The 135,000-nt window shown below is 38.6% G+C and overlaps 13 protein-coding genes and 1 pseudogene across 14 annotated transcripts in view; 6 read left to right on the top strand and 8 right to left on the bottom strand.

Annotated features, from left to right (window-relative positions):
• Positions 1–5,237, bottom strand: part of LOC148717652 (uncharacterized) — a 7,817-nt pseudogene extending 2,580 nt beyond the window's left edge.
• LOC111322175 (SMC5-SMC6 complex localization factor protein 1-like) overlaps positions 1–16,164 on the bottom strand; it is a 23,267-nt gene extending 7,103 nt beyond the window's left edge. Inside the window, exons 1-12 of the mRNA XM_088742688.1 lie at positions 16,006–16,164; positions 14,826–14,904; positions 13,874–14,108; positions 12,930–13,107; positions 11,325–11,762; positions 10,909–10,992; positions 10,225–10,389; positions 8,439–8,617; positions 7,824–7,904; positions 7,033–7,195; positions 5,796–6,113; positions 5,245–5,360 (exon numbers count right to left, since the gene is read on the bottom strand). Of these exons, the coding sequence (XP_088598814.1) occupies positions 5,245–5,360; positions 5,796–6,113; positions 7,033–7,195; positions 7,824–7,904; positions 8,439–8,617; positions 10,225–10,389; positions 10,909–10,992; positions 11,325–11,762; positions 12,930–13,107; positions 13,874–14,108; positions 14,826–14,904; positions 16,006–16,137 (2,168 nt within the window). The 5' untranslated portion in view covers positions 16,138–16,164. The remainder of the gene's footprint in view (positions 1–5,244; positions 5,361–5,795; positions 6,114–7,032; positions 7,196–7,823; positions 7,905–8,438; positions 8,618–10,224; positions 10,390–10,908; positions 10,993–11,324; positions 11,763–12,929; positions 13,108–13,873; positions 14,109–14,825; positions 14,905–16,005) is intronic.
• Positions 16,165–16,199: 35 nt separating this feature from the next.
• On the top strand, positions 16,200–42,384 carry LOC111322088 (uncharacterized). Of its 2 annotated transcripts, XM_088742689.1 has the most exons (17): positions 16,200–16,441; positions 17,351–17,636; positions 18,916–19,269; positions 20,228–20,351; positions 20,836–21,009; positions 21,650–21,733; positions 22,837–23,013; positions 24,103–24,183; positions 24,790–24,979; positions 25,769–25,976; positions 27,180–27,310; positions 28,183–28,289; positions 28,688–28,790; positions 29,453–29,595; positions 39,714–39,806; positions 41,081–41,165; positions 41,850–42,384. In XM_088742689.1, the coding sequence occupies exons 1-17, from the start codon at positions 16,229–16,231 to the stop codon at positions 41,973–41,975; spliced, it is 2,679 nt and encodes an 892-aa protein (XP_088598815.1). In that variant the 5' UTR covers positions 16,200–16,228; the 3' UTR covers positions 41,976–42,384. The 2 variants fall into 2 exon arrangements, with proteins under 2 accessions (XP_088598815.1, XP_088598816.1); XM_088742690.1 differs by lacking the exon at positions 24,103–24,183.
• On the bottom strand, positions 34,335–38,486 carry LOC111322089 (high affinity cationic amino acid transporter 1). Its single transcript, XM_022925134.2, has 2 exons — positions 35,859–38,486; positions 34,335–35,479 (listed from the first exon to the last, which is right to left on the bottom strand). The coding sequence occupies exons 1-2, from the start codon at positions 37,564–37,566 to the stop codon at positions 35,184–35,186; spliced, it is 2,004 nt and encodes a 667-aa protein (XP_022780869.1). The 5' UTR covers positions 37,567–38,486; the 3' UTR covers positions 34,335–35,183.
• Positions 42,385–42,696: 312 nt separating the features above from the next.
• On the bottom strand, positions 42,697–58,403 carry LOC111322087 (uncharacterized). The gene is made up of 16 exons (XM_088742687.1): positions 58,238–58,403; positions 57,490–57,602; positions 56,533–56,633; positions 55,738–55,812; positions 55,217–55,315; positions 53,809–53,864; positions 53,192–53,259; positions 52,567–52,831; positions 51,788–52,062; positions 50,887–51,079; positions 50,024–50,121; positions 47,855–48,913; positions 46,717–46,973; positions 45,915–46,061; positions 44,596–44,901; positions 42,697–44,143 (listed from the first exon to the last, which is right to left on the bottom strand). The coding sequence occupies exons 1-16, from the start codon at positions 58,305–58,307 to the stop codon at positions 43,975–43,977; spliced, it is 3,351 nt and encodes a 1,116-aa protein (XP_088598813.1). The 5' UTR covers positions 58,308–58,403; the 3' UTR covers positions 42,697–43,974.
• A 3,053-nt stretch (positions 58,404–61,456) lies between these two features.
• On the top strand, positions 61,457–64,051 carry LOC111322152 (uncharacterized). The gene is made up of 4 exons (XM_022925206.2): positions 61,457–61,568; positions 61,858–61,953; positions 62,559–62,843; positions 63,914–64,051. The coding sequence occupies exons 2-4, from the start codon at positions 61,891–61,893 to the stop codon at positions 63,989–63,991; spliced, it is 426 nt and encodes a 141-aa protein (XP_022780941.1). The 5' UTR covers positions 61,457–61,568; positions 61,858–61,890; the 3' UTR covers positions 63,992–64,051.
• A 24-nt stretch (positions 64,052–64,075) lies between these two features.
• LOC148717651 (uncharacterized) lies at positions 64,076–66,157 on the bottom strand. The gene is made up of 2 exons (XM_088743978.1): positions 65,653–66,157; positions 64,076–65,017 (listed from the first exon to the last, which is right to left on the bottom strand). Exons 1-2 carry the CDS (start codon positions 65,779–65,781, stop codon positions 64,835–64,837), a joined length of 312 nt encoding a protein of 103 aa, XP_088600104.1. The 5' UTR covers positions 65,782–66,157; the 3' UTR covers positions 64,076–64,834.
• Positions 66,158–66,571: 414 nt separating this feature from the next.
• On the top strand, positions 66,572–67,979 carry LOC111322155 (uncharacterized). Its single transcript, XM_022925210.2, has one exon. The coding sequence runs from the start codon at positions 66,616–66,618 to the stop codon at positions 67,465–67,467; it is 852 nt and encodes a 283-aa protein (XP_022780945.1). The 5' UTR covers positions 66,572–66,615; the 3' UTR covers positions 67,468–67,979.
• Positions 67,980–70,948: 2,969 nt separating this feature from the next.
• Positions 70,949–76,187, top strand: LOC111322135 (uncharacterized). The gene is made up of 9 exons (XM_022925192.2): positions 70,949–71,143; positions 71,442–71,530; positions 72,086–72,140; positions 72,982–73,047; positions 73,297–73,364; positions 74,111–74,266; positions 74,710–74,776; positions 75,363–75,443; positions 75,956–76,187. The coding sequence occupies exons 1-9, from the start codon at positions 71,050–71,052 to the stop codon at positions 76,036–76,038; spliced, it is 759 nt and encodes a 252-aa protein (XP_022780927.1). The 5' UTR covers positions 70,949–71,049; the 3' UTR covers positions 76,039–76,187.
• Positions 76,188–78,244: 2,057 nt separating this feature from the next.
• On the bottom strand, positions 78,245–82,896 carry LOC111322134 (carbohydrate sulfotransferase 1). The gene is made up of 2 exons (XM_088743280.1): positions 82,757–82,896; positions 78,245–79,670 (listed from the first exon to the last, which is right to left on the bottom strand). Exon 2 carries the CDS (start codon positions 79,633–79,635, stop codon positions 78,385–78,387), a length of 1,251 nt encoding a protein of 416 aa, XP_088599406.1. The 5' UTR covers positions 79,636–79,670; positions 82,757–82,896; the 3' UTR covers positions 78,245–78,384.
• Positions 82,897–89,243: 6,347 nt separating this feature from the next.
• Positions 89,244–90,289, top strand: LOC111322151 (uncharacterized). Its single transcript, XM_022925205.2, has one exon. It carries the CDS (start codon positions 89,434–89,436, stop codon positions 90,022–90,024), a length of 591 nt encoding a protein of 196 aa, XP_022780940.1. The 5' UTR covers positions 89,244–89,433; the 3' UTR covers positions 90,025–90,289.
• A 244-nt stretch (positions 90,290–90,533) lies between these two features.
• LOC111322145 (mitochondrial import inner membrane translocase subunit Tim10) lies at positions 90,534–91,768 on the top strand. The gene is made up of 2 exons (XM_022925202.2): positions 90,534–90,717; positions 91,368–91,768. Exons 1-2 carry the CDS (start codon positions 90,650–90,652, stop codon positions 91,570–91,572), a joined length of 273 nt encoding a protein of 90 aa, XP_022780937.1. The 5' UTR covers positions 90,534–90,649; the 3' UTR covers positions 91,573–91,768.
• Positions 91,769–93,165: 1,397 nt separating this feature from the next.
• LOC111322106 (N-alpha-acetyltransferase 25, NatB auxiliary subunit) lies at positions 93,166–129,375 on the bottom strand. Its single transcript, XM_022925156.2, has 29 exons — positions 129,263–129,375; positions 129,092–129,177; positions 128,852–128,990; positions 121,318–121,436; positions 120,163–120,237; positions 116,974–117,079; positions 113,859–113,939; positions 113,087–113,198; positions 112,494–112,580; positions 111,947–112,110; positions 111,190–111,314; positions 110,446–110,508; positions 109,337–109,472; positions 107,672–107,761; positions 107,138–107,248; positions 106,075–106,144; positions 105,450–105,549; positions 104,177–104,224; positions 102,233–102,336; positions 102,090–102,151; positions 101,321–101,390; positions 100,776–100,818; positions 99,394–99,588; positions 98,658–98,781; positions 97,928–97,996; positions 96,787–96,884; positions 96,180–96,284; positions 95,552–95,695; positions 93,166–95,376 (listed from the first exon to the last, which is right to left on the bottom strand). The coding sequence occupies exons 1-29, from the start codon at positions 129,312–129,314 to the stop codon at positions 95,254–95,256; spliced, it is 2,901 nt and encodes a 966-aa protein (XP_022780891.1). The 5' UTR covers positions 129,315–129,375; the 3' UTR covers positions 93,166–95,253.
• Positions 129,376–129,516: 141 nt separating this feature from the next.
• Positions 129,517–132,122, bottom strand: LOC111322157 (GDP-fucose protein O-fucosyltransferase 4). Its single transcript, XM_088744055.1, has one exon. It carries the CDS (start codon positions 131,861–131,863, stop codon positions 130,679–130,681), a length of 1,185 nt encoding a protein of 394 aa, XP_088600181.1. The 5' UTR covers positions 131,864–132,122; the 3' UTR covers positions 129,517–130,678.
• Between the last annotated feature and the right edge of the window lie 2,878 nt (positions 132,123–135,000).

Below are 135,000 nucleotides of genomic sequence, written 5' to 3'. Positions count from 1 at the left end.
TTTCGTAAAACACGGATGAATGTTAGATGTTGATGAGCCGGACCTGTTTGTGCACAAAGTCCATTCCTTCTACTGTTTCTGTGTAGACGTCGTTGCCGTAGTTTTGCTCGGTTTACTGTTGCCCTCTCTCGTTCAAGGAGAGGGTAAGTGATTTTTATTTTTTCCAGCGAAGGTAGCTTTAAGTACGACTTACAGATCACGGTTTTATTCTGGAATGTGGATTCTCTTTTCTTTTCTGTCGTCTCGGGTTCATGATGCGCACGTAGCACGGACTCCAGTCTGGCAACCTTCCTACCATGCTGGCTTGTTCTTCTCTGATCTTGCGGTTGTGTGACTTGAAAGGTTCGAGGTCTCATAGTTTGCCGATGGACGTCACGTCGATTCACTCTCACTAAGAATTCAGCAGGGACCAACTTACTTGGCGGCTGTACAAAATGCCAGTTATTGGTCATGGTATTTGAGTAGGACGCCGGTGAATTTTGGACAGACTCTTCCATGTGGAAGGGCATAGGCAACCGTTGGTGATTTTTGAATATTCTTGCTGGACGACGTGCAGGTGCCTCTCAGTGTTTCTTGACGCTTTCCCAGAGGAGAGCGAGCACTGGCAAATTTTGGTCCTTCCTCAAAATCAAATGGTGTCTTACCACCAAAGATGTGCCCATTCCTTTTTCTGAGAGCTGAACATAACTCAGTCTTTGACGGCTCTTGCTTTTTTTTACTCAAATTTTGTAATTTTCAGCAAAGAAACAAGCGATTTTCCTCAACAACAACAACAACCTTTATTTATTCTAATTTCTAATGACTAATGACTATTTTAACAAATTCGACATGCCCACGGGTAGCTAGCTAATCTAGGTGGGTCATGTCTTAACTAAGAAAAAAAGTTGGTATGCAAGTTTACAGAAATCAGGAAATTAATTAGAGAGAATAAGTATACAGGTTTACAGAAATCAGGAAGTTAAATAAAAAGAGTAGGTATAAAAACAAAGATACTACAAAAATACAAAAATAGTACAATTAAGGCTATACTTGTTATTCTAGAAATACATTAAAAACCTTAAGAAAATTTGACCTTTTGAATGATGTTTCGTATGTCGAGATAGGAGTCTTCCGAAGACAGAATATTGAAAAGTACTCTTTTAATTTTTCTCTTAAAGTCATATTTTGAGAGATTCCTTAATGTAAGAGGCATCTCATTCCAAATTTTTGTTCCAATTGTAGAAAACGAGTTCAGTTGAATAGAGAGCTTAGAGCTTTGTGTGTAGAAGTTGTGCGAAGCAGAGGATCGGGTATTATAGGGGTGAATATTAGAAATGTCTTGAAACAGGTCTCGAATACTTCTAGGCGTGTTTTTGTGTCTAATATCAAACATCAGGTTAGCTGTAAGTTCATAATAAGAAAATTGTAGCGGTAAAATAACAGCATCGGAAAATAGAGGAATTGCATGCTGATTGCGGTCAGAAAAATATATAAAACGTAGAGCTCGTTTTTGCAGCTTTAGAAGCTTATCAAGATATGATTTACACGCCTGGCCCCAAACTATTAGCCCATAGCTCAGATAAGGCGCAACGAGAGATCTATAGACATTTATAAGAGTGTGTTTTGGAACAAAATGCCGTAGTTTAGATATTAGACCAATGGTTCGACTTATTTTAATTGTTATATGATTAATATGATGTTTCCAAGTTAGATGATTATCAATTAGTATCCCTAAGTATTTTATAAATTCCTTACATTCTAAAGCTACATTTTTATTCTGCTCGTTATCAAACATCATAATTTTAGGTTGATAATTAAATTTTCTTCGAGCAAGTGAAAATATGACGAAATCAGATTTTTTTAAATTCAGGGTCAATTTATTTGCTGTTAGCCAGTCATACAATTTGTAGAGCTCCTGGTTAACAATTAACTCCAAATGACCTAAGATTTTTGTCAGCATACAGGATATTCGTGTCGTCAACAAACAAAAAAAATTGAAGCTTTTCAGAGCATTCTTGAATATCGTTAATATAGATTAGGATAAGTCGTGGGCCCAAGACGGAGCCTTGCGGTGCACCACGGGTAAAATTACTTCTAGCAAAAATATACGAATCAATTTGAGTTGTTTGGGTTCGGCCTTGTAGGTAAGAAGAAAACCATTTATTGATGACACCACGGAAACCATAGTGATCTAGCTTATGTAGTAAAATTTTATGATCTACAGTGTCAAAAGCTTTCTTTAGATCAATAAAAACTCCACACGAAAATAGACGTTCGTCTGTACGGTGCTCACAATATCCAGGATTGCATGCTGAGTTGAAAGTGTTTTACGGAAGCCATATTGAGATGGAGAAAGCATATTATGTTGTTCAATAAAAGAATCCATTCTCTTGAAAATCAATATTTCAAAAATTCTGTTAAAATTAGATAGTAGAGAGATTGGCCTATAATTACTAGGATCAGTATTATCATCTGTTTTAAAAATAGGAACAATCTTAGCCGTCTTTAGCTTATTCGGGTATGCTCCAGTCGAAATAGATAGATTTATGATTTTTGCAAGGGTATTGCTGATAATATTCGACGAGCACTTCAAGATCTGCGTTGGAGATGAATATAAGCCATGAGATTTGTTGTTCGGTATGCGAGAAATTTCTAGTTTCACCTCAGATGGGGTTACTAAATTGAAGGCAAACGACGTATCAGGAGAATTAGATCTGTTGAGAAAATCAAAACAGTTTCGCTGGAAGGATGGTAACTTATTTACTAATTTAAGCCCCACCGAAGCAAAATGTTTATTGAGAATATTGACAATTCTATTGGGGTTGCTTGAAATTGAATTATTGTCATCAGGATCTTTAATAGAACTAATAGGCATGTTTGTTTCGTATTTGTCAAATTATCATTAAAGAATTTGGCATAATATTGCTGTTTGCTTAAGCGAGTCAAGGTACATATTTAATTGCTTATTTTTAACTCCAATCGATTTTCGCAAACCTTTAGTGATCCATGGTTTGGTGAACTGTTTTGCTTTGCGATTAGAAATTGTTTTCATCGGTGCATGCTTGTTCATCAGTTTGTTAAATTTATTGTAAAAGGAGGAGAATATGCTGTTAACGTCATTTGGTTCATTTGCAAAGAGAACATTCCACTCCACATTAGAAAGATCAGCATTTAACCTGTCATTAGAAAAATGTGAGAACTCTCGCATTTTAGATTTCTTAACCCGAGTTTTTGCTTTCATAGATTTTAAAATGCAAAATTGCGAAAAATGATCACTTAGGTCAGTGATTAAGTTTCCACAGGCCATCACTTTATCAGGATTATTAATTATTATTATTAATAAAGATATGGTCGATAAGGGTGGCAGAAGAAGAACGGACACGTGTTGGTTTGTCAATTGAAGGAGTGAGATAACAACTTTGACGGGACGATAAAAAGTCGTCACTATAATTGGATGACTCGCACTTTAGAAGGTCAAGATTGAAATCACCCATAATTACTATTTCTTTTCCAGAAGACGTGAATTTTTCAATACACTCGTCAAAATACAATTCAAAGGTTTCAGGTGTGTTATGTTGTCTATAAAAAATTCCATAGATAACATTTTTCTTATTCTCAAAGGTTATCTCAGCCCCCAATGCCTGAAAGGCTTCATTAGAGATCTTTTCTAAAATGCGATAGTCTAGTGATTCACAATGAATAATCCTACGCCCCCTGAGGACAGAGCGTTGGAACGTATTCAAATGAATATCCAGGTATTTTTGCCGTTCACATTTCTGAATTAACATTAGTAATTTCCACAAATGAGGTTTCAGTGGAGAATAGTGATATCAGTCAGAAGTGCACATTCTATTTTAACCATCGTCTTTGGAAAACGTCATGTACATGCACAGAAACTGACGTAAATGATGCGAAGGATGAGGGCAAACATTTAGAGGAAAAAAAACAAGAACGCTCAATTTTCATCATTTCTCATGTCTTGTCTTTTTCACTCCCGGCTTTCATGGTCAATTTATTTTGCTTGACATACTATAGAATTCCTCACGAATCTATGGTATAGTGTAAGTTATACGTCATATGGCGACCTTAATGACGTCACCTACATTACTATTGATATTTTTAAATTCAAGCAGTATTAATGAACGCAACAAAAAAGACATTCAGTAGAATGATTGATTAGTTACCGTGAATGTCTGACGTAAGTACCGGTTGGTTGCAAAGTAGAGTGTGTCCCTTGCGTGAATCTAGCGAATATTTCTTTAATTTCTTTTATATCCTTTTTCTAAGCGTTTGCTCGGTAAGTTCGAGAGCGAGTTTCGCGTGAGAGAGGCTTTCTTCCATCCGCCCCATGGTAAGTAGCACTAATGCGATCAATACAAATCATCAAACGGAAGTACACGCGGCCGACTGTCAAAATCAAGTCGGATTCTCCGTTCCCTTCCGACCGCGTTTCACGTTTTGGAGCTCAAGATGAAAAGTCAATTTGTTATCAAATACCCTGTTCGGAAAATAGTGGATATAAAGTCTTATAAGTGACGGAAAAAGCATTTCAGTTGGCACGCGAAACACTTGGGTAAAATATTTGTCTCATTTTACTCTTGTTTTTCATGGGGAGAAATTGTTCACTAAATTTTCCTTATCGATTTTCACCAAAGGAGGCATGAATAAACAAATTTGACCCGTAAATTATTGGGGTAACCATCCCTTTCACCACGGCTGGTCTCTCGCGTGATCATTGCCATGTCAATGAATTTTAGCCCAAGCACACGCTCGCGCGGTTGTTCACACATTGTCATTTTTTTGACCAGTCTTCATCTTCTTAATACCCTCCAAAGTGATCATAATAGTAAACAGACTATTCCATGGAAAGTGCGCACGAATGATTTTTATTCACGAGTTGCGATGCATCAAATAAACAAACAAGTGAATTTTTTGATGCATCGCAACGCGAGAATAAAAATCGTTCGTGCGCACTTTCCATGGTATGATGTTCTTATTTCATTCATACTGAGCTGTGGAGTACGAAGCGAACGACCGTAAAAATACATCCTTCGTCCAATCATAGACAAGAACGATAGTACTTCACGGTGTAAATCTCAGTAAAATTGAAATAATACAGTTTTATGTTTTTGAACATAGATAACTTTCGGGGCCCCTCTCAGTGTCATTTCTAACCCTCATCTAGCTTCTTGCTATTGTTTTATTCGACGGTTCAATCCCTTGTGTACTCACTGCATCCGCACCGCGTCTGAAAAGTGTACTCACCCAACAGCCTGATGTGGAGTTCGTTTACATGGTGCTCCATTTACAGTAGCAGATCCTGGGACGGAGTCGGTACTTGCCGAGGCAGCCACAGGTAACAGGAAGAAATAGTTCGAAACCTATATGGAAAAACAGAACTTGTCAAAGGTAACATTCATCTGTTCATTCGAAACTTAAGTTGTATGGGAAAAAACTTAAGCAACCTCGGGTCAAATAAATTGTTTTCATTATGGAAAACAAAAAGAAAAGAAAATATGGGAGGGAAATGAGATGCAATCAATTTACATTAAATAAGAAAGAATTACTTTTCATAACTCATAAATCCAAGTCGTTTTTAGTTTAAGTTTGGATCTGATTGGTGGAAAGAGTGGCGCAGGATTTCTGGATCAATCACAGAGCGAAGTAAAGCAAAACCAATACAATCTCGAATTACTGTCGACGTTCAGTTGAAATGGAAAATTCATTGTTCACTTCCAGCATTGTATGTGTTTCGAGAGAGGAATATTTCGCAGGATGCATAGAACATTACTGCGTAGCACACAAAACCAGCTTACTATTTTCTCGAGTGATAAGCCTTTAGTATTCAGGTGGCGTCTCTTCAGGGGTACCAAGCGATCATTGTAGTTTACCAGTAGCATGTCCGTCACGTGCATTCGAAGCCACGTGGGACTACATGTCTCCAAAACTCGCTTCAATGCAGCCTCGTTTCTATTTTCAAGGACCAGGAAAAGCTCCTTCACAAAAGTTCGCGAACGCTCACTTAACCTGGTGCCTAGATCATCTTCGGAACACTTCATGGAAACGACGTCAGAAAGAATAAAGCATCGAGCTGCCATGGCAACGAAACTTTGCAGTGAGATCAAAGTTGCAATCTGGAGAAAGAAAGGTATAATGAAATTAAATAGTCAGCAACTATTCATCGGGGTAAAGGTGGCTAGTGGTTGACTTTTACCGAACCGCGAAGCAGCTACGTAAATATTCACCGCTAGCCACCAATGCTGAGGCGAATAGCTGTATTAGTACATTTATATATTGAAACAGTGGCATAATATAGAACAAAAACAAGATTTGAACCCATTTCTTTATGCAACGATTAAAATACTTTCGGCCGCAAATCGCGCACTTGTTGGTCGAAGGTGAATTGCAAAGGATATCCGGAGTTTGAGTAGCCAATCAGAGCGTGCCTTCAACGCTATTCACTCTTTTAGTAAATGCTACAGTAGTTTCTCGTGTACAAGACGCACGGATTTTTCTGTTAACTCTCAACCTTCTGGTACATCTAATAACCAAGTATTTCCACGTAATTTTCAGTTTGGGAACTTGGCTTGACTAAGTTGCCAAGTTTGGGGTGCGTCTTATAACCAAATGCGCCTTATAACCGAGAACTACGGTAAATCAATTTATCCTATGAAGAGTTAATGTTGTTCATTAAAGAGTAATTCTAATGTTTCGGCTTCCTCATCATGGAAAAGCTCGCAATCTGGGTAATTTCAGGATCTTACATCTGTTAAAACCTATTTTTTAAATGTTTCAGTTTATTTGTGAAGCCTAATTTTAATTAAATTTTCCTCAGCCTTACTATTTTAGCGTGTATTTTATTACAAATATTGTGCGAAGCAGTGGAATTTCTTATGACTATTTATCTATTTTACCATTCAACAATTAGGATAACTTGAGGCTTTCTCTGTTCTATGACGTCAGGCTTCCATCTCCTCACATTTCGAGCAACGACACCATCAACACATTCCGGAGAAATACAAAAAGTTTTCTTTAATTCATCCAATCACTCACCTGGGATGGTTCGTCATGCGATGAACAAGCTGTAGCCCACATCACCCTGAAGATCTCACGCAGACGAGTGTTGAAAGAGACTGAACACGACCCCGGCCAAAACATTTGCCAAAGCAGGGATTGTTTCAGACAGTGTAATTTTTCACCAAGAGTGGTTGAAGCCCTATGAAAAATTGACAAATGGTTGCGGTGAGGCTGTGACCTACTGGAATCCGTCTGTTAAGGCTGAGAAGTCACTAGTCCTAAGAGTCATTGCGTTTCAACCAAAAAGAGTCGGGGAAGGGATCTACTATGAACTGAGTTTACTCCATTAACTCTCCATAACTGATTGTAACAATTCTCCCCATTAGTTGCTACACATTTTTCTTAGAGATTTGCGACTTCATCGCCGACATTGTTCGACAGTTACAAACTTTATAAGTCCGTTCCACGCACTTTTTTCTTGCACGGGGATCAAAGTTGGGTCCATCTTTTCCGCTCGGGTAGCCAATCAGAGCACAGGAATCGCTTCATATTGCCCGAGGGCGCTACCAGCAATATAATAAGAGGTCTTAATTTATAGCTGGCAGCGCCCGTGAGCAATGTGAAGCGAATCCTGTGTTCTGATTGGCGACCTGAGCGGCCAAGATGGAGATCCCCGTTCGTGTGCATGTACGCGAAATTGCCTGCGACTTTTTCCAAAGGCAAGCATGAGGAGGTTACATCAAAGGTTGCAGTCAATAAAAACTTTCACTGGCTACATTTGTCACGCAGGCCACTTTCAAGCTGCGATAAAGTTTACATGTACATACCCATTGATACGCTCATTAAAATCTTTCTCCAGTAAAGTGGTCGTAAACCTCAACACAAGTTGGCTGTTGTCACCTTTGTTACTGAAAATTAAGAGGCAATATTGAAGTGGCATTGTAAAACTATAACACACTTCTTTTAAGGACAGCACCACTACAAACTACCCTATTGCCTCTAATGAAAACCGCCCTCGATTAAGCGACGCTGTTAGAAGCAAAGTTAGCAATAAACGCCGCCCTCCGATAAAGGTTAATAAGCCCACTACGATCCATACGACTCTAACTCAGATAAAACGCGAGGTGTCAGAACGGTAAGGATGCTTCTTTTTTACACGAGTTTGAAATTTATTAATCGTCGCACATTTAATCGAGGGAATACGGTCTTTTCCAACCACCTAAAACTGAGGACAATTCAAAACTCACAACAAACAAACAAAACAAGACGGTAAAAAAAAAAACAACAACAACAAAAACAAAAGGAACCAAGTTGTACTACATCCACCCTTGTCAAAAAGCAAATTACATGTGGTGTTCAGATGGAAGACAAAACAATCATCGTGAGAACAGGTTCAAAAATTGATTTAAAATTGTAGTTTTTTTCCCAAACTGAGATTTTACCTGTAAACTGTTTTCATAAATTCCCAGCTGTCTCCTTTCTCATCTGACATTCCACTTGCATCTGTGTGAAAGCCAAGTGCTGAGTGGTACAGTGAAGTGGTTTGGGAAGGTGTGTGCACCGTGAGGAGACGATGAAGCAGATGGAAGGCTTTGATGGCCAGGACATTGGATGGAGATTTCTGGAGGGAAAAAAATAGCGAACTTTAACTCCGTTTCATCGTATCTTTAAATACATAACAAGGGCATTGAGTGAGTTTCAAATAAAAAATTAACGCAGAAGACAAAAAGTTAATTGTTTTACGTCAGAACTGTTGTTACAAACGAAAGTACCCTTAACGACAAAACGCAGTTCCCTATCGGCCAACCTTTGTACTAGAAAAATGGCTTCAAATATCACCCTCTCGTAGTTACATATCTTCTTAACTACAAATTCGGGGCAACACCAAATTAATTGTCTTTATTTACAAAGTCTCATGGCCCTTAAAATGATTCACAGACAGTCCAAGGTGTGCAGGTTCTTGGTGGTGGATCGGCTCAGTAATCCCAGTTAATGCCCTGTTTGTCACAGTTTTTAGTGGAGTGTAAACATTTGGCCAACAGATGACCAACATGTTCTTTTGCCTGTCTACTTATCACTTTTGACCTCATGAAACCTAAAATTTGCCTTGTTTCTTCCCAAATAAGCTTTGTTTTATGGGATGGGAGCCGAGCGAGGAATGACATTCAAATAAAGAGTTGCAAAGGAGACAAAAATTTGATGTCGTGGAATATAGGACCAAATCATACAAAAACTTGTTACTGGAGGCACAATGGGGTGAGGTTATCCAATCCATTTTCTCCGTACACCACCCCTGTTGGGCTGTTTACTGTCTCACTTCATCATACCAACTGAATGTCTGGGCTACTTTTACACAAGGAAGTATTCCTGTACAGTATTAAATGTTTGCTCAACCAGTTATTCTCATCACAGAGCTGTGCTTTAGCAGTGCCCAGTGGTTCCTCCTCCTGACATTTTGCTTTTGCTCTTAGGTGACTATGGAATCTTAGTTTGTTCATAAAAAGCATATGCTGGATGCCTTGGATTTCACAATTTCAAAGCAATGGGCTCCCTTCTACTTTTCTTAGCGCACGGCCTTGCACCAGTTAAAAAACAAAAACGAAAAAGGTAAAAAAGAAAAAAAAGGCGTAATCAAAAGTCACCTTGTTAAAAAAAAAATGACAGGCTAGTTTGATAACAAGAGGACTAAGCAATGAAAAGCTTGTCAAAGACAAATTATGATTACCACCTCATGTCACCTGGTCAAGGAATTCTAATACATTGAGGGAGAATGCTATTCCTGCAAGTTGTGATTCTTCCATGATTAGTATCACTGACCAGTTAGCTCAATGGATAGTGTGCTGGACTGTTGTGCGGGAGGTCGAGGGTTGAGCCCCGGCCGGACCAACACTCAAGGTCTTAAAATAATTGAGAAGAAATTGCTACCTTTCTAAAACATCAAGAAATGGTTAGATATTCTAGTCTTCTCAGATAGGGACGAATAAATGGATGTCCTGTCTCCTGCAGGGTTGGGGGTGGGAGACATTAATTTCCCATGCACAAGACTACTGTGTGATAGATGTCCTATCCTGGGTTGGGATGGGTGGGTTTACTGGGCCTGCAGCAATTGGCGCAAGCTGTTGCGGTGTCCCTGCCGGTCGGCGAAGCTAATAAACTAAATAAACTAAACAAGCTTTCTTTGCTAATGGACATGTAAAAAGAAAAAATGTTTTGTGGCCTTAAACTTACAACCAGCAGGCCTTGTGTGATGGTATGAAGAAGCTGTGGGGAAGGGTACCTCTTGGAAGTCACAAAAGAACCAATCACATCTAACACCGTAGATTTGTGGGATTCTTCCAGATATCCATCTATTGAATCCTGAATGTGACCTGGAAACTCACTTTGGACACTTCCCTGTAAAAAGGGGGAAAAACATTTCAATTTTCGTTTCTACATGTATAGGAGAGACGTATTGGCCGAGCGGTTATTGTGCTGAACTCCAGGTTTGACACCTGGCTTAGTCACTGTGTTGTGTTCTTGGGCAAAACACTTTTACTCTCACAGTGCCTCTTCCCCCCCCCCCCAGGAGTATTTATGAGTACTGGTGAATTATCAGGAAGCCTATTGAATGCTGGGGGGGGGGGGGGGAGGGGTAACCTTGAGATGGACTGGCATCCCAGCCATGAGGGTGTAGTGTTACTCCTAGTTGCTTTTTATGCTATGTTACCCTGGATAAGCTCCAGCTGGGCAGGTATTTGACTCGACTACAGATGAACCTTAAGTTTGTTTTATATATCTTTATAAAATAAAGTGTAGAGTGTAAAGTACAATGTTTGCTGTTATGGATTACTTGTTAAAGTCAGTAAATCAGTTGATGTGAAAGTGTCATGACACAAGTAAAATCTATGGAATCAAAAAGTTCAAGTGACTTACATTATGTGTATTCGAGTCAATCATTAAGCTTGATACTGCTCTCCACCTCTCCACACAGTTAATGAGCCCTGCCCAGTTTTCATGCTAACAACAGAATAAATGAACATTTCACACTGTACTTGCACCAAAATAGTAACACAAAAATTGTGACCTGAAAGGTAGATTTTTAATCATACCAGTTCATAGCAATAACAAAAGAACCATAACAGTCTCTCCAAGGAGAGATGATAATTATAACCCAGCCCTGACCATTTCGAGGTTATAAAATTTTGGTTTTCATTAAGCTTTTAATCAGTCCACTTCCATCCACTAATAAGATTCCAAACCTTGTAATACACAGTCATATTGATAGCATACCAAGTTTGAATATTAAGTTTGGACACATTTATTAAAACATTTCATTAAATCTAGAATACCTGTTTCTGTTTTTTGTTTGGTGACTCTGAAGAACAGAAAACTTCAGCAGATGGTTTAGACCTTTTTTGCGGTAGCAGCAGCACATGGTCTTTCTCTTTTTGAACACAAGGACCCAATGCCTTTGCCTCTCTTAAAGTAGTTTTCACCTTGTGTTCTTCTTTATAACAAGACCAAACTTTTGACTCTTTGGAAAATGGGACAGAGTGATTCTCTCTTCCAACACAAAAGGTTGCCCTTGATATTTTTAAAGGTGGCATGTTAGCAGCACTATCTTTCCTCATCCTGGATTGCACACGAACATTAACCTCATTGTCCAGACTACTCAACACTGGAGTGTTCTTGGACCTGCCAAAAACTCTTTGTAGTTTAACAGCTGGTTGAGTTAAAGGAGAATTGTAAGCCGAGATTGAATATTCAGCAGTAGAAGGAGGAGGATCCTGTTTGTCAGAATTGAAGGAAAGATGTTAGCTATCATATGAACAGTTGAGAAGTTGGGATCCAATAAAACCCCTAAGTACCCTACCTTCCTACTTTAACACAAACAAAACCTTGCAAGTCCAAGGAATTTAACATTTGCAATTCTCTTGTTGAATCAAAATCAAAATGAAGCTTTTTTTCTTCTTGAGAAAAATAAAAATATAAAGGATTTCAGTATTTATTACAAACAATAATTAAGAAATCTTCATTTGACCAGAACAACATTGATACACTAAAGGCCCATTTAAACGATTTCAACATTTGCTTCAACATGCATTCAACACTTTGTTGAAACAAATGTTCGGTGCATTTAAACAGGTCGTCCAACATTGCTGAAAACATAATAAATGTTGAAAGCTTGTTGAAAGCATGTTGAATCAAGTTTAAATCAGTTCAATCTTTCATTCACCATCGATTCAACTTTTCCTTTGTAAGGCCTTTGTGAGGCCTTTGAAAGGCCTCTGAACAACTTTGTTTTTGCATCCAACATTTTCCCAACATCCGTTCTACTTTTGTTTAATGAATGTTGTTCAAAATAAATGTTGAAACCGTTTATGTGGGCCTTAAGATGCAGTCACTTGCTACTCTCCCTCACCTCTGGCATGAGAGTGTATTGCATGACAAGACCAAGCAACAGCTGCTAAGGAGACTATTTACCAGATTGACATTTATGAGTTTAGGGCAGTTTACTCAACCTTTTGACCCCTAAAAGAGACTAGCATCTAATTTCTCCTTACAATATCATCTCTGAATCATACATTAAGTTCATGAGAGTAAAGAAAATGATCACCAACTAAACAAGCTCTTGATTGATAAACAAATTCTCCTTGTCCGTGCCCAAGGAAATGTATAGAGAACAGTATGGAGAATATAGATGCTGATGTTACATCGTAAAAGGGTGAACAGATTTACAGTGTATAATCCAAATCTATAGATTAAAACATTTTGACCATCTAAATGGATTTTCCAATAGGACACTAGATACTCTGTCACTAAAAGAAGTTTATTGCAGGTAAACTCCTGCAAAACACAATTTTACTACGTCATCCTCAAAGTGGTCCTCTAGGTGCATTGCACATGTACCCCAAATTATTATTTCAAACAGAATAGCATTTAATTTTTCTCACCTGAAGTATGAATTCTGGAATATAATCAGGAGACAGACATTGTACCCCAACACTCTGAAGGGCTTGAATATCTTGCTCAAGTGCTTTTTCCACAAAGATATGCGTTATTTTTGATGCAAGACTAGCAGAGAATGGTGGCTTTCCACTGACAATTGCAGCACCACCAACCTCTAACAACCTTAAGAGAACAAAAAATAAGATAAAATACCTCTAGCCATATGTATTCAAACAAAATATTGTGATTAGCACAACTAACATCATTCATCAGTCCAACTATTTACTTTAACCACCCCCTGGTTAGCTCAATTGTCCCCCAGTTAGCTCAGTTGGTTAGAGTGCCAGATTGTGTTGGGTGAGAGGTCGAGGGTTTGAGCCCCGGCCAAACCAATACTCAATGGTCTTAAAATAACTGAGGAGAATTTGCTACCTCTCTATAATATCAAGAAATGGATAGATACATTCTAGTCTTCTTGGATAAGGACGAATAAACCATAGGCTCCGTCTCCTGCAGGGTTAGGGGTAGGAGACGTTAATTTCTCACAGATGAGATTTCTGTGTGATTGATGTCCTCCCTTGGGGTGGGATGGGTGGGTGTTATTGTTTCACAGGGCCCCATTTAAACTAGCTATTTGCTAAACTGGGCTATCCTGTATAAATATTCATAAATACATACATACTATATGTGCACACACACAAATAATTTTAAAAATTTTGTTTTTGATATAAAAGAACGTTAACATTCAGTCTAACTTCATTGCTACACATACAAGAAGTAGAGTGAGCCTGTCTTATTTTTTCAAAGAAATAAATGAAAAAATGGATGAATGGAAAAACAAACTGAAGGAAAAAAATAGATGACAGCAAGGGCTATTTGTAAATGTATAGCTGTGCATAGAAGAATAGAAAACCAAGCAAACAAATGTATAAAGGCTTCTCTACCCTACCTCTTATAAGCAGCTCTCTTCTTAGAATCTGCAACATTTACCAATGCTTTCCAACCCTCAAAAGGGCTTGGATTGTTTTGTTGCAGAAGTTTTCTCCAACGAGAAGGCGACAAAATATGAGAGGCAGAGATTCCCTCCACAGCACACTGCTCATTCCACTCATATAAATGTTCATCTAACCATTTCCTGGCCTTAATGCTGTCCTCTATATACTGTCTCCTTAAAATCCACTTGCCTAAACAAAATGATATGTCAAAGGATAGATCAATCCACAGACTTAGTTCCTCTTCAAATTTGGCAATGACTGTTCAATGTGTTCTGAAAGGTTAATCTTCTTTAGTGCTATTCAGAAATAAATAATTATTTCCCAAATCAAGAATTGACTGAGAATAGTTCATCGTGACTCATTTGCCAAAGGAATATGTTTATGGTAACTCTTTTAGTTTCCTTCATCGAGTTATGACCAGAGCAACTGTTTTTTTTTTATTTATCTGTTTCACCCCTTTGAGAATCAAGAGCACAGGGGCAACATTTGAAATTTCCATTTCAGTTTTATACTTAATTCACAAGAAATAGCCCTCAGCCAATCAGAATGTATGTGCTGCTACAATCACCATCATCATCATCATCATCATCATCATCACACTATGCATACTAAGTCAAGAGAAAGTTGATGTGAGATTGTTCATCACCAAATTACAGACACCGGTTTATTGTAATTAATGCCTGTCAACGAGATTAGCAATAATATTGTAGAACCTTGCTAACTTGAACTCTCAATGGAAACAAAAAATTGTTTGTTAGCAGAAGGTTTGAGTTAGATGATAGTAAATGACTGAAAAATGGGGTCTAGGGAAATCGGACCTTGTTTAAGTTACTGGGGGGTTTGAGTTAACTGAGGTTAAGAGGGGTTCTGCTGAAGGACCCTGTTGCATTATAAATATGAACTTACCCGATACACAGCCACAAAGAAATTTTTCACCTCGATTTGGTTTTCCACAAACAATATGTGTGCAACTCCTAACAAAGTGCTAATGATAGCAAAAATAAATAAATAAATAAATAAATGTAATAGAAAAAAAGAATATTGCCTTATGATCACAGTATGCAAGGCAGCTAATCAGCAACATGCATTGTTTGGGGTCATCTGAGAAAACGTACTGTGCCAATATATTGAAGCACAAAGCAGTTACATCAAATCTGCTGGAATTGAAGATCTTTAATTTAATAATAGATGTGTACTTGGCAGAGCTAAAATCTGAAAATTTCTTGCATAAGTTTGTTTGTTTGAAAAAGGCAAAAACAATAATAACAGCAATAACAAAGAGAAAAAAGAACACTATCTAGAGATCAGAAAAGAATGGAAAATCAACCCTAGCAAAATGCAAGTCTAATCATAAAAAGCAACTTGGTATTATGTTTACCCTTTTACCCCTGACCGCGATGAGCATCTAACATCTCCCAACAGTATCACTCCTAAATCTAACATTCAGGTCATAAGAATAGAGGAAGTCATCGCTCACTAGGTAAGCTCTTGATTGTGAGGCAAATTCTCCTGGTAAGTACACAAGAAATGCATAGAGAACACTATGAAGAACTTGCCTACGGATACGTATGATGCACGATCCTCGCAGTAGAGAGCCCTATTTATGCAATAGCGAAAATCAGACCTGAAAAAAATCAGGCCTGTACGGGATTCGAACCACTGACCTCTGCGATACTAGTGCAGCGCTCTACCAATTGAGCTAACAAGCCAACTGGGAGCAGCCCGTTAAGTTGATTCGTAATAAACCCGTGATGATAAATCAGATATGATGAATATATGAAGTTCACATATATTTTTTTTTGCCTGCGGATGTTTGGGTATAACGGGTTAAAGCTAACTATTTAAGCTTAATGAGATAATCCTCAAGGGCTGAAGTCCACTTCCAGTTCTAATCTGACTGTAGATCTTCATATCTTTTAACTTTCTTGAAAATCAGGTCGTAAGTCGAGTTGACTGGTTGATAATATTAATAAGACCAACACACGAGCGTCGCGGATCGACACCGAGTACATTTTTCCTTTCGACACTATTCGATTCAATCAATCATAAACCAAAGTTTGTGATAATTACACTTTTTATTACTTACAGGAGAGTCGCTGTACGTTCCTCGAAGCTCTCTAATCCACTGAGATAATTTTTCTTTCTCCTCCGGGCTGAAAGACGACAGCATAAAGTTGAAACGTTTCTTAACGATCCTCTTGTTCGAGAAGGCCGCCATAGTTATTCAACTTCCCGCGCGTCGAGTAGTCACCCGTTTCCAGTCCTTTGACCGTTTCGAATCTGTTTTCAAACTCGATCAAAATGTAAACATGGCCTCCAGGTGCGGTGATATCCATCAACAAGATAATCAGGGCCATCTGGCGCATTCTAACAAAGCCGAAATTATTTTAACGACAAATGATAATGATAGGGTGCTACTTTGGAGAAGTGATGGTGGAAATCAATGGAAATTACCTTGGTTTGTTCCAAGAGGAAATGAAAGTTTTCGTCAAGGAATAGCTAAATGGTGTTTGAATCAGCTGGTATATATTTATAGTTCTTTTTATAGCATGTTAAGTGTTTGTATAAGGAAGGAATCTGATCTTGTCATTGGGTCTTTATCTTTCCTTTTTTGATATGGATCTCAAGAAATGAGCAGTTCATTATTACACCGTTAAATGACCAAAAAACACTGCTCTTCGGAAAGATCGTGTAAGCGGTTATACTTGTCTAAGAGAGCCTGGGTTGTGGCTTGCGCACCGTCAAACCCAGTTTAGAAGAAGGGTACTGCGGCTCAAAATATCTACTTTGAAAGCAAGCAAATGAAGCAATCATTAGCCTACAAACAAACAAACAAGTAGGAAGGGGAGAAATGGAGGTGATTGACTGTGACTGAAAATTTGAATTACACTTGAGGAAAATCTGATTTAATACGAAAATGGTAACAGTAATAATGATAATAATGATAATAATCATAATAATAATAGTAATAATAATAATAATAGTAATAAGGAGATATGATGATAATAAACTTCTTCCTCTCCTGTTCCAACAAATGGATTGGTATTCAACCTTTCTTTGGCAGGACATAAGGGGGTGAGGGGAAAAATGAAAGCATGAGACAGGTGTTAGTTATCAAACTCTTGCACGATGCTGGTCAGAGGTTTAAAACTTGTACACCACAGGGAGAAGTAATGTTTACAGTGCTTTTATATTGTTTAGGGTTTGACCTTGCCTAACATTGTTTCTACTAGTTAATAAGTTTTGTGCTTTTGCTGCAGAAGTTCTGTGGCACACTGATTATAGACAAGTGTTCCTGCATTTACTTGTACTGCTCTGTTGTATTTTTAAAAAATGAAACTGATGATATTTACTGTGACATCAATTATAGGTACACTTTACGTTTGTAGGCAGGTCATATACTGATATTAAGTGAAATGATCATTTTTTAGGGCGAGAATGTTCAAGTACATATTCATGGTGTGGCTGGTGTGAAACACAGCATATGTGCCGAGAAAGGAGGATCTGTGACATTAACATTTCATGTGTCTTGTAAAAACTGTCAGAACATTGTCCAGTCAAGGGAAAAAATTTGTGACAATGGAGTTTCTTGTTGTCAGCTTAGTGAATCAAATAGTGCATTTGGTAGTTTGTTTAAGTGGTTCTCTGATTCTGAGACACAAAGTGAGGATGTAGAAGAAGATGTCTGTCAATGGATTAAAAAGGCTTTGAGTCAAGGTAAACATGCCATTTCTGTGTGAAGGTAACATTCAGTTAAGTTTTTGTGCATATGAGACACCAATCCTAGATGGATGAAATGGCAATTGTGGCTATCCTTGATGAAGCATTGGAGTGGCAAAAGGGGTACTCCAGTCTGTCAAGTTGTAGTATACATTGGCAGATCTGGGGGGGTTCCAGGAGACCCAGGCTCCCCCTTATTTTGGGTATGCAGAAAGAAGAAAAGCCGGCAGGTGTAAACACACAGAAAAACTGTCCCCCTTCCTTAGCTTAAGGTCTGGATCTGGCACTGGTATATAATAAGCCAAATTACATTGTCATGCATTTCGATTGGTTTGTACTCGATGATGTCATCATTGACAGTTTTTTGCTTCTTTATTATATAAAACGAATAGATTCCATGTTGCTGTAACAGATCACAGGAGACATAAAATTATGGTAAGACCATCAGAGTAACACTTGGCTGTGCCTCATCTACCACTTTTTTGTTCTTACCACATTTTGACGTCATCTGTGATCTGTTTGTGTACATGCAGACCCTCAGCTATAAGGAATCTATATGTGGATAAGATAGCTTTCAGTAATGAGCTTTTTCAGAATTAGGAATGAATTTCTTGTGTATGTGTTAATGTCCCTTGTACTCTCCTCTTCTCAGTCATGCAAGTTTTTTTTTTGCTCATTTTTTGAGCCTTTAGATGGTTTTCTACATTTTTTTTGGGAGATGAAGTGGTTTCAAAAGAATTTGGAACAGATGAGAGGTTTTAAGAATAGCATGTGTGAATTTTTGAGAATCTGGTGGGCCTTCCCTTCTAAGGGAGGTGTGGACTTCTCTGGAAGGTTTAGACTCTCTTACATTTTTAGATATAGTTCAATTTGCATTGCTTTGTTGTTCTTAGATGTTAACTATTTTAAAGAGAATTAACTGTACACGTATGTTGGGAGTACAATAACATTTATACAAGGCTACAAGCAGGTAGCCAGTACATTTCATGTGGAATTGAGTTGTTGTTGGTTCTCTTCCTTGCTTCGAGGGTTTTTCTGCATCCTCTGGTTTTCCTCTATCTACAAAAACCAACTTTCCAAATTCCAATTCTACTCAGAAAAAGTTGACAGGAACAGTCACCTTGTGGAATGTCCACAATTATTATTATTGTTATCATTATCATTATTATTATTACGTAGGTAGATCTGCCTGCCACAAAGCTATTATTGAAACCCTTGGAAAGGTTCCTATCTCTTTAGTATTGACTTTAAGGATTGTTTACTTCTCTTTTTCTAGAATTAATAGTTTTAGAAGTGTCAGAAGTGGCTAATGGTGATTCTGGTTTACTTCAAGAACAAACAAAAGCTGAAAGAAGTTCTGAAAGTACTGTAGCAAACAACAGAGTTAGCAGTACACGTATGTTAGAAAGAATAAATACCTCAGGGTCAAATTTTCATCAAAAATTATGTAAAGTTCCTGCTGAGGGAAACTTCATTACTTTGGAGCAAGTTCAACCAGAAAAGCAACAGAATTCTAGTGGTCATACGTTGAAAAGTGTTAGTACGTGGAAGATTCCTCACAGAACTCCAAAAGATGGTCTTTTTTCTGCTTTAGAAAAACTTGTGGAATCAGCCCATTTTGGAAAATTAGGTAAATGCAATAACAGAACTGATAAATTTCATAATTTTTGTAATTAATAACTGCATCCTATTCAGGATTTTTATTTTTGTGTATCAATGTATCAATTTCCTGCAATTTTTAGTACATGTACCTACATGTTTATATGCCCTAACCTATGAATAGTACAAGCTTTTTCCCAGTTCTTGCTTAGACAATTACAATTAGGAAATAATAATTTGTGCGTCTCCAAGAAATGTTCCAACCCTCCTCTATGAAGTCACAGCAAATTACCAAATGGTAAAGTCAGCAAATTGAGCAAGTGGAGACTTAAGATTATAGTTGAAAGGAAAATCTTGTGCCAAACTGGATTTTCCTGTGCGAGAGGGATGCAAATACTTTCTGATTGAGACACTCTAAGAACTGTAAGCACTAGCCAAACAGGTCACTGATAACAAATCTTCATTTGACTCTGATGATGACTTCTAGATCACTATATAGTCACCACCAATGACAACATTCCTTTTCAGGACTACCCTTACCTGAACCATCAGAATACACAATCAAGTATTACCCCCTGGGTCCAAACTAAGCAGTGTTTTGGTTAGTGAGTGACTCTTGCTTGTGGACTCACTTTCCGATCAAAATAAATTTGCAAACCAGTTACCAATAATTCTACCTGTAATATCTAATAAAACTGGAAGCATTACAACCCAGCAATGTTTCAATTGTGGTTTAAAAGGACCCAAAGGGATAGGACTTTCAGATGGTGCTCTCAAAAGGTTCTCCACAATAACTTATATCATCATATTGCCAGTACATCCCAGTTTGAGTGGAAAAATATTTGTGTTTGGTTCTTGGTCACGAATTATGGACCAGGCCCAGGAAGGTCTGTTGGCAATGAAATTGAACCACATTTTTTCCCTCCTTGTCCTCCCACTTTCTGGTTCAACATCAAAATACTTCTCAATATTTTGTACTTGCTCTACAGAAAAAGAATTCCTTCAAAGAAAATTTGATAAGTATTGTGATGGACTTAGGGTAATAAAGTTTGAAGGGTTTTCCTTGGTTATGAAAGAGCTTGGAGTGACAGCAGGACTCAAAGGCTTATTCAGGTAAAAGGAGATTGAAATATTATTATAAAATTATGTAGTGACAAAGTTTTTTCTTTGTGTGTCTAAAGTGATTGCAGTGTGTTTGGGTCTGTTTCACTGTAGATTGTGATTGAAATGCAAATTTTATACTACCAAAGTGGTGAATAAATCCCTCACATTGCAGGGTAGTTTCATAATTTAAAAAGTTATGTACTACTTTAACTTTTCATCAGTTCCTTCTGATTTTTTTTCATTTGCTTCAATATTTCATAATTTTGAACGAATATGTATGCAAGATTTATCACTTAATCTGAGGACTTCAAAATACTTTCACTTTAAAAATTTGTTGCTGAATTTTTCATTAATTTTTTATTTTTTGAGTGAAAGAGAGGAGGTTTTGAGTCAGTGCCACATTGCCCATATAATTATTTAAGTCCTTGTTACCTGAGTCATTTGTGACAGATATGAACATTTTACTGATTACATTTTAATCTCTGATATTCAGAGCATTTGACTGGAACAATCATAGGCAATTGACCTATCAAGAACTACTCTTTGGAGTGGCAGCCATGGACCCCTCCACACCCCATGGAGGGCCATCTGGGGAGCTGCGTTGTCGATACATATTCAGGTGCTATTCTGCTGAGCAAGAATCTTGTCTATCCTTTGAAGGATTCAAGTGAGTACCGGTAGTTCTTTCAATACTGCTTGACAGTCATAACATGATTTTGAGGGACTATCGTGGCCTTTAAGTACTGTTAAATCTCCTTGTGAAACTAAAAATTAAATGGCCACTTATCGCTGATCACTTGTCTTCCTTTATACTTCTGTCAATCAAAGCCTTGTGAAGTAGCCTCCTACCCATAGAGTAGAGCCATGGCCATCTGAGCTATCCTCTCCAGAATTTTCCTCTTTTTTTAGCTCATGCACATCATACCAAGTGGCCACTTTGATGTGCAGTTATATAAAATTAGAAAATGAAGACTGTGGGTATGAGAAATAAATGCAATAGCATTTAGTTACACCCCTGAAAATAGTGATTAAAACTCAAAACTGGCTCTTAAGGTAACATTACTTGCACAAGTCTTGGATGAGACCTCAGAACTGATATAGACCTAAAAATGTAGAAACCGTCCTTAGAGTTTAGGCCAGGAGTGTAGGAGGAAACTACAATAAATATGGAAGACTTGCAAAATAATTTATTTATTGAAAAATTGATTTATTTGGCTCTTTGTTGCAAAATTATTTATAACAAATTATTTTGCTTGCATAAAACCAAGATTGTTGATCAGATGTATGATTACATTTTCACATCTCAGGTCCATGGTAAAAGATATTCAGCGATTGAAAGGAGAGAGCAATGAAGAGGATGTTGTTTTAAAAGAAGCCAGAATCAAAGCCAAGTAAGTAAAGCCATTGTTAAGGTGATGGCTAAAGTACATAACTGGATTGAATTGCTAAACTGTCAAGGTCACTCTTAGAGGAGCTAATGTAGACTGAAAAGAGTGTTGGTATAATTCAACTGCTCCTTCTTTCCTTCCTTCCATTCAGGTACTAGTACTTTAGCCCTTTTTATACCTTAAGCGTTAAGAGGTAGATCATCCTGGTTGATTATCATCGCGTTATTAAAAACTGGATCGTTGGATAATGCAATTCAAGACTTTTTATTGGCTTAGCCATTATGGTATATGAGCCAATATACCATAATCTACAAGTATGGTAAGCGTACGCGTCAGCTTAAAATTAAAAGGGAGCTAAAAAATTTAAGATTTGGGGGCGTTTTTAATAAAACAATTATTCCACTAGCGCTTGTTGGATATGAGATAATTATATAGCCAACTTGGCGCTATCCGCCTTGTTGGCTATCTATCCTCTCATATCCAATGCGCACTCGTGGAATAATTGTTAATTATTAAAAACTAGATCATTGGATAATGCAATTCAAGACTTTTTATTGGCTTAGCCATTATGGTATATCAGCCAACATACCGTAATCTACAAATATGGTAAGCGTACGTGTCAGCTTAAAATTAAAAGGGAGCTAAAAATTTAATAAAATTTAATAATTTAATTCAACGTTTTTAATAAAACAATTATTCCACTCGCGCTTGTTGGATATGAGATGATTATAGCCAACTCGGCGCTACGCGCCTCGTTGGCTATCTATCATCCCATATCCAACGCGCGCTCCGCGTGGAATAATTGTTAATTATCAATTTTATAGTGAACCACCCTTTAAGATTGTAACCCATCTCTGTTTTGACTACGTTACTTTTTCTGGTTTCTTCACTTGGATGTAATTTGGTTGCTAGAGTGACAACATAGTGATTGCTTCATGAAAATTTTGTGTGAATGCATGGCTAACGACTTTACTTACAGCTAACAGAGGGCTTAGACCAAGCGGTAATCTTTTGTCTGAATCTGGAGTACAAAGTAATTTATGAAAATTTCTTCTTTAGCTTTTAAGGGACTTCTATTGTTTATTTGTGTTACTGCATATCATCAGAATGTTTGGTTCAGGACCTTCAGACAAACTGTCCTTAGTGGATTTTTTAGAAGCAGTGGGTAATCTTCGATTCCGTGGGACATCTCAGCTGTTACGTCTGCCTTTGTCAATCATCAAACTTGCCCAGGATGAAATGTATGAAAGCCTTACTCAGGAAAAGACATCGGTGATCACCAGGTACGTGTATTGTAAATTGGGTGAGTAGGGGCCCATGGTGGAAGACCTGGGTCGGATGCATGTCACTCAGGTTTCAAATCCAAACCCTAGCAGCTACCCAGTTTAACTTAAGAATCCTTTGTTTGCGCCATTCTGTGCTCCATCTTTTTAGGGGCCCGCAGCTTTGTCGTTATCTGCTTAAATAAAGTTTCTTAATCTCTTCAGCCCTGTTCATCTCATTAGTTATTCACCTTCCAGTATTCCTTTCAATTCTTAGCATAAAAAAGGTAGTATTAGATCAACTAACAATCCCGCCCCTAATTGATGTTTTTCTTTATTCTCATCATTGTCTGTTCGATAATGTGTTAATACTGTACGGAGAAATTCTGTCGTGATACTTACTTACTACTGTCAAGGAGGAATGCGTTACCAACGTACTTATACAGTATGTATATCGCCGATATAACGTTCCAACAAAAATATATCGTTCAAATATCGTCGATGAATCACCTTTTCGCGATAATAGGGACTTAAAGCAAACCACGACGGCTACGGCAACGAGAACGTGGAAAAACAATAGATCTAATTGGCAGAACAATAGCCCAGCACGTACGTTTTAAAACTTTGTACATTTCTTAGCCGTCCTTTGCAAAACAACAACGTGAAATCACCAAAATTTGCGTCGTCTGCGAAGCGAAACCGCGGCGGCAAATTATTTTAATTTACATTCGGAACTCGACGCTACTTTTATGCGTTATGTTGAGTTTGAGGTCTGGCGCCCTATGAGACGGTAAAGACATGCCGCCATTTTCGAAATTCTAACTAAAAGTAGAAACTCATTTTTTAATCGACGTCTTCCGTGGCGTTTCCGTCCTGACTGCTCAAAGTCCCTACTGAGCGATTATCGTTGCATTACCTTTGCAGAGTACTGTGACCCATTTTATGGCTTCCAGGGACGAATTTCAGAACAGACATACCGTTTCTGAATTAGATGTCAATTGTAATTCTTGAATCTTGATCAGTATTCATTTCTTATATTCTGAGAAACAAGATGCGCCCATTTTTCTGTACAGTTTGACTGTTTATATGATTGGTTAACATGCAAAACAGATCGAACTCTCCAGTGAAGAAAAGAAGGAGTGAGCAAATGGACGACACCTTGGAATTTGAAGGAAATAATTTGACAATTGGGTGTGTAATCTTTGTAAATTAGATGCAAACTTATTTTGTACTTTGACATATTAACTTTCTAATTTTAAAGCCATTTCAATTGAGTGTCATAAAACCAAAACGAAAATAATCACAACAGCCAGCAGAAGAAAGGAAACTACTGAGCCAACGAGAACTTAAAGTAAAAACAACCAAATTGCCTAAAGCGAAGGGGAACGCGGCCGACCAATACGTGTTTAGTCTCACTTTTGCATCTGATTGGTGTAGAGAGTGGCGCGAGTTTTCTGAATCAATCACAGAGCGAAATAAAGCAAAACCAAAAGGATCCTTTCTCGGATTACTTTCGACACTCATGATGGGATACATGGAAGAAGAAAAAGTAATCGAATAAATAAAGAAAAATATGTGGACGTCTTTAACTCTCAAAATCGTTTTACGACAAAAGAATTCACTATTACATATTGCTACCAATATTAAACAAGAACATCCTCAGTCCAACTCATGCCCAGAACCACAGTGACTGTACGTGACTTGAACTCAAAGCACACAGACGAGTTGTAAAGGGAAAAAATTAGGGACATAAGGGACAGAGGAGAAGATTGATGGGTGCCATTTGTTTATTTTAAGAGCTGTAACAGACATTCAATATGAACTTGCCACTCACACGGTTAAAGTGCGTCGAAGTGGAATGCTGAGTGACGTCAGTGTAATGTGGGATATGAAAAACACTGGCATGGTGTCAGGGAGTGCGCAGAGTGAACTGGAAACTAATAAACTCAAGATTGCGCGGCTACCTTCAATTAATTGCTTCAACAAGGTGTGTGATGTTAATTGTGGAAGTCTGTGAAATGGAGTGCATTTTGATGTAGTGTTTTCAAATCGAAATCAAAGGTCAACTTAGAAATTATCCTCGCAGTGGGACCGAGAATGGGACTGTAATTTTTGCAATTGCAGAAGAGAAGCCTGGGAAAAAATTCTTCGACGGGATTTGAACCCGTGCATCCCAGATACTAGTTGGGTGGGCGCTACCAAAATCAAAGTTTATTACAAAGGTCATTGAGAATAAAATTATCTTAAGAGTCCCTGGAATTTTTAGAGTGAAAATAGGCAGACTGCGTGAAGCATGGGAGGTGAGGAATGACCAAGTCTTGGTTTAATTTCTCTATCTGGTTTAGAGGATAGCGCAAGTTTTCTAGACCATTTACAAAGCGTGCGAGGCTAACGATCACAGATTGCTTTCGTCACTGACAAAAAATGTAACAGACTATCACCAAACAGATTTCAACAAACTTTGTCTCCTTCTAACATATTGTAACAGAACTTTTTGTAACCCTTTACAGCCTAATACACATTCTCCATACTGTTCTCTATGCATTTCCTAAGGTGCTGACAAGGAGAATTTGTTTCACAATTTAAAAGCTAGTTTAGTTGATGATCACTTTCCTCTGTTCTCGTGACCTTAATGTTTGATTCAGGGTAGAGTTTGTACGGAAGAACTAAATGCTGGTCATTCTTAGGGGTTAAAGAGTTAATGGGGGAGATGCGTGGAATGTTATTAAAATGTAGGCACAGAGGTGATCCATTTGTTTGATTTGTAACCATTCAGCAATCAGATGCCAATCAAATGCTGTCCGCCCTAAGGTACTTTGAGCGTACAATAAAGTCAACAGCTACATCCAAGGAAAGTTTTAACTGGGGTCTGGTGGAGATGACTTCCCTGGGGAACTGTCTGTTGTGTATCTGTCGAACTCTTCAGGAGATAATAAAGACGGAACCACGACTTATCAGAGTTAAGTCACCCACTTACATAGTCGGTGAGTCTCCGTTAAGTGTAAATAGATGGTGAGTTTTTATATGTGTAATAATTGTCGTTTTGAACGGAAAATGCATTTACGCTGTTTCGGAAGCTTTTTTTTTTCGCTGTGTTTCTTTTGAACAAGCCCTTTGCTGAGTTGTGTACTTTTTTTATTCTAGTTTTTAAATCGAGGTTGATTAACGCTGTTTTGCACTCTCGACAATGACAGGTAGAGAAGAAAGACCTTTTCGCATTTAGAGTACCGGCTCAAGCTATTGGAGTACCGGCTATAGCTTGAGATACATTCTCTGGTGAACACTATTAACATGCCAAAAGATAAACAGCATTATTCCATAATTTAATTGAATTTTTGCGTTTTGTGGCTGGTGTAGAGAACTCACACCACCTCCAAGAGACAAATCAGTTGCAAAACTAAAACCATGTGCAACTTGGTCACTCTTGTTTTACGGCGCTACAGGACGTTTGTGTGTTTTCACTCTCAGTTCTTAAAGACTTCTAGTCATATTTTCTTTCTTTCCGATTGGTGAATGCGATCACAGATGTTGGTTATGATTTACGAAACTCAGGTGATCTATGTGCATTTAAGTTGCGTAGCTGGCGAGTTTTTGGATGATTTATGCAATTGAAGGTTACGGAGTAGAGAAAACGCGTTGAATAGCGGAGATTTTTTCCTTCAGATGCCTCTCATGGCTTTGCCGCTCCGCTGCTTGACGGTACACAGCGCACAGAAACCACCGGATGAGCAAGCTATGCAGGATTTTTGAAATGATGCGTGATTTGTTTCTGACAGACAGACAGACAGACATCTATATTTATACAGGATAGCCCCTTCAGTGTAGTAAACACTGGTATCAACGGGGGTCCTGTTACCCACCCATCCCACCCCAGGGGAGGACATCCATCACACAGTAATCTCGTGCGTGGGAAATTGACGTCTCTTGCCCCTAACCCTGCAGGAGACGGGACCTCCATTTATTCGTCCCTATCCGAGAAGACTAGAATATCTAACCATTTCTTGATGTTAAAGAAAGGAAGCATATTCTTCTCAGTTAATTTTAAGACCCTGAGTGTTGGTCCGGCCGGTATTGAACTCTCGACCTCCCGCACAGCAGTCCGGCGCTCTCCCAATTGAGCTAACCAGGCGGCGGTTAATTTCTGTTACGTTTAATTTCACTTAGAAAGTCTGTTGTTTTCTCGGTAGGTGATCTTCATGGTAATTTTCGTGATTTGGTGTGTTTTGAGAAGGTTCTTTGGCGTATGGGCCCAGTTCTAACCCCCGCTAGTTTCATGTTCTTGGGGGACTATGTCGATCGAGGGGAGAATGGAGTCGAGGTATAATTCTCATCGTTTTGTGGAGTAATGTTAGTATTCCCTGAAGTTGATCTCAATCAAAATTGTAAACAGTTTGTAAGATGGTGCGATAATGATTTTAACTTGAATTAATTTTCAGCCTCGTGTTAGAACAACAAGCTAAGCATTAGAACACTGGATATTGTCGAAGTAACTAACTGACAGCCTTTCCGCCTATCTGGTTGGCTGACTCGCTAACTGCTTATCTACTGAATTGACCGACCGACCGACTGGCTGTTTATCTTACTGAACGACTGCCTGGCTGACCGACTGACAAACTGACTCACTATTTAGATATATCAACAAAGTTGAAATGGTAAATTGGCCACCGTAACGATTACAAAAGCTGACGTTTCGAGCGTTAGCCCTCCGACGAAGGGCTAACGCTCGAAACGTCAGCTTTTGTAATCGTTACGGTGGCCAATTTACCATTTCAACTTTGTTGATATATCCAAATTATTTCGTTACTCCCACCGACGCAACCCTAAACAGTTTCTTTCGAAACTATCAGCCTTGACTCACTATTTAGTCGTGTTTCCTTCGGTCTGTTAGATGTTCCTTTGTCCAATTGATGAACATCAACGAGTAACCTCCCCCTGCTGCATTCCCAATCTTCCTCTTTTTTTTTTTTGAACAGTCGAGACTAGTTGATGATATCTATTTAATCAAAAGCAGAAGAAGCTAGCAATGACTACTGCGAGGATCGTGCATCATACGTAATGACTGTTTCTTCGTGGGTCTGACTTCACAATTTACAAAAACTCAAACCACACCCAAGTCACCGTAAACTCCAATAAAGGGGTTATTCCACTCTCCAACGTGTGAAATCTAATAGTGTCCGGCGTTCTCGGCAGGTTATCGCATACCTCTTTGCCCAGAAGGTGTTAGCCCCATCCAAATTTGTCCTGATCCGAGGGAACCACGAGATCAGAGACATTCAGAAAATGTTCACTTTTCACAGGTATGTTGAAGCCAACGTTGGTATCACAAACATTGCAATAATATCTTAGGTGAGACAGCTTCAGTTCTAAACAAGGGAAGGAACTCCCGTACGATTAGGAAAGGGTTGTTTTTTTGCGAATTCTGAATGAAGCCCGTGACGGAGACTTACATGGGCCCCTGTGACTTTCTGCGGAGGGAGTAAAAACGGTAAAATATCTGGCTCGGGATCATGACGCACCCGAGGCCCTTACGTCATGATCGCGAGTCAAAAACTTTCCCTTCTGGCCTGACCTAACTCAGTCAGTAAACGTTGTATCGTATGGCTTCAGCTCTTTCTCCTTTCTTGTTACAGCTCGCGCTTTTACGAAGTGAAAATTTAACTATCACTAATTTCGTCTATTTCCTTTACCGACGTAGTGAGTGTCTACAAAAGTTTGGTCCTGTTCTTGGCGAAGAGGTCTGGGAAGCAGTTAACGCTGTCTTTGATGTTTTACCACTTGCTGCAATTGTAGATAATAAGGTAAAGGGATCTGAATAAACGCACAGCTTAAAAGTGGCTTAGGGTGTGCGTGCTCCCCCTTCCCCCACCACCCCGCTGTAAAAAGTATAAATATTTCATAATAAAATAACCTGAAATGCTCCCAAAATTCTAAAGAAGGCGTAGTGTTTTTCCCTCGTTGAAATAAGATCCGGCTTACACCCAGCCACTTCCCTATTACTATCCATTTGATCATGTTGTGTTGGCCTGATATCCATACTCTGATTGATCCATGCCGTAAAAGATAAGAAAGACGATGCCGCCCAAAACTGGTTAATAATTCGTAATTGTGAGGTAATTTTGGCAGAAATCTCTTTTATCTCACAAGTAGTGCATTTCCCCTCAGGAATTAGTAAGGATCATTATGTTAGATGTTGAGTGATCTTTAGTCACCGTTTTCTTTTTTTTTTCTTTTTTTTTTTTTTTTCAAAGCAATGGAAGATGTAAAGAGAGCGAGATAGGCGTAAAATCGTAGCAAAGATCAAGTGAAGTTATTCACAACAACACTTGATTTATTTTTCCAGTATTGTTCATTTGCTTCGTTTGTATTTGCTCCCAAACCGCCCTACTCTACGATCGGTAGTTATTCTATTTTCTTTTGTGGAACAATTTCCTCAGAACATCAATGCTGTTTGTATTCACAGATCTTTTGTGTTCATGGGGGTATTCCGCTGCCCAGTCAAGGGAGCGGGCTTTTATCATCTATAGACAACATTCCCGGTGTTCTACCTGAGCCTGAGGAGCAAAGTGAGCTAGCCTGGGAGCTTATGTGGGGGGATCCTCTGAGGTATTTAATTTTTGTTAACTGAAATTGTACTAACTGTAAAAAAATAGATTGTTGAATTTGTTGTTTAGTAAAAGTAAAAATAAAGACTGCTTCAACAACGCTTTTATTACCCTGAGCAACTCTGTAGATTTTCTTTTAGAGAGCTTTCTGATTGAGTTTCGCGAACAAGAGGACACTTGACAACTGTCCAGTGACGTCTAAATCTGTCTGTTGTCCAGTTTTAGAGGAGTCTTAAAGATGATTGTAATATTCGCACTAGCAACGGCACTGACCATCTTCGGGATCTGTCCTTTAAGGTGTCCATCTAGAGGGAGAGGACTCTGCTGCGAAAAAAGTTTTTCTTGGTACCTTCGTGGGTTCACATGTTTCATTATGTTTATGCATGCATCGACACCGATATCCTCCTGCTGACAATCATGTGGATAATACAGGGGTTTATGCATGCATCGACAACGATATCCTCCTGCTGACAATCACGTGGATAATACAGGGGTTTATGCATGCATCGACACCGATATCCTCCTGCTGACAATCACGTGGATAATACAGGGGTTTATGCATGCATCGACACCGATATCCTCCTGCTGACAATCATGTGGATAATACAGGGGTTTATGCATGCATCGACACCGATATCCTCCTGCTGACAATCACGTGGATAATACAGGGGTTTATGCATGCATCGACACCGATATCCTCCTGCTGACAATCACGTGGATAATACAGGGGTTTATGCATGCATCGACACCGATATCCTCCTGCTGATAATCACGTGGATAATACAGGGGTTTATGCATGCATCGACACCGATATCCTCCTGCTGACAATCACGTGGATAATACAGGGGTTTATGCATGCATCGACACCGATATCCTCCTGCTGATAATCACGTGGATAATACAGGGGTTTATGCATGCATCGACACCGATATCCTCCTGCTGACAATCACGTGGATAATACAGGGGTTTATGCATGCATCGACACCGATATCCTCCTGCTGACAATCATGTGGATAATACAGGGGTTTATGCATGCATCGACAACGATATCCTCCTGCTGACAATCACGTGGATAATACAGGGGTTTATGCATGCATCGACACCGATATCCTCCTGCTGACAATCACGTGGATAATACAGGGGTTTATGCATGCATCGACACCGATATCCTCCTGCTGACAATCATGTGGATAATACAGGGGTTTATGCATGCATCGACAACGATATCCTCCTGCTGACAATCACGTGGATAATACAGGGGTTTATGCATGCATCGACACCGATATCCTCCTGCTGACAATCATGTGGATAATACAGGGGTTTATGCATGCATCGACACCGATATCCTCCTGCTGATAATCACGTGGATAATACAGGGGTTTATGCATGCATCGACAACGATATCCTCCTGCTGACAATCACGTGGATAATACAGGGGTTTATGCATGCATCGACACCGATATCCTCCTGCTGACAATCATGTGGATAATACAGGGGTTTATGCATGCATCGACACCGATATCCTCCTGCTGACAATCACGTGGATAATACAGGGGTTTATGCATGCATAGACACCGATATCCTCCTGCTAACAATCATGTGGATAATACAGGGGTTTATGCATGCATCGACACCGATATCCTCCTGCTGACAATCACGTGGATAATACAGGGGTTTATGCATGCATCGACACCGATATCCTCCTGCTGACAATCATGTGGATAATACAGGGGTTTATGCATGCATCGACAACGATATCCTCCTGCTGACAATCACGTGGATAATACAGGGGTTTATGCATGCATAGACACCGATATCCTCCTGCTGACAATCATGTGGATAATACAGGGGTTTATGCATGCATCGACACCGATATCCTCCTGCTGACAATCATGTGGATAATACAGGGGTTTATGCATGCATCGACACCGATAACCTCCTGCTGACAATCACGTGGATAATACAGGGGTTTATGCATGCATAGACACCGATATCCTCCTGCTGACAATCATGTGGATAATACAGGGGTTTATGCATGCATCGACACCGATATCCTCCTGCTGACAATCACGTGGATAATACAGGGGTTTATGCATGCATAGACACCGATATCCTCCTGCTGACAATCATGTGGATAATACAGGGGTTTATGCATGCATCGACAACGATATCCTCCTGCTGACAATCACGTGGATAATACAGGGGTTTATGCATGCATAGACACCGATATCCTCCTGCTGACAATCATGTGGATAATACAGGGGTTTATGCATGCATCGACACCGATATCCTCCTGCTGACAATCACGTGGATAATACAGGGGTTTATGCATGCATCGACACCGATATCCTCCTGCTGACAATCAGGTGGATAATACAGGGGTTTATGCATGCATCGACACCGATATCCTCCTGCTGACAATCACGTGGATAATACAGGGGTTTATGCATGCATCGACACCGATATCCTCCTGCTGACAATCATGTGGATAATACAGGGGTTTATGCATGCATCGACACCGATATCCTCCTGCTGACAATCACGTGGATAATACAGGGGTTTATGTATGCATCGACACCGATATCCTCCTGCTGACAATCACGTGGATAATACAGGGGTTTATGCATGCATCGACACCGATATCCTCCTGCTGACAATCACGTGGATAATACAGGGGTTTATGCATGCATCGACACCGATATCCTCCTGCTGACAATCATGTGGATAATACAGGGGTTTATGCATGCATCGACACCGATATCCTCCTGCTGATAATCACGTGGATAATACAGGGGTTTATGCATGCATCGACACCGATATCCTCCTGCTGATAATCACGTGGATAATACAGGGGTTTATGCATGCATCGACAACGATATCCTCCTGCTGACAATCACGTGGATAATACAGGGGTTTATGCATGCATCGACACCGATATCCTCCTGCTGACAATCATGTGGATAATACAGGGGTTTATGCATGCATCGACACCGATATCCTCCTGCTGACAATCACGTGGATAATACAGTGGTTTATGCATGCATCGACACCGATATCCTCCTGCTGATAATCACGTGGATAATACAGGGGTTTATGCATGCATCGACACCGATATCCTCCTGCTGATAATCACGTGGATAATACAGGGGTTTATGCATGCATAGACACCGATATCCTCCTGCTGACAATCACGTGGATAATACAGGGGTTTATGCATGCATCGACAACGATATCCTCCTGCTGACAATCACGTGGATAATACAGGGGTTTATGCATGCATCGACACCGATATCCTCCTGCTGACAATCACGTGGATAATACAGGGGTTTATGCATGCATCGACACCGATATCCTCCTGCTGACAATCATGTGGATAATACAGGGGTTTATGCATGCATCGACACCGATATCCTCCTGCTGATAATCACGTGGATAATACAGGGGTTTATGCATGCATCGACACCGATATCCTCCTGCTGATAATCACGTGGATAATACAGGGGTTTATGCATGCATCGACAACGATATCCTCCTGCTGACAATCACGTGGATAATACAGGGGTTTATGCATGCATCGACACCGATATCCTCCTGCTGACAATCATGTGGATAATACAGGGGTTTATGCATGCATCGACACCGATATCCTCCTGCTGACAATCACGTGGATAATACAGGGGTTTATGCATGCATCGACACCGATATCCTCCTGCTGATAATCACGTGGATAATACAGGGGTTTATGCATGCATCGACACCGATATCCTCCTGCTGATAATCACGTGGATAATACAGGGGTTTATGCATGCATAGACACCGATATCCTCCTGCTGACAATCATGTGGATAATACAGGGGTTTATGCATGCATCGACACCGATATCCTCCTGCTGATAATCACGTGGATAATACAGGGGTTTATGCATGCATCGACACCGATATCCTCCTGCTGATAATCACGTGGATAATACAGGGGTTTATGCATGCATAGACACCGATATCCTCCTGCTGACAATCATGTGGATAATACAGGGGTTTATGCATGCATCGACACCGATATCCTCCTGCTGACAATCACGTGGATAATACAGGGGTTTATGCATGCATCGACAACGATATCCTCCTGCTGACAATCATGTGGATAATACAGGGGTTTCGATTACTTTTTCCATAAGCGGCTGCCGATGGTGAAATAGGCGCCCGTGTCCAAACAAGGGGCCTTCAGGTCATTTAGGCGAAACCCAAACATGAGAGCCTACTCGCAAGCTAAACAGATGGGGGTTAGTCAAAGAGGCGACGGTAGATCACTAGTAACCGACTTTTAATGAATCAATGAAAAAGTTTCAAATACTCGCTGGTATGACGCGGTGTTTCGTCGTGGCCAAAAGACTAAACAGCTACTTTTCGAAAATTCCCAGCAAACTCGTCGAGCATCGCGTTCAAAGTCCCGTTCGCGAAATCAAGATGTTAGCAGTCTAGCCATCTATCGCAGAAGGATTCCCAACCGCACGTTCAAGAGTTACAATGTATACCATGAAAACTTGTCAAATACTTGTGAAAAAGTTTCGTGGCTGGTATAGCAAGGAGTAGTCATGCCATTTTGTAGCCATGGTGACTTCTCGTCACGGGATGAGCAAAGGAAACAGACAAATGGGATCTCTTTTTTTTTTTTTTCCTGAACCTTGACCAATTTTTTCTTCGCCTACATTTCCTACCTTTGCCATTCACCAATAGCCTTCGATAAATTACCTCTGGTGTTGTTTATTAACGCAGAATAAACTTCTAAGCATTTATTGTACAAAATACATTTAATTTCAAAATATTAAATAATTTCATTCTCAACCAGATGAACGACGAGGTGATCAACATGTAAATTCTCCATGCAGTATCACTGACATGTCAAGCAGACAGGTGTTGAGAATTTAGAAAAATTCATCCAAAATGTTTCCAGTTTTTAAAGCTAATAATATACTTTAAAAAGATTTTAGAAATAAGAATTTGGTCTCATTATCGTCGAAAGTGGAAAGGTTTAGATAAATAACAACTTAGTTTTTTTTCCAAGTAAACACTCTTAGGATGAATAAAATTTGAATTGTTTCAATTAATTCCAAAAAAATTGATTTGCTCCTTCTCACAAAGGCACAACACAAGTTTTCATTCCTCTGTTCGTTGTCGTAGCTGAAATGATGTCGTGATTTTAATGACCTTATAACTTACAAACAAATATGTTCAAATGTACAAAAATTAAGGTGCAAATTGAAAAAAGTCCGATTGTATGTTTTGTATTAAAAGTCGAAATTGACGCAGGCGTGTCCAGTTTCCTTGACAGGGCTGTCCTTGACATGGTTGTTTTTTACAGTATTTACAAGTCCTCTTCACCTTCTCAGTCAAATTTGCTTATGACTACACAACACATTTGACGCGGAAGAGGGCTTGACGGAAAGTGTGCTCTAGAAAAGTTCATCTTGTCAGATATTATCTACGAGTTTCTTTTGCTAAAAAATATTTAAAGTCAATATAAATGCACCTATGACGTATCCGAGGCGAGAAAAGGAGCAAATGGACGCTCGTCCCAAGAAAAAGAAGAATTTTAACGGTATCCAGAAGGTCCGATTGTTGTATGTGTTTCCCTTGTTTGTTTTCTTTGTGGATAAGTGTGTTTGGGAGACTCGTCTTCACTTGTCATTAAGTTGGACTGAAACCCTTCATCATTCTCACTGTCACTACTGGGTGACATGGGTCCCTCTTCACTGCTTGGAGTCCAGCTGCGAACGTGCTCATCATGTGCTGACGGAAGAAGCCGGTCCAAGAAATCACGTGAAACGTCATCTTTTGTAAAATCTACTTTACTTCTGTGGATACCATACATGAAGTAAATAGCCATACCTTCAAAGACAAAAAGTGATGAGGCTTCAATCAAGCACAATGGGATCATTTAAAGCCCCTTGTGGTATAGGCTAGCTCTTAAATGCCGAACTAATGACTTCATGGTTAAAAGTGCTAAAAGCTGCCTGTACTATGGGACAGAGAAAAACCCAGATATCAAAAGGGCGGCAAGTGCCAGATATCTCAGAGTAAGTGTATTGCAAACGAAACGAACCGCGGGAAAACGTGCATGACCAGGTCGGTATTGTTTTTTGTATTGTATCTGATTGTTTGAGAGGGTAGCGCAGGTTTGCTACGTCATTAAGAGAGAACACAGCAGGTTAAATCCCTTTAATCCTGGATTAGGTCACTCTGTGGAAATGCTCTACAACGTACTCACCTAGAAACATCCAGGTAGCGACTCGAGCCCAAGTCCACCGAGACAGATTAGTCAGCAGGTAGATATTGGTCAGGATACTGATCAGAGGAACGAACGGAGTACATTTTACTGCATTTGCAATCCTGATCTCCTCTGTTGGTAACAAGAACAATATTACCAAGGCGAAGATGACAATAGCACCCATTAAGCAAGAGACGAATATGATAACAGGATTCTTCTCGGCCAAATGAGGCAAGCCGCTCGCTGGAGAGACGGACAGAGAAAACCCATAACCCGCAAATAAAAGACACGCTGCAGCAATTCCAGCAACTCGATGAGTTTCCTCGCTGGGTTTGTCACCAAACCTAGCACCCAATTTGCTTTTGATTTCTCGCACGGCTGAGATTTGTTTCTTTATCCCTCTGCAAAGCTTTCCACAGCAAGGAGAGGGTTCATTTTCATTTGTATCGTAATCTTCTTCATTTGTTGAAAATTCTGACGAAGACATCGGTCGATACCGCTCCAGAAGGACAGCTACAGACACAGCGGTGTACGCCATGAGTGTTCCAATAGACATCATCTCAACCAAATCGTCGAGGTTTAAGAAAAGTGCTATTATTGCGGCACTGAAGCCGAAAATTAATCCAGCTCTAATCGGAACTCGAGTTTTGTCGCTAACCTTTGCTAAACTTTGAAACAAAAGTCCGTCATCGGCCATGGCGTAAATAAGACGAGTTCCTGCATAATTAAACGTGAGCAGAGCAGTTGTCATTCCGAAGAATCCTCCGATGGCGACTAAGTATTTTCCAATTTCAAAACCAGTATAACCGAATGCATCTGTTAGAGGACTGTTGAAACCGAGTTTATTGTAAGGAATGATAAGTGTCAAAATTGCTGCGGTGATGAGGTAAATGAACACCCCTATGTACGTACTGACAGCGTTAGCGAACGGAACAACTCTCAGGGGATTGTCAGTCTCTTCGCTGGCGGAATTGATGATATCAAAACCAAGAAATGCAAAGTAAGAAATCGATGCACCAGCCATGATTCCGTTGAAGCCAAAAGGCGCGAACTTTTCAAGTGTTTCCCAATTAGTCGTGTCCATGAAGTAAAATCCTGAGAGCACAATAAACAAGACCACCAGCAGATTAATCATAGTCGCAAACCGCATGAACAGGGCTGGTTTTCGTGACCCTGTAGCAGCCAAGACGGTGAATACAATAACGATGAAAAAAGCTATGAAATCTGGATATGGCTGAAATCCTGTCACGCTCCACTTAGCAAGATTTGCTGTCATGAATTTTGAAATTCTTTTCCCGCTAATGGAGTTCAGAAATTTGCTGAATTCATTTGCAAGCAGTGCGCTGGCAAGGACGTTTTCTAAAATTAGATTCCAACCGATCATAAAGGCCCATATCTCTCCCAGAGCAAGGTATGTATAAACATACGAAGATCCTGTTCTCGAGACGCGAGCGGCAAATTCGGCATAACAGAACGAAGACAAAATCGCTGGGAGTGCCGCTATCATGAGGGAAATTACAATGGCTGGACCTGCTGTATCTCGAGCTATTTTTCCCGTGGCCACGTACAAACCTGGACCAAGCATGGATCCCATTCCTAACAAAACCACATCGAGCACAGTCAAACACCGGTTGAAAAGTGTATCATCTCTCGTTAGACCGCTCTTTCGTGAACGAAGTAGAAGTTTCAAAAAGTTGCTGCAACTCATGTTGATATTCCGATACAAAGATCCTTAAAAAGTTTCTCAAGGTCAGCTGTTAGATTTCCGTTGAAAGAAGGACATGAAATTCACAAAATAGTTGCTTGGTGTTGCGGTATTTGACAATAAGTCAAACTTCCATTAAATATATAACAACAGTTCCACATTGCTTAATTTCGCTCGTCTCTTACTCACATTCCTTTTTGTACCTTTTTCCTCCGACAACCACGGCAGGAAGAACTTGAAGAACTAGAAAACAACGGGACCAAGGATTCATTTGAAAAACTAAAATTTCTCTTCGCTTCCTTGCCGGCTGAAGCGTCCACAGGCTCTCTGCATCAGCGATCACATTTAAAGTTAACATAAATTTTCTCTCGACAAAATTGACTTTCAAATAAGCATTGTACGTGTCAGCTTTGTTGTTATTTCTGTTTGTTTTGCTGACCTCATAATAACGGCGTGCCAGCATCTGTGTAAACGTAAAGCGCAGCGTCCGTTGAAAAAAAAAATTTTATCCTTGAAATGCCTTTTTGAACATTTTGATCCCGTCCGCTGTTCAGATTTATCCTTCATCTTTTTATTCAAATCACAGTTTCTGTTCAAATGATATTATAGTTTTGTAATTCAAATGTGATAACAGTATTGTTGATATGTGTAGAACCTTTATTACTTCGCCCTTGGCTGATTTCTTTATGCAGATAGGGAACTCTTTTTGTGACGTCTGTGATTCAGTTGACACCCACTTACTGTTTTTTCGCGCTGGGAAGGCTTTGAAAATAACATCTGATGAATTTAGAACGACGATATTGCTGACGTGTTGTCATTTTCACAAAACAGTGTGGAGTAAATTTCCAGTGGTAAAAGATAGCGTTTAAATGTAAAAGGTTGCTTAAAGTCTCACATTTTTGGAAATGGTTGCGTTCGAATGTATTGAAACAAACTCCAATTTTTGGGCAATGGCATTTCCATTTTTGTTCCTTCCCTTCCTCATCGGAAGTGACACTACTTCTCGTTTGTAAGCCTCCAAGCTCCGGCTTCGCTGTTGCATTCACTTCCTTTTCCAGCGCAAGTGTGTTTATTAGTTAGGATTAGTGTTACCTGTAGAAGTACTTTAGGTATGATTAATCCCAAGGGGCTACTAGGTTATTTAAGGTGTTGTAAGTTATGCAAGAGCCACTCAAAGGCATCTCTTTTAACTTTGCTTGTTTATTCACTATTGTATTTTCTTTATGATGTAACGCCCGCCGTATCCTGTATCAATATACTGTATGCCCGCTCCTGATGCTGTATTCGTGTTTGTTGAGATTAGTTACGAAATATTTTATAATCGTCTCAGGGTGATTAGAGAATAAAGTAGGTTAATCTCTCCTTGTAAGAAAAATGAAAAGAAATCACCTTCCGCCTATAAAGATGGCCTTTTCCTGTTTGACGCACTTTATATTAAATTTACAATTCTTTTTTTATTTTTATTTTTTTATTGCGTTGCACACAACTATTTACACAACTTTCATTACAATACTTAACTACTGCACTAAACATAATAAACAGGACCTCCGGTATAACACAGCTAATTCACACTCACGTACACACACTCACGAACAAGTTTACATGGCAAAGTCGCATCTGTTTGAGCCCGACATATTTTAAATTATTAAAAACTAGATCATGGGATAATGCAATTCAAGACTTTTTATTGGCTTAGCCATTATGGTATATCAGCCAATATACCATAATCTACAAATATGGCAAGCGTACATGTCAGCTTAAAATTAAAAGGGAGGTTAAAATTTAATAAAATTTAATAATTTAATTTAACGTTTTTAATAAAACAATCATTCAACTACCTCTAGTATTCATATTGTCCACTTCTTCCTAAACATATCTAAATTATTATCTTTTGTACAGATATATTTTTCAGTCTCATACTGTAATTCGACTTTTGATTGAAAACCCGTATACTTGAAAGTTCTTTATTCCTTCTACAAATTTACAATTCTTGGACACCCGAAGAAGTAGCAGTAGCGCGCTTTCAGGTAATACCCCCTCCGCGTAGTGAAACAACTAGTGTAAGAAAATGTTCAACCTAGTTTCATTTGAAGTCCGGCCGGCCGGTTATTGGAGTAGATTTTGTTTGACTTAAATCATCACTGTTACAGGGCAGAAGAGGTGACTCCCGACATTTTGGAGAAACTCAAACAAAACGAGGGATTCATAGAAAATAGAAGGCGAGGTACTGCTCACCTGTTCAGGTAGGATGGAACTTTTTAATGGAGTGTTTTAGATCCACTTTTGCTGTGTTAACAGGAACCTCAAACAGCGATAAGTGGTTTGTTAGAAGTTAGAAGTTGCAAGAATTTTCAGCTTTTTAGATCGACGTCGGCTTTCTCCTGTAAAAATTAACATGAGGGCCGCCATCTTGAATTACAGACAGGATGGGAAGTCCTTCATTTTAAACACAAAATGTGGCTAAAAGTTTGGTTTTCTAGCGTCCCAAACAAATCAGCTACAAAGAAAAGACCATCTCACGTACATTTTACAAGACACATGTGAGATTTTTCTGTGGGAGTTGACCTACCTGAAACTGCCTTGCCCGACCGTAAACGGCGAACATGATCGCTGAAGTCTGGTCACGTGACTTCAGAAAAAACCGTGGATCTAAAACTGTCTTATGTTGTCATGTTAGGTGATGAAGGGGAGTCAGAGTGTGTCATTATGGTTGGCGTCAGTCAGGAAATTATAAACTGATAATCTCTTGCGTTGGTTTCCAATATGATTGGTTAGAAACTGTGGGTATTTCCTTATCTTTACCACTTTAGGCGATCCCTAATATAAGGGGGGGTAAACTGTGGTGCTGCGTCGGGTGAGGTGGGGGGTTTTACAAAATAAATTGTTTTTTCAACTGATAATGTAAATGGGCCACCGTAAACAGTTTCTGAAGCAGACGTTTCAAGCGTTAGCCCTTCGTCAGTGCGATTACAACTGTTCGGTGCAAAAGAAAGTGCTATTAGTCAGGGTTTGAACTTTTCCGTCGAACGTCGATGCATGTCTTAAAGAAAAAAAAAATTTTGTTGTGCTATAAATCTGCTCTTCATATAAGAAGAAAGGGGAGAACAACAATGGTTTATGTTCTTGTTTAGTACTGGAAGATCAAACAAGAAAAGGTAAACTTACATGCGTTGAAACATGGTAAAAACTCAATTAAGTAAGAAAGGTATTGGAGAAAGCTGCGCACACCTCTTATTAACCGAGAAACCGGGATTAGTGAAGTATGTATTATACCTCTGGGTTCAAATAGAAGGAAAAGATTGCAATTCGAACAAATTTTCTTGATTTAGCGGACCGTATAGTGAAATACGGCCTGCTTAAATAGCCAATCATAGCGCACGTACCGACTGAGAGATGTAATAAGCACTTGTCGCATGTACTAAACGCACAAGGACCACATTGGAGTCTCAATACGGCCTTGGTGTGATCAAATGGTAACCCACACTGTACCACCAGTCCCTTTTTGTTTATTTTGCAGTGCGGATGCCTTGGATGCTTTCTTGAAAAGGAACCATCTTACTCACGTGATCAGAGCGCATGAAGTACAACAAGCTGGCTTCCAGGTCTGGCGATATTACTCATAACGACATGTGACATGTACCTAACAAGGCAAACAGTTTGACCCTTTATATCCTAACATTGACATTCAATTTCTCCACACTATTTTTTCCGACATTTTTGTTTTAGGCGTCACTGCCCTTAATTCAACAGCACCTGATTTCAATGCTCTGTTTTTTAGCATTTGTTAAGTCTGTGATTCTGGAAGTTTCGAGTGTGTGATAAGGTTAATCGTCGTTGTTGTGAACACCGTAAAGGCCCTCTCTATTTAGCCGTTCTACTAAACCTTTCTAATAACTCACCCCTACCCTCCCCCTTTATTCACTATCAGGAGCTTCAACTCCTAACATACTTCAAATTCTTTACCGATTTTCTTCAGCATAAGCTCAGTTTATCAAGCAAGCGTGAGTTAAAAGTTAACAGAACACATTTACTCTAGATTGGGACAAGTTAGAATTTTAGAGTTCCGTGATATTTAGTTCCATTTACGCTAGGTTCTCAGGTGGTAATACTTCTCTTGTCTACTGCCTAACATCTGCTAAGACGGACAATGTTTCCCATTACACCCTGGTATTTTGAGAATGTCAGATGGTTACTCTGGGCCTAGTGACGATGAGATAAAAGATGCTAAACATGAGCGATTACTAACAACACCTTTACTCTAATATCTCGTTTTCATTTATCTGAAGGTTCAACAGAATGGCAAACTCCTGACCGTATTCTCGTCATCGCAATACTGTGGGGGGTCCAATGAAGCAGCCTGCATCCTGGCATATCAAAACAAACTACGCACAATCCGACTGGATACCACTTGATCGACCATACTCGCATTTCGCAGCTAAATCAGTTAGACCAACCGTGAACAGTAAGGACACATCTCCATCGTTTTGTTACTCGTTGCTCATTTCTTTTGTTCTCAGTTATATAATCAAATTATTCATCTCTAGAGTAAATTATTTTTAATAAAAAAACATTTAAAATACCTTTTGACCTTTGTAACACGAGTCATCGGTAATATTAGCTTTTTGTTAGTTGAAAAGAACTTTTCAACTGAAACACATAAGTCTGGTTTTGCAAAAACTAGAATAATATCCATAATGGAAAGAGACTTCGAAAAAGTTGTTTTGTTAAAAAGGTTGTCCAAAGTAGAGTTAATATTTCTTAGAAGTTCAAATGAGTAAGATGTCGAGAGAAAACGAATAAAGTTGAAATTCCAATTGTCAACTTGACTGTTCCTTTCTTGAAGTCCACATACTGACGGCGAAACAGCACCTATCAGTGCTGAAGTAGAGAAGTTAACGATATACTAACACCTCACACACATTACCGATTCTCGCCTTCCTCTTAGAGTTTCCACAGCACTTTCCAGGAGCACTTTCAAGGGGGAATGACAATTCTCTCGCCCCAGAGAACTGGGGCGGGAGACTTGGTCATTACCTTTTACATCCTAACATCAGTATTCACATTCTCGATACTGTTCTCCACATTTTTCCTTAGGTGCTGACTAGGAGAATTTGTTTAACAATCAAGACTCTCTTTAGTGATCATTTACTTTATTTTCCTGGCCTTAATGTGTGCCAGGGATTATGTTGTAAGGAGAAATTGGGTGCTATTCACTCTCAAGGGAAGGGGTGCTCTCAAAGAGTTCGAAATAACTCTCATTAGTATATACTAAAACAGTGGATAGCGTTGAAGGCGCGCTCTGATTGGCTAGTCAAACTCCGAATATCCTTTGCTATTTACCTCCGAGCAACTCGAAAAAAATAGCGTCCCGGTTTGCATCCGTGACAAGCGAAGAAATCACTCAAATCAATTTTGGGTGGTGTATATTATCTCACTGCCTTAGTATATACTAAAACAACTATTCACCTCAGTGTAGGTGGTTAGCGGTGGATATTTACCTCACTGCTTCGCTGCTCGGTAAATATCCACCACTTACAACCTCCACTTCGGTGTATAGTTGTTAAATATCCTAGCTTTTAAATAACCTCACAGAAGTTCAGTAAACTGCTGACGCTTTACAGGAGTGTATCCTTTCTTGTTTATCTGATCTACTATTTTACTGTACTGAGACATTCCCTATCGCAGGATTAGGTTTCACTCCCTCGGTGGGTACTGAAGAATAATACTCGCAACTATGCCCGCGTATCAGCCGCGATTTTCCTGCTCAGATCTGTTCAAAACTATCTATTCGTTTACGGAAGGTTTCCACCGAGGACGCTGTTTACCAATTTACTTCATGAATTACTAAGTCTTTAGTGTATGAAGCGGCACCCACAAATCATATGGAATTGATCCTTATTAGAGAAACAAATGACGTCTCAAACAGTGTTAAGAAGGCCTCGACGGCTATTATCATCGGGTTCTCTGCTTGATAGCACAAAGCTTAGAGCCAGTCAGTTGAAAAAGCAACGAATTCAAATAATAAATTCAACCTCTGACGTTAAATGTGTACTCCTTGTTCTTGACTTTTAATTGGGAAAGTCTTCAAAAATATCCAAGAGGATACCAGAAGTCACTCAAACAGTCGACTCTTGAGGAGTGTCTTCCCACTCGCTCTTTCGTATCCAAAGAGTACCAAGTGTTAGTAACCTTTCTACTGGGGTCCTTCGCAACTTTTTAGCTTACCGACAACCGATGTGGGCGCTTAGATCTTGCGTATTCTGACACGGAGCATTTTACCAGCGCACTTAATAAAATCTTCCTCGTCGCTTGGCGCACGTGTAGTTCAATTACCAAGCTCGACCACTTAAGTACACGTTTTAACAGCGTTTTATACTGAAACCATTATCAGATGACAAGAGAAACAGTGTGTTATCCCCAAGGCTTTGTAACAGCAAATGTAACCAGAGCCAAGAAAATTAGGAACAGAGACAGTGCAATAGCCTTGTCACGAGGCTCCCCTTGATAAGCTTCTGTTAAAGGAAAAAACAGCTCTTCTTTGCAGACTTCTCTGTAACATATTCCACTTAGATCCACCGTCCTAGCAAGAAAGGACACGACCACCATAAATGAAGGAAAAATTAAAAGGAAAATAGGAATTTTTTTCGTGTGTGCCTATGAAAGGCCCTGCGGGTTACCTATACAGACTAGACGAGTTGAAACAAAAAAAACCCTTTTTTTTCTAGGCCCAGCCTTTCGGCTTGAAGCGCGGAACGGTCCGAGTACATATTGGTCATGAGGATTTGTCCTAGTGATTCAGCTGCTTCTTGAAAATAATTTGCATTTTACGGTTTACCTGTTCAACGTGGGTCGTATAATTGCAGGAACATTTTAAACCCAACACTGTGGCACGCCGATTCATCGGCTGGAAAAACCAAAACTCCCGCCCCTCCCCCCTCTCTTATCGAAAATACCAGCTACACGAGGGAGAAAGATTGTTCAACAAAATGATGGACAATTCTCACAAAAAAAATACGGGTTTCTTTCTTTTACCTCTTTACTGGCTGCGGTTTTACGGAGGGAACCCTGATAAAAACAACCGAACTTGTCAGCATAAAGTACTGGAGAAGAGGAGCGTATTCTCTCGTGTCCGTGCCGTTCTCCGTGATACTCGAGTTCTGATTGGCTGGTGTAACCGATGAATTCGAAATATTGACACCGACCGAGGCACTTGCAGCTGACGGTGTGATTGCGGAGGGGCTGGGCACTACTTGTGTGACACTTGTGTTTGTTATGGGTGCAGAACAACTCAAACCGTAACCGCTGACACAACTAAGTCGCCAGGTGGTGTACTGGTATCTAACATAAATCATTGACATAAATACGAAAGAAGGGTGAGTGGGAAATATACTTAGAAGTTTATGATCGTTATCAAATTTTTCCCGCTTTCTATTGCGCAAAATTAGAACAGGCGACTCTTTTGTTTGAACAAACATCATTTTTATACATGTAAGCCGCTAGTGTAGAGTTAGTTTTCATTAAACACGCTGCTGTAAACTTTTTATATGTTTGCAACTAACAACTTAAGTAATACAGTATATGGTTTGAACCCGGGATAACATGTGTTTGTGGTTGTGTAGTCTGGTCCGGAGAAAGACTGTTGTCAATGGCGGTGACTGACGTTTCGACAACCAAGTCAAAGGACTGAGAGTTGTTGTCACTAGAGTTACTTATAAGTAAGTCCGGTTTGCATAAAGTGTGTAAACAATGTTTTGATTCGCTGGTAATGTTTGGTCGTTTCTTTTTTGTTCGTTTGCGGTGTAAACCGCCTCCCGATTAGCTCAATTGGTTAGAGCTCCGGACTGTTGTGCGGGAGGTCGAGGGTTCGAGCCCCGGCCGAACCAACACTCAAGGTCTTAAAATATCTGAGGAGAATGTGCTACCTTTCTATAATATCAAGAAATGGATAGACATTCTAGTCTTCTCGGATAAGGACGACTAAACCGTAAGTCCCGTCTCCTGCATCTATTAATTAGTTAATTTGGTTAGGCAACTCACTCATGAGATTACTGTGATGTGGTCTGGCCTGTTTACTGGGAATTGTGGGGGGGGGGAACCTTCAACTTCCTTTGATTGATATTGTAAACTGCTTGATGCAGTCCGGCTAAAGATCCCGAAAGTGTTGTAATGCGCATTTGATCATACTCAAATGTTAATTTGCGCAAATACAAATATTAAATAATTATTATTAAATGTCGTGAATAAGTCGTTTGTATGGTGCCGGTAATAGCTGACGCCTGTTGAGGAGAGTCTGTCGTTGAAAGTAGTTCTTGCTGAAGGTTAGGTATTGCAGGAGTTGAGGCTAGACTTACTTGATCCTTGTTCCCACTATTTCCATCTGGGGTACTCCTGCGTATTTTCCGGCTTCTGTCACCAGCATCTCAATTATCAGCCCGCTTGGGATTCCAGAACACGATCCGCTTTCTGAGAACTCGCCCGAGTTGTTGGTTATCGGTTCTCTAACAAGAAAATAACATAACTGGTTGCGATTCTACATTCATAAATCAAATTAAGAACAGCAAAAGCTCAACCCTGGTCAACTGCTAACGGCCAGAAATACAGGAGCTATTTATGAGTTCAAATGATTTTAAGCGATAACCTGTCTTGTGTCTTACTATGACGCAAAACTGTGATTAACTGAGAGACAGAGAGAGAGAGAGAGACTTTATTTCAAGAGGGTAGCACGTGTCAGTAGTTAAACTGATAATCCTGTGGCCCTCTATTAACCCACCCATCCCACCCCAGGGGAGGACATCCATCACACAGTAATCTCGTGTGTGGGAAATTTACGTCTCCTACCCCAACCCTGCAGGAGACAGGACCTCCATTTATTCGTCCCTATCCGAGAAGACTAGAATATCTAACCATTTCTTGATGTTATAGAAAGGTAGCAAATTCTTCTCAATTATTTTAAGACCCTGAGTGTTGCGTCCGGCCGGGGCTCGAACCCTCGACCTCCCGCACAGCAGTCCAGCACTCTATCCATTGAGCTAACCTGGAGGCAACCTTGGATAAACTAAACGGTCATCTTTTCATCTAAATACTTTTGGTAAACCTCGTATTGTCTCACGAACTGTGAGATCAAACTTGACCATCAGACAAAGGTCATGTCACCTTATAATTGGAAGCCAGTCGTCATGAACATCTAGGTCAACGTTGCCAGTGCGACCGACATGCGTAGCTTGAACCAGACGAGCCTGATGAGTTAATATTGTTTCGCGTAACAAAGAGCAGTTGCTGATGTCATCAAATGATAACATAACCGAACACCCTGAGAAGGCATCCTCTCCATAAAGAACTGGGGTGAGGGCTGAACCCGCACACACACCATCAGAGCCTGGTGACCAAAGTTGGATTTTTCCATCTGTGACCTTATGGAATATTAAAAATAACAAAATTTTGTAAGGTCACATTAAAAGTCTAGGGTGTCAACTTGCCTCTTTCGGCAGGATTTATCCAGTTTCTAAATTATAAAGAGGGGTTTAGCTACTCTGCCTGGATAGAGTGCTACTCCTTTACCGGAAACCCCAAGTCAAGCTTCTCTGGCAGACAACCAGTACCCATTGACAAGCTTTGGTGAAGAGAGGAACTAAAACAGTAGACTGTCTCCGGCGCGAACACAAAGCAATCGTCCACCGGGTCAAGGCTTGAAACACTACTCCTTGAAATTGTTGAACCAAGGTCCAGCGCGCAAACTGTAAAGCTCCTGCTCACACAAAAACTACTTAATTGTTTGTAAAGTGATACCTGGGTTATTCAACAACCACTTCATCGAATTACATGCGGATCAAGAACCCGGTTCTTCGTACGGCAAATAGCGTTAACGAGAGATTTAAAAAGAAACAGAGGTTTTGGTTTCTCGTACATGCAAGTATCTTTCTTTGCAAACTGCTAGCGAATAATGAGGGCTTACACCAAAGCAGCACTCTTCCCTAAAACTAAAATGATCGAATTCACACAAATACTGTTTTGGACACTAAATAACTCGAATCCATTCCGTGTCTTGTTTTAATTTTTGTTTTATTTTGTACGATTACATCCCGCCCAATCTTTGTTTCTTTTGTGGTCGATCAAAGTCAGGGACACCTGGGAGAACAGGCTGCTGAATGGTGTTCCCTGGTTAAATAAAGCTCATTATTATTATTATTATTATTATTATTATTATTACTATTATTATTACTATTATTATTATTATTATTATTATTATTATTATTATTATTATGTGACAAGACAGAGGCATTTGACAACATACCTCTCCTGTGCTGTTCAGCAGGCGGCCCAGCACTGGACGACCAAGTACGTAACCTGGGTTCCCTGAGCGCTGGACTGGAGCGCTTGAGGAGTTCGAAGAGTTTCGCAACGCGTGAAGAAATCTAACGGAAAAGCTCTGGCCGACAGAGTTGGTGAATGTATCAGATGTGACTAGCTGAGCCATATCTCTAGCTAATGGAATTGCAACGCTACCAAGCGTAATTCGCGCCTGCACAGCGTCAATTCGCCTTCCAGACCATGTAAACTCGTATTCGACTTTCGTTACTACATTAGAGCAGGTTCTTTTTGTTTTGTTAAAAAATGGTGCGGGAGGTAAAGTGTCGCCGACATCAAAGTTACACCTCGCGTCTCCCAATTTCTGAGCCGTCGTGGAAACATGGTCAGCGACATCTGTACAGAAATACTGTACTTCCGTACTCGATATCACAGGTATTTCCCCCACAGTGTCGCCAAGGCTCCCCTCTGCCAGAACTGCCGGGGGCATTGGACACGCTGGTTGACTGAGTTTATTAGGCATCAGATAATTCAACGCACTCCACGGTGACTGCGAATTACAAAGAGATTCTTCAGATTCAAAAACACATCCAGACGACACATCTTCAAGAAACCTTACAGCTGCATTCTGGACACATAAACCGTTGAAGACGGACTGTGGCAAGGAAAGGACGCCCAGTTTAGCTCTGGCATAATTTTTAGCTTCAGTGTTTGTGGCTGTTTTAATTGTTGTTCCTGCAGAGTAAAACCCGCTTGAAATACTCGTATGCCGTTCTTCGCTTTCAGAGAACGTAAATGCTTCTCTCTTTCTCTTTGCGGATAGCAAGTTAAACCCAGAGGAATCCTGCGCTAAGGGCGGGGAGGTCAGGTTGTAAAAGTAACTAATCAGAGGGTTGTTGTTAATGGTCACACACAACAAAGGTTGCCAATCAGTAGAGTCGGGCCAAGAGGCCTGGCAGCTAAACTGAAATGGCTTTTCTATCGTGGCGCCTCCGAAGAATCCTGGGATACACGTTGAACTTTCGTTTTCAACATCGCTGCAGTCCTGAAAAGAATGGGTTGTCATCAGATATGGATTGACTTTCTATTACACCAGCTATTGAAAGTTAAAAACCACTAAACATAGGAAACAAAAAGCAACAGAAGAGTACAATATAACGGACGTAAATCATATACCACAAATTTTGAAATCAACCAGCCAAGGTTTGTATTTTCATAAACTAGTCACGTTTTTCGCTCTTGTGAATTCACCCCCATCACGCTAAGTTAGTCCAGTCACGCAAATACAAGAAGTTCGCCTCCACGCCTTTTCAACCTTTGAATTTCCCTTACGAAAAACTTGTTCTTTCTCCAGATAAAATCATAATATATCACGATGAACATGCAAATTTCCTGCTGTACCTCACATATATTCGCGAGTACAACCAGTGAAGTGACTTGCAAATTTTCCCCAGAACTGGTAACCTAAAAAGCTATCCTACAAGTCGAAGCCAATCTCCATCAAAAAAAAAGTCGTTGCGCTTCGAGACTAGATAAAATTAACTTCCTTCCCAATTTTGTGTTGTCAATACTCTTTTTATTTTCTCATCGATGTAATTTTTTCTTTCTTTTTTCTCAACAAAGTGATGTACTGTAATGTACTGTAATGCGATTCTCGTGATGTATTGTAAAGTTGTTATTGTGCCACAATAAAAAAAGAAAAAAAAAAGAAAAAAAAAACATTAGATAAACAAAATCCTGGGTTTTTAGATCAAACTGTACCGAATATAACAACTTTACAAAATTAGAGATAGGCTTCTAATCAACAACTGGAGACCATCTCGCTTCGAGAGGGACATAAAAAAGACAGGAAAAGCTTGATTTCTGAAATGTTCAGGCCATGAACGAAATGAGATCGAGATGAGAACAGTATATGGTCGAAATAAATAGATTTTTTCTGGCATAGTGAAAACATCATTTTTATACGAGGAAGGACTCATAACAGGCGACCTCGTAGAGGTCAAACTCGTAGGGGGACGAACTCGCCGGAGACAAACTTGTAGGGGGGCAAACTTGTAGGGGGGTAAACTTGTAGGGGCCAAACTTGCAATGGGTTGAAACTTCCAGGATAAGTACGAACAGTTAAAACTTAATATTGAAAGGGTTAAACTATTACCTGGTCACAACAACATCCCGTGTCACAAGCCGCCTTCTTCAAATTACAAGGACAAGTCAGATCTATATCAGAGACCAGTGTGCTCTTTCTCACGCCACCTGCAGGTAAACATTCTCTATCGATAAATAACTTGACGATCACTTTGCAAATGGTATCTGTACTGAAACGAAGTTATTGAATTATGCGGCAAGAGGTTGCAGTGGTCGTGAAATTTTCCCAGACGCGATCTCAATTTCTGAATGCTTTCTCACGAGCATACCAAGTATGATACAGTATGTAGTTTCCACGAGGTAAGACCCGGAGACAAATACTCATTTACTCGTAATATTCCACTGAATACCCTTCGACAACCTTGCGCTTTTTAACTTGGTGCCGCGAACACAGCACAACAGGAAACAAAGGTACCGAACAGAAAAAACCTTGTAAACTCATCAAATACCTGGAACCTGCCTCAAGCCAGAGAATTAAGTTTTTGTAAGTTGGCCACCATAAAGCGTTTCTTAAGCTGACGTGTCGAGCTCTAGCGCTTAGTAAGAGCGAAGGGCTTACGAAGAGCTGACGAAGGGCTAACGAAACGCCCCAAAAAAGGGCTAAGGAAACTGTGGTGCCACGTCGGTGGTAGTGGGTGGGGGAGGGGGGCACTACAAGGTAATTTAGTTTAATCAACTGAATTGATAATGAAAATTGACCACAGTAGAGAGTTTCTAAAGCGTAACTTGCCCCCTTTTATTCAAGGAAAGACACGCGCGTGAGTTATATAGAACATGACACAAAATTCTAGACCTATGCTAAATATACTTGAACACTTTTGAAATTAATAGTGAATCACCGTCCGCCCCCTCGGCCCCCTGGCTTGTACTTACTTGTTATAATGTTCCAATCTATCGGTTGAAGTTTGCGCAGTTCAACCCAAAGGAAGGCCTCTGCTGATCGATTGGCATATAGAAGGCTCAACACTGTAGCCTGACCACAACAAGTGATTCGCACCAGGCCCTCCGTGCGCCTCGCAGGACTCTCACTTAAAGTTAATTCTAAAGTCTGGAATAGTTCACCTTTCTAAAGAGGGCAAAAAATTGAGGTTATGGACGTTTCAGTGAATGAAATGACAGGTAGAAACGATGACAATCCATATAACAAAATAACAACAAAATAGTCAAAAGAATTACCTATCTCCATGTAAGGTTTAAAGTGTGGTCGATACGCGACACGTGATTAGGCCCAAAATTCATACGTGACGTGTGAATTTTACAGAAAGGTAAAGGTAAGGTGAGATTTGGAGTTGTCCCTTTTTAAATCGTGGCTCGTGAAATACTTTTTATAGTACATGTGACGCGTGAATTTTTCTAAACTTCGTGAGTGGAACGGGATCAGATTTCCCTCCCCCCCCCCCCTCCTTTACTACAGTTGTTCGCTTGCTTGGATTAATTTTAAATAGGGTCAGCATGAAAGCATGCTCAGTCCGGAATCTTACCTACAAACCCTCAAAGATAGTCTCGGTAATTAACTCCAAGGGAAAACGTTCTACTCCTTCAGGGGGATTAGTACAGCCAAGCGTGGGCCTCTTGACACATGTTGTGCAAAGCCAAACAAAAAAGGCAAGAACACGAAAGATAACATAGAATGCAGAAGATAGTTAGATCCTAAGTCACCCTCAACTTGCATCAAAAACTTCCCAAAATCCATGAGTACAAGAGCGATACATGTTGAACTTTCTTCTACAAAGACAGGGCCTTTTCAAATGGTTTGAACAAAGTTCATTCCCACCTGGAACTGAATGTCTTTCTTGTTCAGTTGTATTTCCACGGAACTGTTAGTAAAAGTTACTTTATCTTTAGTAGGACCGGAACACACTTCTGAAGTGTTCTGTAAATCTGTCCCACGTGGTACAACATCTACTGAACACGTGACGTCCACAAGGTCCTCAGCTGGTTTGTCTAGTGCCAAGACCGCGCTAAATCTCCCGCTAGGTACCCGGATGAAGCCCACTGGCGGGAGAATCCGCAAAGGGGAAACATCCATAGCAAACGTCACAGTGGGTCCTGAGGGTAGACAGTAACCACATGATAATTCAAAAAGTCACGGGAACCACTAAAAGTAGTATTCGGGGGAAAATACGCAACTTAAAAATGGTGCTCAGACAAGAACTCCTGAATTAGACTTATAAACACTTCCTTCGACAGAACCGAATGGTGAAAGCTGTCTTAAAAGTTAGACGCACATTCTAACAATCAAAATGCTGAAATCCTTTTTAATTTTACCAACAAAATAATGAAACCTCCTTTACCTAGAATTCCTGTGGATATGTAGCAAACCTTATACGTTTTACTGAATACGTGCACTTCTATTCAAATACTTTATGGTCTATTTTTCCGTCCTTGGCTATTAACTATGTCCAAAGCGCCCTATCTCAAACTTTTTTTGTTTCCAGTGTTGAGAGAGACAGATGGTACCATCTCATCTTTAGTTTCCCACAGATTTTCGCCCACGCTAGAAAAGCTGGGTGCAATAAACTGCGTGTAGTATAGCGATAAACATTTTATTACCTGCTGAATTGTTGAAAAAATACTGATGCACTACCCTGTCAGGAGAGAGCACATCAACGCTCCTTTTCTTTCTGTCTCTACCCACAGTCACTGTTGATGTTGTTAATGGTACACTTGTCGGTGAAGGTGAAGTCACAGAAGTCCCACTTACTCTGCTGGTAGCCTTGTTGACTGCTGAGGATACTGGTGATGCTGTCCTGTTAGAGGAATCTGCTCTGCATATCACTTGCACAGGGTTACCAACTGATACTAATTCGTAAGACACCTTTAGAACCAAACCAATGAGAATCAAGTCAAGGAAAGGATGCCGAAGTAAGCAGAATAATGAGGGAACATGTGAACTTTGATAACAGAGAAATGAGATGATTACTTTCCAAGTGTTTTTTGTAACAAGCAGTTGTCAACTCAGTGTTGGAAGTAATCCACCACTGCATTTCTAGTTGGTTTGGTTTTACTTTTTGTCACTAAATGAATAATCTGGTGAAACTTATGAACATTTTCTTTTCATCAAGATCAGCAAGTTCATAGTACGTACCATATCATACAAATTAATAAGACAGTCCAGTTTATAGCATCTAGCAACTAGAAAGAACAATTGGCTGTACTCTAAAAATTCACTTAACACCTGAGCTTTGGAAGCACCAACATCAACACTTGTCTCTGTAAACTTTATCTGTAGCACTGAAGAGTCGCCTAACAAGGGTGAAGATAAACAGATAACACATTGGATGAAACTACCTTTTCATACAGTCACAAAATATTTTAACATCCATTCCCTAAAAATGGTTTGTGTTTCCAAAATAGAAATGAAAAATATGTGTTTGGGCCTTGGCTACTGTGACAGTCAGAGATAGGTAACATAATTATCTCAATGAAAGATGTTTTTCATCTTGTCACAAAGATGTCACAAAGACAAAAATTCTTACTTCCCACACAAAATTGAACATTAGACCATTAGATTCTTTATGACAAAACCACCAATTAGAAAATTACATTCACACTGTCCAATCACATTATTTTTAAGGGCCAAGACAGATTGCATTTCTCTTAGTTAAATTTGTATCACTTTTAGTTAAAGGAGCTAGAGGGCTGCTGGTTTTTCAGACCCATGATGAAAATGCAAAGACATCAGGGCTGTGAAAAGGAGAAACATACAGCTGTTCAAAGCTCTAACAAAACAGATAGCTTTGAAGGCAAATAGACTCCAGTCTCTCTTACTCTGTAAGAGGCAAACATACTTACCATCCGCCTCAATGGGAGTACACTGGACAACAACAGATGAACCTTTAATCTCCTCACTGAAGAAGAAAGCAGATTTTATGATTTGATTTTAAAATATGAGGAGCATATAATGTAACCTAATATAGATAACTTATTTATTATTGATGACGTGGGAAGTGGTTGCCATAACTTCCAAGAAATGAGGCTCATGTATTAAATGCTTGACCGAAAAAAAAGAAATAAGTGAGAAAATTAGGTAAAAATAAAACATAAAATATGTAACATAATATATAAAATATGTGAGGATCCTAATAGAGTATATAAATTTATTAGTATTTGAAAAGTAGATAAGAATAAAAATGATCAATCAAATTCCTTAGCAGGAGTGACAGAAGCACCCCTTAAAACCAGTATGACTTAGGACTCAGATTGATTTTTCCAGGACTCCAAATTTCATCTTAAACCTTTTCATTCCCAAGATTTCAAAATCAATTTTCCTTTGGTCTATATGTATTCCTTATAACATAAATTCTGAAAACTTTATGGCTTAAGTTAAGCAGATTTCCAGGACTTTCCAGAAACTATAGCCTTTTCCAGGACTTCTCAGTCCTAGAAATTGTCGATTTCAAATTCCAGGACTTTCCACTTTTTCCAGGACCAGTACAAATCCTGTATATAGTCTACAGTCCCCACTTTATGCCATCATAAGACTCTCTGTCCCAAGAATTCACAGACAGGACTTTTTGTCAACCCACATCAATATTTAAATCAAATGTTGCACTGATTATTTTTAGAACTGTGTAAGATGAAACTTGTAGATCATTACCTCAGTCAATAATTGTTACACAGTGAAAATCCTAATGGGTCTAATGGTAACACTTCAATAGTGTCATTTGAAAGTACTACAGTCATTTAGTATAATTTCAGAGATGAGCAAAGAGTTTCCCGCAATCTGATTGGTCGAGCGGTTCCTTATATGACGCTATATAAACCACTCCACGCAGTTTATATAAAATGTTAAAAATGTTAATAAATGTTACTAAATTGTTATGATTTTAGAAATTTCTCTGTTGTTCAGCTCTGAAATTATACTAAAACAATTATTCGCCTCAGGTTCGGTGAAAATTGTCGAATAATCCCCTCAACTTCGTCTCGGGGATTATTTGACGATATTCACCTCGCCTCTGGCGAATAATTATTAATTATTTCATGTATTTCATTCATAATGGGTCTGATGGTAACACTTCAGTACTGTCATTTAAAAGAACCACATTCACATATCCCGTGTGCCTTGAACTGTTTGTGCTTATATCCATTTCTTTATAAGTTGTCTAATGAACATTACTGTAAGCCTTACTCAGCAACATGTCTAGGTTGTTCTTCTGCAATTAACCAATATTATAACACTACAAGTACATTATACGTTCACCTGAACTGCACTTGGAAAGATGATTTAGGAAGATATCTCTTTAGTAATACAACATCTGGGCAAACATGGACAGTTGGTGCCTTAGTAACATGCAGCAATCTGAAAAAAATAATCAGCACAACTTATGCAACAACAGCTTTATGACACTGACTTTCAAATAAGTGTCTTTTACATGGAGAAAAATATTCTGGGAGATAAAAAAAAATTAACCAACCATTCCCACCAATTCTTCAGGGGACTCTCCAGAAAACCATATCTCTTCAATAAGATGCCATTATTACAGCACTGAATTATAACAGAACCCATCTGTCACAGTAGTTGTTGCAATTTTTACACGTAAATTAGCTAATTTGAACAAATTTGAGTGCAAACATTATCCAATTCCTCTTCCTTCGGGTATAACTTTATCATAATGTATGTAGTTCAGCCTCCTCTCCAATGTCTCGGTGTATCTTGCTGACATTTTTTCTTTTTTTTCTAAACTTTAAAAAAAGGAATAATAGATAATCAAAAACAATTACGCATTGTTTCCTGTTGATTCCTCTTCACTCTGTCCAGAGCACTGGATTGTAACAGGCCGACCAGGTGATATTATCCTGCAAAAGAAATACAGTGTACATTATAAATATCTGGTGACCTGAGTCATTTACATATAGTTAACCCCTAACCTCACAAGAGCCAATGGTTAATTCTCCCCTCTAGCACATTTCCTTGTAAAATAGTATAAAAAATTTGGTGTTAGATGAGGATAACAACTTCTACCTGCTTAGTTTGAGTATTCTCATGATCTGTTTGGTGCATAATGTATGGATACTACATGGAGAAGTTACTTGTTCATCCCTTTTGGGAGTTAAAGGGTTAAGCTGATCATATTTTATCACTTATTCACCTTTAACACTCTGGAAAAACTATGAGATTGTGTTGACCAAAATAAAACAAATCAACTGAGCATTAAAATGTAATTTGGTTTATCAACTGAGTTGATAATGCAAAGGGTTTCTGAAGCTAATGTTTTAAGTATCAAGCCATTGAAGGAGGGATAGGGCTCTGATGAAAGGCTAATGCTCGATTAGAAAGTTAGAATACCAGGCTTTGCTATTTGAATGCATCTGCATGGGACCATGACACAATGCAATTTGGAAGCTAGTTGTGTGTAGAAATAAAACATAGTAAATCCCTGCATATTTATTGCCCATTCTTGTTAGTCATTAAGTTTACATCAAGTACACTACATTACTTTCTGACAACTGATATATTTGGAGTATAAAATGAAACCTTGCAGTTGCACTGTATCATAATGTTGTATAAATTCACACCTGAATTTAACTTGTGTACAACCAACAGGTGCAGAGGAATTAATAAATTCTACACTTGTCAAGCCAGGACCAGTTTCCAAAGTGCTGCAAATGACTGTAACCTTAATACAAATTTTGATATCAGCATAACTCTTTAATAAAAGTGACGAACTTTACCAGTGTCTTATCCTATTACCAGCCAGATCACTTATGTGAACTAATCAGGGACACAAGTAGCATTGATGCAATGTTTCAATCAGGTGAGATGATCTTTGCAAAGAAAATAACTAAAGATAATTGGGGGATTCAAATACTCCTTCAAAGAAAGCAGAAAACTAGGAAGAACTCCACCCACATGTGACACAGGCATGGTTATTAATTCTAGTGGGCAGAGAGGGGTGAAGGGGGGAGAGGGAGAAAAGGGAAAAGGGGGAGGGGAGAGAGGGAGGGGGAAAAGGGAAAGAGAGAGGGAGAGAGGGAGAGGGGAAAAGGGAAAGAGAGGAGGAAAGGGGAAAACAGGGAAAGGGGGAGAGGGGGAGAGGGTGAGAGGGAGAAAGGGAGAGAGGGGTTAAGGGTAAAGAGGGAGAAAGAAATAGAGGGGAAAAGGGGGGAGAGGGAGGAGAGGGGGAGAAGGGAAAGTGGGGGAAGAAGGGAGAGAGGGGAAAAAGGGATGAGAGGGAGAAGAGGGAGGAAATGGGGAAGAGTGGGGAGAGAGAGAGAGAGAGAGAGAGAGAGAGAGAGAGAGAGAGAGAGAGAGCCTAAACTTTTTTGTACACCAGCCAGTTCCTCTTGGATATACTTGACATGCACCTGCACTGGTTTTGCTTGTTATCAAGCAATAACATGTCACAACGAACAACACAATAATAATGTCTTCCACCCAGTTCCTAAATCGATGAAAGCAAAAAGTAGAATTATCTGGAAATTTTGATCACATCCCTCCATAAAATGCAAAATTGTTGCTCATAGCAAACTTACAGGTATAGAAACAAAATCTCCTGTCAATTGTACTTGTAATGATCCTTCTTGAACATTCTCAGGTACAACAATTATACCTTCCTGGAAGTTTGTCAAGTTAATATTTACCTTCCCTATAGAGTTGGAAAGCAAAATAAAAAGTCTTTTAAGTTCAGCCAGTTATTAGAAATACAGAAATTACCTGATGAATAACATCACTGGCAAGCAAAAGACAGAGTGTGCAACATCAAATGGGAAAACAAATTAATGGAGAGTATTGGGTTCCTAGGAAAAATATCGTCTGCACATACCGAAAAAACAAGTGTTACTTTCTCAATACCAACAGCAAGATTAAGTATTATGTTTCCTGCACATGTGATACAACAATTTATCATTTATCATGTATCTTTACGTGCGAGCATCAGAATCAATGAAGGATGTATTTGGAATACATCTTTCATAAATAATTTGGTTAAAATACTCTACGTCTGGTAGTCTGAAAACCTAGCAACTCTACGGCATGCACTGGCCAAAAAAATTCGTCCATTGAAAACCAAAGTAAGTTTTGTAATCGCTTGATATTTCTGAACAAGCATCTGATTCTATTAAGGATTTCCAATTAATTATTAGGAGAAATTCTGTAAAGATTTGTGAATGCCAGACAAGGAATAATTTAAAAAACCTGTCCGGCTGCTAGACATACAGAAGTATATAAACACATACAGACTCACAGGCTTTATAGAATACAAACTCCGGTGTCTTGGCTTACCTCCAAACACCGATTGCAGAAGGTATTTTGGGAAAAGAACAAACGTGAATAAAAACCATAGCTTAGTCATCGTTTTGACTACTACGGAGACAACTTCACAGCTCTTGGTCAAGAATTACTATACTTAATATTCCTCCGTCGAGACGCCGCCATCTTAAAAATACTCATGGTGAGTATATTACAATTCTAATTACATGAATAGCTCGTTCCCTACAAGAAATTACCGCTGACTCTATATTCCGCGCTCGTTCTTCTTTTCTTTCTTTTTTTCGAAAGGGGTATCAAATGGTCTTGGCGAGCATTTGCGAGCATGTGAGCAGTGTATTTATTTTTGCGAGAACGAGCAGTTGTCAAATTTTTCTTGCAATCAGCGAGCACTTTAGAAAATACAGATGGCGAGCAGTGAGCACTTTAGAAAAATACAGATGACGAGCAGCGAACACTTAGAGTACTTCGTAAATTTTCCGCAAGCCGGAATCTCTCTTTTATTAATAGGATACGTTGTTTTGCGCCAGGTAATAGCTAATAATCTGGCTGACACTTCCAAAACTGAACAATAGGTGCAAAGCTAGGGTGGTTCAACCAGTCCCAGCATCTTACAGCCAACTGGGCCCCACTTGTTTCACATGAGTCAGTCAGGGTGGACGCTCAAGAACTTCAAGAGCTCTAAAGGAGATGTACCAGATCCAAAGCCCGCAATCTAAAGTTTTCCATCTCTTTCTAACCCGACGCTAAAATGTATGGAAAGTTTTTGGCTATATAGTTCTTATGAAATGTAGATAACGTGACATTCGGTTTAACAAGCATTTTGGGCTTCGGTGTCGATGATCGGCAAACTGGTTTCCCGCTGATCGACTGAAAAAGATTCAACACAATCAAGCTTTATTTATTTGGAGGCTTTTAGAATCTAACCAGCTGCAGCCGTACAGATCTGACAAGCTGTTGTAGTAGCTCTGAGGGTCAAATAGTACTGGTAATAGTAGTATTTCTCTAGATTACTTTCTACCTTCGCGAGTGCCTTTCGAGAAGAATTCTTACATTTCGTGTTTCCGCGCGACATGGAGACATTAAGTTTCTAGACATGTCTCCTCATTTGGCTAGGCCTTTAATTTTTAATCAAAACAGAGTTAGTAACTCTGATCAAAATGATTAAAGCAACATTTCATTAAAGAATTTCCGGTAAAGCCCAAACGACCGAGGGTTGTTGTCAATGTTGTTTTGTTTAATTAATCGGGTTTTACTGATATGCCACCGTTTGGCATCAGATTTTAATAGTTATTATTACTAAAGGCCAAGAAGTTTCCAAGGAAGAAAAAACCGCTACAAAATGCGATCGGGGTACACTGTTTCAAAATATCATGGCTCCGTCCATTTTATTTCCCATTGCACACTGGAAAATCCATCATGTCTACAAACCCTGATAATTTGCTCAAATAACTGGGAATTTAGATCAACAAAGGTTGCAAGTATTTTGTCTCCTATGATAGGAGATTATGTCACCTACCGTTATGTCGAGCTTCCTATCAGAATTTCCTGGTAAATAGATCGTGTTACAGTCTCGTTTTCTTGTTCAAGCGAAAGAAGGTTTAAGTCAGTGGTTAAAATACCCGGGAAACTGGTCAAGGAATCAACAATTGTAAGGCTAGCTTCGAGCAATCAAAGCAAATCTACTGAGTGAAAAGCAAAACCAGTATTAACAGAAATGAAATCTTTTGGGTACTTGTTAATAACCTAAGAAACAAGTGAATAGGTGAACGATCACATATATGAACTGCGAAACTGTACCCCTCTCAAGCAGAAAGCCTGCGACAATGACATATGATAAAGTATAAATCAATAAGCGAAATGTTTGTCATGAAGCTTCGTGCGTTTTTCCGATAGTACAGACAGCGCCTCCAAAACAATTACAGACTGAACTGTTGAAGAAAGACTGAAGCCGGAGGTAGGGATATTTCAATCTTTTTGTTTTAATCATATCATAACTGATTTATCGTTTATATCTGAATAAAAAATAACTACAAAGCAGGATTAACGAAATTTCGAGCAATCGAGCACATGTTAACGAGAATTTATAACGCTTTGATTATGCCTCATTTTGATTACTGCAGCCCCGTCTGGGACTGTTTAAGTGGCTACTTAAGCGATAAGCTCCAAAAATTACAGAATCGGGCAGCCAGAATTATTACTAAATTACCCTTTGATACGAGCTTAAACCACCTTTTCTCCACCCTCGATTGGGAGAGGCTATCTCTTCGACGAGAGAGACAAAAAACTCTAATGATGTATATTATGTAATTATGTATATTATCTAATTATGTAGTTATGTAATTATGTTATTATGTTATTATGTTATTATGTTATTATGTAATTATGTAATTATGTTATTATGTTATTATGTAATTATGTAATTATGTAATTATGTAATTATGTATATTATGTAATTATGTAATTATGAACAACTTTGCTCCCGAATATCTACAAAGTCTTTTCTCTCAGCGTCACTCTGTGTACGACATAAGAAACTCTGAGGGAAGGCTGGCCTTGTCCAAACCAAACACCAATTATTTGAAACGAAGCTTCTCTTACAGCGGGGCCATATTATGGAATAAATTGCCCAAAAACTTAAAAAATGCTTCATCCATTAACCATTTTAGGCGAAATCTTAACGTAGTCGATATATAGGATTCCCACGCGGCAATCATGTAAAGCAGTTAATTAATCTTAGTTTTTATTATGTAACTGATGATTTTCCGTGTTTAAATAAAGATTTACATACAAACATACACATACAATGCGAGCAGTTGCAAAAATCTTGCGAGCACGAGCAAGCGAGCACCCGTGTGGGGTGAGGGTGAGCAATTCGAGCAAAGGCGAAATTTTGCGAGCACTTGTAAATAGAATGGGACCATTCGATACCCCTTTCGAAGATCACACCCTCCCTGCAACGCCTATCACGGTCTTCTCGAAAAACTCCAAAAATGTTCACGATAGTAGCGTGTATCAGTAGTTCGTCCACTGCAATCAACTATTTCTTACTTCACTGTCTTTAATTCCCTAAGTTTGATTCGGCTAACAGGAAGTCTTTACTCAGTATAATTACCCCTCCCCCCCCCCCCCCCAATGAAAGTAAAAAAAAATATAATAAAATTTAAATAAATGAAAAATAGTATTAAAAAAATTGAAATTAATAAAATGAAAGAGAGTAGTTCTCATTTCTGATGAGCGCGCGCCACGTAAATTGACACTATTATGAAGTCATCTGTTTCCATGGACTCAAGTTGAACTTTCAACCTGTCGATAGCGTATATTTTTCAAGAGGAAACTTCTTAAGGTAAATTTTAAAGGCCATTTGATAAACCGTTTTTTTTACAATCACAGTATCACAAATCCAGGTTGTTACTCAAACCTATTTGAACGTAACGGAAGTCACAAACTCTACTTTATCTCGGTGCGATATTATCATATAATCAATCAACTGTCCCTTAAAGAAGAACTAACCAATCAGTTATCACATAACAGTGAATTTTCCAAAACATTTTTCCGTGGGAAAAAAAAAAAAGCGACAACAACAACAGTGATTGCATCTATAAAACAAACAAACTTTACCTTTCTTTTGTCAGAAATCACTTCCCTGGTCGATTTTCAGGATTATAATGGAATCTGTCTCAGAGAAGGCCTGTAGCTCAAGCAATCGATTGCAACAAAAGAATCAGAATGTAGGTATTTGACAAGTAATTAACACTGTTTTCGTGAAATGATGTAGAAAGCGGATAGTGTACGATCTTTAACGATCTTAAGTACCTTACAACATGGAACAGTCGGGTGATTCAATTGCTATACCTTTTATAAGTTAACGAGAAACAATGCAAAGTTCTTAGATTTTCGTGACTAATAATAAAAGCAAATAACTTTGCTCGCCAATCGCAATGGCGGCCTTAAGCACGCAAAATGAGCCACGGGGGCAGACATTTATATAAGCTCTTCAATCGCATGCTGTACATGAATGGACTCTAAAATAAGTAAGGACTGGCAAAATTTATTGCAAACTCATGCTTCATGCAACGATCATCTTGTTTCTATAATAATACGCTCCCCATTATATCCAATGAAGTGCATCCTTTCAATTACTTGCCCTTTAACAAAGCCTGAATTGATTCTTGCGCAAAGTATCAAAAATTATTTTGGGAAGTTGCGGTTTTCTTGACTAAGAGGATAGTCAAATGTAGAATGTCCAAAGACCTTCTCCCTATGCAACGCCCTTGTATTAGACTTTACGTTTTTGCTATTCGTGATTATATGATTAACCATTGTTCCCGTAAAGAAATACACTCAAGAAGAAATTGATGCAGCTTACGCTCTCCTTGCATTGAGCAACTCAGCTCCCACCCCATCAGCAGTTGACACAGCTACGGGTTCAAAGCTTGAAGGGGAACTTCGTGCCAAAATGGATCAACCCCCTATGACTCCGCAAGGCATGTCTGTTAATCATCAGCTCAGAAGCGTTCAACAGAGAGTATCACCTTTAACTGAACTGAACTCCTTTGTTGCCACCACTCTACCGGTTAGAGAAGGACGATACGTTTACAGCCATTACGTTTCTCAGCCAGTGAGTTCACGGTTTTTTCATCAATGAAGTGCGGTGTTTTATATGGATTTCCAGCCATGAGAAAGTCCGTAACTGCGCACGTGTAAAATCACGATATTTTTTACTTGTGTTTGATATCGCCAATCAGCTTGTAGAAATGAAATTTCTCTTTTCGCGTTCAACTCGATCTCACTCGTTCGCTGCACTTAGTGGTGAGATATCGAGTTGAACACTAGAAAAGAAATTCCATATCTACGCGTGTCCACATATTATTCTTTATTAATGAACATTTCAGTGTTCAATCTATGAACAAGGGCCATCTATTTCAGTACTGTAACAAACTTCTTAACTTCTGTTAACATAAAATCGAACACCGAAAAATTCATAATCACGCCCGGCCCTGAGTCGGTTTCGTCTGAAAATGTACTGAGACATTTGCAAACCTTTATCTAAGCGCACCTAACACAGGCAAACTCAAAAAATGTTTTGTTATTTACCTATAAGCGTAATGAAATAACAAAAAGTGATAGATGCGGGAGCAGTCGCTTGCGAAGAATTTAACCCCACAGATAAATTGCAATGAAAAAAATTGCTTAAGGCACAGAATTTAGAATTCAGAATTTTTAGAATTTAATTCATTCGCCACGGGAATGGCAGGAGAAAGCAACAGAACTTTCGTCCCGATTGACACCTAACCCCTTTGTCCCCACCCATCCCACCCCAGGGGAGGACATCCATCACACAGTAATCTCGTGTGTGGGAAATTGACGTCTCCTACCCCAACCCTGTAGGAGACGAGACCTCCATTTATTCGTTCCTATCCGAGAAGACTAGAATATCTAACCATTTCTTGATGTTATAGAAAGGTAGCAAATTCTTCTCAATTATTTTAAGACCTTGAGTGTTGGTCCGGCCGGGGCTCAAACCCTCGACCTCCCGCACAACAGTCCAGCGCAGGCTTAGTAAGGACTTTGTACACAGACCTATGCCTCTCAGATACCGATTAGGCGTCATAAGCAACTGGACTAGAAACTACATTTTACACTTAACAAATTACTATTATGAAAAGCTTTTATTTAATTCTGTTTCAGACTGACATTACCATGTGGAGATGCGAGAATCATGGATCCTGGTCTTGTCAACAATGTTTCCATGCAGCAAACCCGTGAAGAGTTTTCTTAAGGAGTGTTTTAGTGAAAATGTGCCCTCAAATTAAACTAACTGACGGCAGTCTTAAATAAAAATGTTGCAACTGAATGAAATTTTTTTAATGGCCGTCTTGAATGTTGTGCCTCTTTACATGCGGAGTACTTTAAGAAAGAGGAGCTTCGTAGATTAATAGGTGCTGAATAAGTTTGTCTAAACCAGCTCTAAGCCAGCACCATTCAAATGCACTGAGCCTAGTGACAACAACCTCTACGTTCATTCAGTCGCTGTTTATTTGTTTGCCCATGAGACTACAACTCATGCCGCCATCCGCATGCATGTCGGACTCAGCGGAATGGACTGTCGTGCTCGTTCATGGACAGGATATCTGTCCTTAGACCTGTCCGGATCTAGTTCTGGTCCCATGGGTTCTCTTCTCTTAATAACGCCTGACAGTCTTCACGCTCCCGTGATTTCTGCCTTGACGATGACGACGATAAAGCAGAAAAGTCTTTAAAAATATTGGAGAGAGCTGAGGTTGCATGCCCTATTCATAGGGTGTGACCGTAATTGTTCGCCATCTATTTGCACCGCATGGCAAGAACCATTCATTTCTATTCGGGTACACTTGACATCTGCTAACCGTAAGCGCACGACTACTTATATCCATGCGGTATAGGCGTCATTCCCGTAAGCTTACAATTTAAACACGACCTGATAACCTTGTTTTCTGGTTTTCATGCGTATCCATTTCCAGTAAGGTTGTGACATTTTTCTTAATTTTAGGTATTCATTTTTTTAGTATAAAATTGTCTGAGATCACGTTGCTAAAGAGGTTCAATGTATCGCTGGATTTCCCTTCACTGCTATACGGGATAAATTTGTGGGTAACTTCCTTCTATGTGGACTGTCTTGACTTCCGGTGCATCACCAACCGGAACTTGTCTGTCTCCAGGTTTGACTAGCAAACGTATGGTGTCAGATTTGACGTCAACGTCCGCTTTATCTTTTGTTGCCGTGATGGATAAAACACCGGCCTTATGTTCTACCTGTCAAGAATAGAATGCATAGGCCTCAGTAATAACCCTGACCACTTCTTAGTGTGATTTAATCCGATTTCATTCCCAGTTACTTTCTTAGAGAGTTCGGCCAACGTTCCTTCTCTTGCCAGGAGGAGCGTCGGCAGATTTCACGAACAGCAGCTGGCTGTGGAGCCAATAGCTCATTATAGAATTCTATTAGAGAACCTGACTGAAAATCGCAAAAGTGTTGGAGCTAGTTCGGGTTCGCATCATCACAGAAAGAAATTTCAGTTTTTCCCTCGCTCGCGCGAGGTGTTTAGTAGTTACCAACAAGGGCTCAGTGGTATTTTCGTTTACCAGACACCATTTCCCATTTGTTCTTAAACTGTCACACCTGAGGACGACAGGAAACATAAGATCAAAATTGGCGACTCTTGCATGAATAAACAGGAACGTGATTCTATATGTTCAAAGGAATGGAGAGACTATATGAAATACACCAAAGAGAACAAATCTTCTCTTGATGACGGTACAGCGTCCAGAAACTGATCAGCCACCAAGTCAAAATTTAAGGAAATGTGTCAACGAGCAAATGCAAAATCGATCGCTCCTGCTCTCGCGCTCTGAAGTCCTAAATTTCTCAAGCATTGAAGAATAAATACCTGGAAATGAGGCTTCTGGAACTCCTGCGGAACTGGTGATGACTTGGTCTGTGATATCAGTAAGACGATGGAAATAAAAAAAGCGAACAAATAGATTTTAAGTAATTTTGTTAATCCAGAAACTGCCATGATAAATTTTTTTTCTTATGATTTACTATAACGCCCGTAAACAGGTGAAGAAGACAAACAAAGGAACAGATTAGCAAATAGTATCGACAAAACAACCTGTTGAATTAATATTGAAAGAGAGCTAAGAAGAAAACATGGTCTAACCGAATGAGCTAAAACCTTGGGAGACGTTGCTAGTCTTATGAAAAAGATTTAAAAACTCAAAAAGGCAATTCTTTGTTTTTGTCATGACTCAATACAGAATTCCCTCAATCCCTCAGAATGGTCTGAAGCAAATGAATCAAGTAAATTACGTAGTTTATACGCAGAGCACTGTTGCATGTTCAAGTTATGGTGTTGTAGCTTATATTAGATAAATAAACACTTGAAATGAACTGAAGTTTACGAAAACATTAATTAGCGCTGAGAAATAAAAACAGAAAATTAAACGATCTTAGCAAAATTCATAGGTTTTATCAACGTCCGGCCTGTAATGTTCCTAAGATCTGCGTGTTTTTTAATTCATTCTTAACGCTAGTGACTAAATCAGACCACCCGATAAATATGCCTGGTGGCAGTTAGTGAGGGTGAAAATTGAGCTATCGTACTTTAAAGTTGCAGCCGGGAATTTACTCAAACGGTCCGTTTCAATAAAAAGGCACTGACTACAAATAGGAATTGAAATGAGGCCCGTAACATTTATTTCGATTTTCCAAAGGATTTTGGAGGGTGTGAAAGGTGCTCGCCCTGATTAATTATTCAAAGTGACAATCAAGACGGTTTAAAACAGTCGGTAGCTACCGGTTAGGGGCATTTTTTAAATTCAGCTAAGTCTGCAGACATGGTAGTGCTTTTATGGCATGTAGTCAAAAATATATCAGTAAATCGCCGTTATTTTACGTGATGAGAAGTATTTTGTTCATGCTTCTTTGGTTGTGCCATGTGCGGGCTCAGGAAAGCGCCGGACAAAAGGCACATTTTCAAGTAGAAGACAAATCAGGGGATTTGAAAATTTTAGCAACTAAAGACCAAGCGAAGGTAACAGCACAAGCCGACTCAGTACAAGTTGTAGTCAAGCCTGGTACAGCGGAATATCCCGTCCTTAAATCGGACAAACCCGTAGTACATGTGACTCAGGCTGGTTGGAACTCAATAAGCTTTCGCAAATCTAAGATTTCCAGGAGAAAGATGCCTGTAAGTTCGCAAGTAAAGAAGAAACACCATGTAAATAATTCGAAGAAACCAATGGTTCATTTAAACACCGTAGCCAACAAGCAAGGGAGGATTACGCTGAAAAGAGGTCCATATTTTATAAAAACAAATAATTTAAAACGGAAACATGAAAAACAGTCTTTACAAAGCGTGTCAGGGAGTAAAAAGTCAGATGTGAAATACGGAGGATTCCAAGTCCTCGGGAACGCGGGAAAACTGAAAATGCACGTAACAAAGGACGAAACTACTCTTAGCAGCGAGTCCGGGGGAGTCGATATTTCACTGAACAAACAGTCATCGTCTTCTGCAAAGTCGTCTAAGGCTTCTAACCAACGCACATTTGATGTTCACCGACCTCAAAAGTTTACAGAGGAATCGGCAGACAAAACAGTTCACATCGCTACCGAGTTAGAAAATGGCCTTCCAGATATTGGTTTGAGGAAATCCGAGGTCACCAGGCTCCATGAGAACAAGATAAATCGACCGACTCGCTGATGCAGTCGAGGTTCGGTGCCAGAGGCGTGAGCCGGACGTTTACATATGGGGTCCTACACTAGCATACCAGTATGAGCATTATGAGAAATATATATATGTTATTCACCAGCTGGGAGGTCTGTATTGGGTAAAACTGTGCCTGGGGTCTACCACCTGAGGCCGTAGGCTGAGGGTGGCATCCAAGACAGGCTACAGTTTTTCCAAAAACAGACCGACCTAGGATGGTGAATAACATTTTTATTCATTTCTTAAAACTATGAAATGCCTGTGAAAAGAACCTGATTGATTCAGGGCTGTAATTACGGCAATATCCTCCATAAATTGAGCAATTCAACAGAGAAAACAGAAGTAAGCTTCACTGAAACATCTTATTTGCGTAATGGCGAATTTATTTTACACGTTAAGGTTTCCATGCAAACTTTGAAACATTTTTTTATAACGATCTGTCAAAATCCGTGGCACTTGTTTATTTGAAAGCAAATAAAGCGCATGTACACTTTTGAATGTACAAACGTGAGAGGATAAGGGGGTGGGGGGTTGGGGGACCACTCTAGAGGATAAGGGGTTGGGGAGTTGGGGGGACTACTCTAGAGGATAAGGGGCTGGGGGGTTGGGAGGACTACTCTAGAGGATAAGGGGGTGGGGGTTGGGGGACTACTCTAGAGGATAAGGGGGTGGGGGTTGGGGGACTACTCTAGAGGATAAGGGGTTGGGGGGACTACTCTAGAGGATAAGGGAGTGGGGGGAGTATCCTAGATGATGATAGCACCCGAAGGGTAGCTTATCTAGAATACATCCCACACCTCTCACTTGAAATTATCCCGTTGCCCCTTTTCCCCAGCGAGGAAACTAAGCTAGTAGAAGGTTGAATGCTCTCATTATTTGGAGGAAAAGTCTCTTAAATCCCAATTGTACATACTGGTTCTAACAGAGATTCGAGCTATTTCATGTTTATAATTTGGATATATCAACAAAGTTGAAATGGTAAATTAGCCACCGTAATGATTACAAGAGTTGACGTTTCGAGCGTTAGCCCTTCGTCAGAGCGAATGTTTAGCCTGGACTTAGTATTTATAAGCAAAGCTGATGTACATATCGTAATACATAAGCTTACGCTTTCGTCAAAATATTACAATCTGAAATGTTCCAAAGATTGCGTAAGATTGATCACCTAGAGGGCATAATTGGTGCTCTTTATTATTTGAAGAAAGATCTTGCAGAAAAACTAAAAACCGTAGCATCTTCGAAAACCCTAAGAGGTTCTGGTAGTATGTCAAATCGCGTACATTGGATAAGCTGTCCCTCAGTTTTCTCCGCGATGGTCGAAGCTTCTTAACGGATAGCCGCGACAAAGCGAACTTGCTTAACAAGTTCTTCTATTCTGTATTTAGTCCAGGTCCCAAATCTCCACACATCAGTCACGAGTCACCCTATGGCGTCAATGACTGCACGAAATTGGACTCTGTTATGCGTACAGTTACTGAAGTGATGGAGGCTTTGTCGAATATTGATCCAAGTAAGGCCGGTGGACCAGATGACATCCCCGGTTCACTCTTTAAACATACTGCTGTTGAAATTGCCCCTTCATTATGCAGGCTCTTTAACATGTCGCTGTCTACGGGCTCTTTTCCAGCAAATTGGAAGCGCGTGGACATTGCACCCGTCTTTAAAAAGGGCGATCCTACCCTAGCGGAGAACTACTGGCCAATTTCTCTTTTATGCATTGTCTCCAAAGTTATGGAACGATGCGTGTTTAATCACTGCTACCGTCATTTATCGTCTTTTCTTCACCAACTCCAGCATAGCTTCCAGCCAGGAAAATCCACAGAAACGCAACTAGTTGAGGTGTATCACGATATTTTAGACAAACTAGCCAATGGCCAAGAAGTGGACGTAATCCATCTTGACCTGTCAAAGGCATTTGATAAGGTTCCACACAGGCTACTCCTCTCAAAGCTTCAGCTCCTTGGTATATCCGGTCCAGTTTTGTTGTGGTTCTCAAGCTATCTTTCTGATAGATACCAACGAGTTGTTGTTGACAGCATATCCTCAGACTGGCTCCCGGTCACATCAGGAGTACCCCGGGGCTCCATCCTGGGTTCGCTTTTATTTCTGGTCTTCATTAATGACATGTCGTGCTCCATTACCCACGGAAGTAAACTTGGCCTCTTTGCGGCCGATAGCAAGCTATATCGCCCTATTGTTTCCAATAGATGTGCCTCCCTGCTGCAAGCTGACTTGGACAACTCCAAAACTTGGTGTGACGTCTTTCAGCACAAACAAATGTAAAGTCCTACACATGTCGAAGAGAACCTCGTGCCAAAGAGAGAAGCATACATACCATTTAGACGGCCAGACCTTGGACTCGCCTCCTGACACCAAGGAATTAGGCGTGACTGTCACTACTCCACTATCATGGACGACGCACATCGAAGAGATATGTGCCAACTGTAACAAAGTTCTTGGTCTTGTAAAGCGTGTATGCGGTAGAGACATTATTAACGTATCAACTAAGAAAATGATGTACACTGCGTTAGTTCACCCAATCGTCGAGTACGTATCCTCTGTATGGTCTCCTTACACAGCAAAGCATCGTAGACTAATCGAAAATATACAACGACGGGCTACTAAATTTGTACTAAACTACCCAGATAGGAAAGCCAGCTACACTGCGAGACTGAAAAATCTTAGCTTACTGCCGCTTGAATTCAGAAGAGAAGTCCATGATCTTGCCATTTTATATAAAATTAGGTCAGGTTCGTCTTACCAACGTTAGCTTTGACCATCTTCTGCTTCCTGCTAATCATACATACGCAACCCGACGTCATCATCCTGCAAACATCCGCCCTTTATTTACTCATACTCAGCGGTATTTTACAAACTCTTTCTTTCCTCGCACAGTTAAATTATGGAACGATTTACCGAGCAACATTAAGCAAGCGAGCTCTTTACATAATTTTAAAGCCTTAGTTAAGCGGTTTTATACCGAAAAGCTCACGCTTTAACTAAGTGGCGCAGTCGGTTGGCAAATTATTTTATTCTACAGACAAAGTACATAAGTGCATATGTAACCTATATTTTTTTTATTCCTTGTATTTTGTAAGGGGACAAATGTCAAATGGGGCTCGCTCTGTATTTTTCTCCTGCCATTATATTTTTGTTTATTTATTGCGTGTCTCTGTTCATGTATTTACTTGTAAATTGTATTTTTCAGTGGCAAATCTCAATAAACTAAACCAAACTAAACTTGAACATGCCGCCGGGCTTTTCCTAGCAAAACCTTGTCATAATCCTATAACGCTTGAAGGGTGTAACATAATTCAATCGACCATTTCATCTATTTCGTTATGTTTTGCAACCAAAAAACAACAATGTTTTTTGTACTTGCGATGCTTGATTCTGTCGCACAAAATCGTTTGGTTTTTTGGCTTATTTAACTAGCACTCCCAGTGTCTACTCGGCCAAACCCAAACGCAGAACTTAGAACTGGAACGAGGACAGCCGATTTACTTTGTTTTGACAAATACTCTGTGTGACTTTTAATGTTATTGTATTTATCTGTATTTCGTAAAGTCGGGAAATATGCTAGGTAACCAAGAGCTACAGGGAGACATGCAAGATAAAGTGAGTTGTCACCTTGAACCAGACCAAGAGGTGGCTGCAGTGTTAGGAACAGGTGAGGGATCGGGAGAGGGAAATTTAAACCACGTGGTGACCGTGCGACAAATGGTACCTTTGTCATTACAAAAGTCACAGTGCGCTCTCTTGATTACTCGCGTTTTTGGCCCAGAAATGTAACATATTTTGGTGAAGCTCGGTCATGTGTGACTGTGATTGCAGTCACGAAGAAAGCAATCTCTTGGGTGTTTGAGATCCCAGCTAACTCTCGATACGGACCTCTTGAGGAGAAATTCTTTTTGGCTTACTTTCGCTTATGATTTGCTCCTGAAGAATACTTAACTGTTCTTTTTCAGACCCCAATGTTTCCCAGTCTGGCCCAACTAGCTCAGCCAGGCGAAGCTCAAGGTCTTCCTCGACAAAGGAGTTGACAACTGGGATAAAGGTATGTCATTCTCAATTTTGACAACAGTACGAGTTACATTTTTTGGCAGAATGAGAAAAAGCTATTGCTTCTCACTCATCCCTCCTCTCCCATGAACAGAGATGAAACTGCATCAAGGCCTCAAACATGCCCTTTTCCTCATCATGCTAACGGGGGAGATAGGGGCGGATGGGATGTTAATTTTTTTTTTCTGTCAAGATTGTAACAGTTGTGCCACGCGAAATTATTAAGATCTTTATCACTTGAGTCTTGGGTCATTTATTCACTTTCACAGCATTACAAAGTTAAAGGATTTCTTTGTAAATTCCTCCAGTATCTCTACCTAAATTATATTTTTAGATAGCATACATATTTCGAGTCTAATCCACCCTTTTTCTACCTCTGATTGTATAACTGAGTAAGTCATCAATGGGATTTACAAGGAAGAGAAGTTTTTCTTAACAGTATAAACATTAGATGCCACTGAGCTTTTGGCTTTATAACTTTACCCAAAGAGGCTCCTGTGATTTTATCTGTTTCTTGCCTAAGGCTATCCAAATGCATCTGTTTTTGCAGATGTTGGATCATGACATTCAAGAATCTCTTAGCACTGGTGATGCAGCAGCACAGTGTAAGCTAGAGCTATCCAGATTTCACAGTTTAAAATTTTTGTATAATCCAAGAATTTATAACATTGTATTGCAGAATATGCTTTTCAAACCCACCATGTTTTGTATCACTGGCCAAACTCCCACTGGCTTTACTGGAAAGCTACTCCAAACAGGAATTTTTCAAAGGGGAGGGGAGGGGAGATGTTGTTAGACTGAGAGTACCCACTGTACTATCATAGCTTGTTATGCTAAAAAACAATTTGTCAGATGGGAAGTGGGTGATTCATGCCATGTAAATTCTTTGGATTTGTGCTTTAATAATTTCACAAAGGATAATATGAGTACGCCCTCCTAGCTAGGTCCTGCGATATTTATAGGACTCCACTGATAGGCCAATGCAGATCCTGAATTAGCACTTTTTCCAGAACCAAAAAAATTGTTTTAAATAGACATCCTATGGGATTTTATTTGAAATCTCTTAATTATACTGGTTTAGACTCAATCTTGTTTCAAGTTGAAAAATACTAAAAGTCAAACAATGTACAAAAGCCAGATGTGGTAATACAGCATGCTGACCTTATACAGGAACATCGACATCTTTAAACTCCAAGAATTTTTTTACAAATTTATTAATCTCTCAGCAATCTACTTTGACACAGTGTATACAAAATGGGCAAGGCTTAGACAAAATTGGTTTATTTAGTAGCCTGTGGTATAAATGGTTGAACCAGAAGCAGACAGAAACTTTCAACATGTTTTCATAGTACCAGGTCTTCTGCTGGTATCAAAAGAATACTAGCAAGGTTAAAGTACATGGAACATTGTAACAATGGTTTGACTTTGTAGTTTTGATGTTTCCAGACCCCTCTCTGCATTTCTTGGCAGCTCAGGGTGAAATTGCAAAAATAAAAGAAGAGATTGACAAAGGTTTGTGTAAGATTTGAAGTCGGTTTATTATCTGTTAGCACATTCTAAGAATCTGGTTTCTTTAGCATCAAGCAGCAGAGTGTTTTTCTTCTTTCCCATTAAACAGATTCTGTCATTTTGCATCCTACCCCCAACCCTCGCTCTCATCTCCCAAGTCCATCTCAAGGTTTCTCAAAAGGCCTTTCCTCTATAACCTGTTGGATATTCACCATAATTATGGTTCCTGCTGGTTTGTGTTCTTTACTTTAGGAACAGATGTAAATGCTGTAGATAAAACAGGCCTAACACCTCTGGCTTGGGCAGCAGCCCACAGACAGGTAATTGTATCATAGAAGGCTAACCCACTTAGATGATTTGTTCCACTTTACTTTCAATATTGTGCCATTTCGCTATTGAGTACAACTCCATGTTCACACTTTGCCCAGTTTTATATTTCATTTTAATCACAAGGACCAGTCCATATTTAAGAAGCCCTCTATACCTTTTCATCCACTCAAGGTCACTTCACACCATTGTGGCATAATTAAGCCTCATTGTTGTCATTTAAGAGCACTTTATATTTCTGATTAGTTAACCCACTTCTTTTCCACAAGATTGATATCACTGTAGCTATTACAATTTTGCCTCACTTATTTGTCCATTATGGTATTGCTTTAGCACTGCCCTCTATTGAGGAAAAATGCTTTTGATCTTTGCAATTCTCTGGTTTGCATAATGTAGCTTTCATTAAGTCAATTATGAAAAATTTCCAACTCAGCATCAACAGTTATGAAGGATTTCTTTGATTTTGCTATATGTCTCTTAGTAATTGATGATGAAGAAAGAACTAACCCCCCTTTATCCAGTCAGATGAAAAACTATTACCTACTTTGTCCTGTTCATCCATGATTTCCCCCAGTTTTAGGCAGTTTGTTTTGAAAATTTTGATTTTGATTTTCCACAAGCTCATAGTAATATTTCCCCTTGCATTGATTGGTTATTGTGACTACAGCAGTTTTGGTTTCAAAAAACTCAATCGAACTGTGGTTCAGACTTGCTTAGGCATATAATATTGCTGTTTTAGAAAGCGACCATATCTGTGCTGCTTAAAAGTGGTGCAGATGCCACAGCATGCAGTCCAACTGGAGAGACGGCACTCTCATTTGCTGCCTGTCAGGGCCAACTGGATGTTGTTGAGCAGCTTTTAGAATCTAGAGCTGATCCAGATGTTGCAAATGTGGTTTGTATTCAGTTTCAACTCACATGTGATATGTGTTGTATTTGATGCATGCCTATTCAAAAGGTTACTTCGGAAGGTAAGCCCTTGAACCCTCAGAATGACCAGCATGTAATTTCTCCTTACAGTATCACTCCTGAATCAAACATTAAGGCCATGAGAATAAAGGAAATGATCACCAACTAAACAAGCTCTTGATTATTGCACAGATTCTCCTTGTCAGCACTTTAGGAAATGTATAAAGAACATTATGGAGAATATGCATACTGATGATTTGGGTGTCAAGGCTCAATGAACAGTATTAACTTATTCAGTATTGTTGATTAATGCCTAAGAGGGCTCTTAAGAAAATTGAGCAGTGACTTGAGAAAGGCACAAAAATATGAAAATTACTAATGTTGTACAATGTTCAGTATAATCACATAGTGACTAAATTTTGTTTGCAGGAAGGGGGTACACCTCTCATGTATGCAGCGTATAATGGGTATCCACAGGTTGTTAAACTTCTACTTGGTAAGAAAACCTTTACCACAACACTCTTCAACTATTAGGAGAAAAAAGAAACAGGTTCACATTCATCAGGAACCCATAGGATCTTAAAAAGTCTCTCTTATGGGAAAACGAGGATAGCTAAGTTGGGATTGGCATTATTTACTCTGATGAAGGGCCAACGCTGGAAACGTCAGCTTCAGAAATTCTCCACGGTGGCCACATTATCAATTCAATAGATAAAACTAGATTATCTTTACTTGTAATACCCCCACCAACACAGCACCACAGTTTCTCCAGAAGTGTACCCTCTATTCATTTTGGATTGGTATTACAACGAATTCTGTATCTGATTACCGTCGACAGAATGTTTCTTGTGTTTATACGGACTGATGAGAAAGTAATTATATGGGTGTTGACTTCTGATTAAATTGTGGGTAATAAATCACTTCTTTCTTCTTTCTGTATATAAATCACAAACAATGCACAATTCCTGTATTCAGTCTGACAAAGGGCTAATGCTCGAAACGACAGCTATGGAAACTATCTACGGTGGCCACAGTTTCTGTTAAACTTACTCCTTTTATTTATTTGTACTAAATCTGTTTAGAACATGGAGCAGACTTAACAGCTACAAACAATGAAGGTCACACCGCTTTGAGCCTGGCTCTAGGAGTAGGAAACAAAAATGGTGAGTCAGTGATAACACCAAAGGTCTTCGCCAAGTGATATTTTGTCAGTCTAACTCTTAAGACTTAACTGACGGAAGTGTTGTGCCTAGAGAGCTCAATACAAATCCGTTGGAAAGAAAGAAAAACAGGCGACTACAGGGATTAAGATGATTGACACGGAGTCTGAAAGGATGAGGGTAGATATCGGTTAATAAAGTACTGAAACAAAAGATAAAAGTAATATTCTTTCTACGTCGTCTATGGTAATTCAAGAGCTTCTTTAGTTCGCGACCAGTTCCTTTCTTCTGACGACCTTAATGTTTGATCCAGGGGGGGGGGGGGGGGTTGAGCCTGTTGGGAGAAAGTATTCTTATCGGTTAAACGGTTAAGAACTCGATTGAGACTAGTCAGGAAATTATTTGAGACATTGTACGAGGTTTCTGCTGTTATTGATCCCCATAATGGAACTGAACTGTAATTGTTTTCTTGTCGTTGTAATGCATGGTATGAATATCAAATGTTTCCTTTTCAGTCCAGCGTGTCATCGAAGACTATCTTCGCTCCATCCTGGAAAACCGAACTTCCTCGTCTTGCGATGGAGAAGTTCAAAAGTAACTCTTCTTGTAAGGTCACGGTAACGCAATATTGAACACGGGAAAAGGAACTTGCGGAAAAATAATGTTCATCTTACCTACTTCACCTGCCATGTTCGTCTTGAACCGGCCCGTCAGACGAACAAGGACAGCGCGCGCATGAGTGTGAGTTTGCCGACAGGCGTCGAGACACGCAAGGTATCATGGAAGTATTGCGAAGAAATGTTTTTTAAAACAAACTTTCCAGTGAGCGAGGCATACCTAAATAAAAAGGTGTTGATAAACGGAGAAGCAGTTAGCTACTGGAGAGTTCTGGAAGAAGAATATTCAGCCTCCACACGAGATCATAATTTTTCTTGGCCGCCACGCTTGTGATTACCAGGCGGAAAAACTGACATCCTTGAAGTGTACTCTGTTTTATTTACAAGTTGTTTCCCCAAAGTTATTTCCAGACGTTTATTTCTCAAATGGGAGCAATTGGGTATTACTTGCTCTAAGAACTGCGTGAATATAAAAGAAATGTTACAATTTTTTATTAAATGCGAAGCTTATTTATTATTCAAGATAAACTGACTGTGGGTTTTCATATTCCTCCAGTTGTCTGTTAACATTGCGTCGGTTGAAATTTGAGTTTTGGTTATCGATTCCCTTGATCGCGGCATTATTACCGCCATTTTTCAATTCACCTTTGAATTTGAGCGGCGAAAAAGCAGTCACCGCCATTGCCTTTATAAGTCTTATATTGGATCATAACCCTTTCACTCGATCCCAAGATCTACAAAAAAATGTGATTCTTCTTACTGCCTGTAATACAGTTCTTCTGATTTCAGTGCAGAGATTTTAGTATTAGATCACTTCAACTAATAACCCCCCAACTGATAGTTTTCTTGATTCTCATCACTTGTCTGCTTGATGTTGTATTGTTGTTTTAAGGAGAACTTCTGTCTTGGTCACTCGTGGGAATTAAAGGGTTAAGGAAGGAAACCTCACCTACAAGGAAATCGGTACGTTTCTAATTGATCGTAAGAAGATTTTGGGGATCTTTCTTAGTTCGGCACCTATTTCGCCTGTCTTTAGTTAGCCAAAAGAGTTTGTTGCGAAATTGCTTTTTTAAACGATCCTCTCATGTCATGGCCAGCAAGAAAGGATATTCATTCCTTGGAAAGGGAATTTCCGCACACCATTGTTATCAGATTTAAGTGAGCTAAGCAGATGCATTCTTGTGTCTCGGGCAGCACTCAGAAACTGAGAGTTTTTCCTTAGTCGCTTGCCACAGATATTTCGTCTGTGGTGTTTACGTAAAGATACCAAACTGTGGGCTTACCAACAAATTGGCTGATGTCAAAACGAGCCGTTAGTAGTTGCACTCTTCCCCTGATGCCATATTGGAGACAAAATCGCTTGCGTGTAAGTTTCCAGTACTATATAAAGCATGCGCGAACTCGAGAACATAATTTTCATGCGCCTTTAAACTACGATCTGCCGTTTAAGTGTAGTAACGAAAGCAGTCTGAAACTGAGTGACTCAAATGCGTCCGCGCATTTCTGTTGGCTGTCGTGAAACCAAAACTAATCATAGCAGCCAATCGAGACAAAGAGAAATACTACAAAGAGCCCGTGGGAAAACTACCTGAAGGGCAAAAAACACTACTAGATATTACAAAGAGCCCATGGGAAAACTACCTGAAGGGCGAAAAACACTACTAAATATTACAAAGAGCCCATGGGAAAACTACCCGAGGGGCGGAAAACACTACTATGTCCACTATGACCGAGCCTCGATGAGCTTTTAGTTTCGATTGGTTTAGAGGCAAGAGAATATGAACTGAATTCATATTCTCTTGTTTGGAGGGTGTAAGTGTTTGAAAGAAAGTAAGATTAACTCTCTGTCACGAAGGACTGTCATTTCCTGGATCTTCTTAGTACTCAATTTGACTCTTTAGAGTATGCATAGACTGTTTTCAGCCTCTCGGACGAAGTACATTAACTTACCTGTAAATCAATGATGTAGCATGAGAAGACACACAGGGCTTGCACTGTAAGTATCCCACAGAGCTTCATATGCAAGGATCATATGTGACAACACCCACCGCGCCTCGACTAGTGCTGAAAAAGCTCCATACAATTCCTTATAATTTTATCATAAGGAATTGTATGGAGCTCTCCGAGATACTTACAGTGCAAACCCCGTGTGTCTTCTCATGTAACATTAAAGCACCTCAAATGTTCATGTAATGAAGTTTTTGTTTTTTTGTGTCAAAGTGACCCTTTGAGTGTATTGAGTGATTTACTCATTACGCTGATCATGATGATACGACGAGAAAGGAAAGAAAAACGATTGAAGACTTAATTTCTCTTTGCGTATAAGGTCATCCCTTTTCAGATTTGACCTCACTCTTGTCTCGTTGCCAGTCCTTCACTTCGTAATCATCGCTTAAAAGAGAGATGGAGATATCTGCTTGTTGCTCGTGTGATCCGTCAACAGGTTTGTACCCCATTAGCTGCATCACATGTCTGCAATAATATTCTATGATGTTTATTTCATAAGGATGAACTTTCCATCTCCATCGATTCATGGCGATTTGTGCATCATCCACAGTGAAAGCAGCTGGACTGCCTCGTATTTTCATATCTGATCTGGTTTCATCCGGATGTGTACTTTCATTTAACCATGTTGTAACACTATCTAACACCGATAGCCCGGCAAAGTCGAACAGTCTCTTCATTTCTTCTAAAGGATTTCTCGCAAAGTCTTCATACCTCAGCACTTTGACTTTGTTTCGTTGCCAAGTGGAAAGTCTCTTGACAAAATTAAGGCTTTCTTCTGTCTCTTTGCATACTTTGTAGCTGAACATTCTTGTTCCGAGCTTAGCAACTCCACCTTCCTCGTGGTAAAAGCTAACACTCAGTGAAGAGGGTATCACAGCGCGAGGATCTCTTACCAACAACACTATTTTACAATCAATGTCTGGGGAATCGCAAACAGCTAGAGCCTTTTCCATTCCGCCTTTGTCCGGCATACGTCCCAAAAGAACCTTAATCACAGTGAGCATGTATCCATTTTTGCATGTATTTTTAAGTGCTTCGCTTGTCATTTTGGGACAAAGTCGTGGATCCCATCTCGGGTCGGATATATTGTAAGGGCAAAGAGGCGGCGAGGCAATAGCGTGACTAATCCGAGGATGAAGAGGTTTGCGGTAGTAAGTTTCAATGTCCTTCAAGATGACTGGATCAGTGAATTTACATTGAAGTACATCAGTTAAGAATTTCTGCACAAGGCTGTCATAATGCAAGTTAAATACTTTCTGTGTTCTTTCCACAGTTTGCAGCGGTTCGTACATGTAAAACACATCTGGGTGATGATTAAAAATGTCTCCGGTGATTGAAGATCCCGATCGGCCGTGTGCTACAATTATCAAGTTTCTCCTGGCCGAGGGAGATTTATGTTGCTTAGGCGTTTCCACTATGGAGTGCTGGTGTTGTACAGATGCATAGTTTGCCAGATAAATTCCGAATACAGCAGAAAACGACAGCCAACCAGCTATGATAACTCGAAGCCAAAAAGGAAACCTTCTTAAGGAAAAAATATTCCTTCGTCTTCTATGCCTCCAAAACTTCATCTCCGGCGCTTCAATGACATTTGCTTGTCTTACACCTATTTTGTTTGCAAAAAAAGCAAGACATTCGGCCAATGTAAATAGTATTGTATCTACCGACTGCAGGGGAAAGCTAGAGACATTTTCCTCAACTAAGGAAGACCAAGCCAAGAAGGGAGTTCGAAATATGTGAATGAAATGTAAGAGTGCATAAAGTTTAACTAAAAGGCGCACAGAGAAAAAAAAGAAATAAAACGTAAAAAAACAAACAAGTAAATATCAACAGGAGAGCAATTGATGAAAGTGGTGTTGATCAGCATGTTGAGTTCTTACTGACATATTTTTAGCAGGTCCTTCGCCAAGTATATTGGGTCGCCGGATGGGGGAAACTAACTGCAGCCTGTAACACACTTTACGATAGGCACCAGGGACACTCGACCTGTCTATTGTAGTCTCCTGTAATCTCTTGTCTAATTGATTCTCTAATATACAACTCTACTCACATCAAGGTCTGGCGTGACCTCTGGTCGTCTGACTTACTCAGGTTAATCTATCTGATTCTGACTCTTTGATTTTCGATCACTAACTACTGACTCATACTGAACTGACCTAATACTTCACAACATTATACATGACTTTCGGGCATAAACTAATAAAAAAAGAGGGGCCAAAAAATATACGATCTCGAATCCCCCTTTAGTGCATGTAACATTGAAACCTGTGAATAAGTTCTTTATATAGAACTAAGTAAAGAAAGCTCTGACGAAGGGCTAACGCTCGAAACGTCAGCTTTGAAACTCTTTACGGTGGCCAATTTATTTTACTAACTCAGTTGATAAAACCAAAATTACCTTGTCACTCCTGCCGACGTAGCACCACAGTTTCTTTAGAAACTAACCCCCTTTATTAAAGTGCTGCTAAAACGAAATTTTCGTATCTGAAATATTTGCTCTAACCTGTAGTTTTGAATATGCTGATCATCATTAGATAATTTGCTTTGGCCAAAAAGAAGCGAAAGATATCTTTTTTAACCGTTCAAATAAAAAATTTTACACAAAACCATGTCCGGGCCCTGGTACTGAGCGAAATGGATTGATGACGTCACTGGTTGTGTTCACTTCGATAGCGTGGTTTATTTCACTCACTGTTTGTTTGTATTCGGGGGCGAAGGAGATGGCAGACATTGAAGTTCTGTCAAGTGAATCTTCTTCTGAACGAAGCGAAGTTGTCTCCAGTAGCGAAGAGGAAGATGATGGCGTAAAATGGGGTTGACAGGCCTACACGACTCCCAAGCGTGTGTTAAGAGTAGCCTATTCAAAGTTTAACCCTCACGAGTATGTCTTTGAGCGACCGCCCTCTTTTGTGAGATACGAGCGGCGGATTTTTGTATAGTTCGCTCAGTAGTGGTTGTATTTCTATTAAATGCCAGTTTTTCATGAGAATTTGCTTTATGTGTGGCACTGAGTACGCACATCAGGGATTGCGTCTTTTTCGAATCGTTCGCCTTTGTAGATGTACAGCTATTTTTTTTACTGTCTCGATCTTTAAGTTGTCTGGATTGCTTTCAGTTGCGCCACGCGCGCTGATTCGATCGTTCTACAGTTCTTAGTGTTCAGTGTTCCAGCCGTTTTGGCTCGTTTTCTTTTCTTTATTTCGGTATTAAAACGAACGATTTCACGTTCATAGAAGCACATGATCGCCTTTACTGTTTCTTGCTCCGCGTTGTTAAGGATTTGCTTTAACTCATTTTTTAAATCCTTGTCTGCTCTTATTTTGGCCCTCGCCCTATATTGTAGGGATTCTGGGCATGTTCTACCAGGCATTTGGTACAGAGGGATTTGTTCGTTATCCTCAGACTTGCCGATTAGATCATCTTCAGTGGCGGTGTCGTATGAAGCTTCCATGCTTTCTTCATTCTCTGAATGGCATTGCTTTGGCCCGGGGCGTTTAGCAGCCCATCTGCCGTTATAATGTCTTTCGAAATTTTCTGTCGATGGTCAGGCAAGACCGCGGTTTCGATCCTAATCTTGTGATTTCGTCAGTTGCCGATTAACTAAATAGACTGGTAGAGATTCGTTCTCGGTATCAGTCGGGAATTTTGCTCCCTATCCAGGTGAACCTCTCGCAAATAGCCAAGATGCCGATGTGGCTGCCGATGAATAAGACGAAGATGGCATTTTGCCCGAAATCCTCTTTTTCGGCCTCCCAACATGCAAGCCACACGCCATGCTTTTACCCTTCTTTCACAGAAGTACACAACCAGTGACGTCACAGGGCTGTTTTGGCCGCGCCAAGATGGCCGCCAATTTTGATCTCAGCCGGTCAACTTCGAATGCTTAAAAATGTACTTTCCGGTATGCGTTGGCCCAAAAAAAGTACACAGCGTTTGCAAATAACGTTCAAGCTCTATTATATTGCAAAAATCTCGGATATGAAAATTACGTTTCAGTAGCCCTTTAAGAACAAATAAACATGCGTGACTCTATTTGCAGCGGCGCCCTCGCCTGGAACTAGGAAAACTGAAACATTTTGCAAAATTGTAATATGCACTCTCAATTTAAATCACGTATAAATACAAGACCCCCACTCCTATTGTCACTTTCGGCTTTCAGTAAAACTCAGTAACGATTTGTGAGTCTGAAATTTCTTTAACATGCTACGTTCGGTCGCTTGGACTCAAAAAATGCCGTCAATTCCTTGTCGATGTCGATCTTTCTGATTTTGGAAAAATTCGCTCCTCTGTGTCAGAAATTTTTGTTCATTTGTTCGAACTAGGTAACGACTTATTGAATAATGATTAATAATGTATAGGGAAAAGGTGTTTGATGTTAATTCTTGAAGCACAGTAAATTGAATCGCCTTATTTCGACTATCGCAAGGTTATGATAGCGTGATCTGCGTATGCTATCCGAAATTTATGTTATTAGTAAGTCACTTGACTACAAACTGAACTTATCCACATTCAATGGAGATTCTGGCGTAAGCTTTTGCGGGGACCATTTAAGAATATAAAGACGACCATATGAAGATTTCGAAGCTGGCTGGTTCCGCAAGGTTAACACAATCAGCATTGTTTAACTAACACCATAGAATTTGCATAAAACTAATTTAAAGGCAACTATGTTACATTGCCGGAGCTCCCTACCCTGGCTCCAGAGGTTTCACTTTTCCTCCCTGTTTACAATCCTTTCGGGCTGCGAAGCAGCTAGTCTCCTTCGCAGCCGCTCGGGCCGGAGTCACGCAACGCTCCCCGTCCCCACGGGGAGTTACTATATCACGGGCGACGAGCGGGGCAAGAAATGTAGTCCGGGATATGAGTGGTCAGCGGTAAAATAGCTTTAATACATCATGTAGAGACAAATCATTTGTAGTTGTTGCATTAAATAATCGTGGAATCAATCCCGAAATGTTAACAATAAATTTTGCTAAATAACAAATTAAGCAATTTTTCAAAAGCTTCGACTATAAATATATTTTTCACTGCTCTAATAAGCAACGAAGGTATCGGGAGAGGTATCAAAAACTTATATTTTTGTTTGGTAACTTGCTACGCGATGTAAAGAAAGTATCGTGACCGACTTCCGGTTGTCCAAGGCGTTAATCACAGCTGGCGCGCTTTTCACTTGATTTTTGCAATCTCTACTATTTTTCCGGGAAAAGAAAAGCTAGGGAACTCTAAAAAAATTTAGTTTTCGATCTGAATAGTTTTTTAGTCTTTTTATAAGTTTGTATCTACAGGCTAAGATGGAAAACTTTCATAACAAAAATTCAAGTAGCTGAAGTTCTCTTACTTCATATTATATATAAACAATCGCCTCTATTCCATGTTAAAATATCCAAGGAGGAAAACTCAGAGCTTCAAGAAACAGCCAAATTAAGGCTAATGTGTTTACCATCCCTAAAATGTTTCGATAAAGGTCGCTCGATTTAGGAGACCTTTTCTCAAAACAACCATATGATAAATAATTATGTTTTCCGTTCAAACTTTTTCTTTCTATTCACTTTAACAGAAGCACTCAGGATGAAAATGTCGAGTTTCACTGCTACAGATTGAAAAGAGATGGCCAAAGAAATGTATGGGGACATTTCCGCGGTTATTTTCAAGGACAGGAGGTGCTGACAAATGAAAACAAAAAGAATTGTTGAGCAACATGTCTTATTTCCGGTTAAAGTGCAAAGGTCACAATTGGGACTTTCACAAGGCGCTAAGAACCCGACAATGAAAACCTTTGACCCAAAGCCACAGTTAGCTGACCGTTAAAGTAGAGACAGATGAACAGCAAAAGAATGACAGCAACAACGAAAACAAACCAAGAAACTCAAATGAAATAAAAACAAGGAGTGCAGCCGTAGCGGTCGTCTTTCACAGTTTGCATAAGACTGCAATCCACAAACTCTGAAAGAAAGAGGTGATTCTTATCTATCCCAATTATCCCTGAATGAGAAAGATTAGAATAGGAAACAAGGATCTTTGTACTTCAAAACACTGAAAGAAATAGTTACATACCTGTTTGAGAAAATCTTTTGTGGTTTTTCTCTTTTGAATGGCTTTCTGTAAGTATATAACACATGGAGTTCAACGCCTGAAATGATACTAATAAATCATCCATCTCTGCTCTGTTTCCTTCGAAATATCCGAAGCAATAATCGCCTTCAACAGAAAAGCCATTGAGCTCTTCTTTCAAAAAGTCCACCTCTAACTCTTTTAACGTTGTTAGCTTTTGGTCTTCATCCATTGCAAAATTTTTCGCAACAGATGAACTAGATTGCGAAAACCATTTCGCGCAAAATTTGACTGACAATTTTTGACAACCGAAGGTCAAGATCTAGATGCATTTTTTTTTCCGTCACGCAGCAAATATCACACTTTCCCGAAGCCACCGACGCCTTCGTTAGTTGTTAGAGCAGTGAAAAATATTTGTACAATCAACGCTTTTGTTTTTTTTTTTTCAATCGTTCTTTTTTTTTTAATTTTTATGTAGGGAAGTTTTCTGTTAACATTTCGGGATAGATACTACGATTATTTAATATAATAGTTACAAATGATTTGTCTCTACATGCTTCATTAAAGCTATTTCACCGCTGACCACTCATGTCTCGGACCATTTGCCTTGCCCCGCTCCTCGCCCGTGATATAGCAACTCCCCTGGTTCCCGTCCCCACGCGTGGGGACGGGGAGCGTTGCGTGACTCTGGCCCGAGCGGCTGCGAAGGAGACTACGAAGCAGCGAGATTGGCCGAGCTGCGTAGTAGCGTCTCTTTTTCTCGGAGCTGCGAGCGAGAAACAAAATAATTGAATGTTTGGAAAAGGAGTTCGAATATTTGAAGTGATGAATAGGGTTACCAAATTAAACAACTGGATGTCTCCATAGTCGAACAGCAGATCTGACCTAAAAGATTAAGCGTTGGAATGGAGGAATTGCCGGTTTGAATTGAAGAGTAGAGTGTTTGAATTGCAGAACGACTGTTTCAAAATGAAGGATTGCGTGTTTCGGTCGACAAAAAGCCTGTTTGAACTGACGAATAGTGTATTTGAGTTGACGAGTAGCAGATTTGCGGTAAAGAATTGCATATAGAAGGATAGCGTTTTAACTTGAGGAACTGACTATTTTGAATTGCGAGATTGAAAATTTGAAATTCACAATAGCATGTTTGAATTAGACGACTGAATGTTTGGGTAGTAGAAAAACATTTTTAAAACGAAGGATTGCACGTTGAATAGAAAAACAGCATGACTGAATCGAAGAAATATTGCTTTGAATTGAAACAATGGATGTTTCAGTAAACAAATAGAGTATCTGAATTGTCAAACAGGAAGTTTGAATAGAAAAATAGCAAGTCTGACACGAGGTTTTGAATTTTGACACTAAAAACGCGCTATAAGTAAGAAGTCCGCGAAAGATGAATAAGTTTTGTAAGTTTGCATCGCGTTGCCAAGCTAATTCATTTAATTATTGATGTCATCACTCAACGAAACTCAACCTTGGACAAACAAGTAGACGGACTTGTTCTTATCGTGATGAACTGTATCAGTCAATGCAATAATCACTGAGCTCCAACGAAATTGAAGAACGAAGCGAATACAGATGCTTGTTGAAAACAGGTCATGATCAGACATCAATTTCCTGGTCGTGCTGCGGGCCGATTTTATGCTCTTCAGGGCAAATAATGATAAAGTTTTCATGGAATAAAGCACTTTCATTTTCTGGCTTCAGGGAAAACCAACGCGATGCGAAAAGTACCTACCTCTTATAACGGGACTTCCTCATATTTTATGCTTGATAATTAATATGACTCCAGAAATTAGTGAAAACGAATTCCCGCAGATATTAGGACCGACTGTGTCACGCAATTCGTCAATTGTGACATCAAATCTATGCGATCAGAACTGTGGCAAGTCACCAACATATTAATTATTGCCAGTTATCACGCGATGACTGAAAAACGTCGCGCAGAAAAAAAACAACCTCTTCTCGCGATAACAAGAAAATTATTGCATTATAAGTTGTCCAGTTGCCAGGCTTCTTTACGGCTAAACCACTTGGTGCAAGCTATCAGTTTGGAAAAAACTTTTGGGGGGGGGGTGGGGGGAGGTGGAGTATTATCGACTTATTGCCTATAGTCTGCTTAATATTATAGAGCTTAAATTGTCACCTCTTTCTCTTGGGCCCTTTTACCCCGAGATCTTGCCTTTTCTACTCTGTTTTCATGAAATTCAGATTACCCTGCGCTAGCGAAGTCGAATTCTTGGGTGGTGGGTACATTGATATTTTCTCCTAAGTCGTATGATAATTTTCCTTTTATCGTGCGACGATCATGTTCATCTCATCGAGCGATGTTTTCCAATTTTTATGCTATAACTTCAAAAATAAAATGTCTGGGACAGTACCCCCATAAGTCACCATATCTATGGACCATCATGGATCAGAAAACTTGACAAACTGAAGTGAACTCCACCCTTAGGGAATGGCTAAATGCCTCAGGTTGATCGCTGGTGATATCTACAGACTTGGTAAAATTTGGTGTTTTGAATCTTTGATCACGAATTGGTTATTAGGGAAGTAAAAAAGGCTGTTAAGACAAAATTTTCTGTTCTCAATACAGGTTGGAAGGTTTTAACTTCAATATATGCGTATGATGCACGATCCTCGCAGTAGAGAGCGCTATTTATGCAATAGCGAAAATCAGACCTGAAAAAAATCAGGCCTGTACGGGATTCGAACCACTGACCTCTGCGATACTAGTGCAGCGCTCTACCAATTGAGCTAACAAGCCTAATACCGCAGTTCAAAATATATGAACTTCATATATACATTGTATCTGATTTATCATCACGGGTTTATTACTAATCAACTTAATGGCCTGTTCCCAGTTGGCTCGTTAGCTCAATTGGTAGAGCGCTGCACTAGTGTCGCAGAGGTCAGTGGTTCGAATCCCGTACAGGCCTGATTTTTTTCAGGTCTGATTTTCGCTATTGCATAAATAGCGCTCTCTACTGCGAGGATCGTGCATCATACGTATCTAATACCGCAGTTCAAAATATATGAACTTGATATATACATTGTATTCAATATATACACTGCACAAAGTTCTTTTAAGATATCAGCTATTTTAAATATGTTATGATGGTTTTCTACAGTTGAAAACATCATTAACATGTCTGCGGGCCAGGCCATGCTGTCTATGTTCCAACGTGTAAACTGGTATTTAAAGAACCGGCTTCTGGGAGTTTGTGTGGCCTCCAAAAACGCATTTCATTATCCGTGTTGGGACCATGTCGCCGCTTTTATTCCTAGATCAACTCACAACAGATGAAGACATCTTACCCTTTCAAACTTCGATGTCAACTTTGCATTGAGTTTCTAACGAACAATTTTGTCAAGTTTAGTCAACATTATACTGTCTTCTCACACAAAAATCTTAGCTGGATCAACTCGCGGCGATCACTTAACGGTTGCATTATCTCAAGTTACCTCCGAGAGGAACCAATGATAGGAGCCTGATCTCTTTCCTGGCGTTACCCTATAATAATCATCGTTTCTGCATCAGAATAGACCATTTTTTTCCCTACACAAACTCTATAAGTAATCTTTATTTACTAAAAAGGATTGGAATTTTAGTTTACCTCTTGTTAACAGGGCTGCATTCGAATAAAAATGTTTTAGCCTACAAAATAAAGATATCACAATTATGCTTATCTTCACATAACGACAACCTCACCACAACTTTCACTTTTGTTTATCCTCAAAGTGGCCATAGAGAGAAGTTCGACTGTATGTTTTTATCGTATCAAAATCCACTATGCTTAAGTGATTGATGCGCTCTCATGTTTAACTATCAAACTCCCCAAAGCTCTTAGCTCTTTGGCGATCTCTTCTATGCTCTGACAACTCACCCCGAAATCAATAGTCAATTGGTAGAAGGTAACTAAACCCACTCTAAAAAAGGGAGGAAAGGCGAAAAAACTCGGCAATCACTTCACCGACTAGTCAGCTCGCCGACTTCAGTCTTCATCAGTTCGCCAACGATAGTCTAGTCTTCGGTGTAATCAGAAGAAAGAGGACATTGTTAATCATTATCTGGAAGTAAAGACAGTTAAACCACCGTAGCAAATAATGAAAATTTCAACGTTTCAAGCAATTCATGGCTGGACCGATGATCGATCTAGGGATATACTACCTTATGTAAGCTATACGGGTATACGTTCGCATACCAAGTAAAAGTTCCAGACGTCGGGGTTAAAAAGGGATCGATGAAGAAAATTGTGCTTATCAGAAATAGGGTTGGGATTAAAGAACCTGGCGGAACGATCGCACCGAGAATTCCCAGTAGTACCCGCAGGCCGGGGAATACTCTCAGCCAGCCATTCAAACTTCGCCGCAGTTGTTTACCTAGTTAGAATGTATATCACTATTAAAAGGAACTCAGCTCGGTGTGTTGCCCGTTCCAGGATCTGCTCAAGTCGTGCTCTAGGTTAAGTAGTTCAAATGAGGCTGCACATGTTAGTAATGCCATGACTCGTAAATAGAGGTTTTTCTATGGCTATACGTTGTTTTCGCCTAATTTGTTATGTTTATTTTAATAATCATCATCGTTATCATTCCAAACTTTCGCCCTCGTTTTAAATGACCTCGATTTCCCTTTATTTTCTAAGAGGATACAGATGTATCAATATCAATAATTAATTAGCCTACGTAAAGAGTACATTTCTAAAGCTGAATTTTTGAGCGTTAGCCCTTCGTCCAAAGCGAAAGTAAGAGAGTTTATCGAGAACCTTGGCGAGTTTACCAGTGGTGTCGGCGAGTTGACGTCGGCACAATGACCAGACCGTCCGGTCACGTTTGCGCAAGTCCATTCATGGTAGATCTACGACTTTTACGACATTGCTCTACCACAAGTTCAGATTTTTTGAAACCATTAGTGCATTGTTAGCCAGTGCTTCAATAAGATATTCGTGGATCTGTGTGTTTTGTACGTGGGCTTTAGCGAAGTAGACGCAATACCGACCGCATGCCTAATGACCCTTGTAATGACGCTAGGATAATAGAGAAAGAAATTTAATGATAGTAAAGAATTGCATGCTCCACGGCGCAACAATTAAACCTGGTTTAAATGCTACATTGTTCAACAAATAACTCAAAAATAAATTATTCAGTTAAGCTACAGTCTAAAGAAGATCCAAACGAAACCTTGGCGCCATTAAGTGGCTCTTTCCCGCTAAGAAACACAGCAATGAAAGTGACAAGTCAATCCAAATAATTCAATTGGGTATTTTATTTGGCTATTGATCGCCAATCAACAAAAGACAAACACAATAGACGACATGGATAAGGATTCAAGGGCAAGAGAGCTATCACTGGCTCGCAGTTTACAAAAAGCCCTCAAAGTTAAGGACAGTAAGACTGGAAAAGTTATTTTAAGAGACAACGTCTTCGAAGACTCTAAACTAGAAGACGAGATCAATCATATAGAACATTTACAGAAAAAAGAAGAAAACCGGCTTCGATGGGAGAAGGAATTTATGAAGAAAAGGTTACTTCGACGTGGTAAATCGAAACCGGAATTATTAACCTTGCCACCGATTGAAGGAGGAGGGAGACTCAATTGCAGTCCAAGAATAAGTCGAAGTGTAGTTAAACGCTTTACAAATATGGAGGACTTCTGGTCTAATGATTCTTCGCCGGAACGAAGCTTACATTGTTCACTGGACGACGTTCACGAGAAACCACGACACAACGTGGTCTCCACGCGATCTTTACTCGCCTCGCACTCCGCGCAGTCGACAACTTTACCAGCATTGTTATCGCCGAGTTTGATGAGGAAACACTCTATGAATGATCCTAGATTTAGAAAACTGTTACAAAATCTGATCCCTAAGACTGAACTCAAGAAGACTATGTCAAGTGAACTATAATCTTGCGAAAATTACGCAATACTTGCGCGCATGAAACGGGGGGAAAACAAAGGGGAGCAATTTCTTGTTAAAAAATTGTTTAACTAAACATGGCCTAACAGATACGAAAAACTTTAATTAAGGGCTACCTGAACAACGATAAAAAATTGTCTTAAATTTTTACACAGTCTGCGGCAACTAAAGTAATTGACGAGTTGACTGAATCTATTGTACTGTGATATTTTTGAGTACAACACAAATTACAGAAAGGAAACTTGAAAGCTTACGTTTGAGAGATAGTAAAAGTATTCAAGCATATAAACACCTGAATGATTCTATTCCCCCTTAAATTAACATGATAGCTTAATGATGACTGTTGTCAATAGGAGTCTTATCAGTGGTCGCATCTGATAATGCTAGGGCTAGAGGAGAACATCGAAATTTCTCTTTCATGTCTCCCTTCCACCGATATTCCGAGTTGACCCACGGCACGTTTTGCGCAATCTTACACCACAGAATACTCTTCAGTGAGCAGCCTGCGGTCTCTCCCATGAGAAGCGGTTTCAAAATGGCTGCCAAACACGTGTGAGATCTATCAGCCAAATTTTCTTCGTAAGAATAGTCAAACAAAACTATTGATACAATCATGGACCCGGCTAAGGCACAGATGGTTGCAGAACTGGAAATCGAAATGATGACGGACTTATATAACAGGTGAGTTTGCACGACACGAAGTGAGATGAAGAGAAATCTCAGTGCACAGCTATGCTCCATAATTTTCAGGGGTTGATCCAGGTTCCCTGTTTTCCCCGTTCCTCACGCAAGCATTGAAGTCGGCAGTTTGATATGAAACAAGAAGGAACCTTCCTAATTGACTATTGGTACCACTTCCCGAGGTTCCCATAAAATGTTTTGTCCCTCAGCATTTCCTGAATGTGATGAGCAATTTGCTGTCTACTCGAGCTTTAGATCTGGGCCCAGTTGTATATAGGGCGGATAGTACTATCAAACGGATAAATCGCTATCCGGCGGATGAGTGATAGCAAAGCGTATAACAGTATCCACCGGATAGAGATTTATTCAGTGGATAGCGTCATCCAACCTTCGAATAACCCAGTGCCTGTTGATCAAGGGCTCTTTAAAGGGCTCTTTAAAGCTTTTGTTGTGAATTATTGAATTGAGCATTACTTTTGGCACATTGGCATGGTTTCAGGGTGACACTCAAAAGCATAACATTCATATATTCTCGTATAGTTTATTTTGACCCTGCTGCTCTTGACAGATTTTCTGCAATATGGTTAACTGGTAATATCTGAAAACTCCCAGCTGACTTGCTTTAACTTCATTCATGATTTCAATCACAGATTAACTGTGGCCTGTCAGAAGAAGTGCATATCTCCAAAATACAAAGAGGGTGATCTAACCAAAGGCGAATCGGTTTGTTTGGATCGCTGTGTGGCAAAATATCTGGAAATACATGACAGGATTGGCAAGAAACTAACAGCCATGTCTATGCAGGATGAACGGCTCATGAATCAGCTTCAAGGTCAGGGACAGGCAGGGAATTGAGGGGACCAAAACATTGTTATTCATTGAAATAATGACATTTAGGAATCAGCTTTGATGTGAAAGATCTCGGAATTTGACAATAGCGACAGAGGTAACTGTTTCAGGACAGATTCTATATTTTACCCCATGGCTTTAGAGTCAATGGAATTTTTGTAAATTAAAAATGTACAATAAACGGGTGGACTTATTGACAGTACTTTGTCATGAAGAAAGTATTTATCTTACAGCGTTTTGCATGTTTCAATTTACTGTGCTGGTAACCCAGTGATAACAAAACAAAGGATGAATTTAAGGAAAAAAAAACTTTTTTATTAAGACTATGTACAAGGTTTGCAAACCACTTCTACAAAAGCTCAAACTTTCTGCATGAACAGCTATTTTTCTATGCTGAAGTTGCTGGCAGCCACACATTCAAGCTGTAAGAACCAGTTTCCCGTTGGTGGCCACTAATGTAATTTATTACACGACTCGGGCAGTCAGAGGGCCAATAACTAAAGTCAACCAATCAAAATGGTCTATTGCCAGTCAATATTCTCTCAGTATTGGACCGGGCACTGTCCTGAATGATACCACACTTGTGTCCCTTTGAACTTCAGTCGTATAATAAATCTCTTATTAACCAAGCTTGCTCGGGACTGTACTGGAAGAATATCGGCCCTCAGTCTTTGTTGTGCAGACCTCGCTGCGCTCGGTACGTACTGTCAAGACCTCGGGCCAATATTCTCCCAGTACGGCCCTCGTGCTTGGTTAATAAGATATATGAAATGCATTTGATCCTCAGAGCCCATGTAATATACATACTTAACACTAGAGGAGGCATTTCTCACATTGCTGGATTTTGCACTGTTATATAAACACCAATAAAATACCAGGTGAAATTTCATGCAAATACATGTTATCTTCACATGTAAAATAATACACTGGTATCAGTTACATAATTAATCACACCTTTTATAGCAAAAGTGAAGTGGTTTGGTATTTCATTGGTGTTTATATAATAAATGAAATATTACATGGCAGCTTGGAGATACAAAAAGGGAAACTTTTTGTGCTGAAAAATATTTTACTTATTTGCTTATTTCACTCATGAAATATTTTTTCAACACCCAAAGATAATCTTTGTATCTCTGTATGCCCATATAATATCCCCTTTGTCCTTGAGCCTGCACTTAAAGGAGCATGGAGATTCACCTACATCATGTCTTGTTTTTATTTTTTGGCAAAGCTTTATTTGGCAATCCTTTGCCATTCAGTGCATGTGAATTTTAGATCAATTGGCCAGTTTGTCAATACATTGCTTTGCTATCAACTTCAGTCGTTTTAAAACACTTCAGCTCAACAACTAATAGCAATGAAAACTGCCTACTGTACCTTTTTAGTGTGAAAGCCACAGTAGTCAAACAGAAACTGATGTTGGCCTTCAAATACAAGTGCTGTAGTACTGCCACATAACCTGCCCAAGGGTAGGAGGATAAAACAAGGGGAAGGGAGGGAATGGAGACTTGCTGAAACATGAAACAGCTTCAGAAAATAATCAAACTGCCCACCCACTGACATATCAATATATTTTCCTAAATTGAGGACAATGTGAAATATCTGAGCATGTTTATTCAACATATCTTAGATATGTTCATCACACATCTAAGACTTATCGGCCAATACATCTATAATAAAGAATTTAAAAGCTTTATTTCACATTCTCGAGTTCAGTAAAACACAGTTTTACTCTACATGAACTTTATTGCTCTGAGCATTGTACCTACAAAAAAAAACGTCATCTGGTCACTCATCAAATTCAACAGGTCTAAATTGGTCACTGAAAATACACCCTTATGAGTTAAAAATATTCATATCAGCACTATTTTGTGATGTTGTCATGTCCTTATTTTGTCTGGTTTCCATGGGTGTTCTAATAAAAATAATGCAGAAGTTCTCTCCCACTCTTGCTTCATTTATCAGTAAAACACCAACCCAATTCTCTTATGCTTACATAAGAGTAAGCATATGGACCCAATTCTACTTGCTTGAGAATAAAGTTTTGAGAAGGTGAAAATACATTTAGTATCTCTCAAATTTTTCCAACTGTTTTCAAGACCCTCTTTTAGCAATCTGACGTACATTAAAGACAAACTAAAGCAAACAACACCCATATACAGACAGTTAGACAACTTATCACTGGTTGAAATTGGCTAGCCAGACAAGTGTACTTATCAAGAGAAATTTGTCATCAACTAAAACTCTCCAGTCTCCAGCCAATCTGGTTGGACAGTTCCAACCAATGTTAAGTATTACTGATGGTTCAACTTTTTGCACCACAGAACCAACAAAAAAAAAATAGCTTATATGTTAATTTTCCAGTTTAATTATCAATCAGCTAAAACATACCATCAATATGATGACACCGTGATAAAAAAATTCAAGTGCACAGTGATTCATAAGTGAATGATTAATAGTAACAAATCCATAGTGATTTAATTAAAGACAGGGGTGGCTATTGATACCATGAAAATCAACCATCTTGCAAACTTTAGGTAATGGTGAAGAACAGCTCCCTGAAAGACCTTCCAACCATCAGTGGGCTGACTGACTGACTGATGACTACCAACCTTTGTAATGAGTTTTGAAATCTTTTCTCAAAACTATCTACGTCTTCTACTGTATGTACTTGTTCAGACCAGGAGCTAAGTCACAGGGTGGCAACAGTAGCTTAGAGGTATCATTGTGAGCATCGAAAGTCTACATGTGGGGTTCTTATATGATTGGGGCGCAAACACATATTTTGCTGATAACAGCCACTTGCATCACCCATAAAACAAAAAGATGTTGAGATGTAAAAGCTTATGCCACCAAAAAAAAAAAAAAAACAAAAGTCATCATCTAAAAAAATGAGACAATATTACCTTAAAATGATCTAAGTAGAACTATAGCTAAAAATGTTCAGTCTTAGTTTGCATTTCTAGGAGTCTTAACAATCCTAATATTTACTGATTGCCATCCCTTACACTGTAGGCAGATTCAGTGTTGTAATAACACCTACAGCTGTATTTACAATAAAAGCATTGTAACTTTGCCACTATTTCAACATTCCATTTTACTCAAATACCACAATTCATCATCGATAGCATCATATCATAGTACCGTGCTGTATTCCAATCTTAACATCTTCCTAGTCCCTTAGCATCTACATGCAACATTCATGTAGAATGTGTAGATCCATGTACACATTCTCAAGTGAATTGTTTTGTGACCTTTCATGGGCTTAAACAAGGTCTCATAACTCCTTCAACGTCATCAGTACCTTAACCATCACCATTGTCATCACCAGTACTTTTACCATACCCAAAATGTATTTAAAACCACAATGATACAAGGCTGACAAAATTACATTCATTTTTTTCACTAACCATAGGCCACTCTGCAAAAGGAACCACCTTCCTCCACATGCTGGTGCAAGTAGAGTTTACTTTTAAAGCCACACCTTTTACTCCATTGGCCACTGACAACACATTAACTCCCTTCTTGACCACCTTTAACCTTGCACAAGTCCATGTCTTATCTTGCTTTCTCCAACATAAATGGTACTAATGATACAACCAGGCTGAAAGATGCAACTCTTCCTCTGAGAATTTCCCAACTGTTTGTTGTGATGTACATTGACAAAATGTAATAATTGTTTAATGCCTAAATACGAAGAGACTTAGCAAAAGTGACTTTGTGATGTAAAAGTTCTGTGATCTCCTTCACTGACTGCTTATAGCTTGTCTGCAGTTTCTCCCAAATCTCTGACACAATGGAAGACTTGGTCTGTGGAACAATCACATTATACATCTTCAACATAACTCGATGATGAAATCTTGACTTTCATTATCGCATTTGTTCAATTGAATACTTCAGTAACTATTGCAAACATTATCTTATTTATGTCTATCATGACTCAAAGCAGAGCCCTCACTCAACAAAAATAGGACTTGTTTTTTACCTCATTGTCTAGTTCAACTAAATTCAGTTCCAAAAGCTCATCTGAGAGCTGACAAATATTCACTTCCACAAGTGCTGAATGTAGGGATGTAAGAGAAGATTTCAGTGTTGATAGGAACTCTTTAAATGGTGCCATCTCTTCATTCTGATGAAAGTAAACATGATTAACATAAATCAAGCGCAGTATTTTTTTGCCTTTGTTTTCATTAATGCCTCTTAAAATAAAGCTATTATAGTAAATTTTTACCACAGAGTTTCTTATTTTCCAAGCTCAAAATTTGTGTATGTATCCTCTTGTTCTTCAGTTGAGATCTCAATTGCATCTTTTGCAAGCCCCATTTAGATTTATCACTCATTCCAACTTTACTTTTTTTTTGTTCAACCTTAACATACGTAAAACTTGAGCAGGATATGTGAGTCAGAGAGTATACAATAACTAGAAGGGAATTGTAAGTAGTGACACTGAATTACACTTGATTAGGCATTCACTCAGTTCTAAAGACAGATAGTCAGTTGTCAGACAGTCAGTCAGTCAGTCTGTCAGTGAGCCAAACAGTTGGTCAGTCAGACAATCTAAAAACTCATTTTTTGGAGTGAGGCTTATATATCATGTTGTCCTCTTTACTTACTGTTTTAGTGGGAGTAGGTTTCTTCTTCTTGGTCTTTTTGCTGCCTGTCATTGATTGTAAAAAGCTACAGCATACAGCTGCTAGAAGAAGGACACAACAACAGCTCTGCAAAAGAGGAAATTATAATGTAGAATTATTTTACAAATCTTCAAAATCCAAATACACAAAGAGTAAGTGTCATTGTGGCATTAACCACAATTTTCCACAAAATGAATCCAGTATGTACAGATATAAAGTTTTAACAAAACCCTTAATAATTCACCATTTTATCTAAAATCACAAGGTAGAGCTATTAAACTGTGATTCAAATTTTAAAATTTCAGCCATAGTGTACATGAAAATTCTGGGAGATATTAATACCGTCCTTGAGAATATACCCAGTAACTACTCTAAACTATTTTAAATACTACTACAAAAATGCTACTACACAAATGTAACAGTTTGATAGTTATGTGAGAGTATGAATTTTGTTCCAGGTCAAATTGAATGTTGAACATAAAATTACCTACTCTGAGCTGATCCTAATTCAGTGATGTTCTCAATATGATAAATATAGTTACCAACAAAACTCTTCACATGAAATGGGTAATATTCCACAGTTCATTACCTCAACCAAGAGAACCAAGGTTTCCAAAACATATCCATTGAATATTGTTTTTTCTCCACTGCTTGTGGTGAGTTTACCTAAACAATCTGAAATACAACCTAAACAGCAGAAGCACATTAATGGAAGAAAAAAAGAGATTTGTTGACAACAGACATAAAACAAGCCCACAGTGTCAGCTTGAGAAGGAAACAAGTATCCCTTTGGGCTAAATGGAAAAATGGGAAATTAAAAAAATTCTTCCTTCACTTTTCTGCTACAGGCATGGTGCCAAATAGCAGAAATAAAGAGAAAAACAGTCTTGAGCAGACATTCACAGGACATTAACAAGTGTTCATGTCTACAGCTTCATTTGGGATAGACAAAGCAAAAAAAAGGGTGCTTACTGAGAAACTGTTTCTTGTGAAATCTAAATTCAAAGGCGGCTATGAAGCTAGCTGGGAAGGGGAATGCCAAATGTCACAAAATTTCCAGTTGGAGCTAAATTCCGAAATTTTTGTCCACCTGAAGGTACATTTTACATGTGTACCATGGCATTAAAGTTATTTACCAAAATTTCTTTGACAAGGTAAGAAAGTAAAAAAATTACAACCAAGATTGATTATTATGCATGAAATGGAAGCATGTACGATGATACCTTTATCAAAAGCGAGACCATTTTGAATTTCGAATTGAAATAATTAAAAGAAAAGAAAACTTAATCAAGAGCTTAGCTCTCTGTGTAACAAATTATTCTTAATTACATATACAATATACAAGATGAAAAAAAAAAAAATTTCTTTACTCTAAATATGTTGGGATTATTTAAGTGATCTTTCCTCAGTCAGTTACAGTTTCTGCATAAATGAGATAAGAGATGGATTGGTAACATCACTGGAAAGACATTGGTGTAGTATGATTAACTGTAAAAAATGCTGACGACAGTCACCTTGTGGAATGTCATTTTAAGCTTTACGCACCAAATGAAAGAGTTCATATATGAACTTTGTTTGCGCCTTGCTCACCAGAGTCTCGGTGGCTCAGTGGTAGAGCATCAGAGCGTGAACTCTGAAAGGTTGGAGGTTTGATTCCTCATGAGGACTCAATTTTTTGTTTGTTCCACTCTGGTGACAAGACGAAAACATCTTTCTCAAAAAGAAATTACCTTTTAAAATTTCAGTCACTACATCGAGATTTTGTCTAATATGATTCCACCTTTCTGTTGTACTAGCATCTGTTCAAAAGATCAGAGGGGGTAAAAATATTTGTACTTGAAAAAACACCTGACTACTGGTATCAAGTCTGATAGGTATTATCTATCATTATAATCAATATTCCTTCATAGGATGAGAGGTGTAAAAAATTTAAGTTTTAAAAGCATTTAATTTACTTCCTTTAAAACATGCATTTATGCCTGTGAGAGATCTATTGCATCTGCAATGCCACAAAATTTAATCACTGACAAAGAGAAAACCTATCAAAAAACAATAGTGATGCAAAATTAAATAACTTCACACAAAAAGTAACAAACTTGTTTAAAGAAAATGTTAAGTCAATCACCTTGTCACATTTTACCTTAATTATACTACTCTTTGTGTCAATTATTCAACTTTTGTGGCGCAACAGTATTTATATCTGATTGATATCCTTGTTTACATAACAGCCAGATTCCTCAGTTATCATGAACATTATTCCTCTTTACAAAACATAGGAGATGGATTGAACATATCATTGGAATGCTGCTGCTTGAAGACAATGCTCTCCTGGACTTATTCTTGGCACATGTTTTGGTGTTTGAGGCAAAATAAAAAATAATAACGGTAAAAAAAAAAAATAAAAAAAAAAATATATATATATATATAAATATAAAAAGAAGAAAAAGAAATAACAAACACCTTGTGAAGAATGATGTAAACTATGACATTCATGGCATATGGTTACCATAGCTATAATCATTCTTCCATGCTGACCATCCATAAACCCTGGCAGTCTTGAACATGGTGGACCCAGACAAGGCAGCTATGCAAAATAAAGTCAAGGGGAATTAGTATATCACAGTAGAATCTTTGTTCCACAGCAAATAATAGGTAAATTTCAGTTATCACATGCATGACACAAGGGGTACATGTATGTGCCAAGCTGGCTATGAAACTTCCTGAAATTAGTAATGACAGTATAAAGATTTGAAATTCGGAACTTGGTGGATGTAACTAAAAAAAAAGGAGTAGATGGTGCTGGGTATCAAGTTATGCAGTTAATCTATGATCTGAATGTTAATTCTCCCCTCTAACTGTTGCACATTTCCTTGTAAATTAGTAACAAGAATTTGAGGTTAAATCAAGATGACGACTTCTATATAAGTTTGAATAATCTCATTATCAGTACTTGTTTGCTGGATAATGTATTGACATTACAGGGAGAAGTTACTTGTCAATCACCTCTGGGAGTGACCAGGTTAACAAGCCCAGTGGAGTAACAGAAAGTTTGGGAGATGCCAGCTTTTAACTAAAACTCTGTCCCATTGTCAAATCCATTCTACAATTTACGATTTTTTTGCTACTGCTTGATGTATCTGTATTAATCTATTATTTTTATGTCCTATTTGTTCTCCAACAGTAATTTTGCTCCTACCTTTGCTCTTGTTCCTGGGTGCAAATCAACTTCTTGTAATGTTTCCTTCAATTCATTGATCACTTCTTCCAAGGGACAAGCAGGGGAAGCTTCTCCATTATTCATATTTTGCATATTTTGTTGAGGTTTTGGTATCAAAGAGACAGCTACTGCCAGGGCTCTAAGAATAAGAAACCGCAACCTTAACCAGAGCACCTGTAAAATACAGCTGATGTGAGCTATCTTTCCCTTACCAAACAAAGAATAATATTTGTCATTTAAAATTGTGCAGGATAACTCAGTCATTGGCATAAAGCCTAAAACATGAAACAACTACAAAACAGGCCTTTGAACAAAATATAAACTAAAATCAATAATAAAAAAAATTAAATTTTGATAGCCAGTCAAATTGTTCACTGATCAACTTGCACATGCCAACTCGCACACATAAGTGAACCAACTTGCATGTGCTGTGAACCAACTCCCAGACACTTAATATCAGCTTCCTACATGCTTGCATACTGCTTACTTTGCTAGATAAACATTGCTAAGTATATGAAAACAATTCTCTGCACCATATGCTTGATCTTTAATGTATTTGATTTATGATGTATTTGATCTAAAACGTGAAGTTTACAGGAGACAATTCACTGAGGAATTTTAAGTCTGTAAGTGTCAAAATTTCAAATGAAAGTTTGAAAGCAAGACAACCATAACTACACTGACCACATGAAAACTGAGGTAGCCTAGCACACATGTTAATTGCCAGTGTTGACTACAGGAAAACTCATACCAGACAAATTTTGAAAAAAGCAAAAAAACTATTCCATGAATTTGCAAATATTTAAAAGCTCAACTACATTCCATGGATCTCTAGCTGAGAAACAGATGGAGCAGGATTTTGTTAAATTAAGTTCAATGTGTTTTGCCGTCCATTCGATATTTCCCCCTCTGTTTGATGCTCTCCTAAATTTGTTTAACACTTTTGTCTCACATGCTTCATGAATATTTGTTTGACTTCTCCTTTCTGAAATCCAAACTTGTATCCTGTCAAATGTATTGTCACAATAAATGCAGTTCACAGAGCATTTAAATCCTTTGATGCTCATTATAAACTAGGTAGATCAAGGATGTTGTGCAGAGAATTGTTTGATCCAAAACTCAAAGCTTAGTTCACAAGAAAACTTAGCAATTTTTATATTACTTATAATGTGATCTACCAAAATAAGCTGTATTCAAGCCTGTGGGAAGGTGACATCAAGTGTGTGCGAGTATATTTATTAACATGTGTGAGTTGGTTCATTATGTGTGCAAGTTGGTCAGTGGGCGAGTTGACTGTAAACTGCAATTTTAATCTCACAGCAATAAAAGAAAAGATCCAAATAGAACATACTCCAACTCACCTCCTGCTCTTCACATCTTAACTCCTGTTCTTTTGATAGCTGCCTAAAGATACAAATCTATCAGTATTGAGAAACAACATAACTAATTCACTCCATAATCAACTCACTAATGAACAGACCAAATATTTAATCAAAGGTCCATCTGACAGGCTATGCCTTTAGAGTTTTTTTATTTTTTTAACCAAACTATTAGTTTCTTGGGAGCAAGACACTGAAGCCTTTCCTCAGGAAAGCTCTATTTCTCCTCAATTTTTATGTAAATGATAGGAGTTGGATTTGACTCATCACTGAAAGGCAGTCAGAATGTGGAAGCATCAATGCATTTACATCACTTACTATTAATATCAGAGGTAGGTAATGTTCAGTCATTGAAACAACTGAAATTTAACTTACCCCCTAAGTATTGTAACTAACCAAATAAGATTACTTGAAGATGTTGCTTTTGAACAACCAAAATAATTTTTGGCCAGTCATAAAGAAACCTCAATGTTTGGATGAACCCCACAGAGAAGAGGAAATCAAATGTATTATTTACATGTCTATACCTTTCTGGGCCATCCCAGGTTTGAAGTAGTTTGAGATCCCTATTGTCCTTCAGCTCTTTCATCCAGTATTCTGAAGAAACATTAATTGCACTCTTAAAACTGTTTAATGTAAAATATCTAACACACAGATACTGTCTGGGGCATACTTTCGGTTTCTTGCTTGTACATTTTGTATTCTTCTGCCCGCTTCACCTTTTACACCCAACCATCAGTTTACATATTCCCTATTATGTTTTCTACACATTTCCTAAGGTGCTGATATGGAGAATTTGTTTAACAATCAAGAGTTTCTTTAGATGATGATCATATCCTTATGTTCATGGCCTTATAGTGCCACTAACATTAAAATTTTTTTCCATGAACAAATCTTGTTTTTGTGATAAGTGTCAAAAAAAAATGATTGGTATTACAGAGGTCATAGGTTCAACTGCAGGACAAAGGCTTTATTTTCATTACTGCCTAAGCAGTATTCCTTACTGCAAAGATTGCTCATATCTCCTTCCATTTATTAATTCCAATCTTTATATACTTACAGCCAAGAGCTGATGGTAATTTGGCAATTGGTGTCATTTACGGAAAATTTGTGCAAAAGTTTTTTATCAAATCATAGGATGTAGCACAATTTAAACTGAGAGTTAAAAGAAGATCACACTACCAATATCTAGCAATGATGAATTCTCCAGACACCATCCCAAGTAAGCCCTGAAGGTGATGGTTTCCACTTTGGCTCAAAATTTATCTTCAAGAATAATCATAAAAAAAAACTTACTTGCTACAGAACACTTGTCAAGTAAGTTCTTTTCATCAAAATGACTTTGGATATCTGAAAGGCTAAAAAAATGGTTCAAGTATGAAATATATATATATATATTTTGCTAAAGAAATGCTTAAAAGACAAAACAATATTATAACCTGTTTGCCTTGGTGAAAACGTCAAGGAGCATGTTTTCATAATTTACTGTGGCAAAATGCAGTGAAAGATCAAGTCTTCTCTTGAGATCAATGAACTCTGGAATCTGATGACACCAAAATTTGAAAAAAAAAATCATTCTGGGACAAAAAAAAACATAGCATTCAAACATATCAAGATGCAAACATGGAGAAAGAAAGACAGACAAAAATCACTTACTGAACAATGTATTCCTTTCATGGGGTACCAGGTATATAATGACAATTCGCCCAATAATCCCTTTGCGCATAACATTACCCATCATTTGAACAACATTAACTCTTTCACTCCCAAGATCTCATAAGCAATTCCCCTTACTGTCTGCTGGACAATTCTTCTGCTGTTAGTTTGGAGAATTTCGTATTGGATCAACTAATAATCGTCTGTTTGATGTTGTATGGATTTTGTAAGGAGAAATTCCATCTTGGTCGCTCATATGAGTTAAAATGTTAACTGCATCTGTCGCAGCTGAGGCTAACCAATGCCACTCACAACACAGATTCACAAAAAAAGAATTTTAATTAACAGTCTTAGTTCTTGGAATTGACCATCTTAATAGCCCTTATCGCATTTACACCCCTGTACGAGAGCTCAGCGGACTTTGAAGTTTCGAAACGAGGCTATCGGGTCACACAGGTAAAACTTTCAAGTAAAATCGAAGCAAACGGCTATGTTTGGGGGCATTTTTATTCATTTTGTTAAGGATAGAGCATGTTCTCGTCATGTTTAGACATTGTATTGTGTATGGGTGCAACAGTCTATTCAGTGAATCAGCAACTGATGAGATCCACAAGATTAGGATTGAAACCGTGGTCTTGCCAAACACATTCAACTATCAAACTAGAGGCGAACATAACTCACATAAAAAAACCTCTCAAATAAAGAACTTACATACGACCAGATTAATTTACTGGCAAAAGGGCTTAAATTCATTCCAACACCTGCTACAAAACAAAAACACATCAGACAACAACTATTGTGTGACTTTGATCAGTTCGCAAGGAGAATGCGTCTGATTTACATATTCCGAGGGGAGAACAAAAAAATCCATCCCTGCCACATCAAATCTACATGGATACCACCAATACAAAAATCAATAGCCCTTGAAAGCTATTTAGAAGAGGTTAAAAGTGACCTTTCAGAAATAGAAATTACAGAACCAAAGATAATTTGCTTCCGGCCAAACGCAAGGCGCTGAGGGCTTTGAAACATAACTCTGAGTTAAACCTCAAAAAGGCCGACGAAGGAACAACAACCGCAGTCATGAACAAACGCGACAAAATTTTGCTGTTCCTTTCCGAAATGACAGCCATTCTTTCAATCTTCCTTTCGTGATGCCAGGACAATTACCACTAAGAATTTTAACCTTTTCCTCGGCAGAAAAAAACGCAGATTCCAGAGTTATATGGTCAGACATGGAGTGTTTCTGGTGTTTCTCAAGAAATGTTGACCCAATAGCCTCGTCCTGAAACTGTAACTCCGCGGACCCTTTGCATTGCAGACACAAATGCAATAAGGGTTACTAACTGAATATTGCCCTGCTGTCTTAATGTTTAGAGAATGCATACTTTTATTAGGAAAAAAAGCTCTTTATTGCACTTAGCTAAAATTTCCCTCTTTCCCTTTTTAAAATGTTATTGACAACAAAATCAGACCACATGAACAACAAACTCGACACTGAGAGGAGAGAAGAGTGTTCCAACAATACTAACAAGGATGGTAGCAACTACATGTAGCTTCAGACAGTGGGGAGGAAATATAATGCTTTCAAGATTTGTCTTTCAGGCAACCAGCAGAAACTTGCAAAACCTAATCATAATTCACTCTTTGAGAATATTTTTATGTCCTAGGAGGGTCAAGTGGTCGAGTTAAGCACAGTTAACCGGACATGATCCCAATTTTCTAACCTTTTCAAATGATCCATACTTGTAGGCAGCTATGATATGTTCAGGAGTCTGAAAATAATCACAAAGATCTTCATATTTTAAGACTTGTGTATATATAGCATGGCCCACACAGTAGAATGCAATTTTAATAGCTTGCATGTTCATGGGGACTGTAACCCATTAACTTTTACATGTAAATCAAATTCTGACTGTCCAATCAAAAGAAATTTCAATTTACTATGTATTGCTTGCAAATGTTGGAGCAGTTACTGCCTGCAACACCATCACCATGTCAGAATGGGCTGGAATATGGAGGAGGAGGAGGGTGGGTGAAACATTGCGAGACAACAAGTTTAAGAAAACAATATTCACCAGGTGACAATTTCTCAAATGTCATATGTTGTACACATCTTGGAATCAAAGTAAAAAAATGATGATACATCCGTTCTTTGCAGTTTATAAAAAGTAACATAATGTGTTTAGCAGTTGTGTAAAATCTATTTGACACAAAATATCGTGCAGTAAATGGCTTGAACCTGGGGATAACATGTGAAGGTGTAGTCTGATCATCCGGGTGAGTGTAGTCCTGAGAAGGACTGTTGTCGGTGGTAGTGACTGACGTTTTGACAACCTGTGCGGAAGTCATCATCAGAGTCAACTGAATGATTGTTGTCAGTAGAATGTTCTTATTCCAGTTCATGTAAAATGATCGGTTAGTTTTGCCGTGATGTTATTGGCTGTAAGACTCAAGTGACGTAGGTCGTTTGTGATTGGTCTGTTTCGATCTGTCGGTAAAGTTAGGTCATTCCTTTTTGGTCGTTTGTGATGTTTATGTCGTGAATGAGTCGTTTGTATGGAGTGGGTAATTGTTGACATCTGTTTAGGGGAGTCTGCTCTAAGTTAGTAAACCAGCTTTCCAGAGTCAGTTGTTGAAAATAGTCGTCATTGAAAATAGTATACCCGCTCCATACAAACGACTCATTCACGACATAAACATCACAAATGACCAAAAAAGAACAACCTAACTTTACCGACAGATCGAAACAGACCAATCACGACCGACTTACATCACTTGAGTCTTACAGCCAATAACATCACCGCAAAACCAACCGATCATTTTACACGAACTGGAATAAGAACATTCTACTGACAACAATCATTCAGTTGACTCTGATGATGACTTCCGCACAGGTTGTCCAAACATCAGTCACTACCACCGACAACAGTCCTTCACAGGACTACACTCACCCGGACGATCAGACTACACCTTCACACAAAATATCATGTAACTTACATTTTTTTGATTTCCATAGAAGAATTTTAAAGTGGTTAGGTACACAGATGAAGCTGCCTCAAAATGACCAAGGGCTTCAACATACCGTGTCAGAGTGTAACTGTAAAAATGTGAAAGGGAAAAAAGAAAATACTTTGGGAATGCCATTTCAGTTACAATGCCTATCAGTAATGAACAAAAACCTGGATTCAAAAAAGCACCTTGAAAAGTGAGCAACAAGCTGCTTAGAAAATAACATGTCATTTTAAAAAGTAACTCTGTCGTTTTGATTGATGCGCCTGATGCATTTTGGTTCTTTTTTATTTTAGAAGTCTGCTACAATTGTTAATGACAAATGCCTTCCCGTGTTACTGCACACCTTAAACAAATGATTTGTAGATTATGGGGATGCTTCCAGAACTAAAAAAAGTATTCCCCAGATGGAGATGTCCCTTAGGAAGGTAGAAAAGTTTAAGTCTGTACTAAAGCCGAGTGGCCAACCAAGCTGGAACTTCTCCCAGTTTCTATCGCATGAAGTGACTTGGAGCATTGCTGGGAAAAAGAACACAAACATCCCTGCAATCAACCAAAGTATAGCTGATAACAAAGTAACAGAGTAATGTGACTTTCAATCTTTTTTATTTACCCAACAACATCTTGTTCAATGTGTTTGATTTCTAATCCTTCAAAAAGCACTAAACATGGACCAATGGCACCTACAAAACAGGATTTGAATAATCATTAATTTATGCAGGTCACGTTCAGATATGTTTCAATACCCAGGGGACTACGGTTTCTTAGCTACAGCCAATAAAAGTGAGTCATATCTGGCAGGGCGCATGAGGGCGCACTGGATTTTCAGAGGGGTTTTATTTCCGGGCGCATGAGGGTGCACCAGATGTCAATGGGTTAACAAAGTGTTTGTGTACATGTGTATTGTGACATGCAAGCAAAATTAAAGTAAATATCATTGATAGCAGAGAGTAAGTTACTAGCAAATTGCATGTAGAGTTTGGCCATAAGTGTGCAGAATTCATACACTGAAGTGTGTGAAGTTTTAATCACTTGATTGTTATCAATTTTTTAATGCTTCCATTTAATCACCCGTATCTATGCAACATGGGCATTACAATTATTACTTTTATGAGCATGCAATCTGTGCAACACAATCCCAGATTATCATGATTATCAGGGACCAGGGGAAGCAGGGTTGGCATAGTGGTGAGAGTGCTCGCCTTCCACCAATGTGTCCAGGGTTCGATTCCCGAACCCGGCGTCATAAGTGGATTGAGTTTGTTGGTTCTCTACTCTGCTTTGAGAGGTTTTTATCCGGGTACTCTGGTTTTCCCCTCTCCTCAAAAACAATCAACATTTGAATTTATTTAGAGTTTATTTGCATTTACACACGACCCCACAAGCTGTTCAGCTTTAAACATTATCGTCACTAAATAAAGGTGTTATTATTATTATTATTATTATTATTATTATTATTATTATTATTATTATTATCAAATTTAGAAGACTGCTGTAGGCCTTTCCTCAGTTAAGCTCTGTTTCTCCTCATCTTAACACATAAGAATAGGAGTTGGATTTGTCTCATCACTGGAAAGCCAACAGCACAACCCAGATTTTAACTCCTGACACAGTTATTACTGTTATAGTAAGACTCTAGTATAAAAAGTGAACTTCTATGGAAGGAAAAACCTTACCCATTGAACAATAGACTTTCATCAAAAGGAGTTTCAGCTGATGGTTGGAAGGACTTGCCTTTAGTGCACTCTCTAAGATGATAAGAAGGTGCCAGTTCATGTCTGTATTTCCTTCATTGGAAAACAAAATGCTGTTAGGAAGAGTTTCTATAAATTCTTCTCTGAACTGATGCAAGGGGGCAGTATGTGAAACAAACATAACCAGCAGTGAACAAACTTATGACAAAAGACCTTGTTGGTTTGCAGATGAGTTGAAATTAATTTGATCTATAGTTGCATTTAACTTAATTTTTCTGGCTGACAAAAACAGGCTTAAATGTGAGTTAGCTGTGTAACATGTTAGCATAATTTGAAGGAATTGATTGCTCACAGACAATTAACAATTTGTTCAGCTTATCAAGAAACAGTGATGCAAGTGGATAATTTATAACCCTTTCTTCATATATTCATCTAACAGAGACACCATACAGTAATGAAATGATCATTTTGAAAACTTACAGCCACAATCATTATTATCAATATTGTGGAATATACCTGATTCATAATTTACTTCTAATAAAAGGTGTGAAGCCAGTTGAGCAAACCCATCACTGTATTGGAGTTCTGTTGGCAAAAGATTCTGACCTAACAAATAATGAGTAAATTCAATAAGAAGATGCTTCCAGACTTGAACCACAAGTTACCACCCCTTACTGTCAGAAGTTATTTCAGTTTCATAAGAATGAAGTTACCGTATTTACCCGTGTATAATGCGCACTTTTTTCCTACAAAAGTAACCATCAAAATCATGGTACATATTATACATGGATTCCATTGTTTGTCCCACGCGTCCTAATTTGCATATGTTAAAAACACAACAAAAAAGTAACACATTTAAAGCTTTGATTAAATAACTTATTTTCAATGAAAAATTATAGGTGCATATCAAGTTTTTATTCTAAAATCAAGAGGAAAGACAAAAATTGCTAAACATTTTCACAAGTGTCTAAACAGGCACGTGGATCAGATGTCAAACTGAATATGCAAATTTGGCCACGTGTGAAGAGATCTCATGTTACATGGAATTTTTTAATGAGAAGCAAGAAGAAAGCGAGCGAGAAATGTTTCAGGACAAAAGCTTTATTTAAAGCAGTTCTTGATTTGCTGTTATAAGCGAAAAATGCCCAAACTTTATTGCTCTGGAGTGTGACATGATATACCGCTGACAATTGTTAATGGGCTCAAAATGTCCATGATTTCTGGTAATGGTTATGCCATAGTTTTTAACATTCATATTGTATATAATTTTAGAGGGCCACTGGTTTGTTAGTACTTTTATACTATTTTAGTGCTACCCTCTTTAAATAAAGTCTTTACTTACTTACATGCAGTGGAATTCATCATGGTTATATTGTTTACTTGACTTTATGGCCAGAAAATTGCATAGCATTAGTTTGAAAATTCTAAAAGTAAGACATATGACACAAAATCTTCAATATTTTTCGGACATATTGTTGCTCACTCGTAACATTTACTGGGCCATGGAATGATCAAATTAGCTAGGCCTTGCTTGAAGTCCTAAAGTTTGATTTCAATAATGTCATAATTATAAATAATAATAAAAAATTATAACTAAGTAGCAAAAGATATTGATGTTAACAATATAGTAAATTTCTTATTCTTGTTGTCTCATTAAATAATTGTACAAATATTCAACTTGTCTTTTTTACCGTGAAAAACCCTTTTTTCTGATAAATTAGGTTAAAAACAAGGGTGCACATTATACATGGGCGCGTATTATACATGGGTAAATATGGTACCTCGAATGTTATTACTCCTCTGAAATGGTCCCTCCCAAGTAAACTCTCTTCTCCCAACAAGTTTTCAAGTTTCCTGAGAGTTTGCTATTATCCATTAGCAGAAAGAAGTAGTCTGACAGCGAAGTCCCAATCTTGGCTTAAATCCTACCTTTCGATTGGAGAAGTGAGCAAGGCCTTCATTTTTGAGGTGTTAAGTACTTGCTCAAAAACAACAATCCCAGCAAAAGTTCAGTCTAGACTGCCCAATATGGATTGTGAGCTGTTCACTATTTTCCCACCATGGCTGAAGCACAGTTACAATCCCAATACACACAACAGTCTCCTTTTTAAGGGAATAAAGTCATGCTATATCACTACAAAATAGATATTTCATCTTAATCATTAGTAAGAGTGTGCTAACCATAAACCAAACCATCTTTGTGCTGCTTCATATATTCCTTTGATAAGGAAATTTTTTCCTCACAGGAAAGAGGGCAGTGAAATCCAAAATGTCTTGAGATTAGTTCAATATTCAATCTCCTCAGCATCAGTCTTATCTAAGTGTAAAAACAGTTTTGTAATCACTAAAGAGTATTTGTGTGGCTAAGATTAGATCTACTTCACCTTCTGCCACTACTAACCAAGGGGACAATGGGATGACAGAGGGTAGAAACCAGGGATGGTCACACAAAACCCTTGTGAACACCTGCAGTGCTACCTCTTTAACATTGATTTTAGACTACAAATAACTGACTCACATCAGTTATCCTCAGCTACTGTATGATCTCTTCTCTGCCCATCTCATGCATACAATAAGTGGAGTTCAAATACAGGTTGTCCAATTCAAAATTCTTGTTACTTAATAGCTGAACTTGGACACCTTTGCCATTCACTTTCCAATTGTCTGTATTTAAATGGATTAGTTTTTATTGCTCTCTTCGCTTCACAAAATACCGAAGGAGAGAAAATTTTCAACATCAAACTTCAAGAGAAATAAAATTCATTCATCACAGACCCTCATGTGAAACAACTCAGGGAAATCTAAAATAAAATTTGTCCAAAAGACTCAAATTATGTGCTTGGTTATTTCTGAAATTTTTATTTGCCAGTCAAGATTATTTCCTGAATTGAACCCCACTCAGTCCTGCAGGCCGAGTTCCTTAACTGAAAGCTATCTGACTAGTCAACAACTATTCACCGAAATGGAGGTGGTTAGTGGTGGATAATTACTGAGCCAGTAAATATCCACCACTAACCACCGACACTGAGGTGAATAGTTGTTTTAGTATATACTAAAACAGTGAGACAATCTACACCACTGTCGTTAATTTGAGTGATTTCTTCACTTGTCACGGATGCAAACCGTGACGCCATTTTTTCCGGAGTTGCTTGGAGGTAAATAGCAAAGGATATTCGGAGTTTGACTAGCCAATCAGAGTGCGCCTTCAACGCTATCCACTCTTTTAGTATATACTAATAACTACTATTCACAACTTCAATAAATCTTAGCCATAATTATACTTTACTTACATGAGATGACTCAGAATCTTCATCACTGACTGATGGAAGGGTATTCCTTAATGCTTCCACAAACTAAAACAAAGTGCCAAGAATTTTTCTTAAAGGACTTGATAGTGTTTTGACAAATGATTTGAATTGGGCAAGAATAGCAGATATGACAAGTTTGGCTAAACCATCCAATCTGTTAAATATGCAAAGTTAGTGCAAAGAGTTTTAAGGAGATTACCATGAATGCCACAAAGTTTTGCCAAATTCTTCAACCACTACTCACCAAAATTAATAATTTTCATATGTTAAATTTGTCATGTTAATTATAGTGTGTATTTTTGGACAGACATACTGAGACTCTTTTAAAAAAAAGTTACTCCACATCTTGTGTCATCTTTTCTGAGCATTAAAGAGTGTTGGAGGGTTTAAGACAGTTGGTTTGACACCATCTTTGTGATATTGGCATTGTTTTATAGCATTGCAATATATAATTTCATCAATCAACAAACAAGAGAATAGAATGGGCAAACAAGCAGTCACCTAAAGAATGGCTAGTTGATACAACACCAAATTCTCTTATCTAATTATCTGTCTCCTATACAACTCTTACAAAGTTAGTTTGGAGAATTAATTTTTGGTCTTGGATCAACTAATAATCCCCTAGTTGGTATTTTTCTTTATTCTCAAGATATTCATTGATATTCATTATATGGAGAAATTCTGTCTTGGTCATTCAGCCCTGCATTGAAATCTGTTGAACATTACCTTTTCTTTGTCCGGCATTTCTGGTAGATTTACATGTAAGTAAGGTTCAAGGTCCCAAAAACAACAGTGCTTGTCTCCAAACCGTTTAAAATACTCTGTTAATAAATATACAGTAGAAGTGGAAGCTGGAAGGAAACACACAAGAAATTCTTAGCATTTTACTTACAAGAGAACAAGCAAACTTCTTTTCAACAACTTGATTTATATCATAATCCATATAAAAGTCTACTCTGTCATTGAGATTCGTCACTCTTGACAAAGCTATCAAGAAGAGTTTCAGCATCTTACAAATCTACAGCAGATTTAACAAATTGACAATGGTTTAGCGTGGGTTGTATTCTAATTGACAATGATATTCGTCATCACAATAGTAACAATGTTGTGGACTCGCAAAGGCTTAAGGGTTGCAAAAAATTTTAACCACTGCGATGATGAATATCGCTGTAGATAAGAGTACAGACCACACTAAACCATTGTCGATTAGTTTTGGTCGCCATGACCTTCAGCCAAATATTTTCCCATCCAGCCCTCCCAATCAGTCAATAAATACATTTTATTAAATTGAGTAAAGTTTTCTTTTGCAGCATTCCATTTCGCTTGAAAGCACAAATATGATAGGCTGGGGGAGAAAAAACCTTGAGAAGAGATACACATTGCAGAACAGGTGAAGTCAAAAAGACTAGCAATGCTAGCCAGGTTCAATGTCACAGGGTCTTTAGATTTATTGTTTATGAATAAATGCAAGCTATTAACTCACCCTGTCTTGAATCACAGTTAATACATTCTTGACTACAAAGCTTTTTCAATTCTAATTGTGCTAAAAAAGGTCCTCTGCATGATCTCTTTTCTTTAGTTTGTTCCACTTCCATGACAGATACTAGGAATTTGTCAATCATTTCTAAAGAATAATCTGGAAGTTCTCTGAAAAAAAAATTAAAACAAGTACACAAATTACTAAAAAAAAGTGGGGTTGGAAAAAATATACAGAATTTGGATTTTCATTTGATCAAGAAGTCAATCCAAGGCGTAATGCACAGAAGAATCTGACTGGAATGTAATAGATTTTTATGGAAATATTCTTACAGAATACTGCTAGCTTAGCCTTCATAACTCAAAATATTTCCAAGAAAAATCAACCACATTCCAGTCAGATTCTTCTGTGCATCATGTCTTGGGAATGTGGAATGCACACTTTTGCTTCTAATATGTAGGCTGTTGTTGTTTCTTCTCTGACTTTGAGCTAAGTTATTTACTGATAACTGCTTAATCTCCCTCTGCAAAAAAATCACATGAATAAAACCCACTCTGACTCATCAACAGGTTTCCAGTCTTGTTTGACGAGGGAGAAAGCTGAGGCAAGGTATGACTGGTAGTATGACCACTGGTCTGGTCTAGGAGAAATAAGAAAAATAGATATACAGTTAAACCCTTTTACTCCTTGGATCAAATTAGTAGTTCTCTTTACTGTCTGCCACACAATTCTTATGATGTTAGCTTGCAGAATATGGCACTGGATCAACTAGTAATCCCCTATTTGAAATTATTCTTTATTCTCATCCCTGTCTGCTTAATGTTGTATTGATATTGTAAGGAGAATTTCAGTCTTGGTCACTCATATGAGTTGACAGATTAATGAAGTTCAAAGTCCACACTATAGCATACAGTATATGCCTGGATATTCCTATTCATATTATTTAACAGCCCAGCCAATACTGTTCTTCTCTTGACATGTCCATTGTTTACAGCTGAATTAGAAATAGACAGGCATATTCTGAGTCATGACAATAGGCTACTTTTGAAATACTGAAATTCATCTTTATAACAAGGCTTAGAGCAAATGGTGATAATACATTTATGAACTCAATGAAAAAGATTTTTACTAAAAATAAACATGTACCTTCTCAAAATGAGTTTCTTAAATGCTACATTTGCTTCATGCCATCTACAGAGTTTCGTTAAATAAATGGCTTCTTTCTCCTCTCTTTCATCCATGTAGCTAATCAGTTTAGCTAAGTAAGTGAAAAAAGAAACCTGATTACAGATCTAAGGGGTATGACTTAATGGTGAGAGCAGTGCAATCCTAATTCAAGGGTTCTAGGTGTAAGTTCTGGTAAGTCCCAAGTTTCACCCTCTACACCCCAACATCAGTATGCATATTCTCCATACTGTTCTCTATACATTTCCTAAGAGGCTGACAAGGAGAATTTGTTTAACAATCAATAACTTCTCCAGGTGATGATAATTTCCTTTAATCTTGTAACCTTAATGTGGGATTCAAGGATTATATTGTAAGCAGAAATTAGATGCCAGTCACTCTTTGGAGTCAAGGGGTTTAACTCCCTAACAATCCTTGAAAATTGTCAACCAGTTGCCTCCTGCCAGTGTGGGCTTTAATCATACTACCTTACTTTGATTTAGATTAAGCATATGAGGTTATCTAAGAGGTGAGTGTACAATAGCTAAAAAAGATATTGGTAATTTCAATATAAATATATCCAATCCATATTTTTTATATTTTATATATAGAAAAGGTGACAATGATACAGAAATTTTTTAAGTTGAATTTGATATTGGTGCATTTCCTAATAGTCTTCAAAGTCTGCCAAAACACTGCTTAAAGACAGCCAACTTCACAGTAACTAAAGTTTGTCTAACGCATGTATACTCACCAGCCAAATTACTTCTGAGAACATCAAGAGCCTTTTCATAACATTCAAGCTTTTCTAAGATCATTAAATACAGATGAACCTCTGAAAAGTGCAAGTGAAAAGTGAAAAGTATAAGTACAAGTAAACTGATTAAAAAAAATAGGATTTCCGAGAGCCCAAACAATATTTAAAAGATAAGGAATTCCACACACAAGTTTTATCTTGCGGCTTGTTCATTTTCAATCATCAGACTTTATCTTATGAGCTGTAAAATACTTGTGATGGCTACTGCCAAAACCCAGTGGGAGCAAATTAAAATTACAGAAAATGGCAAGTATATACATGTAGTTGTTGTTATCACTGCAGAGTTGCGGGTGATTACTGACTTAACAAGCAGAAGCTTTTCCGGCTTAAATACAGTGAGCCATATTATGACATTTCAATCTCCATTGTTTGCCTCAGAATGTACTACTTTCGACTTGAAGGAGGCTAACAAGATATTATTTTCATAACATAAAAAAAACACACACACACACAAAAAGGAATAGGACTTGTACGGTCAAGAATGGAAAACATCAAAATGGTTTAGAAATGACAAGATGTGAGATATTTCTAGCACATGGCTTGTTTCAGAAAAAATGGACAAGCCTAAGATAAAGAGATTCACATTTCCTACTCCCTTTAAACCTGGCCCCCTTTGTTTGAAAGTTGGATAACCCTATAAACAGGATATATTGCTATCTGGTGGATGGCATAGCATGTTTTGTTAACACTTATCCACTGGATAGTGATTTAATCCCTGAATAGCTTTAATCCCCCTTTGAAAAACCAGGACCAGACGTTTTTCTTGCACTCTTATCACTATTTCCCTTTTTTCCTTTACTGCTCATTGCTACAACTGCAAGCACTGGTAATTAAATGTTGATGGTAATGATAATGATGATGATGGGAAATGTTGATGAATTGATGAGAAAGGGGTTTTCTTTGTGAGAGGTTAAGGAGGCTCGAAAGGGTTTTCCATAATTAACAGCAAGTGCCAATCAGTAAAAGATATCAGGACTGTCAAAATTATCATCAGGATAATAACTCGACATATGCATAACAATATGTTAGGGCAATCTTTTAAGGAGGTTTGTCAGGCATTATCTGTTGCCATGGCAACAGTACAGTAGTGCTAAAAGATCCTCTAAAACTCAGTTTTTTAAAGATATCTCAAAAACCAAGTCTGTGACCTAGTTTTTTTTTTTTTTAGATTTCTTAAACATCACACTCTCTACCTGTATACGTGATATAAAAAAATTTCCACCAGATAAATTTTTTTAAAATTTTCTTCAGGAATGCGTAATGATGAGAATAATTTGTTTACAAAAAATCAGGGTAGGTCACCGAACTAATTTTCGAGATATTAGTTCATCAACTTAGCAAGGTTTATTTACGGTTTTTGCAATTTTAGCTCACACTTTTATATCCGGTCACATGTTTTAAACGATACCGCTGACTCATGGGCTCATTTTTGCGAGGACGAGTCCGTGTCCGCGCGATTAATCTATGGATGCCCTCAGCGCAGAAAAAATCGTTCATCCTTGATGATGGATACACATTGTTTTGTGATTTTACACCTTCCTGAAAAATAAGTCATCATTTGAGACTCAGACTGCTTACCATTATCACAGTTGCAAATGAAATCCGGAGATAAACTCCAGAGATAATATGATATATGATGACAAGTTGATTTTGCAGATGGCGCCAATGCCAGTACTCCATTGAGGCCGGTAATGTTGAGTTTCTCGTACACAGATTGTAGTGTAACATGAGACAAACCAACATCTGCCAGCTTCTGGACCATGTTTGTCGAGAGATGAAGCTTTCCATCGAGCGTCTGGATGGTATCTTGTCATTGTTCCGAGAAGATGGCTTGATCGAAGGCCTCATTTGGCGATGCACATTTGCCATGATTGACCGATATAATTGTTCATGTGCAATTTGAAGTGGAGGATTGAAATCAATTTGGAGTGAAAAGAATTTGCTTTGACGTAATCCAGATTGTCATGAGCGTCAAACTCAGCAGAAATGAGGGTTTCATATACATCAGTACTTTGTTGGTCATCACAGATTTTGTGAATTTCTATAATTTTCGAGGTACAAGAGGTATGAACAGGCCTTGGCTTCATTTTTCTTTTTTTCTCTTTGCCACTGTCATAACCGTGAACTTTCATTATTCCATTTTAAATGGAAAACAAAACAAATGTTGCAATCCTTTCTTAACAAATGCGAGTTTGCATTTTCGTAGTTGTAATTTACAGTTTATCGAGGGAAATATCAACAATCTTTCTCACAAGTTTAAGATGAATATTTTATTTTAAATTTACTGTCTGTAGTTGAACTAGAATTAAAGTCTCATCTACATTTTTACGATCTCTTGTTTACTGAAAATTATGTTTATTTTTATGGCAACAATTACAATTCTCCATTTCCGTTCATAAAATTGTCAATGTTTACAATTCTGGATCCAACAGTGATTTGATTTTCCTTTTCATCTTCCAGTGAGTTGTTTAGGAAAGTTCTCGCTCATTTCATTTCATTAGGAATCAAATTCAACGCAAAACAAATCATAGCGCTCACAGGTATCCACTTAAATTTCTCGAGGAATAAAGCAAGACCTACCGAATGCACTCAACGTGACTTTATGGATGGGGTGTCGACTTCACCATCCTCCTTTAGCTCGTTATATAAAATTTTTTTGACCAGTTTCGGCAAAAATCCTGCCATCTGAACATTTTCCTACCTGCTTTCAAGAAGTAAACTTTCCATTTTTGGTTCTCAAATAACCACTTCTGCTGGAAACAGTAGAGGTACCTGACAATTTTGAAATGCCAATGGCAGCCATGTTTGTTTACAACTGGCCCGCAGTTGTGATCACGCGCGCCATCGCTTATTTCTCTCACGAGTAATAAGCTTGCATGTATCTTGGTATCCATTCTTCGCACGGTCACAAAAACCTTTCGAGCCTCCTTAAGTATAAACTTCAAGCTACTACAAGCAATAATTGTGAGCACATATGAACAATGGAAACAAGCTGTCACTAATTAACCAGAAATAATAATAATTCCTGATCAGGTGACTAAAAACACTGCACCTGCTTCTGCTTCAATTTTGTCTTCATTCACAAATTTTTCAACCATTTTCTCAGCCAAAGGAAAGAGCATCGTTCTTCCAAGTTTCTCATCACCAGCCATCGTACCCTAAAATGTAGAATTTGATAGATATTTTATGATTAAACTACAGAGAAAAATAAATCAAACAGTGTTTACTCTCCAAAGGCTGGTATTAAGACAGAAACAGACCTCTGTATACATTTTGAACTGACATTCTGGATAGTAAGTTAAGTTGTGATTGAGCTAAATGACCATCCATAGTTTTTAAAATTATTATTCACAGTGATAAACATGCTTTGCCTAGCTATCAGTCTTGAGGACAGCATGCAACAAGAATCACCATACCCTTACTGTGCTGGTAGAGAAGATTTAATCTGAAGGAAATTATGCCCTGACAAAGAGGAAGGTCTACGAGGGTGTAAATTTTTCATTAGGGACTTTAAGATACCTAGATGGCTGTTTCAGAGGACGGCTGACCAGAAGTAATTTTACACGTGTAGACTGTATTGCACATGTCAGCACAACACGTGTTGCCCTCCAGTTGTTGTCGAGGACTTCAGAATTGGAGTTTTGCCGTCCACAAGTGAACGTAAGCACATTTGACGAGTATTTCTTTTAAATTCATTATTTTTCAATTGAAAAGGCTGTCCTTACTGTTATTTCTTGTTTTGATAAACAAAAGTTAAAATATTGAAGTGTAAAATACCGTCGCGAATGAGTGTTTGTTTGATGTGCTTCGCAGTGATGGCAAATATGTCAACTAAACTTGAATGAAATTGAATTTTCTGGCTTCTGTTTCCAGAATTATTTTGCTGACTCCATGTATCACGCAAATTACTGCTATTCACCATAAATGTTCAGCCATAAGTTAAATTCTTCGTACTCGTAGCATGGCAGCTCTAAATTAACTGGCTTAATAGCTTCGTACAGAAACAGGAAATCTTCATCGGTCAGTAGCTTTTCTGCGTAAGCAATAACAATCAAATTAGGGACTTTAAGATACCTGGACGGCTGACCTCGAGGATGGTAATATTAGGCGCGGAGGACTGGGCCGAAACCGACCTTCTTGGCGAGAAACTTTCTACATTAAGGAGTGGGTTGTTTGAACGGAGGAAGGCAGAGAACCTGAAGTTTCTAGCTCGGTCTGTAAATCATGGCATATTTTAAAAAGACTCGCGAAATGATTGCTATTGCTTACGCAGAAAAGCTACTGACCGACGAAGAGTTCCTGTTTCTTTATGAAGCTAATACCATATTTATTCGCCTATAAGCCGAGCGATTTTTCCAACAAATTAAACTGAGAACAGGTAAATTCTCGCCAAGGTAGGGGGTTCGGCTTATAGCCGAGTATTTTCGCCAAAAAATATTTACGGGTGCTTAACAAGATTCGAAATTCAATGTTTATTCGACTATAAGCCGAGCGATTATCAACAAACACAAATTTCTCGAATCGCATAGGAGTTTCATCCATATTGAACAACCTGGAGAGCGAATGGCCATACCGCTGCCGAAGTGCGATCACGAACCGATGGAACTGGATGATCTTTTCTTCCAGATCTTGTGGGAGTCGCTGTGCCAGGGTTGTCTTAGTGCGAAGGCTGATAGAATGGCGCTTTTTCCATCTCTGGTACCAACCCAGTGAGGCTTTGAAGTCTGGATCACTGCTCAACTCCTTCGCTTTTAGCCGTAGAATTAATCTGCTCACAGCAATTCCTGTAAAAGATAAAGGAGATCAATTGTTTGACTTGTTTTAACAACATGAAAAACTGGCCAATCAGAAGCGGTCATTCCCACGGTTTGTGTAGACATTGCAACACGATCTGACAGATATCAGCTGATCGAAGCTTTTCATTGTTTTAAAGAAGCGAAAGACTTACCTTGACTCCCCTGCTCTGAAAACCAGTCCAGTAGTGTTTGATCCAATTCAGGATACTTTGGCGAAAAGCAGCCCATCGTCTCTCGCTTTGCTGACATTTTAAGCTGACCATTAAACAGGTTCGCTTGATCTTTTCGCCAGCGACGCACCATCGATTCACTGATTCCGCAATCTCTAGCGATCTCGGAGTTGTTTTCGACGGCCTCTGCTTCAGCAACGACTTTTAGTTTGAACGCTAAGTTGTATGAAGAACGACGAACTTTCGGCATGATGATCGATTACGATAACTTTGAAAGAGAGCTATTGTTTGAGACAGGATTCTGAACTCAGGTGAATGTTTTGTTATGTCACGCATGGTTCTATTTATTTACACATTAAATTCAACTTATCTGTGATTTGTTGTTACTTTCAATTAAACGACCAATAACAACTGAGTAAATAACCTACTTTTGGTTGCATGTTTCCCGAGAGGGAAGCTCCTTTTGTTTTCGGTTTATGTTAATTCATCTCAGTTAACGACACGCGTGGAGTACTTTGCAATTATTAGGTCTCGGCTTATAGCTGAATGTTTTGTGTTTATTTTTTATTTCAATGCAACAGCTGCTGACATGAAGAAGTTTAGGGTCTCGGCTTATAGCCGAGATCGGCTTATAGGCGAGTAAATACGGTAAGCCAGTTAATTTAGAGCTGCCATACTACGAGTACAAGGAATTTAACTTATGGCTGAACATTTATGGTGAATAGTAGTAATTTATGTGATACATGGAGTGAGCAAAATAATTCTGGAAACAGATGCCACAAAATTCAATTTCATTCAAGCTTAGTTGACATATTCGCCATCACTGCGAAGCACAGCAAACAAACACTCATTCGCGATGGTATTTTACACCTCAATTTTTTAACATTTGTTTATCAAAACAAGAAATAACAGTAAAAACAGCCTTTTCAATTGAAAAATAATGAATTTTAAAAGAAATGCTCGTCAAATGTGCTTACGTTCACTTGTGGACGGCAAAACTCCAATTCTGAAGTCCTCGACAACAACTGGATGGCAACACGTGTTGTGCAGACATGCGCAATACAGTCTACACGTGTAAAATTACTTCCCGTCAGCCGTCCTCTGAAACAACGTCCAGGTATCTTAAAGTCCCTAATACCGTCCTCGAGGTCAGCCGTCCAGGTATCTTAAAGTCCCTAATTTCTCCTTTAAGTGAGCATGTATGATCATGGACACAAATACCATGCATAACATGAACACAGGAAAAAATTTTTAAAAGAAGGGATATAAATATACCTGCATCACAGTGCTCATAACAGCCCAGAAGTAGTAAGGGTTCTTGGAAAACAGTTTATAGAGATTCATAGCAACCTGCAAAAACAGCAAAAAATTCAAAATTTATCTGCAAAATGATCTGTGACATAAATTTGAACTTAAGGGTTTGTAAAAACCCAAAAGGGTTTTTTTGACAACTTTTTCAAAACAGGTAAGCGACATATAAATTGTAACTTGAGTACAGGAGGCAATACCACAAGCAATTTGGAAACAAGGGTCCCCTTTCCAAGACTTTCATTGAGACATGAAGTTGCAGGAGAATGGTGTTAACTAACAGGAAAATATTATCCACCACTGAATAAAAATATCTTGGACTATGTAGTGGCTCAAGAACTCCTATCTCTTACAGGCGGATTCATGCTGACGCCATTGTTAACATTTTTGCTCATTTGCATACAGCTTTGCGTAGAGAAGGAAACATGTTAGATACAAATTGACTTCACGCAGCTAAAGAGCTAGAAAACCTTAGCACATGGTGAAATTTTTAGCTCTTTGGGTGTAATATTCAAGGAGAAATAGTCCATCAAAAACTGCAAAATTTCTGGGTGGCAAAAGCGCTAATGAGCTCACACATTCTATGTAAAATTTTGAGTTTTTAAACCCGTGTTGCACAAAAACTGTTCAATGCATCAGGCTCGTATTCATTGGCCGAGTTAATCGTACTTTGACCTTTCGATATTCAGAACTGATTTATTTTTAGCTCCGTCAGAAGCTGAATTGCTTATGCTAATGAGACAAATATTGTAAACAGGATTCCCCTATACCACATTAATCTCCTGTTTCCATATCAAAAAAATTACAAACAAACACTACTTGACATAATGATAAATGGAAAAATATTTGCAAACACTGGTTGGGAAGGAGCCTGAATTAGGGAGACTTCTTTGGACATTATTTCACTTGAATCTATATGTAAATTCACTTCAGGTACAAGGTAACCCTGCATTCTTGCTGCTTTTATTCAGCAGCCATGGAACACTTGTAACTGAATTGCTTGAAACACCAACATCAGAAAATAGCACAAACATCTTTGTACAAGGTTTACGGGAAACCCAAGAAGCAAATGGGATCATCCAGGCAACAGTGAGTTTAAAAGTATGAGTGAATGAGATTCACCTGTTTTTGCTTTTTGTAATCTCCAATTCTGACATATGCCATAAAGAGATGAGAGTGCAATTCTTCATTCTTTGGGTCCTGTTTCAAGGCCATCTCATAAATAAGAGGAATCATCTCAGCTTAAAAACATAAAGCACATGAACTCCAACAGTCAATGATAAACAAGAAAAGCTGGTTAACAAAGTCAAGAAAAATATGAGAACTATGGAGAAACTTGGAAGTGTCTGATAAAAAATAAAAATTAAACCAATGTAATTCTATACCATAGCTTTTCCCTTTAAATATTTTATATTGTGCAGAATGTGTGCAAAAGTGACAAAACTTTTCAAGATGCTGAAATTACATCTTTAAGAATGATGTAGCAAGAAAAATATATCATAACATACAAAAATAATTTCAGACAAGAGTTATGTCCTGATTACACCCTGTAACTGATCAGTGTGTTTATTCTCACCCCGTGTTTCTCGGACACCACGGAAATACGTTTTTTAAGGCATGATGCAGTATTTTATTGGTCAGCGGACACCTCAAGAAAACCATAAAATGCCGTTAACTTTTACAATTTGTTTTCCCCATGAGTCAAATCAATAGCGTAAAAAGGCAAAACTTAGAAAGAATACTGTAAACTTAGCTTTGAAACTCTGTTCACCTTTTGGATAGTTCTCAAGCTCAATTATATAATTTGGCAAAGCCGAACTGAAGTTGCACACGATATGAAATTGTTGTTTTTCACTGGCGGCTCCGTGGTAACTAAGTTTTGTTTATAGAAGAGCATAAGCACTAAGGCTAGAAATGAGACAGTTTTTGAATGGCTGAAGTGGTGATCCAAGGACACTGCACTACCAGGTTTGTAAAGCAGTCACTTGAACCGTATAAATCAGCATGTCCATGGCATTCCAGTCAGATTTGCTGAGAAGACAAAACATGCCCATGTAGCACGGACACCCTATCCCCACTCGTTATTGTATGTATCATAGTTGGCCAAAAACCTGACTGTAACATGTATAGGACTGAAGCCCCCCAAAATACAAAAATTGGCTCAACTAGAGGAAGAATAAACCGAGGTATGTTTAAGTACAAAATGTCCATTGTAATGGTAATAAATTAAGTTTTCACTTGCCACCTTAGTTTGTAATTTTTTTTTCTAAGCTGTAATTTTTTTTCTGAGCAATAATTTTACTTTCCCAACAAGTATTTGTTTCCCATCACAATTATGAATAATTTGTAGTGTCTTTTTTTATGCTGCTCTTCTCTCACTAATCACTTTATTTCATTTCTTTCTTTTTGCTTTTTCTTTTCTTTCTTTACTAACTTACTGCCATCTGCAACATAAAATGTAGTAAGCTAACAGAATACTTCTGGTTTATATAGCTCCCTGATTCAGAAAGTAACATGACCATCTTGGTACAACTGGAAAACAAATTTTTAAAAAAACAAATGTTTAAAAAACAAAGAACTGTAAAGTAAAATAATTATAATAATATAATTTAATCGATTTATGTGAATAAAGCACTGTATTGTCTTTTCTCATATTGCAACAGCCTTGAATGAATAAAATATCTTCTACACTTGATTTCTTATATTCAGAAGCTGCCTGAATTATAAACAAAGAACTCTTGTTGGGTGTTTATGGAGGTGGAAAGAACATAATGATTATGATGATTAATCTTCCAAATTAGAAATGTCAGAGGGAAATTATCAGAAGTATTTCTGAAGTCAAACGATTACCCAATGAAGTCAAACGATTACCCAATGAAGTCAAACGATTACCCGATGAAATGTCTTATCAAGGGAACAGTACCACCGATGACGCACAAAAAGCTGAATTTTTTCAACATTTCTTCAATTCAATTTATACAGATCACTCCTCTTGTGAAATATCAAATGCATTAACTTTGAACCCTCTGATCAACAATCGCTTAAGCACAATTGTGGTGACCACTGAAGAAATTATTAAGTTGCTATCTTCACTTGATATATCTAAAGCTCCTGGTCCTGACTATATGCCTACAATTGCTCTCAAAAAATGCGCAAGTACTCTAGCTCCTTCAATAACTGCTTTTATAAACTCTTCTTTCTTCAATGGTTATTGTTTATCATCATGGAAAACCGCAAATGTTTGTCCTGTACATAAGAAAGAAAAGAAATCTGAAGTAGAAAATTATCGACCAATCTCTTTAATGCCAATATTGGCAAAAGTCCAAGAGAGATGTGTTCTAAATCATCTTTTGGCCCATATTTCTCCCTGTTTGTATGACATGCAGCATGGCTTCCTTAAAGGTCTGTCATGTACAACTCAACTGTTGCAAGTCCTCCACGAACTTGGTCAGACTCTTGATAGTGGCCTGGAAACTGATGTCATTTCTCTAGATTTTTCTAAAGCCTTTGACTATGTGTCATGTGAAACTTTTGTCACAGCTTCGCAAGTTTGGAATTGACGCTTTACTGCTGGACTGGTTTTTGAGTTATCTCACTGGCTGACAACAGCGTGTTATAAAAACAGTCGTAAATGGCAGTTTTTCAACCTGGAGTATAGTTAAGTCTGGAGTTCCACAGGGCTCAATTTTAGGCCCCGTACTGTTTTTGATGTTTGTAAATGACATGCCGAATGTTCTAAAGTCCTCATCTCTAGCTATGTATGCTGATGACTCGAAATGTTTCAAAACCATCAAAGCTGCATCTGATATCTGTGACCTCCAAGATGATTTAAACCTCCTCTGCAACTGATCATCCTTAAACGAACTGTACTTCCAGCCTATAAAATGTCACAATCTGAGAATAAGCCGCAAGGAAACTAGCTTACAACATATATATAACCTAAACAATACCGAGCTAAAGCTTGTCACCAAAGAAAGGGACCTTGGGCTTACAGTCACTAAGGACCTCACATGGAACCAACATATAATTCAGACTGTCTCTAAAGCTAACAAACTTTTGGGATTTATCAAGAGACATTGTCATACAATTCAAAATGAAAAACCTTTAACTTAATTATACTCTTCTTTGATAAGATCGCATTTTAGTTTCGCTTCACAGGTTTGGGCCCCACAGTCTGTAATTAAGAACCTTCTATTAATTGAAAGGACTCAAAGACAAGCAACTAAATTCATTTGCAAAAACAAGAACATGAGCTATCAACACTATCTAATTCATCTTGATTTACTGCCCATTAATTATTGGCTTGAATATTTAGATCTGCTTTTCTTCCTTAAATGTAAACTAGGGATCGTTAGACTTAACATAGAAAACTATGTTAAATTTTGTAATAGCAAATCACGTTGTGGTGCATTGGAAATTTACCTAGCAACACCTTACTTTTGAACTTCACTTTATAGGGATTCATTTTTTGTAAGACTTTCTAATATTTGGAATGCTGTTCCCGATCATATCAAATCTGAAACTTCGTTGTCTTGTTTTAAAAACTAAACTCAAATCTTTCTATTTTCTTAGGTTAAATCAAATATTTGATGGAGATAATGTTCGTACCTTTAAGTTGATTTGTCCTAAATGTCATAAAGTTAACGCTTTTACACTTTGTTCTTGTTAATTCCGCAGTCAGTTGTGAAATATGTACTATATGTTTGTTCTTTTTCTTAATGCGTTGGGTTGGGATTTTAAATCTAATTTAGGGGTTGGGATTAAGGGTGTAAATATCTTGGAGGGGACTTACAGTCCTATTGTATTTACACCCACCTTCGGGTGAATCATTAAATAAAACAAAAAAAAATAATAAAAAAGTTGTTTGTTAAAAATGTTCAGGAGAAAATTGATTAGATTAAGTCAGCTGTCAATTCCCAGTTAACACTAAGTCATGAGGAGTAACCAAAAGCTTCTAATTAGCCTGTGTACTGCTGTGCTCATCCAGTCAAATAAAAATCAGGGATGGGATATTCCCAAACATAAACAATGATAGCACCATACAAATGTCCTTTTCCCAACTTATTACTGGGGAGGGGAGCACTATATACTAGTTGTACAGGGGTTTCATTAAGGGTCAGTTACTGGGCAAATTGACCACCTGTGAAGACAACATTGCCAGGCTGCTTTTAACATCTCAACCATAAGAAAAATATAAAAGTTACTTTCCTATGTTTTCCTAATGCATCTTCTAAAAAATATATATTTAAACTTATATAACATTAAGTGACTAGAAAGAAACACACATGGTTCGCCACAACTCTGAGTTTCATGCGTTAAGCACTCATCAGGCAGATTTAAATCTGCCTGACGAGTGGGGAGGAGAGTTGTGTGACGAGACTAAAAACAGCTGTGAGGGAGACTAGGCATATCTTTGCCCTTCACAAATGAGATATTGAGGTCTTCAATGCTGTAAATTAAATTAGCACATTGGATTCAGAAATCTCCGGTTCACGGTTTGTTGCGGTAAATGTCTTCAGTAAAGCCAAAACATAAAAAAATAGCAGTACTTGGAATAAATTAGTTCTTCCATTTTTTATAAAATACACGAAGTTTATTTTCTCTAAGACTGTTATCTTAGTCGGCTAGCACTTTCAACTGGTTGCCTAGCACGTGACCAATTTCTTCCCCGCCGGCTGGAGTTTCAAGACGTATCATTACGCAAATGGTACAACTGGTTCGCACTAAATTAAAGTTTGAGTTATATTCAGAAAGACATGCTGCTCCTATAGTGATTGAAAATTGTCCCAAAAGCTCCATTCTTTTCTGATTTACTTTTGAAATTTGAATCTTCTGCGAGCGATGGGAACTGAAAGTCAATTTGTTGTAGAAGCTACCAACTTTCCTTCGTCTGTGCCTGGTGGAATGCAAAAACTCTACTCGTGTGGTAACAGAAATCTTTCATTCACGGCAACTGTAAAGAAAAGAACTTTTTAACCCCGTGTGTTTGTTAGCAGATCCATCTTAGTAAGATTAGAAAATAGAAGAAATGTAACGCCAACACCTTTTCATTTTTTATACTTTTATTGAAATCATATACCCTCTGAAACGAACTTAACAATCGTTTACACTTATATTCCACTCTATATTTGCAAAGAAACCGTGTCATCTGAGATCCCAGCCAATGATAGCTGCACAGAAACAATGCCTTCCGAGAACTTGGCAAATAATGAAATACATGATGTTACCAAAACAGCTTCTAGTGACCTTACCATGCAACCAAATGTTGCAAAAGCAAATCTACTAATTTGTCTGTTGACTGATGCATCAAATCATAATTTAAAAAGAGCTGGTAGCTTTGGGATGTTAGTTTGTGCTTCAAAATGGTGGAAAATTCATCTCTGCAACTGTAGAATTTCAAAAATTTCAGGGAGAGCATGCCCCCCGACCCCCCAAGAAGGCAAGGCCCTTTGGGCCTTGCAGACAGATACCTGCCTGTGAAATCCAGATGCCCGCCTGTGAAATCCAGATGCCCTTCTGCTCCAAATTTTAATGAAACCCCTGGTTGTAGTCAACAAGAGATTCTTAACTAATTTCGGCAATATACATCTATTTTGCCACCTTGAAAGAAAATGGCTACAAGTCAAATAGGAATGTTTCATAACAATGTTCTGTAGGGATATGATGTAATATTACTGATGAGGATCATAATTATCCTTACAGTGGCAGAGCATGTGATGTGTATGTAAAGCAAAGCAAAGCTAATATTAAAAAAAAAATGAATGGAAGAAGAGTAGTTGATTATTTGCATAAATTAATGCAATGTACATGCAAGATAGTAGAATATACTTCAGGTAAACATACATGTGCCTGTAAAAGTTTCAAATGACTGAGTTGTAAAAATATAATAATAAAAACGTGGGTTTCATTGAAAATGCTTTCGTATAAAACAATTAGAGCTGTTTGGGAAATTAAAGTAGCTGTTGTTGCAACAGAATAACACTTGTTTAGTGATGTTTACAAAGGAAGTGGAAACCGAAGAAATTGTGAATTGTTTGCTGTGCTAAGGCTCGACAAAGATTATTATATAGGTGATTGATAGAGGGCGCTGAAAATATGCAATATTCGAGACTGTCCAACATGATTGGTTCATTTATGATTTATCTTGAATTAAGCCTTTATTGACAGCAGTTGATAGTAGATCTCTATTACATGTCTTTAGTACGTTTGGTTGTACCTGTTCACAAGATAACTTGTTGATAAAACTGCAAGTATATGAAATGAACAAATGTTTTCATATTTTGATTATGGACACCCGTTCTTAAAGGCACAGAAAATCAGAAGGGTGATATTAAACACAAAAACGCACCTGGAAGTATTTGAGACCTGTTTCAAGACATTTCTAGTATTCACCCCTATAATACCTGATCCTCTGCTTCGCACAACTTCTACACACAAAGCTCTAAGCTCTCTATTCAACTGAACTCGTTTTCTAGAATTGGAACAAAAATTTGGAATGAGATGCCTCTTACATTAAGGAATCTCTCAAAATATGACTTCAAGAGAAAAATTAAAAGAGTACTTTTCAATATTCTGTCTTCGGAAGACTCCTATCTCAACATATGAAACATCATTCAAAAGGTCAAATTTTCTTAAGGTTTTTAATGTATTTCTAGAATAACAAGGATAGCCTTAATTGTACTATTTTTGTATTTTTGTAGTATCTTTGTTTTTATACCTACTCTTTTTATTTAACTTCCTGATTTCTGTAAACCTGTATACTTATTCTCTCTAATTAATTTCCTGATTTCTGTAAACTTGTATACCAACCTTTTTTCTTAGTTAAGACATGACACACCTCGATTAGCTAGCTACCTGTGGGCATGTCCAATTTGTTAAAATAGTCATTAGTCATTAGAAATTAGAATAAATAAAAATTGTTGTTGTTGTTGTAAAGGTAAAATTCTATACCAAGTGAATAATTACCAAAATGAAAAAGCACCGCACATCAGCGCAAAGTGAGTGTATGAATATTTTCACAACACAATAATTACTTGTATCGCTTCATGCTAATAACACTTAAAAATCCAACCAGTCTTCAGACTCGCTGGAAAAGTATCTTACAGAACTAATCTCCTGCTTTGTCTAGATAACTATCGCTGTTTTTGACAATTCTGAAGGTGAGGGCGACTGAAGAACCAAGATCACACTTCCTAACTGGACGGCCAGTCTAAGTCAGCAAACAGCACACAACTCCAAACAAAATGACTCCCCTATACCGCTAATTGTTAAGACGGGGTTTTAGTATTAAAAACCCATTCAAAGGATCAAATATAACAAACAAGGAGAAGTATCATGCATATTTTCCTACTTAAAACCACACAAAAGGCCAATGTCTTCATTGAACTCAGTCTACAAACATATGGAAGCACTTGGCAGCCTAAAGTTGATGACCACTGACCAGTTACTGTGACGTGACGAAAACGTATTTCCGCGGTGTCTGTTTCTCGGTGACTGTACTGACAATGTATGGACAAGTTGTAGGTTAATCACTAAGTGTGGGTAGTGGATCATGGAAACAGGCACCTGCTGTTACCTTATTCATTTACTAGTTTTCATCTGAATAATTAAATTGGAGAAAGCAACCTTTGATAAATCGACTCTGAACATTTCTTACGTTTTTGCATCTCCCTGTAGCAAATTGTCATTGCCTGGAGCGTGGGATCGTCCGCCGGTTTCGCTTCCATAATTTCCTCCATAATAGTCTCGCTGTCAGCAGTTTTTCCTGATCGCAGTAAAGCCAGTCCTTTAAGAGCCTGCAATTCAAACAAGGAGCTGAATTTACCTTGTTAATTTATATTTAGCATCATCACAAATTTACTTGACGTGATTTACGCAGTTCGAAGATAACTTTTACCTTGGCGCAGTACAGGTCTTTCTGTTTCTTTAAAATTTTGTCTGCGAGTTGGATAGCCAGTTTGTTGTTCATGCTGTCCAAAGCATCTGAAAAATATACCACAAAAAGGGTCAGAAATCATTCCTAAATTACATGTGGAACTTTACAACTGTTAAAGCATAAGAGAAGTACCATAAACGGGACGAAGCCGACGCTCGTTGACATCGACATGGCGGGAAGCCATGTTGCATTCGGCTCACATGCTCTCTCAGAGAATGCGCCCCAAATTACTCAGCGGCTACATTCACCTCTAGATAGCATGGTTGTGTAGCAAGGGTAACCGTGGAGACTGTTAAGGACATATGAAGAGACATGACCGTTTACTTCAAGTGCACAAGCGGAGCAAGTTTTAAGGATAAGGGAACACTTATTTTTTGGCTTGAAAGACTATATTCCATCTTCACTGACGTTTTTATGTGATCCATGTCAGCCGTTATTTTTGTTGTTTAGCCCGGTACCTAATGATAGAGACAGTTCTAAAAAAGAAAAATTTATGTTGTTTATCCGGCATTCACAATTTGGTTACGGCTAGCCCGGTGCTTAGCTAGGGTAGGGTGACCAATATTCTACCAATCCAACAAATTTTCCAAAGAATTCGAACCGGAAGAAAGCAATGAAAATAGAAGGAAAAGGAAGTGTACGATTTCATTTTTCACTTTTCCCTGACCTCTTCCAAAGACGTAATTCCCTGCTTTTTCTCTGACCTGGAAAAATTTTTTTCCTCTAATATTTCCTGACCGCTAGAAACTATAAACTACGTACTTACAAATTGATTTATCTTTAGCGTTGGAGTTATGGATGCTCGTGGGAAATTTGAGATAGACGGAAGAACCATAAGAGTTATTAATGGAGTAACCGAAAGTAGCTCTAGCTTCTTTTAGTATTCTCGCACCTACCACTTTTTCTTGCTCATTTCCCAAACCCGTGTTTATAAAAACGATACTTATTCCTTTGGAATAACTTCTAGATAACATCCGCATTACGTGGATTGATCGATTCAAAAGGCCATTCAAAGGGTACAATTGACTGCTAAACTCTTTGATCCCTAAGAGTGACTAGCATCTAATTTCTCCATACAATACCTCAATCAAAAATTGAGGTTATGAGAGTTAAGAAATGATCACCAACTAGAGAAGCTCTTGATTGTTAAACAAATTCTCCTTGTCAGCACCCGAGGAAATGTATTCAGAACAGTAGGGAGAACATGCATACTGATGTTAGGGTGTGTAAGGCTAACTGGCTAATGAGATTTTAAAAGCAACTAACAACTCTTCGAGGTCACCACTTCGAAGGAAAACGCAGATGACTCACGGTTTTATCATTTCAAAGGCAAACATCATTTCAGGCCCGGTAAGTTTCCGAAAATAATCTTGATTGATATTGTAGATAAATCGACCCCTATTTTAGAAAAGCTTACGCTTCCCTGCCTCGCTCCGCTCACACATTCTCATGCTGTGATTGGAGAAAATGCATTTAAGAGTGATAAATCCCGCCCTATTTTTTCCCAAGTTAACGGTGTCCTCTACAACTGACAATAGTTCACTTTAGTCAGGCTCCTTTAGTAATTCCCCAGTCTTCAAATTGCCTTGCTTTGCATGGGAATGGTTTCAAGCTTTCTTTGTGCCCTTTCCCTTTTGACATTGCAACACAGACTTGACAATATAGCGGATACTTTGGCATCCAAAAATTTCCGATAGCAGTTCTAGTGATGTCGCCATATCCTTTCCTCTTCCACTCCAGGTATTTATTGTACTCGGTTTCGTTGTTGCTAAGATACTTGAGGTATTCAGCCAACAGCTGTGGGCTCTTGAAATCACGCACTTTTATCACTGAACCATTAAGATAAGGCCCGGGTAGAAACTCATCCGGCTTATCTGTTGCCATGACAACGAGAACCGAGCCTGCATCCCTTGCGTGGTGTAGTTGAGCATCGACAAAATAATCACAGTCTTGATTGAAGAACACCAGGGTAAGCTTGTACTGTCTGGCCAGTATGGATTTAGCATCTCTGAAATCAGTGCCCTGTTTGTTTTTACCATACCTGCCCACTAGGCCATTATTGTTCTTTAGACAGGCGCCGAAAGAGTCAACTTTTACAAACTTCATCAGCTGCCTCATGTACTCGGTTCGAACCGCTTCACAATTTGAGAAAGCCGCCATAATCAGCCCAGTTTTATTCTTGAAAGGAACGGGGGGTTGTACACCAGGCAGCAAGACAGAAGGATCTGGAAAGTCTGAGTCCAACCGATAACTTTTCAAGTAGCTAAATTTGGACATGAAGCTGGCGTTCTTCAATATCGGTGTGTAAATTGGGTTTTCTCGAGTCTGCAGAATCCATGGCACAGTATTTATGGGAGGGTCTGGTCGTGGATCCCTGCCATGGACTAAAAAGGCATCTGCCTCTTTTGCTCTGGATTGGTCACTTGTCCACTCACACGATACTGGACAGTCGCGTTTGTCGAATGTCTTGTGCAGATTGAGCCTTCTTCCAAAAAACGTTGACCAATATACTATTAGCCAACGCTTTGTCTCTGTTCCTCTTTTGGTTACATTTATTCCGCGCTGGGTGTTGATTTTGGCAGCTAGTATCTTTAGCCTGGAACTTTCCTTAGTGGGTTCCGCCATGCCATCAGTTGTGGTTCTCCATACAGCAAGTGGTGCCTTGGGGGTGGAAACGTCATTCGAGGGAAAATAGTTTGTCTCAAGTTTCTCTCTACCTGTTGATAACAACATTTTTACATAAGTTATCAGCGTTTTTTACGCTGATCTCCATATGGGTGCATAACATAAACATAAATTATATTGTTAAAACTGGATCATTGGATAATGCAATTCAAGACTTTTTATTGGCTCAGCCATTATGGTATATGAGCCAATATACCATAATCTAATTTCTGTACATTGTTAAATCCGGTTTCTTCTCACAAAATAAAGTCGAGAAGATTTGTCTAATATCTTGGGGGCGTTTTTTTTTAATAAAACAATTCTTCCACTCTCGCTTGTTGGATATGAGATGATTATAGCCAACTCGGTGCTACGTGCCTCGTTGGCTGTCTATCATCTCATATCCAACGCACGCTCGTGGAATAATTGTTAAATACAATCTGCTGTGTTTTAAAAGAATAAAGGCTGATGGTTTTGAAAGAAACTGTGTGGGGTTGCGTCGGTGGGAGTGACGACGAAGGGCTAACGCTCGAAACGTCAGCTTTTGTAATCGTTACGGTGGCCAATTTACCATTTCAACTTTGTTGATATATCCAAATTATTGTGTTTTAAAAGGATTTCCAACCCTGAGAAAAAGCCGTCACGGCACACGTGTAAAAATTACGATATTTTTTAGGTGCGTCAATTAGCTACTGACAGCTAATCAAAATGTGTCAGCTGCAGACACACCACTCGCCTTCCCAGGCACTACGTCAATACAATATGATACAATAACTTTTATTTCAATACCATAGTGATTAGAGTGTTGCCGCTTATGGCGTCGTGTATTTTAGCTAACTAAAAACTCAAGAAGTAAAAGTATATTAAAATCATCTTAATAATATGAAAGTTATCTTCAGTATTGTGGAGTTTTTGTTAGGTTGATGAATGAATGGCAAAGCGTTCACCATGAATAAAGAGGACTTTTCTTATATCAGCAAAAGCCTTTGGGTTCAATGTAATGAAACAAATATTACACGGGCGCACATAGATGTGGAATTTCTCTCCTTCTGTTCAACTCGATATCTAACGAGTGAGAGTTCAACACGAAAATAGACATTAAATTGAGGTACGTATGCTAATGTACTATTGTCTATTTCTAGTATAACCATGTGAGCAATTATGTTAAAGTCGTGACATTCATTAAAAGGTGATCAAATATTTAAAAAGCGCTAATTTAAAAAGTGCTCAGGTTGTCTACAACAGGACATAAATGAGGTAAAACACATCAAATTTTGCCAAAATTTAGAGTGCCTCTTACAAGAAAAGTTTTTTGCGGATTCAGTTATTTAGTTTACCGTATATAGAAACCAATTCCGATAGAAAAAAGTTCTAAGAAGTAAAACTCGGTTTTTTCGTGCCCAAAAGTGCTCTTATTTTGTCTCGAAGACTGTTAACGAGTTAACTGGTAGTAGAAGACTGTGAAGGCTCTCAGTTGACACTTCTTTCACATCTCTTGTAATTTTGTATTAGTTCGCGTTGAAATACTCTCCGACTTAGACATACCTGCGGCAAAAAAAGCTCTACCGATCGGGAGTTGTGACACATCGTACTCAAGTGGTAAAGAAGAAATGGAAGTTGTGAGTGCGGCAATAACAAGGAGAACCGCGTACATCAAGCCAAGATTTTGACGAAGACTGGTTGAGACGGTTTCTTGCCTGGGTTGTTCACGTGGAGATTGGAACAAAAAAACTCCCGTTACTGAATGTTGAGATCGTCGCGTTTGCGTTTCTTTTTTTTCTGTAACGAAATATATGTTAAGAATGGGTTGCCGTGTTTGTTTTTGTTGCCATAACGTAAAGCTATCGGGACAATGAACGGCTACTGCTGTGAACGCCACAATGATAGCGTAAAGTCGGGCTCAACGAATGATTACCGATAGCACATGGAAAACTGTAAGCCGGAGTTGTCCTCCAGGGTCTGCATTAGAATCGCTTTTATAGGAAACTTCTCAAAACGATCTAGTTTACACCTGGGAATTCTAAAGTCTATCCATGTATGCCGATGACCACCAGTTACATGAAAACTGATCATTTATTAAAGGTGTCCTGGGGACTGGAACGACAGCACCCTCTTAGAAGGCAACTTCGGTACAGATTGTGCTCAACTGAACGATAACCTGAATATCAATCTTAAAGGGAACGAAATGAAAAGATGAAATCAATAAAACTCCTTGGAGTACAGTCGAACCGGACCTCGATTATCCTGACTTTTTCTCCGTTCCCAATGTTGTCAATAATATTTAGTCGTCATTATCAAGATCCGTAGCCATATTCTTTTTGAAACTACAGCACATTTACAGCAATGATGTACCAAAAGTTGGGTCCGTATTTGTTGAAAGAAAACGCATGGTTATACTTTCAGAGGTTTACGGTCTCGTCGCCCGATCTTACGAAATGTCTGTGAGTGCGAAACGAGTACATACTCAACGAATAACGCTTCATTTTGTTATTAGTAATGAACAACGCTTTTAGAATCCTTACTAAAACATATTTCAATTCTGATTATATGATCGATGGTGTCGTTAAAGACCAAGATCAAGTTTCTCAACTTCACGAAATATCTGTGAGTGCAAAACGAACAATTTGTAGTTAGAAACGTACAACGTTTCCCTTTTGTTCTTAGAAGTGAGCAACGCTTTTAGAATCTTCAGTTAATGATGTTGTCGCAGACAAGGAATGCTTTAGTGACAAAGATTTTTAACTTATTGCCCATTTACAGTCTGTAAGTCTAATTTGTTTTGTATTAGTTTCTCCGGGCGACTTGACTTTTTTTAGCGAGCGACATGGCTGAAATTTTGGGCAACATGACTCAGGTTTCAGACGACACGACTTCAGGCGAGATGTCTCTCGGGCGACTTTACCGGTTACCTGTGCAGAAAGTCATGTTTATACTTCGATTGCCAGCGAAGCTGAAAAAGTACTACTCTTGAAACACTTTGAAGAAACGATTAGCGCTAAACTTAATTTGCCTCGGTTTGCTCGGCCATGTATAGGCAGGTGCAGTTCTTAAAACTCTCAATGCTTAGCTCATCCCTTGGCTGGTCGAGTCGCACTAATGGGTAGAACAATAGCCAGCACGTGCGTTTACAATTTTTTTTTACATTTCTTAGCCGTCCTCTTCAAAACAACAGAGACCTCCAGCAAACCCCGACGGCGACGGCAACG

Source organism: Stylophora pistillata, chromosome 13 (genome assembly GCF_964205215.1).
Source record: "Stylophora pistillata chromosome 13, jaStyPist1.2, whole genome shotgun sequence".
Taxonomy (NCBI): Eukaryota; Metazoa; Cnidaria; class Anthozoa; order Scleractinia; family Pocilloporidae; genus Stylophora; species Stylophora pistillata.
Note: the sequence above shows the minus strand (reverse complement) of the source record. Positions and strands in the feature narration are given on the sequence as shown.

Coding starts and splice junctions, on each gene's coding strand:
- LOC111322088 (XM_088742689.1), top strand. CDS start 16,229: ATGGCCTCCAGGTGCGGTGATATCCATCAACAAGATAATCAGGGCCAT. Junction 25,977..27,179: donor GTCACCCACTTACATAGTCG/GTGAGTCTCCGT, acceptor TTTTCTCGGTAG/GTGATCTTCATGGTAATTTT. Junction 29,596..39,713: donor ATGTGGGGGGATCCTCTGAG/GTATTTAATTTT, acceptor TCACTGTTACAG/GGCAGAAGAGGTGACTCCCG.
- LOC111322089 (XM_022925134.2), bottom strand. CDS start 37,566: ATGAGTTGCAGCAACTTTTTGAAACTTCTACTTCGTTCACGAAAGAGC. Junction 35,480..35,858: donor CGCTACCTGGATGTTTCTAG/GTGAGTACGTTG, acceptor TTGTCTTTGAAG/GTATGGCTATTTACTTCATG.
- LOC111322087 (XM_088742687.1), bottom strand. CDS start 58,307: ATGACTAAGCTATGGTTTTTATTCACGTTTGTTCTTTTCCCAAAATAC. Junction 56,634..57,489: donor GAGATTTTGTTTCTATACCT/GTAAGTTTGCTA, acceptor ATTTGTATTAAG/GTTACAGTCATTTGCAGCAC. Junction 44,902..45,914: donor ATAGTGGGAACAAGGATCAA/GTAAGTCTAGCC, acceptor GATTTATGTTAG/ATACCAGTACACCACCTGGC.
- LOC111322152 (XM_022925206.2), top strand. CDS start 61,891: ATGGAATCTGTCTCAGAGAAGGCCTGTAGCTCAAGCAATCGATTGCAA. Junction 61,954..62,558: donor TGCAACAAAAGAATCAGAAT/GTAGGTATTTGA, acceptor GTTCCCGTAAAG/AAATACACTCAAGAAGAAAT. Junction 62,844..63,913: donor GCCATTACGTTTCTCAGCCA/GTGAGTTCACGG, acceptor ATTCTGTTTCAG/ACTGACATTACCATGTGGAG.
- LOC148717651 (XM_088743978.1), bottom strand. CDS start 65,781: ATGGCAGTTTCTGGATTAACAAAATTACTTAAAATCTATTTGTTCGCT. Junction 65,018..65,652: donor TCCAGAAGCCTCATTTCCAG/GTATTTATTCTT, acceptor TATTCTTGACAG/GTAGAACATAAGGCCGGTGT.
- LOC111322155 (XM_022925210.2), top strand. CDS start 66,616: ATGGCATGTAGTCAAAAATATATCAGTAAATCGCCGTTATTTTACGTG.
- LOC111322135 (XM_022925192.2), top strand. CDS start 71,050: ATGCTAGGTAACCAAGAGCTACAGGGAGACATGCAAGATAAAGTGAGT. Junction 73,048..73,296: donor AAAAGAAGAGATTGACAAAG/GTTTGTGTAAGA, acceptor TCTTTACTTTAG/GAACAGATGTAAATGCTGTA. Junction 74,777..75,362: donor GGTTGTTAAACTTCTACTTG/GTAAGAAAACCT, acceptor AAATCTGTTTAG/AACATGGAGCAGACTTAACA.
- LOC111322134 (XM_088743280.1), bottom strand. CDS start 79,635: ATGAAGTTTTGGAGGCATAGAAGACGAAGGAATATTTTTTCCTTAAGA.
- LOC111322151 (XM_022925205.2), top strand. CDS start 89,434: ATGGATAAGGATTCAAGGGCAAGAGAGCTATCACTGGCTCGCAGTTTA.
- LOC111322145 (XM_022925202.2), top strand. CDS start 90,650: ATGGACCCGGCTAAGGCACAGATGGTTGCAGAACTGGAAATCGAAATG. Junction 90,718..91,367: donor ATGACGGACTTATATAACAG/GTGAGTTTGCAC, acceptor TTTCAATCACAG/ATTAACTGTGGCCTGTCAGA.
- LOC111322106 (XM_022925156.2), bottom strand. CDS start 129,314: ATGGCTTCCCGCCATGTCGATGTCAACGAGCGTCGGCTTCGTCCCGTT. Junction 112,111..112,493: donor AAACCTGTTGATGAGTCAGA/GTGGGTTTTATT, acceptor TTTTTTTTTCAG/AGAACTTCCAGATTATTCTT. Junction 101,391..102,089: donor TGACAAGTGTTCTGTAGCAA/GTAAGTTTTTTT, acceptor ATGTTTCTTCAG/AATACTGGATGAAAGAGCTG.
- LOC111322157 (XM_088744055.1), bottom strand. CDS start 131,863: ATGTTGTTATCAACAGGTAGAGAGAAACTTGAGACAAACTATTTTCCC.